The sequence below is a fragment of the Pongo pygmaeus genome, chromosome 19 (genome assembly GCF_028885625.2).
Source record: "Pongo pygmaeus isolate AG05252 chromosome 19, NHGRI_mPonPyg2-v2.0_pri, whole genome shotgun sequence".
Taxonomy (NCBI): Eukaryota; Metazoa; Chordata; class Mammalia; order Primates; family Hominidae; genus Pongo; species Pongo pygmaeus.
The window spans coordinates 78,552,792-78,692,219 of NC_072392.2; the positions used below are offsets into that span (position 1 = coordinate 78,552,792).

Here is a 139,428-nt window from a genome sequence, read left to right on the forward strand (position 1 = left end):
GCTCAGATTTCTTTCCTGTCAATGGGATAGTAACACCCACTTCACTGGATTATTGGGAAGATTAAATGAGGTCCACTAAGCAGTGCTTACCACATGCCCAGTGCACACAATATATCAGCTATTTTTTTTAAGACGGAGTCTCACTCTGTCTCACAGGCCGAAGAGCAGCGGCACGATCTTGGCTCACTGCAACCTCCGCCTCCGGGTTCAAGTGGTTCTCCTGCCTCAGCTTCCTGAGTAGCTGGGATTACAGGCACCCGCCATCATGCCCAGTTAATTTTTGTATTTTTGTAGAGACGGGGTTTCACCATGTTGGCCAGGCTGGTCTTGAACTCCTGACCTCAGATGATCCAACCTCCTCGGCCTCCCAAAATGCTGGGATTACAGGTGTGAGCCACCATGCTGGGCTATATCAGCTATTATGACTACTTATATTATGTGATAATCTCTTGGGGGTTGGATTGGAATCTCCAAACCACCTGTCCTCCTTCAGGGAGAAGAGAAGGGGAAGTCTCAGCTACTCAGGAGGCTGAGGCAGGAGAATTGCTTGAACCCGGGAAGTAGAGGTTGCAGTGAGCCAAGATCACGCCATTGCACTCCAGCCTGGGCATTGGAGTGAGACTGCACCCAAAAAAAAAAAAAAAAAGGGAGGGGAGAAGGGGAAACAAGTGCCCTCAGGGCCTCAGGGGTGCTTTGCTGAGGCTGGAGAGGGCCTGAACCCACCGGCAGGGCAGCACCAGGTCACGTGCTGTGGCCCTCCACTGGGCCTCCCTCTCCCAGTTTCTCTTCTCTTCTCCGGGCCTACCATCTACTATCCTGGAGGGAGGTGAGGCCCTTGGGGGAAGCTGGGGCACCTAGATTGGCAGAGGGTGCCACCTTGTAATCTTGAAAGGGGCCTTTAAGGACAGGAAATCTCAGACCTGAATGTTGTCTGTTTCCATCCCATTTTACTGCAACCTGATTTCCCTAAGAATTAAGTCTGTTTCCTGCTCCTGTTCTTAAAATGGACAGTGGTGTGGGCCTCCCCTTGGAGGGGTCCCCTGGGCTTCTCCTGGAACTTCTGAGGAAGGTCAGCAGCCAAGTAAAAGTCATTTTGAGCCCTAAAACCATGAGCCCTGAATCGGGGGCTCCGCTTAAATAACCCATCTTTCCTGAGCCCCATCTCTCCTTTATTTCTCCTCTGAGAAATGTCCCCTGTATCCTGGGGTTTCACATGATCCAGTGTCAAGGGTCTGTGCTTTGACATTTAAGTCGCAGTAAAAGAAGCCACCGGCATGGGATCAGCTTGAGTTGTTACACAAGTGTGGATACACCTCCCCAGAGACCCTGAGATCCTACCCCAGGAAGAGCCTGACTGCTGGGCTTGGCAAGGTGGTTTTCCTACTCTCTTCTCCCCGCCCACTCCTGGCATGCAAGCCCTCTGCCTACAAGTGTTTGCCACGGACCTCCCAAGCCTTCCCCCGTGCCAGGGACTAACATGAGCGTAGGGGACCCTGACAGATGGTAACGGATGGCTGGTGGTCTCCCCCCAGGCAGTGGCAGTGTTAGAATTCAGAAGCCAGACCAGTGATGAGAAAGATCAGGTCTTTACTGCAAAATCATTCAAAACTCACACGGCAGCAATTCCTTCAATACATTGCAAAGACTCCTCAGGGCCAGAGCCCCGCTCACTAGGAACAGTGTATTGCATAAAATAACATTTTAAAAATAGTGTGGGCACTACCTTTCTGAGGGAGGAGAGGCGGGAAGAGTCAATGCATCAGAAAGCACTGGCAGCTTCTGGGGAACGGGCCCCCCAGGGCCTCAACCCTGCTGCCTCTGAGGGCACCTTCAGGGAGAATCCTCACAGGCCCAAGCCCTCCCCAGGCCAGGCTCCTGCCCACTCAGGGATGGGGCAATGAGGGCTCTGACTAGGCCAGGCTTGTGGTGGAGCGTTAATGTGGGCCATGGGGTGCATAACCCAGCTCCCGGCTTAGGAGGCATTGGCATCTGGGCACAGGTGTGCGCCATGACCGGGAGAAGCTGTGCACAGCCTCCACCTGCCTGCCACCGTCGCCGTCGCCTCTGTTCTGCTGCACAGGCATCCAGCTCCAAGGCTGGGTGGGTGACTCAGCAGCTAATCGCCCCCAGGGAAGGGTGGGGGTGGGCTCATCTCTGACAGTGACAGGCGCATCTCCACCTGAGGCCTCAGACTCCAAGCTGAGCGCAGGTAAGACAGCTAGGACTGAGGGCCTGCTAGGTCCAGAAGAGGTGGGAGAAGGCTACAGAGAGACCAGCAAACCCACATTTCCCCGAAACCTGGAGGGTCTGACCATCACTTTGAAAACAATTCCAGGCTCCCACCCCAGCCCCAAGGCCCCTTCAAAGGCAGTCCTGCTCCGGGGAAGTTCTTCAGTCTCCCGTGTCCTGGCTGGGCAAGTTCACTGATGCTGTGGGAATTCATGGCTTTGTGAGGCGGCGGCTGCATCCACAGGGCAGCTCCCCCGCACGCCCTGCACAGCTTAGAGCGAAGGACTGGGTCACTTCTCCACAGTGCAGGGCGCGGCTGCCTGCCCTCTCTGGCGTCCTGCCTATCTGTGCACTGGCAGGGGTCAGTCAGGCAGAGAGTGTGACCCCGGGCACCCACCAAGGTGGGCCTGGAACATCTGCAGCAGTGCCCTGTCTGTAGAGGGGTGAGGAGCACACGGGGATCGGGGGTGGGCAAGACGGCGACCCTCCCTAAACTGAGGAGGGCTCAAAGTGCTGACAGTGCTGGTTTCCAGTCATTTCTCCTTCTCTTAATGGGGCCGAGGCCCCAGGCTAGAGAAGAGCTAGGGGCTCTGACGCTGAGAAAGGGGTGGGCTCAGCAGGTGAGACGCACTGGGGTGGGGAGTAAAGAGGAGACAGGAAGTGGGGTCACCAGGACTGGCCCTGCCCTGCCGGGGGGCGGTTTGGCACTGGCAGTGAGGGCCAAGGAAAGGCACCGGGTGGGCCCGCAGGCCCTGTCCCAGCAGTGGCCTGCCCGCCAGCCACCCACTGCCTCTAGGCCAGGCCTGAGTGGCTCCTGTGCATCCGCTGGGGGTGAGAATGTCTGGATTTCATGGGTGACTCACGTAGGGTCAAGAATAAAAAAATACTTTCTGTTGAAATATGAATGGGAAAAACCCACCTTAAAAAACTAGACCTTTTAATCAGGAATGTGGAATTGAAAATGCTCCCCAAGTCCCCTTTCCACAGTGTTTGGGCAGCCCTAACGGAGGTGCCAGGACGCTGGTGAGCCAGGGCCTGGTAAGTAAAAGGCCCTGTCTGACCCCAGACAGAGAGCATCTGGTGGTGGCCATGCCTCCTGCAGCAGAGGGGTAGGGGGAGGGCCGGGGACATCACGGGGACTTCCTGGGCTTTCTCTGGGAGGCCGGTGCTCTGGTCACATCTGAGGGTCTTCCTGACAAGGGGACAGAGCTGTGACACGGTGAGTATCCTGGGCTGATGGCAAACCCAGCTGGGATGGCTGAGCCACACTCACCCCCGGCCTTCAGAGCGGGGTCAGCAGGTGGGCATCAGGCAAAAATGTTCTGTTCCTGGTACTTGCGCCGGCGGGCACAGCGGGGGCAGCCCTTCTTCACCACAGCCTGGCAGCTCTGGTGGAAGACGGTCTTGCACTCGGCACACCTGGGGAGAGAGCAGCACGCCTGCTGGTGCCGGCTGGGCTGGAGGTTGCCCTGTGGCCACGCTGGCCAGCCCTTTTGACCAGAACCCACGATACGGCTGTGACGTACTGTGTAACCCATGCACACACGCCATGCCTCTCCATCCCGGAACAGGAGATTCTCTAAACAGTGCTTACCCATACGTCACATAATGCACACTGATATTCTCTGTCCTACTGCATTTTTTATAAATGCTGCTTGAGATTCATTAAAGATCTCTTGCCTATATTTAAAAAATATTTACGGCCAGGCGCGGTGGCTCATGCCTTTAATCCCAGCACTTTGGGAGGCCGAGGCGGGTGGGTCACAAAGTCAGGAGATTGAGACCATCCTGGCTAACACGGTGAAACCCCGTCTCTACTAAAAATACAAAAATTATCCAGGCGTGGCGGCGTGCGTCTGTAGCCCCAGCTGCTGGGGAGGCTGAGGCAGGAGAATGGCGTGAACCCGGGAGGCAGAGCTTGCAGTGAACCGAGACTGCGCCACTGCACTCCAGCCTGGGCGACAGAGCGAGACTCCATCTCAAAAAGAAAAAAAGAAAATTTTACTTATTTTATTTATTTATTTTTCAGAGTCTTGCTCTGTTGCCCAGGCTGGAGTGCAGTGGCACGATCTCGGCTCACTGCAACCTCTGCCTCCCGAATTCAAGTGATTCCCCTGCCTCAGCCTCCCAAGTAGCTGGGATTACAGGTGCCCACCACCACACCTGCCTTACTTTTGTGTTTTTAGTGGAGACGGGGTTTCACCATGTTGGCCAGGCTGGTCTTGAACTCCTGACCTCAAGTGATCCACCTGCCTTGGCCTCCCAAAGTGCTGAGATTACAGGCGTGAGCCACCACGCCTGGCCAAGATGGTATAATTTTAAAAACTCAGCCCCAGGCCCATTCAGGGCTGAATTCCGACCAGTGGACACCGACAGAAAAAGAACTAATGTTCCCAGTTCAGTTTTCTGCTCCCACATGGGTTGCAGGAAGGTCTGGACAAATTTTTCCATTGAGAGGTTGCGGATAATGAGCAATAACTGGGAACAAGAGTGATCATTTCAGCGACACAGTGGCAGTGGCAGGTACCACCCACCAGGTGCCCACTTTGTGCCCAATAGTGCAGGGTGGTAACTCATACAACCCTCCTCAACCCATGCATACACTGAGGCGCCAGGAGGCTCCACTCAGAGAGCCGGTAGCCACCTCTTCTTTAGGAAGACAGATGGTTCCTTAGAGGCAGAGGAGTCCTGGGAAAGCTTGTCTTGTCCCCTGAGCTGGACTGGAGCTGGCCATGACTGCCCAGAGTATGGGCTGCCCCAACAACTGTACCACCCCTTGGCACAGCACAAAGTGGATGTTCAATACGTTCCTGCCCACAGAGCGAAGCCTGCTGCCCTGCGTGCTTGGGCCAGGCTGTGGGTGTGGGGAAGGGTGGGGCTGGGAGGTGGTTGGCTGGGTGTCCCGCATACCTGACTGTGGTGTCAAACTCAAAAGGGAAGATGATGTCGTGGTGCTGGCAGATCTGGCAGATGAAGCCGCGCTGGGTGCACAGGTCGCAGTGGTAGACATGCTGGGAGGCAAATTCAATCAGGGCCTTGAGGAATCCTTCATACACCCCGTCTGCGATCTGCGGAGGGCAAGTAGGAATCCCTCATACACCCTGTCTGCGATATGCGGAGGGCTGGTAAACTGAGGCCCCAGGCCTTTCAAGCAGCTGCACTGAGGCGCCATGGCACCCTGCCTGGAGAACTTCTACCCCCAGTTTCCACACGGGCAAGAAAAGAAAACCTCCCTGAATCAGGCTGAGCAATGCCAGCATCCAGCCCGTGGGCACTGAGGTCACTGGGGGCTAATGGGATTTATAGATGAGACCCAAATTCACTGTACCCTCCCCTTGGGGAAAGGAGTATTCCAAACTCTCTTCCCTGTGATCCTGGGGTTGCTGGAGTGCTTGTTTATTCCAGGGGTGCTGGGGGAATCCGTCCCTGCCCAAGAAGCTGGGGCAGCAGGGCAACCCACCCTGAGCTGCAGAAAAGCTACAGACTGCTGTCTTCTTCAGTAAACTACAGACACCCCCTCTTCCATCTTCCTTGCTGACTTCTCTGGGAATGAAATCTCTCTAGAGGTCTGGGTGGGGGAAGCATGATCCTCTCACCTGCTGGAGGTCAGCAACACTGAACCTATGTGGAGACTCCAAGAGATAATTCCTGTGGTTGAGCCTTCAAACAAAACACAAGCGATTCTTTAGAAAGGTTTCCACGACCCGGCCAACCTGTGTTGTTTACACTCCCCTGGCGCTGCTCACCAGGCAGACACCCCCAGCCTGGGTGGGACAGGCGCTAGGAGTGTAATTCTGCCTGCCTGGGCTTGGGGCCTGGTCTTCAAGGTAACTAACTAGCTGGTGGGACCTTGGGCATGTTACTTAACCTCTCTGAACCTTGGGTTTCCCTCTCTGGGAAATGGAGTTGTCTGGATTAAGTAACTTATTTAAAGCATTTGGCTTGGTGCCAAGCTCACAGTAAACACGTAATTAATCATGAGGAGGAGGATGGGTGCAAACACCTGGGACCAGGAACTGGGCTAAGAGCTTCATACGCATTCATTCATTTGATCCTCACAATAATCCTGTGAGGCTGGTACTATCCCAATCCCAACTTTGAGAAGAGGAAACAGAGAGGTTAAATCACTTGCCTGAGGTCACACAGCTAGTGGGAGAGCTGGAGTTTGAACACAGGGGCCTGGCTCCAGAGCCTGCACCCCTGTCCACCTGGCAAATGCCTAGAGATGCAGGCTGTTGTCATTATTGCCACCATTACATACCAGGGACAGTGCTGGGGACAGCAATGCACAGGATATGGCCTCTGCCCTCCTGTGACCCCTGGTTTGGCCGAGGGACAGACATTCAAGTGTCTGGTTTCAGTGCTACACGAAAGCAACTGAGACGTGTCCTAAGCACAGCAGATCTCATTTCAGAGGTGGCCGGGGGAGCAGAGAACAAGGGCTCAGCCACCAACGCAGCTCTAGTTTCCACCACACCAATGGGAGGGATCCAACGGGCCCTATCCTGATAGGGAGGAAACACCTGCAGAAAGTCCCTTAGTGCAAAACCTGCCTGGCCTGGCTGTGTGTGTTTACATGGGTACTGGGGGTGGGAGGTTACTCCAAGTCAGAGGATGCTTGGGAACCTGCCCCAGGATGCCCCAGACATCTGGGGACAGGATGGTGCCAGCCCTGGGTCTGGGCCTCCAGGGTGCAAGCTGTGGAGCATCTGGAATGGGGACTTGGCCTTGTCCCAGCTGGTGGCCTCAGCTGTGGTCCAGGGAAGCCCAATCCGGGGTAGAGAGGGTGAGTCTCACCAAGCAGCCACACAGGCCAAGATGCCAACTGGCCCCTCAGTTTACCATGCTGGTGTCCCCAGTAAACTTCCTGCACTCTAGGAAGGGAAGCTGCCATTTGTCACCAAGAAAACATGGGACACAGCGGGCTGGGGGGACACAGGTTGGCCCTCAGCTGGCAGGAGGGTAGGCTGATCTGGATGGAGAATTAGCTATGCCATCTGTCTTCTGACCACAGTTGTGGAAGCCCTGGGAGCCCCTGTGCCCTGGGCCTGTCACCCTCTCAGCAAGGACTTGCAAGTGGCTTCTTCGCAGTGCTCAGTCAAGGCCAGAGGGGAGAGGGCACTGACCCGGGGTGAGAGGCCACTTCTCCTGGCCTCCAGGAGAGAAACTCTCATGCACTGGGGCACAGCCAGGCCTACTTGGGGCCTCAGTTTCTCCACCCACACAATGAGGAGAACCCTCTTTGTCCTCTGGCGTGAGGCTGGCTACCTGGGAAAGAGACCAGAGGAATCTGGAGGGCTCTCTGGGAGAGAGGAAGATGAGGGGAAAGGTCAAATCTTAGCTTCTGGAACCGATGAAGTGATGGGGAAGGAAAGGGCCAGGCAAGGGCTGGAAGATTGGGGGGACATGGGTGGGGGGCCTGGGTGTCACCTGTCTCCTGAGCCCTGGCTCCTCCTCTGCTCACCCCTCCCTGGCTGTCGGGAGGGACAATGAGGTCTGGTGGGTGGACTGGGTGTGGGGCATTTCCGTGATGGCTTCCTCCCAAGGGCTGGAGAGGACACTCTCAGGGGCTTCTCTGGCCCTTGGAGACATGTCCCAGGTCTGCCGGAGAGAACCTGGCCAGGCAGCTGCCACTAGTGCAGGACAGCTCCTCCCTGACTCCCTGACATCCAAGACCTGCCCATGCCTCAGCCCTCTCCTCTCAACCTTCCCTCTGGCTGACTCGGTCCAGGCCCAGCTCCCTGGGCTAATTACTAACACCAGCTGCCACCCAGGGCTCTCCCCTTCACAAACTGTACTCCACTGGGGCCAGAATGGTCTTTTTGTGTGTTTGTTCTGTGTTTTTGAGACAGAGTCTCGCTCTGTCTCCCAGCCTGGAGTGCAGTGGCGTGATCTTGGGTCACTGCAACCTCTGCCTCCTGGGTTCAAGTGATTCTCCTGCCTCAGCCTCCCTAGTAGCTGGGATTACAGGTGCCTGCCACCATGCCCGGCTAATTTTGTATTTTTAGTAGAGACGGGGTTTCGCTATGTTGGCCAGGCTGGTCTCGAACTCCTGACCGTAGGTGAGCCACCTGCCTTGGCCTCCCAAAGTGCTGGGATTACAGGCATGAGCCACCGCACCTGGTCTTTTCAGAGTGGTCTTTTCTGAGCCGCTGACCGGAAGTGACAACCCTGTGCTCAAAACCCTTCAATGGTTCCCCACAGGTGGCAGACCAAATCCAAAGGCCTCGAGGGCCCTTGAGTTCTGGGCCCTACACCTGAAGCCCAGCTGCCCAGAGCCCCTCAAGGGTGTCAGTGAGCTGTGCTCCTGCCAGCCTCTTGCTACCGGTCTCTTAGCCAGGAAAGCCAGGATCTCCCCTGCCCTTTCTACTCTTTTCTCATTTTTCTAAGCCCCAGTTCAACAGACACACAATGCCACTGGTGTGGCAACACGTGTGTGTGGATGGAGTGAGGTGCAGGAGCAGGTGGTGGTGGGCTCTGAGAAGGGCTGATTGAATGGTCTCCTTTATTCCCTTTCACAAGTTTTCCTCACTTGGAAGATTGACCTTTGTAAAGAAGAAAAACATTTTAGAAGAAAAAAGGAAAAGATCTCTGCACGCCGTCAGCTCAGATGTCATCTCCTCTGGGAGCTCCTCTGGCCCCTGCCAAGGCTGGATCAGGTGCCCTCAGGGCACACACGATGCGGACCCAGGGCCATCTGTGGCCCAGACTCTGGGTCCCTCATGCAGCCCTCACCACTGCTCAGGATGCCACAGGAACGGAGGAATCACTGGCCCATTTTATAGATGGGAAAGCTGGACCCAGAGAAGTGAAGCAACTTTCCTGACTCACAGTGGGTGAGGGCCTCCCACGCTCTTTCCCGCCCCATGCTGTTTCCATGGGACTTCCACAGGCACGGGAAGCAGGCTGAGCGCATAGCAGGAGTACAGCGCTGCTGCCCAGGGATGGAGCAGGAGGGCCAGGGAGAGAGAGACAGGGCTGCCCCTGGTGCCCACAGAGACAGGTCAGTAAAGCCTATGAGCAAACTCTCTCAGCAGGGCGGGGATGGGTGAATGGGGCTGGGGTCCACAACCCACCCCACAGACATCTGGTCTACACAGGTCTGCAGGCCTGTGCAGGTACCTGGCTCCTTGACCAAGGAGGGTGATGAGGCCCCACCTGACCCCAGAGATTTCACCACCTGGTTAGGTGGGCAGGAGGATAGTCTCTCTGGAGCCCTGGGTCATGGACTCTCAGAGGTAGGGAGTGAGTCAGTGCTTGCCAAGAGGTGGAGACCCAGTCACCCGCGATACTTGGAATGGGCAGAGCCTCCTGGGGTGAAGCCTTCTAGTATCTAGGGTCCCACATGGTGGTCCCTGGAGGGCTTTCTGTTCTTCCAGGCCCTGCAGAGGAGACCAAGGCTCAGCTGGCAGCTGTGGGGCCAAATTCTCTTTGCCTAGGGGAGAGCCCCCTGCAGCACCCCTTGAGAGCCCCTGGGGACCTGCTTGAGGCACACCCTGGCCCTGAGGAGGCCCGGCTCTGGGAGCACTGCAGCCAGGATGGAGGAGGCAGTCTTCAGAGAGGCGCTCTCTGGCCCAGCCCTGTGGGGAGGGAAGGCCAGACGGGGGAACCTGGAGGGGCTTGTGAACTGGTCCCTGCCCCCAGAAACCCAGCAGAGGTGGACTCGAAACCCATTCTGGGCAGTAGGCACCGGCAGGCTTCTCTGCCTGAGGTCTGCCCTCCTGAGGGTGCTGGGAGAGTACAGCCCTGGGAAGACTGCAGCCTGGGCGTGACCTGAGGACTAGGAAGCGTTTATAACAGGCATGGAGAGGCCTAAGTCCCTGTTGAAGTCCAGCACCACATCCCATTCCTGAGCACCAAAGACCCCAGGCCCTGGGTAAGAGAAGCTTCCTGAAGGGCGTCCTGAGGGCCCCGCCCCGATCACGTCTTCTTTGGAGAATTTCAGGAGGGATGCTGGCATGGGCCAGACTGGCTGGACAGGGAAGAGGCGGGAACATCTGGCCCTCGCCTGCCTCTCGCCACACTCCCCACTTCCCTCCTCACTGTAGCCAAAGTTCTCCCTGGGCTCTCCACCAACGGTGCCTTCCTTCATGGCCGGTGCATGCCATTCCTTCTGTCTAGAACGCTCTTTCCCCCTTTGCTTCTCCTTTCTGATTCTTCCTAATTTTTCAAGTCTTACCTTAGAACTCACTTCCTCCAGGAAGTCCTTCCTGCTTTGTCCTCCTCTGATCTGGGCTGGATGTCAAGCCTCTGTGGTTCCAGGACGTCCTGCCTCTCACCCTCACCCCCAGATGGAGTTGCTGGCTTTCCCACCTGTCTCCCTCTCACCCTCACCCCCGGATGGAGTTGTTGGCATTCCCACCTGTCTCCCTCTCACCCTCATCCCCGGATGGAGTTGCTGGCTTTCCCACCTGTCTCCCTCTCACCCTCATCCCCGGATGGAGTTGCTGGCATTCCCACCTGTCTCCCTCTCACCCTCACCCCCGGATGGAGTTGCTGGCTTTCCTACTTGTCTTCCCTGTCAGGCCAGAGGCTTCCAGCGGGTCGGCCCTGGCTCTGCCCTGCTCAGTGTTGGAGCCCACATGCCTCGCCAGGTGTGCAGTGCTTAGTATGTTCTCAGTCCCTGTTTTTGAGTGAACAAATGGATACATGAACAAAACCCCAAAATCACCCCCAAAAGATGTGATCATTTCCCAGGCCCAATGGGAAGATCTCTGCCCAGGTTTCCTCCAGGTGGATGCCTTGCCCTGGGCACTGCCCCCATGTGTGTGTGCGTGTGCAAGAGTGCCTACATGTGTGTACATTTGTGCGTATGTGCATGGGTGTGGATGTCTATGCATTTGTGTATAAATTTATGTGTGTGGGTGTGTGTGCACATGTGTATGTGTGTCTGTGTGTACATGTGCATATAAGTATGTGTGTTTGCATGCATGTGCGTGTGTACGTGTACTCACACGCATACACGTAGAGGTTGCTCACCTCTTGCTGAGCTCCTTCAGGGCGCCGCTCCGGCACAGGCCCAGGTAATCCCCCAGGAGCTTCAGCTGCTCCCGGCTCCTCCCAATGAGGTGCATCCGCTCCACATGCTCGTACAGAGACGCGTTCACCAACTGCAGGTTGATGAGGGGCTGGGCCCGGATCTGTGTCAGAAACTTCAGGGCCTGCCGGCAGATCTGGGGGTACCACCAGGCATTGGGGATGGGAAGGAACGGCTGTTCAGTGAGCACTGCCTGGCCAGGTGCCACATGACCTGCTCACTTACCTGAGGGGCTATCTTCATTTTACAGATGGGGAAACTGAGGCTCAAGGAGATGAAGAGATTTGGCTAGGGTCACCCAGCTTGTAAATGGTATAGTCAAGCTCTGAACCCAGTTTATCTAACTCCCAAACCCACTCTCCCTCTAATGGCAAGGGTCACTGCCCCCTCCCCAATCATGCTGAGATGAGGGAGGGACTGCTCTGGTAACGCCCCCTCCCTCTGGGCCTCACAGATCCTTCCCACTCTTTCCTGTCCTCCCAGCCCCTATTTCCCCCGACTAAAGGAAACAGGCACTCCCTTCTGTGCCCTGACTCAGGAACCAGGTGACGGGTTGAGTCAGGCTCCAGCCACAGGAAGCTACAGATCAGACACAGCTCACCAACAGGCTTCCCTGAGCTCCCTCGGCTCACACCAGTAGCAACACCGGGGCTCCGTGTGCAGCTGAGTGATCCATCTCAGTCTCTCCTGGCTGACAGGGTGTTTGTTGAAGGTTCTACCCTTGGCCCTGATCCTAACACCAACGCCAATAATCGAGCGCCTACTATTGGCAAAACACCGGGTCAGGAACTTGACCACATCCTCCCGTCATTCTCAGAACAGCCTGTTAGGGAGGGTGTCCCTGTCCCCGTTTTCTAAATGAGGAAACGGAGGCTTAAAGGGGCTAACGTAGCTTATACAACCTGCCTGCAGAACCTGCCAGGTCTGAGCTGAGGTGTCATCTCTGAACACCAGGCTGCTGCACTAACCAGAAGCCCCCTCCCCTGCAGCGGCCTCCCTGCATCATAAGGACGGAGGAGCCGTTGTCTCCACAGCTGACAAGTGCATAGTGATTAGAAGTCTGGCTTTGGCCTGGCTCAGATCTTTAACATCTTAACTAGTCCTCTCGTTACATATTTTATTTCTGGTGGCTTTGTTTTTGATACTATTATAAATGATTATCTTTTAAAATAGTAATTTGTTTGCTGATACATAGAAATGAAATTGATTTATTTGACTGTCGTATCCAGCAACCTTTTCAAATTCTAATAAATTGTGTAGGGAAAAAAAAGTCTGGCTTCGGAGTCAGAATGGAATTGAATCCTGCCTCCACCACTTTATATCTATATGAATTGGTGAAACTTATCCTTCTCTGTGACTCAGTTTCTTCATCTGTAAAATGGGGAAAATGAGAGCAATTAAGGCTCACGGGTTTGGGGCCTTTTCGTTCGCTGCTGCTGCTTTAATGCTGAGGCCCGGCACTCGGCAGGATGTTAGCCCAGGACTGGGGCTTCTTTTTCATGGGATTATTTTGAATTCAGATTAAAAGAGGTATTCCAGGAGAGCTCCTGGCACAGGGCCTGGCAGGTGGCACATCCCCAGTAAATGTGAGCTGCTCTCAGCTGCTGTGTGAGTGCCTGGTGTGGCCCTGTTGTCCCCTTGAGGGTTGGGGGACTAAACTGGCCCTCAGGAGACCTGCCCCTGTATTTGGGGGCTGAGGGGGCCTCTGACCTTTTGTCTCCCAGCTCCACCAGCATCTCTCACCTCCCCCAGCAATGGACAACCTCTTCTTTTCCCGTAGCCTGGGGCCATGAGGTACCAGCCCCCCAGCCTAGGGACAGCCCAATGGCAAACTCCTGGTGACTTGGGTCAAGCTGCTGTTCTCTAACCCTAACTCAGCTATTCCCATGACTTGGCCCCAGGCCTTGGGGTGAGGCTCCAATGAAATAACACACAGGAATGTGTGCTGAACACTGCCAAGCACTGCAGATAGGCAGGGGCTTTGTGCTGCCCAGCAACTGTTCCTATCCTGCGGGAATGGAGGAGACAGACAGAAAGAAGCCCCACTCCTGGGCTGACACCCTGTCAGTGCCAGCCAGGCCTCAGCATAAGTGGGTCAGCCAGAATAGCAACGGTGAATAATAAGGCTCCAAACCCGTGGGCCAGCCACTTTCTATCTTGAATTTCCCTGTGTTTCCTAGGCCAGCAATCTTTGAGAGGGAGAGCGAGCTGAGGATTTCCTGATCTCAGATATGCCTAGAGAAGGATTGTACTTTTCTTTTTTTTTTCTTTGAGATGGAGTTTCACTCTTGTTGCCCAGGCTGGAGTGCAATGGCGCAATCTCGGCTCACTGCAACATCCGCCTCCCAGGTTCAAGTGATCCTCCTACCTCAGCCTCCAGATTAGCTGGATTATAAACATGTGCCACCACGCCCAGCTAATTTTTGTATTTTTTAGTAGAGACAGGGTTTCTCCATGTTGGTCAGGCTGGTCTCGAACTCCCGACCTCAGGTGTTCTGCCCACCTTAGCCTCCCAAAGTGCTCGGATTACAGGCGTGAGCCACCGTGCCCAGCTAGGACTGTACTTTTCTAGTTAGAAAAGGAAGTGGCACAAGGATGAGGGCAGTGAATAAGGAGATGGCTCAACGGAAGTATCAGGGTCCTGTAAATAGTTAACGTGTTTTATGATCAAAGGGTTCTTTGCATTTTTGGTGATTTTGAGGCTTAATTTCCTCTACGTAGTTAGTTAAATATTTAACACTGAGAGCGAGGGTGGGGACAAGGCAAACAACAAAAAAATCAAAATGAAGCCAACTTCTGTGGGGTTTCCCTGCCCCAGGGAGGTGGAGGCTGAGGTAGAACTGACTGAGAGAATCACCCTGCACTATGACGAAGACACATCCACACATCAGGACTACATAGCTGGCAGGCCCTGGCTCTCCAGAGGAGCAAACAGCTTCTTCATTGTGTTTCTGTGTCTATCTTAGTAGAAATCTGTGCCCTTGGAAGAAAACCAAATTTGCACCCCTTGAGGCAGACACTGACCAAGTGAATTAGGTAGATGGGTGGATGGGTGGGTGAATATAGGCAGGAGGTGTGACAGGCCGCTGGGAGGGAAAGGATATTGTTCTGACAGGCACACACTGCCACACCTGCCCTCCCAACAACCCCAACACAGACACTGTTGTTAACCCTCCTTTTACAGATGAGGAGACTGAAGCTAATTTGCTCATGGTAACACAGGTAGGAAAGTGGCTAAGTTCAGCTGGCGAAAAGGAAAATTCTGAAAGACTTTAGGATATATCTTATTCAAAAGCATTTGGTGAACATAAAAAAGTACCCAAGGCATAATATTAAGAACCAGGCTTCTTATAAAGCAGTATGAGTCCTGTGTGATCCCAACTTTATAAAAAGTAGATGCATATGTCAATAAATGCACAGAAAAGGGTATACCCCGAAATGTTAATAATGGTGATCTCTCGGTTATGACACAGAATTTTGATTGGTCTTTGGGCTTTTCTGTAACTTTAAAATGTTAAACAATAACCGTGTATTATCTTAATAATGGGGGGAGCCACAGAAAAAGTGCTTTTCAAAAACATGAAATAAATAAGCCCATGTAGGGCCTACAGGGGAGTGCAGTCACCTGGGCCTCACAGGGTTGGCAAAGGCAAGGATGACTGCTCCAAGGTATAGCCAGCTTGCTGGCCAGCCCATCTACCCATCCACCTACATATTCACCCATCCACCCAACCATCTACCCACCGTCCACCCATCTACCCATCTACCTACCCATCTACCCATTCACCTAACCATCTACCCATCTAGCCATCTGCCCATTCACCCACCCATCTACCCATCTACCTACCCATCCACCTACCCACCAACCCATCCACTCATCCACCTAACCATTTAACCATCTGCCTATCTAGGCATCCATCTACCTACCTATCCACCCATTCACCAATCTACCCAACCACCTACCCATCCACCCATCCACCAACCCATCCACCTAGCCACCACCTGCTCATTCACCTACCTACCTACCCAGCCACCTAACCATCCACCTAGCCACCTGCTCATCCACCTACCTACCTGCCCATCCACCTACCCATCCACCAACCCATCCACCTAGCTACCACCTGCTCATTCACCTACCTACCTATTCATCCACCTAACCATCCACCTACCCATCCACCAACCCATCCACCTAGCTACCACCTGCTCATCCACCTACCTACCTGCCCATCCACCTACCCATCTACCAACCCATCCACCTAGCTACCACCTGCTCATTCACCTACCTACCTATTCATCCACCTAACCATCCACCTAGCCACCTGCTCATCCACCTAACCATCCACCTAGCCACCACCTGCTCATCCACCTACCTACCTGCCCATCCACCATCCATCCATCTATCTATCTAATCTATCAAATCTATTTTATCTATCTCTCTATTTTATCTATCTATTTTATCTATTTCTCTATTTATCATTTATCTGCTGGTGCCTTAAGCAGTTATGTTTGTAGCTGCAGGAAACCATCCTCAAACTCTTTCCTCCTGGGGACCAAGACAGCCACCGATAGAGCTCTGCCCAGGGCTGTGGACAGGCACCAAGCTTTTCTCTTGGTTAGCTCCCCAACATCACAGTGCCTGAACCAGTGACCCTGGCTTCCCTTGTTTAGAGGAGCCAAACTCCTCTAAACAGATGAACAGCAGCAGCAAAGAGGAGTGAACACCCCTCTGTCCCTCAGCAGCCCTGAGTGGCTGTGACAGGCTGGGCTCAAGACTTACCGGGCGCTTGGTGAGGTCCCAGTTGTGGATGATCCTGGCCGGAATCACTGAGGCATCGTCTTGGTGGCAGATGTCACAGTAATAGAGGCCAGAGAAGGCACAGAGCTTGGGTCGTACAAAGGAGAAGCCGATCTGCCGGGAGCAGCCTGGGGAGATGGGTGGAGAGTGAGTGGTGTGGCCAGAGTCAGCTCCTAGTAACTTGGGAGCTGCTGTGGTGGAAAGGATCTGCTAGTTGATTTTTTTTTAAGGTAGGCACAAACACAAGAATAACCACCACTCGTATTTCCACCACTCAGAACTCCGCTACTAATTAATCCTTACAACAACACACTGTAAGAACTATCATTATTTTACAACTGAAGAAATGGATGCTCAGAGAGCAATGGATGCTCAGAGAGCTCAGAGACCAGACCAGGAAATCTGTCTGGTCACATAGCGATGAAGTGGCATGGCTGGCATTCATATCTGGGTTTGGCTGGTTCCAGAGCCTGAGTTCTGCTTCACTACCCCTTGCTGTCTGTGTCCAGTGTCCCCACTGCTGGCTTGGCAATGCCAGCCTCCTCTAGGTCTACCCCTCCACTCGGGCCCCAGAATGGAAGCAGCAGAGTAGGGGCTGTGGCAAGCAGCAAAGTAGCTGGGGGACAGGGACTGGGGTCGGGGCAGGCAACAGGGAGCGGATGGGCAGCCAGCAGTGGGCAGGGGAGTCTGCACAGTGTCTGATGCCTCGGGACTGTGGGGCAGGGCTGGTTTCAGCCCACTTGGTTGGAGGTGTCTCCACAGCCGTGGCCAGTGGGAATAGGAGTGGGATGTGCCCTGGGCAAAAAGCAGAGGCCCTGACTCAAACCCTGAACATGTGCCCTAACTCCTCCAGGGGCAGGCAGAAGGGTCCCCGGGCCTTGGGACCAGAGGGCGGGCTCTGCTGCTCACCAGCTGCCTCAACCTGACCTTCACCTAATTTCTTCAAGGTTCCATTTCAGTGACTGTAAAATTCAGCTACTACCAGCTATTTTGTGGGGTTATTACAAAGCTTAAATGAGACAAGGTTCTGCAAGTATCCTGCAAATTATGAGATACAACCCAGATGCCAGTGGTTGGTGTCTGCCACTGAGCCAGGCCTGCTGGGTAGAAAGGAAACCCAAACTCCCTGGTGGCGCAGTCCCACCCGCTGGTGGGTGGCAGCCATGGTGAGAGTTGCCCCCGCAGCATTTACACCCACAGGCGAGGAACCCTTTCTTGCAAGCCCTGGAGTCCCAGCCCCCTCAGAGCCTGGCCTCCACGGCTGAAGAGCAAAGTGTGCTGGGGCAGGCGGGGGAGAGGCCAAGCGAGGCTTGCAGGTGTTTTCTGCAGGAAGCTCTGTTCTGCCTAGCTTCTCCCATCCTCCCGGGGCCAACCGCAGACCGCTTCCTTTCAGACGCTTGAAACAGGCTTCCCTCCAGTCTGTGCCAACAGGACAGCTCCCAAACCAAGGCTCAGCTTCTTGCTCTGGCCTTCTGCAGCAGGGCAACCCCTTCACAGGTCACCTAAGGGTCCCACGGTGATGGGATGCCATCTGCCCCGGATGGTGGGGGGAGTGGGAGGAGCTAACAATGGAACATGGGCAGGGAGATGTCACTCAACCTTGAATAAGACCCTAGAGGAATGTCCTCTAGGGTCCTGCCTAAGAGCACAGGCTCTGGGGCCTGACCGTCAGGGTCCCATTTCTGCCTCTGGCCAGGCATGGTTGCTGATACCTGTAATCCCAGCACTTTGGGAGGCTGAAGCAGGAGGATCACTTGAGCCTAGGAGTTCAAGACTAGCTTGAGCAACAGGGGGAGACCCCATCTCTACTAAAACAAACAAACAAACAAAGGAAAATTCTGCCTCTGCCACTTACTAGCTGTGTGAGCTCAGTAGCAGACACCAACCAGGTACTTACCAGCTCTGTGCTTCAGTTTCCTCCCCTATCAACAGAGATGATAATAGTAGCGCCTATCTCTACAGGGTTGTTATGAAACTTAAATGAGATAATCCAAATAAAGCAGCTGGCCCAGTACCCAGCACAGAAGTATTAGATTTGATGATGAGGAAGACATAGCAGATGTACTGACTTGGAATAACATCCACAGTGTAGGAAAAAACCAAGTTGTGGAACAATATATCCAGCATTCAACACAGCAGCCAAAAACCCCATGTGTCCCCTTTAAATGTAAATGAATTTAAATGGAAAATTCAGTTGCTTAACCACACTAGCCACACTTTAAGCACCTGGTAGCACTACGTGGCTTGCAGCTATGGCACTGGACACACAGATCTAGGACATTTTCATCATCACAGAAAGTTCTATTGGACAGCACTGAATAGCACGAGCCCATTTTTGTAATTAAAAAAAAAAGGGTGTACACTTACAAAAGCAGCAGAAATATTTGGAAGGAAACCATGCCCCTGCTCTGAAAGAACAGGACAGTAGAGCAAGAAGAAAATGAAGCAGGCTGGGACTCCCTGAGCAGCGCAGTGAGTAGCCAGCCTGCTGCCCATCAGTGGGAGGTGGCAGGAGAGGGACGGGTGAGCAGGGCCCACTGCCTATGAACAGGGCACTGGCCCCAGCCGGGGCTGGGGAGGAGCAGAAGCTGTAGGGCAAGCCTGATCTGTGGCCTCATCCCTAGGGGAAGGATGGGGGCATTTGCGGGGAGGCAGAAGGGTGGGGAGCCTAAATCAGGAACCCGCAGGAGGTGGAGTGAGGCTGGCAGGCTGGGGGTGGCAGCAGAGCAAGTCGGCACCTGCACAGAAGCAGCCTTGGGAGTCAAGGCCTTTCTCCATGGGGATGGCCACCAGGTACTGCAGCAGGAAGCCGTTCTCCCGGGTGGCAAATTTCAGCACCTCCTGACAGTTTTCATCCAGGCTCCCACCTAGGGTCACTGCCTCCTCGGCCGTCTCCAAGTAGGATGCCAGGACTTTGCGGACCAGATCCCTCCACAGGGCGGCCTCCTCGGCGTTCCCGGCCTGCAGCTTCAGGACAGCCTTGGCCGTGATGATTTTGAAGAAGGACGGGCCCCCAAGGCTTGTGTCTGGCAGGATGTCCCGGATGGTCTCCACGCCGTGGCTGTCACTCAGCATCTTCTCATTGTTCCTGATGCGGAAACATTTTAGAGCCTCCAAGGACAGAGAAAATATATAGGGCATCCAGGTCCTGTCCATGTACAAGTACAGCAGGGACTCCTTGATGGCATCTGGCTCTGGAACCTGGGCGGACGACCAGTCAAACTGTGTGACCTGGAGAGCCGCGGGCTCCAAGAGCAGGTCTGAGGGAGAGGGGCAGCCCTGGGGCGCCTCGGGGGGTTCCTCAGGCTGGTCTGGGTACTGCACGTTCACCCACTCATCCTCCTGCTGAGGCCGGACCTTCTGCAGGGCCTCCCGCACCCGGTCCAGCCAGTCCTCAGCTTCGTCCTGGGAGGAGGCGCGCAGGGCCAGCTTCTTGCCAGAGAAGACCAGCTCAAAGCGCCCGTCACTATGGGCTGGCCCCACAGACTCACAGCGAAGCAGGGAGCAGTTCTCCACACAGGTGCGCTCCTCGTTGCTCAGGTAGAGGCGGAACTCCAGCGGGGAGAGCTCGCAGAAGAGCTCCTTCCAGATGCCCATTGCCCCCCGCCGCTCCACGGTGCCCAGCTTCATGAGACCCCGGAATGGGTTGGACAGTCCTGGAGGCAGAGGCAAAAATGGGCACATTAGTTGACGGGTCTGTCTCTGTCCTGCCCAAGGCAGCCTCTGCTGCCTGGTGCCCTGCAGTGCGTGTGGCCAGTGACTGTCCCCAGAACACAGGCCAGCCATGGGGCACTATCACATGGGACCCTGAAAGCTGGATGGGAACATCCCCATTCTCACCGTCCACTGCTGCTCTTGCGTCCTGTATTTCACTGAGAAAATAAGAGCACCCAAAAGATCACCTCCACACGCCCTGTTCCCTACACCCACACCTTCCCTTCCGTTGCCAGAGACGAACCAAGTGTGCTTCTTTCTGTGTGAGGCCAAACTCTCCCTTTGTGCAGGAGGTCTCTCCCTTGGCCAGCTACTCAAGGACAAGGAGCAGTCCTTCTCTCCTCTGTCGCTGCTTTCTTCCTTCTCTATGGGGTGACTCCCATCGGCACACATGCACGCTGTCATTTCTCCCATCTTTAGAAACACCTCTCGTCTCCACGCACTTCCCTAATGACCACCATGTTTCTCAGGCCCCTTTACAGAAAACCTGTTTGAAGAGGCATCAGAACTGTTGGTTTTGGCCAGAAGCGCTGGCTCACGCCTGTAATCCTAGCACTTTGGGAGGCTGAGGTGGGTGGATCACTTGAGGTCAGGAGTTTGAGACCAGCTTGGTCAACATGGTGAAACCCCATCTCTACTAAAAATACAAAAATTAGCCAAGTGTGGTGGTGAGCACCTGTAATCCCAGCTACTAGGGAGGCTGAGGCAGGAGAATGGCTTGAACCCGGGAGGCACGGGGTTGCAGTGAGCTGAGGTCACTCTACTGCACTTCAGCCTGGGCGACAGAGGAGTGAGACTCCATCTCAAACAAAAGAAAAAACCTCTTGGTCTCTAGTTTCCCTGCTCCCATTCCTTCTCGAACCTGCTCCAAGTAGGCTTCTCTCCCCTCATTCCACTGACACTGCTTCTGAGATGGCCAATGCCCTCCTCATTGCCAACCCCCAGGCCACTCCTCAGCCCTCGCCCCAACCCTTCTCTCTGGCTTGGTCCTCCCTGTGGCCTCTCACATTAGAATGCCCAGATGTCAGTCCTGGGTCCTTGTCTCCTCTCTGTAGATGCCACTTTCTCACCACTCTACCTGCTCTCAGGCTTTAGCTCCCAATTTTTATCACCAGCCTGGACCTTGTTCTTGAAATCCACATTCATATATCCACCTGTGCCATACATGTCCACTAGGATCTCAGCTGACATGTCCAGGATGAATTCCTGCTGCCAGCCTGCTTCCTCCTGAATGATCCTCATCTCACCAAATAGCAAAATTCATGCTTCCAGATGCTTGGGCTAAAAATCTTGGTGTTACCCCAGGTTTTCTTTCTTTCCCAGCCTACATCAGCAAATCCCATTGGCTCTGCCTTCCACACATCCGGAATCCTCGCCTCTCCCCAGCCACACCCCACCCACTGTCATCTCTGGCCTGGCTTGTGATGACAACCTCCTAACTGGTCTTTCTCCCCTTCTCCCCCGTAGTCCCTCAACGTAGGCGCCATGATGACCCATTTAAAGGGAAGTCAGAGCATGTCCCTCTGCCCCAAAACTCCACAGTGGCTGCCATCTCCCTTAGCAGAAGCCAAAGTGCTTCCAGTGGCCCACAGGCCTCGTCAGGTTGACCTCATGGCTCGTGGCCACGCCCCCATCTCCTCTCTCCTGCCACTCTGGTCTCCACTGTCCCTGGATGTGTCAAGCGCAGCCCCAGCGCAGGGTCTTTGCATTTGTTCTCCTTGCTTGAAACACGTACATCGCCTCATGCCTCCTTCCCTCTCTCCCCTCGCATCTCCTCAAACATCCCCTTATTGGTGAGGGCTTTTCTGGCCATCCTATATGCAGTGGTCCACTCTCTACCTCTGTAGACAGGTAGAGATTTACTGTCCTCCATAGCACTTATTACCACCTGACCACACACTATGCTTACTTGTTAATTTTATTTCCCGTCTCCTCTACTAGAATCTAAATCCCATGAAGACAGAGACACTGCTTTGCTTCCTGCTATGTCCCCAGCACTTAGAACAGTGCCTGGCACATCACAGAGGCTCAATAATATTTGCTGAATGAATGAGCAGGTGAGTGCCTATGTATCACATGTTGCCCAAAGCTCCCTGCTCCCTGGGGTGTGACAACAACCAGGGTGTCCAAAGGACACACAATTCTCTCTCTGCCAGCCTGGAATAGCCTTGGAGATTTCACACTATTGTATAGGGGCTCCCTGCCCCTCAAGAAACCTGATGGCCTAGACCTGAAGCACAGCTTCGCTGGCAGGTTTAGAGACCACAGCCATCACACGGGCCGACAGACAAACCTAACAGAAGCCAGACCAGAGACTGGGCTCTACCCACACAACCCATGCCAGGGCTACCCACAGCAAGGCCCCCTGAGCTGGGCAGGATTCTCTGCCGGGTCACTGCAAACAGAAAATGAGGAGAGAAAGAGACCAATTCTAGAGCATACTTTTTTTGTTTGTTTTGAAGAGGAAATCCATCATGAGGGTTACCGAAAAATTTGGTTATGGTTATTTAAGGCTTTCTGTAATTTCACAGGGTGTGGAGATCAAGCTGACCTTGCTGTAAAAAGCACTGGGGAAGTCGGGTGTGGTGGCTCACACCTGTAATCCGAGCACTTTGGGAGGTCAAGGTGGGTGGATCACATGAGGCCAAGAGTTCAGACCAGCGTGGCCAACATGGCAAAATCCTATCTCCACTGGAAATACAAGAATCACCTGGGTGTGGCAGTGCATGTCTGTAATCCCAGCTCCTGGGGAGACTGAGGCACTTGAGCTGGGAGGCAAAGGCTGCAGTGAGCTGAGATCATACCACTGTACTCCAGCCTGGGTGACAGAGCAAGACTCTGTCTCAGAAAAAAAAAAAAAAAAAAAAGAAGCAGCACTGGAGGACCTTAAACAAATAGCAGATCCTCCAGCCTGGCCAACACAGCAAAACACCATCTTTATTAAAAATGCAAAAATTGGCCGGGCACGGTGGCTCATGCCTGTAATCCCAGCACTTTAGGAGGCCGAGGCGGGTGGATCACCGGAGGTCGGGAGTTGGAGACCAGCCTAACCAATTTGGAGAAACCCCGTCTCTACTAAAAATACAAAATGAGCCAGGCATGGTGGCTCATGCCTGTAATCCCAACTACTCGGGTGGCTAAAGCAGAAGAATTGCTTGAACCCGGGAGGCGGAGGTTGTGGTGAGCTGAGATCACATGATTGCACTCCAGCCTGGGCAACAAGAGGGAAACTCCACCTCAAAAAAAAAAAAAAAAAAAGCAAAAATTAGCCAGGTGTGATGGCAGGTGCCTGTAATCCCAGCTATTTGGGAGGCTGAGACAGGAGATTTGCTTGAACCCAGGAGGCTGAGGTTGCAGTGAGCAGAGATCATGCCACGGCACTCCAGCCTGGGCGATAAAGGGAGACTCCATCTCAAAACAAACAAACAAACAAACAAAACAAATAGCAGATTTGATCAAGCTCCCCAGAGCTGTTACATAAACCAACTACTGAGGGTAAACACGTTTGGAAGGACCATTTAAAACACCTGGGGCTTCATGGGGCCAGATGTGCTCTGAGCTACAGGTGGAATCAAGAGTTTTCTATAATCATAAATTGCATAGTTTTCAGGGAAAATATTTTCCTATTTGACTGGTGAAACAGTATTTTTGTCCTCTGTAGGCAGTTCTGAGACAATATACTACTTTTCCTGAAATGCTTCCCTGAATGAACATATGATGGCATTCTGGAATGAGGTTTTATAACACTTGTGGGAACACACTACCCCTTTAGCAATGGAAAACAGAACTTCAGAGCTGCCTTCTGAAAGGCCTGGTCCCTGCAGATGGGACCCACCTGGGACCCTCCTGGTCACCTACCCATCTGCCTCCGGTGTACCACCCGGAAGCTCTTATGCCCCTGGGATGGGGCTGCCTGGGCTTGCCTTCTTCCTGGGGAAGGTACACATGCTTGGTCTAACGCCCCTAGGGAGCAGTTTTTTCTTGGTCCTTGAGAAAAACGCCTGTGGAGACCAGGCCTTGACTCTGGAGTCCCCCTGGAAGAAGCTATTGGGTGGTCTGAAGCACTCTCCAGGGGTTGCTCGTGGGAAGGCCGGTAGAAGTCATCTTCTGAGATCCAGCTCTTGTTTTTCTGTTGGGAAAGAAGACAACAGTTGTTTGTTTTAAAGTTTTTTTTGTTTTTTTGTTTTGAGGTGGAGTCTCGCTCTGTTGCCCAGGCTGGAGTGCAATCGCACAACCTCAGCCCACTGCAACCTCTGACTCCTGGGTTCAAGCGATTCTCCTGCCTCAGTCTCCTGAGTAGCTGGGATTACAGGCGCCCACCACCATGCCCAGCTAATTTTTGTATTTTTAGTAGAGACGGGGTTTCACCATCTTGGCCAGGCTGGTCTAGAACTCCTGACTTCAGGTGAGCCACCTGCCTCGGCCTCCCAAAGTGTTGGGATTACAGGTGTGAGCCACTGTGCCCAGCTTGAAGTTTTTGTTTTTTTTTTAAGTCTTTATCTAGATATGGCTCATATATCATAAAATTAACCCACTTAAAGTATGTAATTCGGCCAGCCATGGTGGCTCACACCTCTAATCCCAGCACTTTGAGAGGATCACCTGAGCCCAGGAGTTTGAGACCAACCTGGGCAACACAGTGAGAACCCATCTCTACAAAAAATAACTAGCTGGGTGTGATGGCACACACCTGTAGTCTCAGCTACTGAGGAGGCCGAAGCGGGAGAATCACTTGAGCCGGGGAGGTCAAGACTGCACTGAGCTGTGATCGCGCCACTGCCCTCCAGCCTGGTTGCAGCCTAGGCAACAGAATGAGACCCCATCCCTAAAAAAATAAATAAATAAAGTGTCCAATTCAATCATTTTGGCTTAGTCACAGAGTTGGGCAATTGTCGCCACCATCTAAGTTTAGCAAATTTTCCTCACCCAAAAAGGAAAACCCACACCCATTAGCCGTCATCCCCATTTCCCCTGGCCACTCTCAACTCTAGGCACCTACTTATCTACTTTCAGTCCCTACACACCTGCCTGTTCTGGACATCTCATATAGATGGAACCATACAATACGTGACCTTTTGTGCCTGGCTTCTTTCTCTTAGTGGAAGGTTTTCAAGGTGCATCCATGTTATATAAACATGTTTAAGTGTTCATTCCTTTTTATTGCCAAATAATATTCCATTGTCTCGATCCACCACATTTGGCTTATCCACTCCTCAGCTGATGGACATTTGGGTTGTTTCTACTTTTTGTCTATTATGAATAGTGCTGCTATGATCACTTATACACAAGTTTTTGTGTAGACATGTTTCATTGTCTTGGGTATATACTTAGGAGTAGACTTGCTGGGTCATGTGTAACTCTATGTTTCCCTTCTTGAGGAACCACCAAGCTGTTTTCCAAAGTGGCTGCACCATTTTATATTCCCACCAGCAATGTACGAGGGTTCCAATTTCTCTCCTTGGGAAATCTATCCAAATCCATTGGAATCTACTCAAATCCATTGTCTGTCTTAAAATGGGGCTTTTTGTTGCTGAGTTGTGTTGTGGGTTGAATTGTGACCCCCCCCCACCAAAAGGACATGTTGAAACCCTACCCCGCAGTACCTCAGAATGTGACCTTTTTTGGAAATAGAGTCTTTGCAGAAGTAATTAGTGAAGATGAGGTCATGCTGGAGTAGAATGGGCTGTTCATCCAGTATGACTGATGTCCTTATAAGAGGAGGAGAAAAGATACACAAAGAGAGGAGAACACCAAGTAAAGACAGAGATACAGAGGAAGAACATGTGTGACAGCAGAGGGGAGACTGGAGTGACATGTCTACAAGCCAAGGAATGCAAACGAGCACCTGTAACGCCAAAACCCAGGAGAAAGGCGGGAACAGATTCTTCCTTAGATTCTCCAGAAGGAGCCTCCAGAACTATCAGAGAATAAATATCAGTTTTGTTTTGTTTTTGAGACAGAACCTCACTCTGTCACCCAGGCTGGAGTGCAATGGTTGCAATCTAAGCTCACTGCAACCCCCGCCTCCCAGGTTCAAGCAATTCTGCTGCCTCGGCCTCCCGAGTAGCTGGGATTACAGATGCTTGCCACCACGCCTGGCTAATTTTTGTATTTCTAGTAGAGACAAAACCTTGTCGGCCAGGCTGGTCTTGAACTCCTGACCTCAGGTGACCCACTTGCCTCAGCCTTCCAAAGTGCTGGGATTACAGGCGTGAGCCACTGTGCCTGGCCTATTTTGTTTTGTTTTGAGGCAAGGTCTCGCTCTTTGCCCAGGCTGGAGTACAGTGGCACAATCAGGGCTCATTGCAGCCTCGACTGCCCAGGCTCAAGCAATCCTCCTGCTTTAGCCCCACTGAATAGCTGAGACTACAGGCATGCACCAGCACGCCCAGCAAATTTTTTATATTTTTAGTAGAGATGGGGTTTCACCATGTTGGCCAGGCTGGTCTTGAACTCCTGGACTCAAGTGATCCGCCCACCTTTGCCTCCCAAAGTGCTGAGGTCACAGGCATGAGCCACCTGCCCAGCAATGTCTGTTTTTGTTTTTTGTTTTGTTGTTGTTGTTATTGTTGTTGAGACACAGTCTTGCTCTGTCGCCCAGGCTGGAGTGCAGTGGCACAATCCTGGCTCACTGCAAGCTCCGCCTCCTGGGTTCACGCCATTCTCCTGCCTCAGCCTCCTGAGTAGCTGGGACTATAGGTGCCTGCCACTATGCACTGCTAATTTTGTTTTGTATTTTTAGTAGAGACGATGTTTCACCATGTTAGCCAGGATGGTCTCGATCTCCTGACCTCATGATCCACCCGCCTCGGCCTCCCAAAGTGCTGGGATTACAGGCATGAGCGATAGCGCCCAGCCAATGTCTGTTGTTTTAAACCATCCTGTGTATGGTACTTTGTTATGGCGGCCCTAGGAACTAATTCAAGTTGTAAGGTGCTTTATATATTCTGAATATGAGACCCTTATCAGATTTATGATTTGCAAATAATTTCTCCCATTCTGTGAGGTGTCTTTTCATTTTCCAGATGGTGTGCCCTCTGGAGCACATAAGTTGTTAGTTTTGATAAAGTCTAGTTTATCTATTTTTGTTGTTGTTTTTGTGCTTCTGGTGTTGTATCTTAAAAAACCATTGCCTAAGTCAGTATCACAAAGATTTACTTCTGTGTTTTCTGCCAAGAGCTGTATAGTTTTAGCTCTTACATTTAGGTTTCTGATCCATTTTGAGTTAGTTTTTGTGTAAGGTGTAAGGAAGGGGTGTTATTATTTTGCATGTGGGTATTCAGCTGTCCCAGCATGTAGGGTTTCTCAGTCCTGCTTTTGGGTTTGAGATGAGGGAGTCCTGACGAGCAGGCCTCAGGGTCCTCATTGGCCGCCTCTCTCTCTGCCGCCCGCTTCTGTGCAGGCCCCTGCGACCCCAGGCAGCCAGGCCCTGCCCCTTCCCTTCATTGTTCTCTTTTGAATCTGAAGCTGCTCACTGGCTGGGGAAGATGGGATTGCGGGGAGCATCTGGGGTGAGTGGGCTTGTGGGAATGGATTCTGGTTCCTTTTCTCCAGTATTTCAAGTCCTCCCTGGCATTCTGTGCCTCAACGTGGAAGGGCAGAGGCAAGGAAGCTGGCTGGGCCACTCTAAGTGGCTGTGTACACAGAGGAAATGAGTCACACAAGCAGTGGGACCAGCCCCGCTGTTTTGTTAAGTGCCACTAACCTCACCCTGACATCGCTATTTCCAGTCCCTGAATCAAGACTGCACTCCCTGCTTTGTAAACAGGGAAGGGTTGGTTTGGACAGTTGGATCCATTCAGATGCTACACGACTCCTCAAGCCAAGGGTGGCAAGTTCTGACTCAGGTGACTTGGGGGGTGGCTCACAGAACTAGGTCCCCAGAGACTCCTCCATGGGGCCTTCAGAATTGGCAGGTGCTTCCCCCTGCCAGTGACAGATGATGTGTCAGTCAGGGCAGCCACTGGGGACCATCCACAACACTAGATTCTGAGCAAAGCCTGCCTAGGTCATCAAGACCTGGGGGACCTCCCTGAGGAAAATGGGTGGAAGAAACAGCTCCCCGGCAACCATGTGGCTGTCCTGGCAGCCTCACATATACCTGGGAAGTTATGTGATCTCCAGCGCCTGGTGGGAGAGGGCACTGTCCCTGAAGACTCAGCTCAGAAGACATCCATCACCTCTGCCTGGAAGCTTCTCTCACCCTTCAGCCTCCACCCCTTCCCACCCCCTAGCTGGGTTAGGGCCCCTACTGGGATCCCACAATATTCTGTGCTTACCCTCATTCTAGCATCTATAAGGCTGTTTGGAATGGTTTTCTTGATATCTCCAGCAAGTGCCTGCCCCAGAGTCATACAAGATGAGGGAATAAATCATGAACATCCCAATGTCTTTAACATAAAATCACAAAGGTGGGTCAAGTGGACTGGAAGGAAGGAGACAAATGTAAATTTTAAGATTATGGACATTCAGAATGGGCGTGATGGATCATGCCTGTAATCCCAGCACTTTGGGAGGCCGAGGCAGGAAAATTGCTTGAGGCCAGAAGTTTGAGACCAGCTTGGCCAACATGGAGAAACCCCGTCTCTACTAAAAATACAAAAATTAGCTGGACGTGGTGGTGCATGCCTGTAATCTCAGCTACTCAGGAGGCTGAGGCACAAGAATTGCTTGAGCCTTGGAGGCAGAGGTTGCAGTGAGCCGAGATGGATGGAGCTATTGCACTCCAACCTGGGCAACAGCACAAGAATCTGTCTCAAAAAAAAAAAAAAAGTTTATGGACATTCACTGGGGAGGAATTCTCTCTCCTTTGAGGGAAGAGACTACTAGGAAATGTTCAGACACAGTCCATTGAGCACAGCTGCCAGAAAATGAAACTAGGGAACATCTTTTACTCTCTTAAGCAACTGGGAAAAAACAGTGGAAATGCAGGTTCCTCAGAGCTTCTGCACATGGGCCTGGACAGAGCTCTGAGGCTGTGTGCCCCTGGCCCCAGGCAGGTGGGGAGCAGGGAGAGGGTGTGAGAGAGAGTGCACGCATGAACAGCACTGTTTCTCTCTTCTCTCCTTTTTTTCTTTTAGAGATGGAGTCTTACTCTGTCGCCCAGGCTGGGTCGCAGTAGAGTGATCTCAGCTCACTGCAACCTTTGCCTCCCAGGTTCAAGTGATTCTCCTGCCTCAGCCTCCTGAGTAGCCGGGATAACAGGCTCACGCCATCATGCCTGGCTAATTTTTGTATTTTTAGTACAGACGGGGTTTCACCATATTGGTCAGGCTGGTCTCAAACTCCCGACTTCAGGTGATCTGCCTGCCTCGGCCTCCCAAAGTGCTGGGATTACAGGCGTGAGCCACTGCACCCGGCCCCCTTCTCTCCTTTTTTCCCACCACCTTCCGACAACCTGCTCACTCAGGGTCCATGTCTGGCCAGCACCCTGCCCTTTAACAGTGGAGAGAAACCATCACCGACTAAGGATCTATACCAGAGCTGCAACTGCCACCAGGGACCCAAGACAGAGAAATGCCACCTTGCGTTACTAAAGGGCTCATGATGCCATATACAACAGCTGAATCCCCGAGAGAAGTGTGGCTGAGGAGTGAGACAAAGGTCTCTGGGACACTTTCAGAAGGATGAGACTTTGTCCAGCCTGTCCTCATTATGCCAGGCAAAGGAACTGCCTGTACTCATAACTGTGGAAGAGGAACCACATACCATGGGAAGATGGTCCATGGGGACGGTGATTAAGAGCAAGTCCTAGAACTCACACTGCCTTTTGGGAGTTAAACTGAAACGAAACCACAACCCCCAGATCCCAGACATGCGTCACCCTTGAGAGACCCCTATTTCCTGCACCTCTCCTTCCCAGTGCTTAGCACAAGTGTAATTATGATGTGGATAATCATTTGTCTAATTTAATGTCTGTCCCCAAAGGGCCTTTGTCTGTCCTGTTGTATCACTCTACCCCTAGCACCTAACATGGTGCTTGGCTTATGGTAGGTGCTTTGGGTTCAATGAATTAAAAATAAATGTTTTTAAAAGAAAGACTGAATGGGTCTCTACACTATAAAACTTGACAGTGACCCCAACATCTCTCCTAAAATAACATCAAATAAAAAGCACGTGGCTAACTGATAGAAGTATAGATAGATGAGGACCACAGGGGCAGACATGCAGGGCACAGCCTGGCACTGTCCACAGGCCAGGAGCCCAGCAGGCCCACATGAGCTGGCAGGCTATTCAGTGGCACCTGGTAACTATCTACTGAATAAGCAGTGAATGAATCCACAACTTCCCTGTGAGACAGACACAGGACGGGGGCAGGATCCGAGATTCTCACATCAGACTCAGCACCAAGCACTTAGATGTCACATTCCCTAAGCAACCTTCCAGCAATCAGAGTCCCCTGTAGCTGGCACAGAGGCAGAGCCTGCCATGATCACACCAACCTGACCACCGTGTCCACTTGATGGTACACTTCAATGACACGCTTTGGCCTCCCAAATTGCTAGGATTAGAGGCGTGAACTATCACGCCCAGCCTGAATGTCCACAATCTTAAATTTCACATTTGTCTCCTTCCTTCCAGTCCCCTTGACTTATCTTTGTTATTTTATATTAAAGACATTGGGATGGTCATGATTTATTCACACATCTTGTATGATTCTGGGCCAGGTACTTGCTGGAGATACCAAGAAAAACAACCATTCCAAACAGCCTTATAGCTAGGATGGGGGAACAAAATAAACTTAGGAACTGGCATCTCAAGAGTCTCTTGGGAGTTCAAGAACTATTCATCAATGCCTACTTTCTCCCAGGTACAGTGCTTGGTGCTGACAATACAGAAGTGAACAGGCCTGGTGCTCTGTATCATAGAGCTAATATTCTAGTAAGGAAGACAGAAAATAAACAAGGAGACAAAGAGATAATATACTGTAATTGCACATAGTGATGAGTGTTATAAGTGAAGTCAAGCAGATGAATGGGACAGAGTCACTGGGGATGGTGCTTTTGAGCTATGGGGGTCCAGTCAGGGAAGGCTGAGACAACAAAGAAGTGAGTCGAGAAGGAACAGCAAATGTAAAACCCTGAGGCTGGGCTGGGCACGGTGGCTCATGCCCGTAATCCCAGCACTTTGGGAGGCCAAAGTGGGCAGATCACTTGAGGCCAGGAGTTTGAGACCAGCCTGGCCAACATGGTGAAACCCCGTCTCTACTAAAAATACAAAAATTAGCTGGGCGTGGTGGTAGGCATCTGTAATCCCAGCTACTCGGGAGGCTGAGGCATGAGAATCAGTTGAACCTAGGAGGCGGAGGTTTCAGTGAGCTGAGATTGCACCACTATACTTCAGCCTGGGTGACAGAGTGAGACTCTGCCTCAGAAAAATTTTTTTTTAAAAGAAGCCTGATGTTGGAAGGAGTTCGCTTGGACTACAGAGCTGCAAGGATGCCGGTGGGTCAGAGCTTAGTGAGCAAAGATGCTATTCTGTCCCATCAGCTTTGAGGCCCTGGCAAGATAAGATGCCTGAGCCTGTAAAGCAGAAGCTAGACCTTGGGCAGGAGTGAACTCAACATGGTTAGTGCCACTCTGGAGTCCTGTGGGGCACACAGCCTGCATCCCCAGCAGACGTCACTCTGCCTCCAGCTCGAGGAAGGGGCTGCAGAGCTTTCCTCTTCAGCCTTCAGCTTGAGTTGGGAGGTGCACAGTCACAACCTTCAGGGTCCTAGAGCATTCATTTTCAGGAAGTAAATCTTCAGGATGTACTGAAGCATCTTCAGAACAGCAAATTCGAAGACTGACCCACACTGACAGTTTTGTGATTTACATGGTCATATTCAAGAAACAGACCAAGGCCAATCAGATATCCATATGGAAAAATATGAGGTTTGACTTCTAACACCACACACAAAAATTAATCCCAGAAAGATCATAAACCTAACTGTGAAAGATAAATCACTAAAGCTTCTAGAAGATAATATAGGCAAATACCTTCAGATCCTTGGGGGAGATGAATATCTCTTAAATGGGACAAAAACCAAGCAAACCATAAACAAAAAGACTGATAAACTGCACATCATTAAAAGAATCTCTGTTCAATAAAAATACCATTAGGAGGTTTAAAAGTCAAGCTCTATAGACTAGAAAAAGATACTTGATATATATACTGTTTTTGTCCAATAAAAGACTTATATATATAATATATAAAGAGCTCCTACAAATCAACACATACACATACAACTCAATTTAAGACCGGAATGACAACTTGGACAGACATTCTATAAAAGAGGATTGACTGGCCAATAAGCAAATGAAAAGGTATCATCTTTAGTCATCAAGGATATGAAAATTAAAACCACTACACATCTAGCAGAGTGGCTAAAATTAAAAAGATTGGTAACACCATTGGCCAGGATAACGAGCAACTAGAATGCTCATTTGTTGCCAATATGAGTATAAATTAGCACAAACACTTTAGACAACTGTTTGGTGGTGGTATCTATTAAAGCTAAACATAAGCCACCCAAGGACCTAGCAATTCCATTCCCAGGTATATATACCCACAGAAATAAGCACCGAGGTTCTCCAAAAGCATGTACGAGAATGTTCGCTACAGCTTTCTTCATAATAGTCAAAACCTGGAAACAACCCAAATGTCCATTAACAGGAGAATGGATAATAGGTTGTGATATATTTTTACAATGGAATACTGCAGAACAATGGAAAAGAATGAACTACAGCCTCATGCTATATGTACAGCCACACACCACCATGCCCAGCTAATTTCTGTATTTTTTGTACAGATGGGGTCTCACTTTGTTGCCCAGGTTGGTCTCCAACTCCTGGGCTCAAGCAATCCTCCCTCTTGGCCTCCCAAAGTGCTGGGGTTACAGGTGTGAGCCACCATGCCCAGCCCCCAAATATTTTCATTTTAACTTGTAATCCATAAAAATGAGATTTTCTATTCTTTCATCATACTAAGTTGTTGAAATCCAGCGCTTATTTCACATGGCACATCTCCATTTGGACTTGCCACATTTTAAGTGTTCAACAGCCACACGTGGCTTGTAGCTGCCATATTAGACAGCACAGCTCTAAAACCTGGGTCATGTTGCAAAGTGAGTATGTTCAAGGCCTAGTATTTTCTAAAAATATTAATTTAATAGGCTGAGTGCACTGGCTCATGCCTGTAATCCCAGCACTTCAGGAGGCCGAGGCAAGAAGATCGAGACCAGCCTGGCCAACATGGTGAAACCCCATCTCTACTAAAAATACAAAAATTAGCCGGGCATGGAGGTGGGCACCTGTAATCCCAGCTACTCGGGAGGCTGAGGCAGGAGAATTGCTTGAACCCGGAAGGCGAAGGTGGCAGTGAGCAGAGATTGTGCCACTGCACTCCAGCCTGGGCAACACAGCAAGACTCCATCTGAAAAAAATACCAAAAACCAAAAATCAAAAAATATTAATTTAATAATAACAAGTACTAAGGAGGAAATGAAGGTTCAGAGAGCTGAAGTGACTTGCCCAAGGCCTTATGCTGGTGAGTGGTAGTGGTTAAAGAGCTGAGACTGCGGTCAGATGAGAACGACCTTCACAAAGTGACATGAAAATGACAGGAGATACACACGGGAAGTGATCAGCACAGTGCCAGGCTTATATCTACAGCTCACATGCCAAGAAACATGAGCCCCATCATCATGATGCTATTAACACTATCACTATGCAGGGAGAGGAAGGCTAACAGGGAGAAGGCAGAGACCACTCAGGGTAACCCTGTGTCAGCTGGGGAAACCCTGTGTCAGCTGACATTTCCCAAGACTGCCCCCTGAACGGCTTGCACCACTCACCGGACTGGTGGGTGAGGAAACTACCAGCTTCAGACCAGCTCCGTCAAGAGCCCGGGCCTTCTGCAGGCCATTCCCTTGGCCCATTTCTCTGGCTGTCGCGCTGACAGTACTAGAAGGCTGCTGGCCTGAGGTGCTCTCTACAGGCTGCTGTAAGTCCAGGGCGCTGGGCGCCCAGGGATGCGGCTCCTGCACGTGGACACCATCTTGAGTTCCAGAGGCTGCCTGGGCAGGAAGGGGCTCTGCAGGTGCCTCACAGTGCAGGTGTGTGCTGGTGTTGAGGCCATGGAGGGACAGCGAGGCCTGTGGTGTGGGGATCTCCATTTCTTGGCTCAGTCCGTTGGTTGGCACAGAGTTTACCTGGGCTTTGCTGAATTCCAACAATACCCTAGAAGTTTTAAACAAAGAAACCTGTGTGACAGGTTGTCTGCGATAATGCGCAAGGCAACTGGGGCAGAGGGAAGAATGCAAAACTGCTGTTTTATGATTTAAAACAACCCACACCCTCTAAATGATCCACTGCACTCCCCCTCACACAGTCCTCCTCTGACACTCCCACCACGTTTTTCCTGGCCAGTATTTAGGCAGACTGGGTGGACAGGTGATTTGTGGAGCCTGGGATCTCAGGCAAAAAAGCTCCCCAGCAGAGAAAGAGGACTTGGTGTGAATGAGGACTTACTGGCATTCTGAGCAGGCTAGCTGTGGGCCTGGAGAGCTTGCTCAGCCAAACACATGGTTGTGTGGGCAATCGTTTCCCCAAACATGGTATGCAGCAGAGCCTCCTCCTCCACAGCACAGGAAGTAGAGATGCCAGGCCTCTGTGCCCTGGGGCAGGGACTAGGAGAAGCGAGGGCTAGGCAGGTTTCCTAAGCGAGGTCATACTTTGTTCCTGTGCAGGCACTGGGACAGCAAGGGGAGGTACAAGGGCTGGTCCCCTCAGAGCTGGACTGGATGTGGAGACAGTGAAGCCTCACATCCCCAGAAACTGCTGCTGGAGCTCAGTGTATACCAGGTGTGTGAGGGTGGATATGCGTACACACGAGATGTGCCCCTGCTCACTCTCCATGGTGGGACTGCCACTCCCTGTCTCCTCCGTGCTGCTTCCTGGGGCCACAGGGAGCAAATGTTACTGCCTTGGTACACGTGCGTGCACACACACACTCACACATACACATTGCACAGAAACATGCCCTGGGCCCTCTGGAATGTGCACTGACTAGCAACTGCTCCTCCCTCTCCTGAGGCTTCTTCTGAGGATCCAAGCTCCATTTTGAAAATAAACCCGTTTGCTATCTCTTCTGCTTATAAAACCAGTGGAGCATGTCATGGGCAAAGCCAGGTTCAGGTGGCCACAGGCTGTCTAAGGCCCCAAAGCCTCCATGCATCTGCCCTGATGGCTTGGACTGGGTCCAGAAGATACATGAAGCTCTGCTTAATTTGGGCTTATGGAAATGAGGACTTTAGAATTCAAGTTGCTTACCTGATTGTCTTCCCAGTGAGCTCTGCACCATCTTAACCCCAAACAACATTTCAAGACTTTATAGTCAAGAATAGGTGGCCAATTCATACATGTATAAGCAACTGATTTTGGCCGAGTGTGGTGGCTCACATCTGCAATCCCAGCACTTTGGGAGGCTGAGGCGGGTAGAATCACAAGATCAGGAGTTCAAGACTAGCATGGCCAAGATGGTAAAACCCCGTCTCTACTAAAAATACAAAAATTAGCCAGGCTTGGTGGCAGGCGCCTGTAATCCCAGCTACTCGGGAGGCTGAGGCAGAGAATTGCTTGAACCCGGGAGGTGGAGGTTGCAGTGAGCTGAGATTGTGCCACTGCAATCCAGCCTGGGTGAAAGAGCGAGACTCCATCTCAAAAAAAAAAAAAGTAACTGATTTTCAACATAGACACCAACACATTTTAATGGGGAGGGAATAGTCTTTTCAACAATTGTGCTGAGATAAGTGGATAATCACATGCAAAAGAAAAAAGCTGGACTGCTATCTCACATTGTACACAAAAATTAACTCAAAGTGGATTAAAGACCTAAAGGTAAGAGTTAAAACTGTAAAACTCTTGGAAGGAAAGAGAGGTATAAACTTCATGTCTTTGGATTAGGCAATGGTTTCTTAGATGTGAGATCTACAGCATAAGAAAGCAATAAAAAATAAATTGTAATCCCAGCACTTTGGAGGCCAAGGCGGGTGGATCATCTGAGGCCAGGAGTTCGAGATCAGCCTGGCCAACATAGCGAAACCCTGTTTCTAATAAAAATACAAAAATTAGTTGGGCATGGTGGTGTGTACCTGTAATCCCAGCTACTTGGGGGGCTGAGGCAGGAGAATCACTTGAACCCGGGAGGGGGAGGCTGCAGTGAGCCAAGATCACACCACCGCACTCCAGCCTGGGCAACAAAGTGAAACTCTGTTTCAAAAAACAAAAATAAAAAACGTTTGTGTGGTTTTTTTTTTTTTCAGACTGAGTCTCACTCCGTCGCCCAGGCTGGAGTGCAGTGGTGCCATCTCGGCTCACTGCAAGCTCCGCCTCCCGGGTTCATGCCATTCTCCTGCCTCAGACTCCCGATTAGCTAGGACTACAGACGCCCGCCACAATGCCCAGCTAATTTTTTGAATTTTTTTTTTTAGTAGAGATGGGGTTTCACCATATTAACCAGGATGGCCTCGATCTCCTGACCTCGTGATCCGCCCACTTTGACCTCACAAAGTGATGGGATTATAGGAGTGAGCCACCGTGCCTGGCCAAAACGTTTGTGTTTTAAAGGATACTATCAAGAAAGTAAAAAGACAACTCAAAGAATGGGGGGAAATATTTTTAAATTATACAGAAGGGCCTATTATCCAGAATATATACAGAACACTTATAAATCAACAATAAAAAGACAAATAACTAAATGTTTAAATGGGCAAATGATCTGAACAGACATTTCTCCAAAGAAGATATCCAAATGTTTGATAAGCACATGAAAAGACACTCAACATCATTAGTCATCAGAGAAATGCAAATCAAAACTACAATGAAATACCACTTTATACCCACTGGGTTGATCATAATAAAAAAGATAGAAAATAATAAGGGTGGGCAAAGATGTAGAGAAATTAAAGCTCGTATATATTAGTGGTGGGGATGTAAAATGACGCAACTACTGCAGAAAACAATTTGGTAGTTCCTCAAGAAGTTAAACATAGAGTTACATATGACCCAGCAATTCCACCCCTAGGTATGTAACTAAGAGAATTAAAAACATGTCTACCCAGGCTGGGCATGGTGGCTCATGCCTGTAATCCCAGCACTTTGAGAGGCTGAGGTAGGCGGATCACCTGAGGTCAGGAGTTCACCTGGCCAACATAGTGAAACCCTTTCTCTACAACAAATACAAAAATTAGCTGGTGTGGTGGCAGGCCCCTATAATCCCAGCTACTCGGGAGGCTGAGGCAGGAGAATCGCTTGAACCCAGGAGGCGGAGGTTGCAGTGAGCCGAGATCACGCTACTGCACTCCAGCCTGGGGGACAGAGCGAGACTCCGTTTCAAAAAATAAATAAAATATAGAATAAAATAAAATACAACAATACCATCAATTGAGCACTATTGATGCCTCTGTGCCAGGGGCCATTCTAAGTACTTAAATCTAAGTACTTAAACCCTCCAGACTATATCTATGCCACTCAGTGATGATTATAATACGGATCCAATCTACACGGAAGAAGCTATTCAGGACAGTCAATTCACTAGACCAACTGCAATTTGGTTTCTGCCAAACAGAACCGCTTTATATTAATAAATTTCATTTTGAGTGTTGTGTCTTTTATGCTTTTCTTTATGTTTAATTTGTGGATGTTTTGATTTTATATGTGTAATGATAAGCACAAGGAATTTATGTCTAATTTAAAGTTACAAATATTTAAATAATGTAATAACTTTGATGAACTCTAAGTGTCGGTGAGAACATTTTACCCTTGAAATATACACTTCAAGAAATGCTGGTCTCTGTGGATGCTCAAGGACTAACTTCAAGGCCCAGCTCTACGAATGCTGGTGCTGCCTGTGTGTTGGTGCATCTGTATGTCTTACATTTGCCAGTTACTCACACCACTGTCCGGCATTTGTCTATACATCCTGACCCTTGCCCCTCCAGTTTCCCCATAATAGCCAGGACAACACTTCCTGCACAGAGAGGATGGTTACTGATTCAGTGACCTTAAGCTGGAATTTTCCAATCACAAGACACATGAGATAAAGGAGAGACATATGACAAGGGGATGGCTGGCTGGTCTGCAGAGGAGGCAGACACACAGGAAGGGCTAAGACAGGTGAGTGAACTTAGGTCATGCCCTGTGCCCGGGTCACACTGCAGGCCTGTCATGCCATGGTCCCAGTGGTCACGGGAGGCAGAGACTGCTCCTCCCCAATGTATTCTATCTAAATTCCTCCATTTAACATTTGAAAACTCCACCTAATGTGCTCAGAAGCCATTTCTGGGCCTACGAGACAATCTCCTATATGTGTTTGACTAACAGGCAATGTGCCTGACCTTCCTGGGCTTGTAAGTGGTGGAACAGGACTTGAAACTAGGTCTGCTCCAACCCCAGTCCATAACACCACCCAATGCGGGTGCTCTTTCCATGCTGGGTGAGAACCCTGGAGGGACCTGAACCAAGGCGAGGGCACAGGATGAGTGGAAAGAAGGTCCCAAACACGTGGGACCTTCTTTTCCGCTGATGCAACATGGATCCAGCTGAAGGAGGCTTTTAATAAGAAGTTCCCATTTTCCACCTATCAGATGAGCAAATATCCAAAAGTTCACTAATACCATCAGCTGGCAAGGCTAAGAAACAAGGACATTCCTGGTGGAGTGTAAATGGGCAATAATCTGTGAATATTCCATATTAGTCTATCCTTTTGCTCGGCAATTTTGCTTCCGGGAGTTTACTCAACAGAGATAGCTATGCAGAACTAAAAGACCACATACACAAGGTTATTTATGAAAACACAGGCCCCAGCACCCATTAAATACTGGGCTGATTAAGTAAACTAAGGTACATTCATACACTAGAACAATATGCAATGGAAAAAAAAGAATGAGGCTGGGCACGGTGGCTCACGCCTGTAATCCCCAGCACTTTGGGAGCCTGAGGCAGGAAGATCTCTTGAGCCCAGGAGTTCAAGACCAGCCTGGGCAACACAGTGAGAACCCTGTCTCTATAAAAAATAAAAATAAAAATAAAAATAAAAGAATGAAGAAGCTCTGATATGAAAAGATCTTCTCCAAAACAAGATATAGAACAGTGTGTATATACTGCCTTTGTAGGCGAGAAAGTAATAAATAAGGAAGAAATTTTAAAAATCTTTTATTTTTTTTTTTTGAGGACAGAGTCTCGCTCTGTCGCCCAGGCTGGAGCGCAGTGGCACAATCTCGGCTCACTGCAAGCTCCGCCTCCCGGGTCCACACCATTCTCCTGCCTCAGCCTCCTGAGTAGCTGGGACTTCAGGTGCCTGCCACCACGCCCGGTTAATTTTTTGTATTTTTAGTAGAGATGGGGTTTCACCGTGTTAGCCAGAAAGGTCTCCATCTCTTGACTTTGTGATCTGCCCGTCTTGGCCTCCCAAAGTGCTGGGATTACAGGCGTGAGCCACTGCGCTCAGCTGAAAATCTTTATACTGGTATTTGTTGTAGATGCATTTAGAAATTTGGAAGAATATACAGGAAATTGATTATTATGGTTTTAGAGGTGGGAGGAAAGAACAGAGTAGAGGGAGAACAGGAATGGGAAAGGCTTTCACTGTATATGTTTTAGATTTTTTTTTTAACCATAAAAAGATTATCTATGCAAATTTTTTTTTTTTTTTTTTTTTTTGAGACAGAGTCTCGCTCTGTCACCCAGGCTGGAGTGCAGAGGCACGGTCTCAGCTCACTGCAAGCTCCACCTCCCGGGTTCACGCCATTCTCCTGCCTCAGCCTCCCGAGTAGCTGGGACTACAGGCGCCCGCCACCACGCCCGGCTAATTTTTTGTATTTTTAGTAGAGACAGGGTTTCACCATGTTAGTCAGGATGGTCTCAATCTCCTGACCTCAAGATCTACCTGCCTTGGCCTCCCAAAGTGCTGGGATTATAGGCGTGAGCCACCGTGCCCGGCTGCAAAAAAATGTTTAAAAGGCTGTGTGAAGAAGGCTCTGCCCAGTTCTCTCTTCAGCCTAGTTCATCTGCCCCTCATACTCTTCCACACATCTGTCTGTCCCCACCTGTCCACCACCTCCTGCATGCAGCACTCAGGTCCTGTGTCCCCCAGGAGGTATCCTGTGAAGTCACACTCTTACGCGTTATGTTTCATCTATTTGTTGGAAGTTTTAAATGTACCTTGACCTATTAGTTTCCTTCCTTCTAGAAGAAGACAACAATATTTTACACTGTGCCTTGTAGAGACTAAGTATCTTGTTTTTTTGTTGTTATTGTTTGTTTTCAGTTTTTGTTTTATTTTATTTTATCTTATTTTTTTAATTTAGAGGCGGGATCTTGCTACATTGCCCAGGCTGGCCTCGAACTCCTGGGCTCAAGCAATCCTCCTGCCTCAGCTTCCCAAGTGCTGGGATTTCAGGCATGCGCCACCGCACCCGGCCAAGTAACCTGCTAAAAGTCACCGGGGCAGAGCTGGAGCCCAAACCAGCTCTAAGCTGTTCTAAGTCCACTTTCTCCACTATGCCTGTATTGCCTGCTACAGTTCCCAGCGACTCCAGTCCCTGGAGAAGTCGATGATGACTCCCTTGGCTTTCTTTAATTACTAATAGAGTTCAGTAACAGACAATCACATGCTGTGGGAAGAAAGGGAGGAGGAGAGGAAAGAAAGGAGGGAGAAGAGAAGATGGGAAGGAGTGGGGGCAGGGTACTCACTCTTGCAGAGACCGGTCTGAGTCCTCAGCATTTGCTGTGCCCAGGTCTGAGTCGTAGGACATGGGTTCCTCGCAATGGTCTGGACTCTTGGAGCCATTCTCTTGGAGTAAGCAGCTATCAGAGTTTAGGCTGCAGGACAGCTGGGATGAACTGGCCGTGTCCAGGCTGAGGGAGGAGGCAGTTAGCTTCTGGTTCCTCCGTATCTTATGGCCCGAGTGATGGACTTCGATGTCCTCAGAGCCTGAAGAATGGGAAATGGAATCCAGAGATTCCTTCCGCTGTAGTTCTGCACCAGAGGTAGAGAGAGGGTCCAGCTCAGAAAGCGGGCAAAGCCCAGACAGGGCCAGTGGGGTGAGCGTCCACTCATTTAAGATGGCAGACTTGTAGGAGAGTTCGAAGGACAAGGACGTGAGGCCCTGCAGGAAGCTAAGGAGGAACTCGCCCTCCTCAGCATCCCGGAGCAGGGCGGTGGGCTGGTAGTACTCATGCAGGCGGGCCTGCTCCTGCAGCAGCAGCTTCAGGTAGCACTCCATCAGGCCGTCGTTCAGGGCCAGCCGCAGCCATGCCCGGCAGCGGCCCACATCCGTGTTGACAAACGTCAGGTGCTCCAACTCTGAGATGATGTGTCTGGGAAGGGAGAACAGACGTGTTTCAAGAAACTACCCCAAATCACAGAGATGTGCTTTTATCTACTTGTTAGCAGGAACCAGGAATAACCACTGCAAATAGATACAGCCATGAAAAAATATTGGGTAATAGTGTTTTAGGCCAGATGTGGTGGCTCACGCCTGTAATCCCAGCACTTTGGGAGGCCAAGGCAGGCGGATCACTTGAGCTCAGGAGTTCGTGACCAGCCTGGGCAACAGGACGAAACTCTGTCTCTACAACAACAACATAGCCAGATGTGGTGGCTTGCACATGTAGTCCCAGCTACCCAGCTACTGGGGAGGTTGCGGTGGAAGGATAGCTTGAGCCTGGGAAGCAAAGGTCACAGTGAGTGGAGATTGCACCACTGCACTCCAGCCTAGGCAATATATATATATATTTATATATTATATAGATATATATTTTTTGAGATTGGAATTGTGAAAGATAATTTCCATGTTCATTCCAACTACCACTGGGCCCCTGACATATCTGCTCATCCAAGGCATGCTGTCAGAGCTCCTTAAGTGCAAAGTCCTTGGAGCAATGAAGACGCAGGGTAAAGACATGGTCCCTGCCCTCAGGCACAAGGGACTGATGAAAAAAGCCATAAAGGGTAGGAAATCAACAACCCTGTAAGAGGATTGGGGAGCGCTCCAATTACAGCATATGGCGGAAGAGTGGGTGGTTTGGTTGCAAGGCCAGGAAAGAGAGGGTCTTAAATATCAAATCAATAAGGCAACAGGGAGTAATGGCCCCACACCCAGCCATGCACCAGAATCCCCTGGGGAACTTGAGCAGGATACAAGTTCTGGGACCCCAACCTAGTGAATCAGTCTCCAGGCTAGCATCTGGGAGCCTGTGGGCTACAGATTTTTGTTTAGAAAAGTGACTTGACCATAGTCATGCAGACTGCAGGGTAGATGTTCTGCATAAGGCGATCAGACCCCAGGTGTACCAAACTCAGTCCCGGAATGCCTCGGTCTGATGTACATGCCCCTCTGAGGTACCACAGTCCCTGGCGCGGGTTTATCTCCTCCATGGGAACGTAGACCGCACTCTACTAGGCTCAGTGAGTAAGCTCCAGGGAGCTTCAGCTCAGTAAATGTTGACCAGATGATGGACTCAAGGAAAGACAGAGTGAGATAAGCGGGACAAATAGAAAGCCAGTGTCACTCAGGAAAGAAGAAAGAACGTGAGACAAGGCAGTGGCAGTCAGCATGGAAAGGAAGATTAGAGACTGACAAGGCTTCTTTTGGGCTGAAGGTGGCATTTAGTAGTCCTTAGAGGCACAGTGCCAGCTACTTGCTCAAAAGCCCAGACAGTTAGGGGCCAAAGAGATAAGTGTCTCAGGGTGAATATTCATATGCTTTTCCTGATTCCACTTGTTAATAAAAATAACCCCATACCTCCTTAAGAGATAACATTAATGGCTGGGCGCGGTGGCTCATGCCTATAATCCCAGCACTTTGGGAGGCGGAGGTGGGCGGATCACAAGGTCAGGAGTTTGAGAGCAGCCTGACCAACATAGCAAAACCCCATCTCTACTAAAAATACAAAAATTAGCTGGGTGTGATGGTGCGTGCCTATTGTCCCAGTTACTCAGGAGGCTGAGGCAGGAGAATTGCTTGAACCTGGGAGGCGGAGGTGCCAGTGAACCGAGATCATGCCATTGCACTCCAGCCTGGGTGACAGAGCGAAACTCCGTCCCAAAAAAAAAAAAAAAGATTTACAATTCGGATGTTCGAATAATCTAAGGCAGGGTCAGCAAACGTCTTCTGTAAAGGGCCAGATAGTAAATTCTTTAGGCTTTCCAGGCCACACAACCTCTGTTGTAACTATGTAACTCTGCCCCAGTGTGGCAAAAAAGGTGGTTCCTGCTAAAGGTGACCAGTCTCACCTGCTTTTTGTGACCAGTCTCAAAGCAGCCACAGGCTCTTGCCTGAGTGCTGAGGGTCTCAAGATCTGCTGGCACACTGGCTGGGAAGCTTGGTCTAGAGATAAGCCTTTCTAGAAGACACTTTCAACCCCTACCTCACCCTATCTCTATGCTAGAACACAGGGCACCTCTGTTGGCTTCCTGAACAGCTGGGGAGGAAAAGCCAAGTGTCCCATACTCTGCTGCTCCTCCGCAAAGCAAAACCTCTCCAGCTAAATCTCACTTGTGAGTGACAGCTTTCAGGAGGGACCAGAAGACAGGCTGGGGCAGAGGCTTCTGGTGGGCACTTTTCTTCCTTTTTCCTCCGGCCTCAGCTCGGATGTGCTTGGCGTGCAGGCCATGGATAAATACGGCCTCCAGGGCACTGCACATGGTGTTGGCATCTCCGTCTTCACTAGTGACCACTGTGTCCAGGGACACGTACTGCTTCTGCAAGGCTTTCACGGATCCCACCAGCTTCTTCTTGATGACCTAGGCAGCACCACACAGAACACAGGCCTTTAGCGGAAAATCCTATGGAGAGTCCCTAGAGTGTAATCCTTTAGCTGGTGCCAAATACATATGCAACCACATGCACACACATCTATGGGTGTGTCTGTAGATTCCTTCTGCAAAATTAGCACATTGTTAACTATAGCAAAGAAAGATAAAGCATAGAGAAGAAAAGGAAAATCACACACACTACCCAGAGATAATTACTGTTACTGTTGTTTCATATGTCCTTTAGTGTAGATACTTTTTGTTTTTTAGACCAAACTTAAGTGAACTTAGAGCCATATAATCTTGTGTTTAAATATTGGCCCCATCATAGCTGCAGTGATGGGAGCTTGGGTAAATCCATCTAGGACAAGGTGGGGGGCTTCCCACCTTTTTTACACCGACAAGCTTCTGTAGAGAATCAATAAGCTACGAGGCAAAAACCAACAAACAAAAAACACCCACACTGCTTTAGAACAATAAAAACATGAGGAGAACAGGAACATGGTTTACTTTAAGAAAGATCCTAGGCTGGGCGTGGTGGCTCAAATCTGTAATCCCAGAACTTTGGGAGGTCAGAGGCAGGAGGACTGCTTGAGTCCAGGAGTTCAAGGCTGCAGTGAGCTGTGATCACACCACTGTATTCCAGCCTGGGCAACATAGCAAGACCTTGTCTCAAAAGAAGAAAGATCCTAGGCCTGGAAGCCAGAGGACTAGGCTCAGTCCTAGCTGTCAGTAACCAAACGGGCCTCCTCAGACATTCCACTTAACCTCTTTGAGCCTCAATTTCCTTATCTGTTAAAGTGGAAATAATACTTTCTGATCTATAGTACTATGAGGATTCTCCTGAGGACAGGACTACCTTTTTTTTTTTTTTTTTTTTTTAGGGAAGTGGTTTCTGGTGAAAACCAGAAAACGTACTAGATAAATTCTAAAAAGAGGCTGGGTGTGGTGGCTCATGCCTGTAATCCCAACACTTTGGGAGGCCAATGCAGGCGGATCATTTGAGGTCAGGAGTTTGAGATCAGCCTGGCAAACATGATGAAACCCTGTCTCTACTAAAAATGCAAAAATTAGCCAGGTGTGGGCCGGGCGCGGTGGCTCACACCTGTAACCCCAGCACTTTGGGAGGCCAAGGCGGGCGGATCACGAGGTCAGAAGATCGAGACCATCCTGGATAACACAGTGAAACCCCGTCTCTACTAAAAATGCAAAAAAATAGCCGGGCGTGGTGGCAGGCACCTGTAGTCCCAGCTAGTCGGGAGGCTGAGGCAGGAGAATAGCGTGAACCCGTGAGGCGGAGTTTGCAGTGAGCCGAGATCGCGCCACTGCACTCCAGCCTGGGCGACAGAGCGAGACTCCGCCTCAAAAAAAAAAAAAAAAAAAAAATTAGCCAGGTGTGGTGGTGAGTGCCTGTAATCCCAGCTACTTAGGAGGTTGAGGCAGGAGAATCACTTAAACCCAGGAGGTGGGGGTTGTACTGAGCCAAAATCATGCCACTGCATTCCAACCTGGGTGGCAGAGTGAGACTCCATCTCAAAAAAACAAAACAAAACAAAACAAAACAAAACACATATATATAAAAGAGCTGAGTGTGGCACTAAGACTAGTGTTTTATTCATCCTTGTGTCAACACTTGACACTGTGCCTGGCACATAGAAATACTCAATAAATGTTTGTTAAATGAATACACCACAAAATGTACATAGAGTCTTTTGGAAATATAGAGTAAAAATTGAGTATAATTAGGCCGGGCGCCGTGGCTCACGCCTGTAATCCCAGCACTTTGGGAGGCCGAAGCGGGCGGATCACGAGGTCGGGAGATCGAGACCATCCTGGCTAACACGGTGAAACCCTGTCTCTACTAAAAATACAAAAAAATTAGCCAGGCGTGGTGGCAGCGCCTGTAGTCCCAGCTACTCGGGAGGCTGAGGCAGGAGAATGGCGTGAACCTGGGAGGCGGAGCTTGCAGTGAGGCCGAGATCGCGCCACTGCACTCCAGCCTGGGCGACAGAGCAAGACTCCGTCTCAAAAAAAAAAAAAAATTGAGCATAATTATAAGTATGTGAAAATCACATAAGTGGAAAAGGACTGGAAGGGATTAAAGAAAAACTGGTTTGAATTGTTGGGTGATAGGATTATGGATACATATTTTAATCTTTTATTTTGATTTCAGCCAAAACAATAAATGTTAACATTCTTTGAAAAGTTAAATTTGAAAAAAGGTAACAGTTTTAATGAGATATAATTCATACACCATAAAATACACCCATTTAAAGTATACAGTTCAATTGTTTCTAGTATATTCACACAATTGTGCAACCATCACCACTATCTAATTTTAGAAGATTTTCTGGCTGGGCACGGTGGCTCACGCCTATAATCCCAGCACTTCGGGAGGCCAAGATGAGTGGATCACCTGAGGTCAGGAGTTCAAGACCAGCCCAGCCAACATGGTGAAACCCCCAGCTCCACCAAAAATACAAAAATTAGGCGGGCATGGTGGTGCACACCCGTAATCCCAGCTACTTGGGAGGCAGAGGCATGAGAATCGCTTGAACCTGGGAGGTGGAGTTTGTGGTGAGTCAAGATAGTGCCACTGCACTCCAGCCTGGGCAGCAGAGTGAGACTCTGTCTCAAAAACAAACAAACAAACAAAACAAAACAAAACAAAACAAAAACGACTTTCATCACCCCAAAAGGAAATACTGTATATTAGTGATTGCCAGGGGCTGGGAGAAAAGGGAATACGAAGTGAATGCAGTCACTAATCTATTTTCTGTTTCTGTGGCTTTGCATATTTTGTACATCTCACATGAATAGATATCAATACAATATAGGACCCTTTGACTTATTTCACTTAGCATATTTTCCATCATGTTGTAGCATGTATCAGGACTTCATCCCTTTTTATTGCCAGAAAATATTCCGCTGCATAGATATACCACATTTTATTCATCCATTCATCAGTTAATAGACATTTGGGTTGTTTCTACTCTTTCGCTATTATCAATAATGCTGCTATGAACATCCATGTACAAGTTTTTGAGTGGACTTATATTTCTAGTTCTCTTGGGTATATATCTAGGAGTGGAATTGTATACATAACCCTACGTTTAACTTATCGAGGAACTGCCAAACTGTGTGCCAAAGTGGCTGCACTATTTTACATTCCCACCAGCAATATATGAGTTCCAATCTCTCCACACTTTTGCCAGCACTAGTTATTGCCTTTTTTATTACAGACATACTAGGGGACGTGAAGTAGTATCTCACTGTGGTTTCGATGCACATTTCCCTGATGTCTAATGATAACAACCATCTTTATTGGCCATGTGTGTATCTTCTTTGGAGAAGTGTCTATTCAAATCCTTTACCCATTTTATAACTGGATTATCTGTCTTTTTATTGTTGAGTTATAAGTGTTCTTTATATGTTCTGGATACCAGACCCTTATCAGATATTTGATTTGCAAGTATTTTCTCCCATTCTGTGGGTTGTCTTTTCATTTTCTTGATAGTATCCTTTGAGGCTCAAAAGTTTTTAATCTTGAAATAGTCTAATTTTAAATGTTCTTTTAAACGCAAGATGTTATTAGTATATTATATTTTAAAAGTACATACATACTTTGTTCAATTGAACACCTAACTAGGTGTTGGGTTAGGGTATACAGGGAGAAATAAGGCATACCCTCAAGAAAGGCATACCCTCATGGAGTCAGTTTGTGCAGCTGTTGTTAGAAGGCTGAGTTGGCCAGGGTTCTGCCCTAGCTCTGGAGGGTCCTGGGGTGGGATTCGGCAGGCACTGGGGGTGGGAGAGTGGGAGTGCAGAGGGGAGGGAAGAGCCTCTGCATGAAAGCCAGCTGGGAAACAGGTAGAGCTGGACTCTCCTGTGGCCAGGACGGGGAAAGGCATGTCTCTGAGGGCTACAGTTTCTTTCAAGCAGAGAGTTCTCTGAGCTGGGAAGCAGCAGTGGGGAGGAAAGGGAAATCCTGGCTTCTCCCCGAAAGCCATCTCAGGATGCTGCTAAGGGACCAGCCCCAAAGCTACCTGACTTCCTGCCTCTCCAAGAGAACAGAGAGCTCCATCCAGAGTACCCAAGATAGCCCAGGAGGGTGCAAAGGGCTGTCTAAGAAAAGGTCCTAGGGGGCTCCAGTGAACTGCTCACAAATAATTACATTTAGAATATCCTAGAAAATGGTAAGTGTTCAGATACATGTAAGTTACCAATTTACCCCCATTACTGAAACAACAAACCAGTGCCTGGGAATATCTGTTTCCCACCCATTCAGTGCTTTGATCAGACTGTGACCAAATCATGGCCTAAGGGCAGAGGGCTGAAGGGCTGAATGGAAATCCTTGGTCTTCAGGTTACTGATCTTAAATTCCCACTGCTTTTCATAAATCTCCATCTTATCACCAATAAGGTGATCTAGAAAGGACAGGGTCTAGCGGGCTGTGATGGCCGAGTGGTTAAGGCGTTGGACTCGAAAGGACAGCTTGAAGTGAGGCAAGCTGATGATACGACTGTCCCCTGCAGCCCTTCCCCGCCCTTGATCCTCCCTCGCCCACCTACCGGGATGGCAGCCTGGGGGTCCAGTCCATCCTCCACCACTGAAAGCATCTCCACTCACGCAGCTGCTCCCTCAGAGAATCACATGACACCTGAAGAGACAGATGGCAGCCAGATGAATGGGCAGGCAACTTTCCCCCAGCCAGAGTCCATTCCCAGCAAGCAGTAGGAGGTCAGCCTCTCTTACTCAAACTGCAACCAAAAAGGCCTTTGAAGAACACAAAAGTAAAAACTGATAATAGATTTGAAGGAAAGAAACAAGGAAGGAAAGCCCAGGGGGCTCAGTACTTGGGAGGCAAGGAGTCCTGGGTGCCAGGGGTGGGTCCACCCCAAGGAGTGGGTGGTAAGGGCGCTTCACATCAAATGCTGCCCAGAAAGCCAAGGCCCTGTAGGATCGAAATCTGTAGGCAGGGAACAACACGCTGATTCAGATACGGAGCTGCAGGTTCGAGAGGGAGGCTGCAGCTGAAGGTGGCAGGAACCCACTGGGACCAGGAAGCAGAGGCTCACAGGCTTACACATCACATTCAGGTACTGGGTCCTGCAACACCCTGCCCCCACCCCTCACTACTGTCCCAGTCCAACGTCTGGCAGCTCAGCAGTAAAAAGTACAACTGGAATGGCTTCAAAAGGAAAGGGCTCCCTTGCTACACTTCTGCTCCTCATTTGGGCTTTGAGGGTCTGGCTTGAGCAGCACAGACAGGGGGACTTCTCTAACCGGGACGACCACGAGGTCTCATCGCAGTTTGCCACTAACCAGGTAGGCATGCTCAGACCTCTTAGATGGAGAATTTGTAAATGCCTGTCACAGGGCCTGATATGTACCTGTACCTGATATGTTGTACTTGGTATCTGTCATCCCAGTGGATGTGGCCAGCTAAACTTACAGACCAAGAATGTCATCGCCTAAATGAGTATGCAGGAAGAGTTGAAGTCAGTGAGTGGTTAAATCCCTCAGGGCTGCTGGCTTCCTCCTGGGAGTGGGTGGGGTGGGGTGGGGTGGGGTGGGGTGGGGTGGGGTGGGGACTTCAGCCTGAGCCTGAGGGGACTGCTGACTGGCTTGGCCCCACCACAGCAACTTGGACAGACCTGGACCAGGCAGGCACATTCACACATAAACAAATCTCTAGCCAACTCCTGGCTGAGCATCAGGGGAACACCGGGAAAGGTGATGGCTGTCTCGGCTCTCAAACAATCGCCACACAAAGTTAACAAAACCAAGAAAAGTTAAATGGGCTCGATTCTCTTTACATATATTGCCTAATTTATAGCGCTAGGAGTTCTGTTTTATTGTCTCCACTTGACAGATAAGGAAATGGCAGCTGACCCAGGTCAAGGAAGTTCCTGAGGTCCTAGGGCTGATAAGCAGCCTGACTCCACCACCAGCCCCCAGGAGGAAGCAAACCCCAGCCCTAGGAAAACCGGACTCCTGAGTGAGTGCTGTAAACCAAAAATAAAATTCTAAGCCCCCCAACTGCCTGAATGAACCCCCTCTTGGCCAAAGGGATTTCGAAAAAACTGAAAACTGAGTTCAGGCCATGACAGGAAGTGGGGCGTGGGCCATGCCTCATCCTGGCCTTTCCCTTTTGGAGCTTAGACACAACCGACCAGCTTAGACATAACCGATTCTGTTAACATTAAAACAGAATCCTAAGACTGACAGAACAGACTCTCAGCAGTTAAGACACCAACTCCAACCTGACGCTGGTCTAACATCACATGGGAGATGACAGGCCCTAAGGAAATCAAAGTATCTTACCCCCAAGTATATTTTTGACATAGTTTGGAATGGCCCTGCAAAGCCATCTCTTGTGGGGAAAATTTATATCCTGCAGAGATTCCCTTCCCTTTCTAGGTCTTTTCCTGAGTTAGGGGAGATTTAACTAAGAGTCTGACACCTTAGAGACATTTACCATCTATTCTTTTGAAGGCTTCATCTACTTAACATGAACCTTGGCTTTCACAACCCACCTTATCTTAACCCCAAGCTTTTCTTCTGCTGACTTTAACTCTTTAGGCAAAGTTTAACCTTTTCAGCCAATTGCCAACCAGGAAATGTTTTCATCCACCTTACCCTGTCCCCACCAATGTATACCTTACATGTATTAATTTATGTCTTTGCCTGTAACTTCTGCCTGTAACTTGGATAAAAATCAAGCTGTACCCCAATCACCTTGGGCACATGTTCTCAGGACCTCCCAGGACTATGTCATGGGTCATGGCCCTCACATTTGGCTCAGAATAAACCTCTTCGAATATTTAACAGAGTTTGGCTTTTTCATCAACAGTGCCATCACCTCAGAGCTAGGATTCCAGGGGTGGTCTGGGAAGACCCTTTCACTGGGGGCCGGGAACAGGGGGTGCAGGAGAACATTAAGGCCAGTGTGGCAGGAAAGGTTTCCTGGACAGCCCTGGAGCAGCATGAGGTTTGGAAAGCAGACAGGCAGGCTGGCCCTAAATGGTGGAAGGTGCTCTGATTGGATCTCTGGCTTCTGGGGATAGCAGAGGGCAAACAGGACACAGGGAGTTAGGACCCAGAGCCAACCTCCCTAAGTCAGGCCCCTCAGGAGGAAGCAGGCGTGTATGGAGGATGGTTCCTGCAGACCCAGTAACAGGCCGGGTGCTGCAGATGGCCAGAAGAGCCCTCAGTCCTGACTACAGCCCCATCTGACTGCCTCACCCTTCACCATAGTCTGCTCCCAGCTACCCAGGGATTCTCAGGGCCCTCCTCCGGAGACCAGTTCCACATTCTGGCCACGGGGTGACAGGAAAAGGGGGTTGTATGCTGCAGTGACTCTGCATCTAGGGTCACTTCCAGAAACAGGCCTGGTCTTGAGGTCAGGCTCCATCAAGGCTACCCTTTTGCAGCTCAGCAGGCCACGTCCAGCTTCTCTGGCTCCGAAACCCTGGGCTCCAATCCCAATCCACAATTTCCAGTGGCCTGAGGCCCTCAGGCCCACCCTTCTAGACAGAACCCAAAGCCCCAAAGTTGCCCTTCCCTTAACCAGCTACAGGGCGGGGACCCTAAGGACTTAGACCCAGTAATTTGAATTATAGCCCAGGCCCATTAAGACCTCATTAACTAATTAGCTGAGAGTAATAGAGTATTCACAGAGTATTCACTGGGAGGAGCAGGCCATTGGTAAGTGAGTGCTCTGGCCAAGTAACAGTATGCTAAGAAAACAAAATAGGCCAAGTGCCGTGGCCCACACCTGTAATCCCAGCACTTTGGGAGGCTGAGGCAGGAGGATCACTTGAGGTCAGGAGTTTGAGACCAGCCTGGCCAACATGGTGAAACCCTGTCTCTAATTTAAAAAAAAAACAAAAATTAGCCGGGCATGGTGGCCCATGCCTGTAATACCAGCTACCATACCGGCTGAGGCAGGAGAACCACTTGAACCCAGGAGGCGGAGTTTGCAGTGAGTCGAGATCGTGCCACTGCACTCCAGCTGGGGCAGCAAAGCAAGAATAAATAAATAAATAAATTATTTATGTCTCAAAATAAATAAATAAATAAATAATAAACTGAAGCTGGCTGGGCGCGGTGGCTCACGCCTGTAATCCCAGCACTTTGGGAGGCCGAGGCGGGTGGATCACGAGGTCAGGAGATCGAGACCATCCTGGCTAACATGGTGAAACCCCATCTCTACTAAAAATACAAAAAAATTAGCCGGGCGTGGTAGTCCCAGCTACTCGGGAGGCTGAGGCAGGAGAATGGCGTGGACCCAGGAGGCAGAGCTTGCATTGAGCCGAGATCGTGCCACTGCACCCCAGCTTGGGCGACAGAGCGAGACTCCATCTCAAAAAAAAAAAAAAAATTAATAATAATAAACTGAAGCTAAGAGAGACAGGGCCAGACAAGAAAAGGGTCACTTGGCCTAAAACAGAGTCAGAAATGCCACAAAATGACTGACAAGAGCTCAGAGAAATCCAGCAGAAGAGCCACTTGAAAATTCACAAGATAGGACTGGGTCTCTGGGGTTCCGGCCACAATGCAGGACACCTCTGTTTGTAGGCAGCCATAGCACCCCACCTATCCGCATCTGTTCCATCATGCTCAGGGAGGCAGGGCTCAGATGGTCAGTGACATAAGAACCCATGGCGGGAATCGGAAGGAGGCTTTGTGTCTCTTGACTGTGGGGACAGCACTGCGTCACCCACCCTGGTGGCCCAGATTCTGAATCTACCATCCTATGGAACTGGTTCCACTTTCTGTCCTCAAAACGCTCTTCATTGACACAAAGAACCAAAGTGAAGAGAGGTGTGGCTTCAAGGAGACCTACCTGAAGGGAGTAAGGCAAAGCTGGGCAACAGTACCAAAGGGCTCTTGAACATGACTGGTGAAAGCTTAGCAGGGGAAAGGTGACTGGTGCCATTTAGGAAGCCCCAAACCACACCAAGTCTACTGCCACCCTGTGTATTCATTCACCCTCACATAGCTCTCCAGAGTGCAGAAAGCAAGCTTCTCCGATGTCCCTCTCTAACCTCATTTAATTCTTACAGCAATCCCGTGACAGAGTGATTATCCCTGTTTTACAGAGGACAAAACTGAGGCTCAGTAGCAATTGGCCTTGGGTAAGGGACAGAACTCTCTGGTTTCTTCGTCCCAACTCCTGCATCTTTCCCTGGAACAAAAGGCCTCAGGTCTTTGGCTCAAATTCAGGCAAACTATTACTTCTTCTTTAGAGGTACTCGGAAGCTCCATTTCGTTACAGAAGGTCTAAAACCAACAAGAAATAGTTCTGCCAGTCAGGTTTATAGCCCCAACCAGCTGAGCCCAGGTCCTACCAATGCTCCTAAAGTCTCAGAGCTATACTTTCTTAAATGTTCCAACATAGTTAGGAAGGAACAGTTCCAGTTGGTTTCCTGCATTATGCTGCCTGGCCTTCTCTATATGTCCAATTTCACTTCCTCCAGAGATCAAGGAAGCAAAAAAAGAGAATGACTTGGATGAGACTTACGTTAAAAGAAGAAAGGGATAACCTGGTTTCACCACTCTCAAAACACTCCACCATCAGTGAACAGCAACCTCTTCTCTTGAGGGACTCCTCAGCCACTCCCCACGGCCTTCTCTCCACTGGCTGAATTGTGTAACTGGCTGTTCAGAGCCACAGCCTGGCTTTAAGCCATCCAACTGCTGTACCAATTGATGAGTCATGTTTTTTCAATTGGAAAAGAATGACAAAGTTATCCTCTGATTCAGAAAGGCAGCTGATCTTTCAGGCATGTGAGTGCTGACTGAGGAAACTGCACCTCTGTCCACCTGAGGAAAGTTGGATTTCTGTGATGGGTGGGATGGTGGGGGTTGGAGCTTTGAAGCAATTAAATACCAGATGAAGGGTGAGAAACTTCTAGCCTGTGATTCCCAGACTCAGGGCTAGTGGATGAGGGCAGAATTGTGGAGTCAGTGAACACTGGCTATCTTTCTTTTCTCCCTCCTTCCTTCCATCCAATATCACCCAGCTTCCCTGTATTCTTGTCCCATATCCCAGAGGATTCTAACAAGGACCAAACTCTGAATGAATGAAAACAGGACCATTGCCTGACCCATTCACCATTGTATTTCTAGTACCTAGAACAGTGCTTGGCACACACTGGCGCTCAAAAAATAAGCTGTTGAATGAATTGATTAATAAAATAAAAACAAGGCACAGGGCAAGTACCTCCACTTCATACACTGTGGAAAGTGGGGGTATATAACTCTTAAGTGCTGGGGCAACTGTGGAGCTCCTGTCATTAAGCCAAGCTGCCAATAAGGCTGAAAACAACTTAAATATACGGCATATTAATGGGAGGACATTGAAGGTAAACAGCATTCACTTTTCAAAGGAATACGACTATAAATGGCAAGCAGAGACAATGTTCTTTGGGGCCCTTTAAAACTGCAATCAGCCAGGCGCGGCAGCTCACGCCTGTAATCCCAGCACTTTGGGAGGCCGAGGTGGGTGGATCACCTGAGGTCAGGAGTTGGAGACCAGCCTGATCAACACAGAGAAACCCCCATCTCTACTAAAAATACAAAACTAGCTGGGCATGGTGGTGTATGCCTGTAATCCCAGCTACTCGGGAGACTGAGGCAGGAGAATCGCTTGAACCTGGGAGGCAGAGGTTGCGGTGAGCCGAGATCGTGCCACTGCACTCCAGCCTGGGCAACAAGAGTAACCTCCGTCGAAAAAAAAAAAAAGAAAGAAAAAAAAACCTGTAATCAAATGGCCCACCCATCTGATGCCGGGTCCTCAGGATTCAGAGAAAATGTGTACCAAAAGCCCCCAGGAAACTAAACGCTGAGCATGGGACTTGGGTGCCTCTGGAATGTCCTTCTGCCTCAGCTACTCTGAGATATCATGGTTCCCTGTGTTCATGGAACCCAAATGGCCAAAAGTCAACGATCCAGCATTTACAAGAAAAGAAAGCGATTCAAGAGCCTCTGTACCCACCTAGGCCTCAGCCTCCCCAGGACCTACTCACCTATACTCTTCACAACAGGTAACATTGCCTCTGGCACCCATCATATCCCCTGAATTCAGCATCAGGATTGATCTGCCATCAGCTCTGGCAGGGACAGGCCCTTACAAATGACAGGAAAAGGAAGATGAACAATATTCTGTGACCACAGCCAACACCACACAGAACTTCTCAGAGGCTCTCCAGGGCCAGAACACCAGCCAGAAGGAAGTGACAGCTTCCATCAGTGAGCTGAGTGAGTGGCCATCTCTCACCTTCCAGATATTTGAATGATACCTACCATTCCAGCAGCCAGCACAACTCATTTAATATGAATGCCAGAAACACAATCCCTGAGGACAGGTACAGGAGACCAGATGCCAGGAAAAACCCCGGCCGACCCAAGAGTTGGGGAGAGCCCACTGCTCCTCCACCCTTATTTACCACCTGAGGCCCTGCACCCGCCAATCATGCTGCTCAGTCTCTAACTGCGGGTCTGAGTGAGCACCTACATTTGGCTGTTGAGGGGCAGCTGGTGGAGTTGGCAGGCGACTCTGCACTAAGTTTTCAGGTTGAATGGGAGTTGAGTCGAGGGAAGGAATGGACGCAGAGTTGGGGTGAAGAGTTGCGGTGGGCCAGCGGGGGTGAAAGGACATGGAGATGTCATTTTTAACAAGATTGGGTGAGGGTGGTCGGAAAGGAGGCAGCAAGAGTTCGGGACAGTTTAGCAAAGACTTAGGGATGGGTTGTCCTCAGTACGGCAGGAGACGCAAAGGAAGGTATACAGTGGCTAGGAGACTAAGGACGAGAAGACACAGTTAAGACTTGGAATAAGGCTGAGATCGGAGTTATCCAGAAGAAAGCGGTGAGCTCAACAGGGCACCTACTTTGGGGGTGGGTCTTAGATGAGAGGGCAGAGGTAGAATGTTTGGGATGAGCAGATCTTGGGGAGCTGGACAGGGGATGGGGGTGACTGGGATAAGAAAGCTGAGACAGAAAAGGGGAAACCTGAATGGTGGATCTCTGGGAGGTGAGCGCGGAGCATCGGGATTACCAGAGGGGTGCGCAGAGAGGATGAGGTGTGTCAGGGCGGGGCGAACGGACGTGGCCGAGATCGGGGTTGGAACTGGGGTAAAGTGGGGTCACGAGAGAAGCTGCATTTAAGCAAGACCGCTGGTGAGGGGATGCGTGCGCGGGCTGGGGGCTGGACAGACGGAGGGGACCGGGCCACAGCGGCGGTGCAGGGGGAAGGCTGGGTCGGAGTGGGGCGGGCGCGGGCTAGGCAGGGCTGATGGCTCTGAAGCCGGGCAGTCTCAGGGTAACCAGGGGCTGGGAATCGCGGAGGGAGCGGGAGGCCCACCGCCCGTTCGCGCCTCAGCCCTGCCACCCCTCCGCGGCCCTCCTCGCATCTTGACCCCCTAACTCACCAAGCGGGGCGAGAAGCGAGGCGAGGGGCGCTCCCGGCCGCTGCAGCCCCTCAGCCTCCGAGCCGACGATGCGGTCTCTCGGCCACTGACAACAGGAAGCGGGGCCCCGGCCCCTGACGCCATCACGTTGGCTCGGCGCTCCGGCCCTGCCCCCGGCCCGCGGCACCAATCGCGCTGCCCGAAGGAGCCTTGGGGGCGGGGCCAGCTGCTCCCGGAAGTCCCTGGGAGCTGAGCCCCGGGGCAAGAAGCGAGGTCTTGGAGGCTGGGGAACTGTGGGCGCCTGCCGGGCGCAGAGAGGCGAAGGCACCGGTGTCAGGGAGAACGCATTCGTTACTGCCCGCCTCCCGCAGGTCTGCGTCAAACTAGATCCTGGCTTCTGGGTTCCTGACCTCGTTTGGCCTCAGAACCATCTGTGCAACATTGGGGCTGTCACTTCGCCTCCCTCAGTTGAAGAGTTCCCACTTGTGAGTGGGACTAATAACGCCTGGCCTATCTTTGCCTCCCCGAGGGCAGCAGTGCAGCCCGTGGGGCGGAGCCCGGGCCCAAGTTGGAGCCTCCGCCTTGCGCTTTCAGGATAAACATAGTTGTTTTGACCAGACTTTATCCCAAGGGAACGCCTTGAAGTCCCCTTGGGCAATCTCCCGTGTGTAACTCGCCCATTAGCACCGCCTGGCTTGAAGCTTAGGGGCCTGGTTATTCTCTTCTAGCCCGTGTAGAGGATTTCTTTCTTCCTGTTTCTGTTTTTGAGACAAGATCTCACTCTGTCGCCCAGACTGGGGTGCTGTGGCACGATCACGGCTCACCACAGCTTTGACCTCACAGACTAAGTGGTTCTCCCACTTCAGCCTTCAAGTAGCTGGGACTACAGGCATGTACCACCACGCCCAGCTAATTTTTTCATTTTTTAAAAATTTATTTATTTTGTAGAGACAGGGGTCTCTCTGTGTTGCCTAGCCTGGTCTCCAACTCCTGGCCTCAGGCGATCCTCCTGACTCGGCCTCCCAAAGTGCTGGGATTACAGGCATGAACCACCACACCTGGCCTGTATGTCGTCTTTCTAATGCAAAAGTGACATTTCTCTTTCAGATGAACTCGGAACAAAATGTCATAAGTGGTGACCACAGCTAGTGAAGAGCAGGGCAGGGAGTGTTCGCAGGGACCCATGCTCTGGACACTTTATACTTGCAGGCTTTGGTCAATTGGGAGCCTAGGGCCTGAGTGTAGATGAGGGGAGGTACTGCTACATGCCAGTCCTAAGTGGGCACAGGGGTTGGCTGGGAAATGGGCCAGTTCTTGGAAGCAAGCTTCACTGCCCTCGGCCTGGGCGTCCTGTGCTCTTTTGGCTTCTTTGGGTAGGAAGGTGTCCCTCCTATCTCTGCAAAGGTCAGAGTCCCACTGTCTGCTTTCAAGTATAAAACCAGCACTTGGGGGTATGACCCTGAGCTGTATGAGGGCCGCCCTTTCAGTAATTCTCTCTCCAGGAGTGAGAACCTCCCCTTCTCAATTTTAGACTAGATGGGTCTGAGTGTGTTTAGTGCAGTTCATGGTTGAGCAGGAAGATTAGAAATAAGGACATAGAGACAAACTATTCTCTTGGTGTTAAACTCATTTTAAACAAAGTGGAAAGTAAGGGATTTAGTAGGGAAATCCTTTCACCTTGGCAAAAGGATAGTATACAACTGGCACAGCATGATCCTTGGTGGCTTGACACAAGCATTCCCTGTCCCCCATCAAGCACATGTCCCTCAGTAATTCCACTGCATTTTTGTGCAGCTGCTGTGTGCTGGAGCTGTGGGGAACCCCTCGGTAATCTCTTGTCTGCTTTTTAGGAGCCCCTATCTCCAGGACTTCTCTTACTTCCCAAGCCACCCCGCTTCTTTGAAAGGTCTGCAGGCTTGTCTACCTCTTCTCAGCTTGCTCTGCATGCCTTGGGGAAGCTCTTAAAGCATGGATCATGAAGGAGGGGGGTGGAGGAGAGGGAAATGCATGTTTCCACAAATGGACCATAAGCCCAGCAGGCAGGCTCCGGATGGGATTAAAAAACCCTTACATTATCATGTGACTTGCACAAGAAAAAAGGTACCTGCAAAGGGCCAAGGGACCAGAGAGGAGAACTCGAGAGGTATCCTGGAGGAGGTGAATTTTGATATGAGCTTTCTAGGTGAGTAAAGGGCATCACAGGTGAAGGGACTGGCTGGTAAGTGGCCAGCAGATAGGAATACAGGCTGAGCTCAGGGGAGGGTGCACCCAGAGGTGGGGAGGAAGTTGGAAGTGAAAAAGGAGGCTGGGTGCGGTGGGTCATGCCTGTAATCCCAGCACTTTGGGTGGCCGAGGCGGGTGGATCACTTGAGGTCAGGAGTTCGAGACCAGCCTGGCCAACATGGTGAAACCCCATCTCTACTAAAAATACAAAAATTAGCCAGGTGTCGTTGTGTGCGTCTGTATTCCCAGCTACTAGGGAGGCTGAGTATGAGAACTGCTTGAACCCGGGAGGCAGAGATTGCCGTGAGCCAAGATAATGCCATTGCACTCCAGCCTGGGCGACAGAGTGAGATCCTGTCTCAAAAAAAAATTTTTTTTAATAATAATAAAATATAAAAATAAAAGGAAGTGAAAAAGGAAAGGGTAAGGGGAGAGGGCCAGAATGGAAGGGGAGCTGAAGATTGAGCAAGGCAAAGTTGGAGGCCAGTGCAGGAAGGGCTCAAACCATTTGCAAGGATGGTTCACATCCCACTGGTCTGTCAGCTTAGATTTAAAGCACTACCCAGAGTTATTCAAAGCCAGACAGGAGAACTGCAGGCATCAGAATGCCCTGGGGACAGGTCCAAAATGCAGATTCCTAAGCCCCACACTAACCCTAAAGAGTCACTCTAGGATGAGGTCCAAGAATTTGGGCTTGACCCCACCTCTCCTGTCCCCTGCCCTCATCACTGAGGACCTAAAGGATAATGAAAGGGGGGAATCTGTGCCCTAAATAATCCCTTTTGGCAGTTACTTTCTGTTTTCAAAGTTCAAGTCTGTCCTCCGGGACTAACCTAGGAGATGAGGGGTAAGGGAATTAACATTTATGGAAAATGGAGGAACCCACATAGGCACCTGTGTTCACCTTATATTCCTTACCAGCCACCTGAAAGGCGGGTGCTGCCATTATCTCCATTGCATGGATGAGAAAATAGGCTTAAAAGAGGTTAAGTGGCCAGGCGTGGTGGCTCACGCCTGTAATCCCAGCACTTTGGGAGGCTGAGGTGGGTGGATCATGAGATCAAGAGATCCAGACCATCCTGGCCAACATGGTGAAACCCTGTCTCTACTAAAAATACAAAGAATTAGCTGGGCGTGGTAGCACGCATCTGTAGTCCCAGCTACTCGAGAGGCTGAAGCAGGAGAATCGCTTGAACCCAGGAGGCAGAGGTTGCAGTGAGCCGATATCAAGCCACTGCACTCCAGCCTGGTGACAGAGCGAGACTTCATCTCTAAAAAAAGAAAAAAAAAAAAAAAGAGGTTAAGTAACTTGGGGGGGCCACAGCCACAGAAGTAGTAAGTGCTAAAGTAGGGTTCTTACCTAGTTCTTTCTGATTCTAGTTTCAGCTTTGTTCAGTGGGTTTTAGAGCCAGGGCTGCTTAGGTTTGAATCTCACCTCTATCCCATATTGTTTGCTGGGACTTCCTTAAAACAGTGTGGGGCCCAGGGCAACCCAATGAGTATGGGGCTAAGATAGCTGACAGCTGCCACCGAGTCAGCATTTTTCACAGGCCCCTTGAGATAGCACTGAAGACAGAAATTTCTAAATTGAATTTTATTGATATTCAGGAAAGAGAAGTAAGTCACAACACCCCTTGGCCCTCAGCCCCAAGCAGAGAGCCCAGAGTGTGTGACCTCAGGCAAGTGCCAAAACCTCTCTGAGCCTCAGTTCCTCATCTGTAAATAGGGGCTAATGTCAGTTGATGTGAGGATTAAATATGATATCCTGGCTGGGCACAGTGGCTCACGCCTGTAATCCCATAATTTTGGAGGCTGAGGTGGGTGGATTACTTGAGGCCAGGAGTTTGAAACCAGTCTGGCTAACATGGTGAAACCCCATCTCTACCAAAGATACAAAAATTAGCCAGGCGTGGTGGTTCATGCCTGTAGTCCCAGGTACTTGTGAGGCTGGAGCACAAGAATCGCTTGAACCTGGGAGGCTGAGGTTGCAGTGAGCTGAGATTGCGCCACTGCACTGCAGCCTACATGACAGAGTGAGACTTTGTTCCAAAACAACAACAAAAAAAAAAAAAAAAGAAAGAAAGAAAGAAAAGAAAAAGATGATATCCTTAATACAAGTTCTGGCCTGTAGTAAGTGCTCAAAGATGAACAGCTGTTACTATTCTAGTTCTGGCTAATTTTTTCACCCTGCCAATTGGGCAGGTCCTTGCCTTCCATTGCTCTTGTAAGCACTTGAATGAGAGCCTTTCTTGTCTGAACCCCAGATATATTCTTGCTTGGCATCTGATTGAAATCATAAAACTAGCGTTAATGCACCCTCCTCTCTGGACACTGGAATCACTGGTGTGCTCTTCAGTTCTGTTGTAGGAAGCTGTTTCTTTCCACTCTCTCTTTTTAAAAAAATTGATTAAAAAGTGTTGTTATACACACAGTTTACAATTCAATAAAATGAAACGGAATGGGGATGAAACATAACGAACAACAGCAGTTCATTGTCCCCACTGTTCCCACCCTTCTGGGGAGCAGGCTTTCAGCGGAATCTTCTGGTGCTTCTCCCCACATCTCCTGCACGTCTCATTGTTTGTATTTTATTATTTTTTTGAGACACAGTCTCGCTCTGTCACCCAGGCTGGAGTGCAGTGGCGCCATCTTGGCTCACTGCAACCTCCGCCTCCTGGGTTCAAGCAATGCTCCTGCCTCAGCCTCCCTACTAGCTGGGATTACAGGCATGTGCCACCACGCCCAGCTGATTTTGTATTTTTAGTAGACACGGGGTTTCACCATGTTGTCAAGGCTGATCTCAAACTCCTGACCTCATGTGATCCACCCGCCTTGGCCTCCCAAAGTGCTGGGATTACAGGCGTGAGCCACCGCGCCCAGCTGTCTCATAGTTTTAGACACTGTCTGTTGCCTTCCTAGTAAACCAGGCAAGGACTTAGCTCTTTCACACCCCAGCCCTGTCCATTCTTGAGGTTTGGTTATGCCACAATTTGTAGAAAATTAACCGTGTTTACAGAATTGTGACTATATAAATAGTATTCACCACAGAGCTTAATAATGTGCTGTGAGGTCAGGCACGGTGGCTCATGCCTGTAATCCCAGCACTTTGGGAAGCCAAGGTGGGCAGATCACCTGAGGTCGGGAGTTCAAGACCAACCTGGCCAACATGGAGAAACCCCATCTCTACTAAAAATACAAAAATTAGCTGGGTGTGGTGGTGCCCCCCTGTAGTCCCAGCTACTTGGGAGGGTGAGGCAGAGAATCACTTGAACCTGGGAGGCGGAGGTTGCAGTGAGCCGAGATCATGCCACTGCACTCCAGCCTGGGCAACAGAGACTCCATCTCAAAATATAATAAAATAAAAATAAAATACACTCTGATGATGCCTGCTTCCCCCAAGGGTGCCTCATGCTCTCTCCTTTTCTTTCAGTGCCATCTGCCATTATCGTGCCCTCGTTCTCTTCTAGTGCTCTGGCGGAGCAGGTGGGGCCCATGCCCACAGTGCCCTCTCCAAGTTCTGTCCTCCATGTGCTCAAGTCATCCCCTAAACTTGTCACATGTGGTCATCCTGGAACTTTGCTTAAGTGCTTCCTGGGTTGGGGCCTTTATTTCTTGGCTCCCTTCTCTTCTTGCTTAATTTCCCCTCCCTTTGCTGCAGCACATACTCAGTTAAGAATCCCTTTCTAACATTAAAAAAAGAAAAAGAGAATAGTTCTTGGACCTCCTCATGATAGAAGTTATATCTTTAGGCTGGGCGTGGTGGCTTACGTGTGTAATCCCAGCAGTTTGGGAGGCCAAGGCAGGTGGATCACTTGAGCTCAGGAGTTCAAGACCAGCCTGAACAACATGGTAAAACCCTATCTCTACAAAAAGTACAAAAATTAGCCAGGTGTGGTTGCACATACCTGCAATCCCAGCTACTCAGGAAGCTGAGGGAGGAGAATCTCTTGAACCCAGGAGGTGGAGGTTGCAATGATCTCTGATCATGCCACTGCACTCCAGCCTGGGTGACAGAGTGAGACCCTGTCTCAAAAAAAAGAAAAAAACGTTGTATCTTTAATATCCATTAACTGAAAAATAAAAATAAGGACCAAAAATTACCATGCGGACACACGTGCTTTTAAATGAATTTGTGTGTTATTAACCACAGCAACATTTATGAACTTGTGAAAAACTGTTACTGGTTTAGGCTTAAGGGTTTGCCCAGTCTAGCTTCAATGTTCAATGGGTGGGTGCGGCGGCTCACACTTTGGGAGGCCAAGGCAGGCAGATCGCTTAGTCCAGGAGTTGGAGACCAACCTGAGCCACATAGCGAAACCCGATCTCTACAAAAAATTTAAAAATTAGCTGTGCGCTGTCACGCGCACCTGTAGTCCCAGATATTGGAGGGCAGTGGGGGGTGGCGCTGAGGCGGGAGGATCACTTGAGGCCAGAAGGTCAAGGCTGCAGTGAGCCGAGGCTGAGTCACTGCACTCCAGCCTGGGTGGCACAGCAAAACTCTGTCAAAAAAACAAAACAAAACCAACCAAACAAACAAGAACTAAAGTTGGATGCAGTGGCTCACATCTGTAATCCCAACAACTCGGAAGGCTCAGGCAGGAGGATTGCTTGAGGCCAGGAGTTCAAGACCAGCCTGGGCAACATAGTGAGACCCTCGCCTCTGAGAAAATTAAATATTAATAAAAACAAACCCTAGTAGCTTCAGTCTTTGATTCTCCATCCCTCATTTCATCCCTTTGTCTTCTGGTAATAGAATTTCCTTCTTGTTTTTCTTTTGAGATGAGCCACCTTCGCTCCCTGGGATTCTGCTGGGATTGAGTTACCGCCTTCCAAGCTCAAGTGATCCTCCCACCTCAGCCTCCCAAGTCTCTAAGACCACAGGCGCATGCCACCATGCCTGGCTAATGTTTTGTATTTTCTGTAGAGCCGGGGTTTTGCCATGTTGCCCAGGAATTTTTCCTTTAATGTTTTCCTGCTACTTACTAATTCACTTTGTCACCCTGTGAGCTCATAAGAGCAGAGAGATAGCAACAGGAGCTAAAAAACTCTAAGCTGTGAAAAAATATTAAATATGAAATCATAATAGCTATTAGCTTAATTTGTTTTAGGCAAATTGCAAAGTAATTTTTTGGGAATCAGTGTCCCACTGCAGTTATTCCATATGGGGATTCCTAATTCCCAGTTTGTTTTTAAAATAATTTGTAAACACCTAGTACAAACACATGATATGAAATTCAAGAGGTACAAAAGGGCATACAGCCCTGCACCCTCTGTTTCCCTCCCTGAAGGCAACCACCATTACCAGTTTCTCATGTGTGCTTCCAGAGGTATTCTTGTCCAACAGAACTTCAATGATGAAAACAGTTGCCTGTGCTGCCCAGTTTGGTAGCCATTAGCCACACGGGGCAGTTGAGCACTTGACATGTGGCTAGTGTGTCTTAGGAGCTGACTTTAAAAAAAAATTTTTTTTTTTTTAAAGACTCAGCGTCTTGCTCTGTTTACCAGACTGGACTGCAGCGGTGTCTGAACATGGCCTCAAACTCTTATTTATTTATTTTTTGAGACAGGGCCTCACTGTTGTCCAGGCTGGAGTGCGGTGGTGCAGTCATAGCTCACTGCAACCTTGACCTCCTGGGCTCAAGAAATCCTCCCACCTCAGCCTCCTAAGTTGCTGGGACTACAGATGCATGCCACCATGTTTGGCTGATTTTTACAATTTTAAATTTTTTGCCTGGGCGCAGTGGTTCATGCCTGTAATCTCAGCACTTTGGGAGGCTGAGGCGGGCAGATCACCTGAGGTCAGGAGTTCAAGACCAGGCTGGCCAACATGGCAAAAAACCTTGTCTCTACCAAAAATACAAAAATTTGCTGGGTATGGTGGTACGTGCCTGTAGTCCCAGCTACTTGGAGGCTGAGGCACGAGAATCACTTGAACCCAGGAGGCAGATGTTGTAATAAGCTGAGACTGTGCCACTGCACTCCAGCCTGGGTGACAGAGTGAGACCCGTCTCAAAAAAAATAAAAATAAATAAATTTTTTGTAGAAAAGGGGTTTCACTATGTTGCCCAGGGTGGTCTTGAACTATTGGCCTCAAGCTATCCTCCCACTTGGCCTCCCAAAGTGCTGGGATTACAGGCATGAGCCACCAGGCCCAACCTAAATTTATATGTAAATAGCCATATGTGGCTAGTGGCTACTGTATCAGACCTCACAGTTCTGTACAGATAATGCACAGAGCACAGTAGCATACTATACACGCCCTACTAAATCTTGCTTTGTTCCCTTAACAGCACCTATGTATCATGGAGATAGATTTTCCCAGTCTACCTCATTTTTAAAAACTGCTGCATAATATCCTCTTGTAATCCACAAAGGCAATCCCAGACCCAGCCTGGGGGGCCATGGGTCATCACTTTTTACAAGCTCTAAAATCTTCCACATATACCATAACCAAGGCACTTCAAAACAACCCTAGGTTCCTCATGCCTCTACTTTTATCAGCCTGGGCCTGACATAGTTGGACATTGAATAGTCACTTTTGGGGGCTGGCGGAAATAATTTACCATGAGTGACTGCCCTAAAATATACTCTCCACCCACGTGGCCCATGCCTGGCATTCACTAGTGCTGGTGGCATTCTTTAAGGTTGCTCATATCTCTAAGTGGTTCTCCTTTAAAGAGCAAAGTCTCCTGGGAAAGGTGGTCATTAAGCAGAACATTTGGGGCTCATCTTGCTTTTGCCCTGTTGAGAGGGGCCAAGGGACTTGGTAGAGCAGCAGGGGCTCTGACGGTGAACCTCATTGTTTTTAAAATTATTCTTAAGAGGCCAGGTGTGTTGGCTCACACCTGTAGTCCCAGGACTTTGAGGAGCAGAGGCAGGAGGATCGTTTGAGTCCAGGAGTTCAAGATTAGACTGAGCAAAATGGGGAGACCTCATCTCTACAAAAAATTTAAAAGAAAATTAATTGGGCATGGTGGCACGAGCCTGTGGTCCCTGCTACTCGAGAGGCTGAGGTGGGAGGATCACCTGAGCCCAGGAGGTTAATACTTGCAGTGAGCTGAGTTCACACCACTGCACTCGAGCCTTGACGACAGAATGAGACTGTCTCAAAAAAAAAAAAAAAAAAAAAAAAAAAATTGTCCTTAAGTCCATGTGGACCCCTGACTAGGTTTGTGTCCTAGACAGCCTTCCTCTGAGGACAATTCAGGTGGTGAGACTCCAGCTTTAAATGGCCTCTAGAGAAATTTCACTAACCTGCCTTGGTGTTTGACCCTGTATAACCCCTTTCTTCTGGAGGTCCCTTTGGGTGGCAGTAGATGCGGGATTTGGTGTCTGACAGATCTGGGGACAGATCCCAGCTCCAAATGGCAGAGTCTACAGATTACAAGCCAAATACTTAGCACTATGTGCTGATCTTCAGGAAGTCAGTCTATATTTCATAACAAGTCACATGAGGGTAATGAAGGAATGGACTAAAATGCTCTCAGTAATATTGCTGAGTCATTCCTCAGGGCTGGGCTTGGTGTTAGGTATGGCGGGGAAGGGAGCAGAGCTGTGTGCAGAGGAAGATGCAGTTCTTGCCTTGTCAGGGTCCCTGACCTGATGGCGACCCATGGTGGAGTCTTCATAGTGACAGGCACTACTGTAAAAGCACACCCAGGTTGTGCAACCCCCAAAGCAGTTCTCCTCACTCACCGGGATAGACTATTGGCCCTACCTGCACCCACCGCTTGCCATGGTTTCGTTGTGGGTGGAGGGTACTTTCCTGCCCCCTGGCTTTGGGTTTGCCCACGTGGCTTGCTCTGGCCATGGAATGAAGCAGAAACGAAAGGCTGCCAGTTCCGAGTCCACGTCTGAAGTCGCTTTAGGTGGTTCCGCGGGCCCCGTGCGCTCCCACCTTCACCCAGAGGGCCTTCTCTGGTGCAGCCGCTTCTTCAGTCTCCGCCCAAAAGGAACGGAGCCCCCTGGCCAATCCGCAGACCTACAGGGAGCCACAGAGCGCAGCGGCTGGTCCAGCGTTCAAGCCCAAGCACAGGCCTGCCAGAACCTTGTTCCAGCCGCCGTTTAGGATGGTTGATTAGGACGCATTGCTGTGGCGGTAGCTCACCAATCCAATGCGTGCACCCGCTCCTTTATTAGGCTATAGAGCCAGTGGCTCCCACAGGAACCTGATACAACAGTGCGTTAAATAAGGAGCTTATTGAGCTCTCATGTCCTAAGCCAGTGGAGAAGTCCAGGGCTAGGGTGGGGGCTCCGGCGGGGGCTGTAGCCCCCATCCGCATGGAGCCCATGGTTCACAGGTCTCAGTCTTCAGAGCCTTCAGCCCTGCGAGCCCGAACAGTCCACAGGGCGGCGCCAGACCCTCTTCCGAACGCCATCCTCCAAAGCCTCGGCTCCAACCGGTTCCACTTCTTCAGGTTCAGGATTTTCACTCTTCTCGAATGGGGGTGGCCCTCCCCCAATCTTCTGAGTCGCAACAGCATCTCCCTCCCTCTAGGACCTCAGAGCCAGAGCTGGGCGAGAGGCCCTGACCTCCGGGGTAGGGTGGCAGCGTCCCTGTGAAGGTGCGGTCCTGCCTCCCATCCCCCGGCGCCCGGCCTCTCCCACCCTCAGCGCCCTGCCCACCTCCAGCTGAAGATGCCAAGGCACCTCTGCTTCCTCCCTCCCCTCTCTGCAGTACCGCCGAGTGAGCATAAAAGGGCTTAATATAGGCTTTGCCGTGCGCGAGGACTCCCACCTGTAATCCCAGTACCTTGAGAGACCAAGGCGGGAGGATCACTTGAGGCCAGGAGTTCAAAACCAGCCTGGGCAAAAAAGTGAGGCCCATCTCTGGGGGAAAAAAAAAAAAAAAAAAAGAATAAAAGAGGTCCCTTTTTCTGGGAGATTGATGTAGGGGAGTGTGAGTTAGAAGGAAGGCATCGAGGATCAGTCATTTAAAGCAGCATCCAAGGATGTTCAAGGCTAGAGATCCACAGGTGTATTTTCAGAAATTGAATTTCCTGGCGGGGCACAGTGACTCATGCCTGTAATCCCAGCACTTTGGGAGGCCAAGGTGAGCAGATCACTTGAGGTCAGGAGTTCAGGACTAGCCTGGCCAACATGGTGAAACTGATTTTAGAAAAAAATAAAAATTGGCCGGGCGTGGTGATAGGCGCCTGTAATCACAGCTATTCGGGAGGCTGAGGCAGAATCACTTGAACCCGGAAGGCAAGGTTGCGGTCAACCGAGATCACGCTACTGCACTCCAGCCTAGGTGACAGAGTGAGACTGTATCCAAAAAACAAAAAACCCCAAAAGCCAAAACAAGCCAGGCATGGTAGCTCGCACCTGTAATCCCAGCCCTTTGGGAGGCCAGGGCGGGTGGACTACCTGAGGTCAGGAGTTCGAGACCAGCCTGACCAACATGGTGAAACCCTGTCTCTACTAAAAATACAAAAATTAGCCAGGCATGGTGGTGCATGCCTGTAACCCCAGCTACTAGGGAGGCTGAGGCAAACTTGCTCGAACCCAGGAGGCAGAGGATGCAGTGAGCTGAGATCGTGCCATTGCATTCCAGATTGAGCAACAAGAGCAAAACTCCATCTCAAAAGAAAAAACAAACAAAACTCCTGAATTTCCCTGTGGATACCTTTTCTCTGGCAGCCTTTTTCAATGAGGGCTATGTTTTCTCCAATACTATATGGCCTGCAGACCACTCAGCTTTCATTCCAGTGAAAACATTCCAGAAAAAACTCTGAATCAATTCCAAGTGTTTCTCCAATCAACTCAGGGCATGATTGTGTGTCACCTGCTGCCCAGCTAGAGTGACACCTCTCCAGGCCTCTGACTTAGCTAGGTCTCCACCATGTGACTCCACCGTAGACTCCACGCCTTCTTCTTTTGCAAAGCCTCGGACACCCAAACACCTACCAAAAGTGAGTAAGGTGCCAGGACACCTCCAAGTATAAGTGGGGCTCTCCAGCACGCCTGGACGTGGAGGTGTGATGCAGAGTGGTGGCTGCTCATGACACTCATTTCACCCCTTTCTGTGAGGTGCCAGAAGCCCAGGAAGCACACATCAAGGCTCGCTTGCCAGTGGGGTGCTGCCAATAAAATGTAGTCACATGGAATTTGGAATGTGGAAAGGAGGTAGAAGTCATCCTTTCCTCCTCCGTAGCAGCAGGTGTGCAGGCTCTGGTGGTCAGCTGGACTCCATACTCCCCCACCAGTCACCAGCCTGGGGACCGTGGGGCTGCAAGGACCTCAGCAGCAGTTTCCCAAGTTTCCTGACTTCTTCCATCCTCCGGAAATCAGCTGTGGTAAAGTAGCCTGAAAGCCAGTGGTGCAACCCCATCCCCACAACCTTCACCACCTCTAGCCCCTCCAGTGATAAGCACTAATTGCCTACATACAACCCTTTTTTGTTTGAAATATCTAGAGTAATTTCTGTTTTCCTATCTGGGGTACTGTAACATAAGAAATATATATTTGGTCTCTGCCCACAGTTCCTAACACAAAGCTCCTAAAACCGTTGGAAATTCCTGAATGATGGTGCTAAGAGCACTGTCTTCTTTTTTTGTTGTTATCATTTTTCTTTTCTCCTAGGTGTTTTTTCCTTTTTAAACTTTTCTTTTAGATTAGGGGGTACATATGCACGTTTGTTATATAGCTAAACTTGTGTCATGGGGGCTTGCTGTACAGATTATTTCATCACCCAGGTACTAAGCCTAGTACCCAATAGTATTTTCTGCTCCTCTCGCTCCTCCCACCCTCCACCCTCAGGTAGGGCCCAGTGTCTATTGTTTATGAGTTCTCATCATTTTGCTCCCACTTATAAGAACATGCAGTATTTGGTTTTCTGTTCCTGTCTTAGTTTGCTGAAGATAATGGCCTCTAGCTCCATCCGTGTTCCTGTGAAAGACATGATCTCGCTGTTTTTTTATGGTTGCACATCTTTTGTTCTAACATTTGGTCCTTAAACCTGGTTCCTGATACAGAGCTCCTAAATCCCTTGGAATTTTCTGGGTGATAGAAGCATCCTTTGTTCTCATGAGGTGACTCTTGGTGGGCTCCTTATTTGGAGACTGGTCACCAAAAAGACCTAACTATGGTTGGAAGCATTGTACTATCAGCCCAATTCCCCATCCTCTGGGGTGGGGAGTGGAGCTGAAGCTTGATCATGCCTACGTGACAAAGCCTCCAGAATAATCCTAAAAAGACAGGACTTGGAGAGCTTCCAGGTTGGCGAACACATCCATGTTCCGGGAGAGTGGTGCACCCCAACTCCACAAGGACCCTTCCAGACCTCACCCTGTGTATCTCTTCATCTGGCTGTTCATTTGTGTCCTTTAAAATATCGTTTGTAATAAATCAGCAATAGTAAGAAAACTGTTTTCCCGGGTTCCATGAGCTATTCTAGCAAATGTTCAAACCTGAGGAGGGAGTTGTGGGGACCTCCAATTTATAGCCAGTTGGTCAGATGCATAGGTGATGCTTGGCCTTCCATCTGGGGTCTGACGTGGGGGTGGTCCTGTGTGACTGAGCCCTTAACTTGTGGAGTCTGGTGCTCACTCTGCTTAGGGCTTCTCTGCCTTTGTAATGTCCTGTCTAGAAGGCCTTTCCTTCCTCTTGTCAGCTCAGAAAACTTTTCTTCCACTTCCCTTCTTCTAAACCATCCCTTACACCTACTCCTTTCCAGTCGACCAAGAGCAGAACCACGGCTGGCTCCACTGCCACCATGCCATTCCACACTGTCTCCTCAGGATGTATTCAGATGTCCAGCCCTCCCCCCAGTCTAGGAGCCCTTTGAGGACCTCCCAGGCTCAAGCAATCCTCCCACTCCAGCCTCTGAAGTCTCTCGTGTGGTGTCTAAGAAATGGTGACAAATCTCACAAAGGGACTAGGCTCAGCAGGGCTGGAATATTCAGGGAAGGTGTCAAGAAGAAAGATGAACTTGAGTTGGCTTTTGAGAGATTCATAGGACTCCCACAGGCAGAGTGAAATAAGGGCATTTTAGATGGACAAACACACAGACAAAAGCAGAAATGCGGGTGGTGTGACTGGGATATGGTGAGGGGCTGCTCTGGCTGGAATGGAGGGCTGCCACAATAATGGAAATGGTAAATGAGGCAAGTAAGGTTGGACTGGTAGCATAGCGTCAAGGTTGCCAGCTTATTAAATCACTCTTCCAATATGCTAGCACTGGCCTGTTGGGAAAAGTAATACATCATGTAATCGAACAAAAGACAAACAGAGGCAAGCTCCAGGAATGGGCACTGTAAACAGGACTTGCCCCAGAGTAGCCTACAGATGTAGGCTGTAGATAAGTTGATGCAGGTTGAGCATCTCTAATCTGAGGGGGAATGTCTCACATGGTGTCCAAGAAATGGTGACACATCTCACAGAGGGTCTAGGCTCAGGAGGGCTGTAGTATGAGACGTTCCCCTCTCCTGTGAACTTCAAAATGTGGCCAACAATTTTTTTAAAAGATGGCTACTCTGTAGTGCTTTAACTGGACCTGTTTAGACAACGCCTTACACACTGGAGGACGATACTGTGTAAATCTAATAAGTCTACAAGACAATACTTCTCTCTTTTGGCTCTCTCCTTCCTCTCCAGGGTGATGACAACTCCGTGAGGGTGGAGATTACACCTCTCTCATCATTTCAGCAACAAGGAAATAAATTAGTGGCAGAGTAAGGGTGACTTGGTGAGTACATCCAATTGTTGACATAGTTTTGGACGGGAGAAATTTTGCTATTATATCGACTTCTTAAAATAGTCTAGTGGGATTAACTTGGTTTCAATTCACAGAGATCTGGAAGCGAGGATCCTTTAAAAATCCTGAAATATACACTGCAGTAAAAGAACAAAGCATACACCTCAGCCTTAAATGACTGAAGAAGTACGTCAAGTAGTAGCAGGTGGGAAAGTGGCTTTGGTTTTCAGTTTGTGAGCTCTGAATCCACACAAAGACAGGACTGCATTCTGAAAACCTGAATTAATTATTGTCTTTACCCAAATGAAGTGGAAAATCGCAAACAATTTCATTCATGTAATGATCACACATAATGCCAGGATGAGTTTGTTGTCAAAGTTATATCCTGGAACTTCTTTTGTGAGCTAAAAGAAAAAAAAAGAAAAAAAGAAAACAAAAAAAAGAATGAGAGCTAACTATTCAAAACCCAGTATTCCAGGTGAGTAGCTTACAGGTTCATTTTTATTTTTTTGAAACAGGGTCTCACTCTGTCACCCAGGCTGGGGTACAGTGGTGCAATCACGGTTCACTAGGCTCGACCTCCCTGGGCTCAGGTGATCCTCCCACCTCAGCCTCCCGAATAGCTGGGACTACAGGCACGTGTCATCACCCCAGCTAATTTTTTTATTTTTTGTGGAGACAGGGTTTGATTATGTTGGCCAAGCTGGTCTCAAACTCCTGACTTCAAGTAATCCACCCACCTTGGCCTCCCAAAGTGCTGAGATTACAGGCGTGAGCTACCACCCCCGGCCTACAGTTCATCTTGTGCCCTAATCTATTTCACTCTCTACATGAGCAAAGTGGGAGATCACTGTCACAGCCAAAGTTACATGGCCAAGAAAAGCTATGGCCTGGGAGTCCCAGGTTCTCCTGTGTGGGCACTTTCCTGGGATATGCTAAATGATGGGAAATCTGGGTCTCATGTTTCTGTGTGGTCCTCACCTCAAGCGACTGCTGCTCTTTCTGTTCACTCTGGGCTTCCATGTTCTCATTAATATAGTTATCAGTCTTCCATTGGTCCGTATCCCATTCTACTTTGGACGCCTTTACTTCCTGCTGCTCACTGAGAAGCTTCATCAGGAGGCCTGTCCTGGAGATGAGCTTGGCACAGGTCACTTGCACATGGGCCCCAGAGCAGTCCATCTTCAAGGTCCGGATAACATGAGAAATGAGCCTTCTCACATTGTTGTTGCAGCTAAGAGACTGTAACTGCTGGGTTAGCTGAATTTCAAACTGATCACCTGGGGATGAGAGCAATGGGTAATTGAAGCTTTTGGGCTCGGGGGACAGGTCAGTGCCCACATTGTTGTATTCCCATTTTGTCTCAGTTTGTTTAACAGTTGGCCCTAAGTTGAATGCAGTCCCAGCGGAATCTGCCTCAGGAGGATGATTGTAGTTTGTGTTTTCAGAGATGGTACCTTCTGGCATGTTAGTATTTTCCATAAAAACGTTTTCTTCAAAAGCATTTCTTGCAGTTGTGTCTTTTATATTAGTGTTTTCTATAAAACGTTCTGAAGGAGCAGATACTTCCAGAAAAGGGTTTTCTTGAGGCCTCAGGTCTCCTAAGGATGAAAAAGCCCCTTGTGAAGGGGAATTTATGAGGCTCTTCGCTGCAGAGAATGGAGGCCTGTTTGCGAGCATCAATCTATTAAGATAACTTTTCTTTCTGAACTTTGGACTCTTTTTGACCTTGGGTGTTCTGTGGGTCATGCGGGAGCGAGTTTTGGGAAAGCGGTATTTTTTTCTGCAATGTACGACTGGTTTAGAAGCCTTCATATTTGTAACTCTAGCCTTTGCACTTGCTAAAATGGAAATAGCGTGGGTTAAGACTTTCGATCTGTCTCTCACCTGAGGTAGGGCTTTTGCAAAGCTGGAGGTAGAAGGCGCGCCCTTGGAGAAGGGTTTCAGCACAGAGCCTGCTGCCTTTTATGCTCTTGGGTGAACGAAGGCTTGGTGTAGACGGTGTTTCCCGCTAACTTCTCAGGCCCCTGCTGTATGTGAAGCTGTTCCAGCTCCCTTGGGGCTGGACTCCCGAGCCTTTTTTCTTCGGCAGCATTCTCCACAGATGCCTGGGCACCCTGTTCCCTCCTGATGCTCTGCCTTCCCACCTCTTTGAAGGGCCTTTTCTGGATGCTCCTTGGGCCCATGAGGACTCTGTTCACTCTCTGCCAGTTTTTGCCTCCAACACTTTCAATCTTTGCCAGGCTGTTTCCTGTGGTTGGCAGTTTAATGAACGGTAATAACATTGATTTCACATCTGGGTTTACCACTGAGAAATAAGGCAAGATGTAACTTAGTGCACTGATAACATCACTCTCGTCATTGGTGTCTAGCTGCTCACTCCCAAAGCCTGACAAGTTGGTGCCGCTGCTGTCTGAGGGCACCTCCGGCTCAACAGTCAGCTCAGTGCTTGTGTGATTCTTCCGGGCTTGTAACACCTTCATGAACGCTCCTTCTGGATTCCCTACAGATGCTTCTTCAGCTGTGAAAAAAGAAGAGACTGCTTTGATCATGAAAGATGATGGGACGGGATGCATCAGTCCATAGCTGTACACCCCAGTCATACAGAGTAGGAGTCAGCAAACATTCGAGTGCCATTCAGAGAGGAGAAACACACACCCAATCCTAAACCTATGAAATGGCAACAACAAAAGGAGAAAATACATCTTTTGAAAACACGGCCACCTACTTGGAACATTCCATAGTGTGACATAGAGTAACTCTGCTTAGGATTATTTCGTTGATCCCCAGGGGCCAATTGCCCAGTGCTCAGTCAAAGCCCAAGGTGGAAGACAAGTGCTTCCCTGATGAGCTGATGAACTGGCCTCTCCGCAGACTGCTCCGTACCCTGTGCTGTCCTGCCTCAGATGCAGAGAGAGCACAAGGCTCCCGCTCTCCTCGTCCTCGGTGCGCCTGTGTTCTTGCTACCATCACAACTGAATGCAATGAAAGGCGGTCCTCTGAGAGGAGCAGGGTGGAGATGCTAAAGTGGAGGCCCCCTCCCATTGCTGATAGATCCTCATCTGGCATGCGCTCCACCAGCCCACCCCATTCTCTGCTCCCACACATCGTAGCCCCATCACAGAAGATGCGACATGGAAAAAAAGCACTGTGTCCACCCTAGTTCTTAAATTTGGGCAGGGATTTGGGGTGTAGGTTAAGAGTTTTTTTAATTTGCCAGATAGTATCCCTATGTTGTTAAATACACAATGAATCTCTGGTATGATAGCAGTTTCTGGATAAACATTACTTGAGGTCCTAAAATGCAGAAGGGAAAAAGCAATTTTTGTCAGATGCCTACTTTGCTTTCATTTCATCTCTAATATTTTGGATGGGGAATCATCCAAAGCTTCTGACTGCGTGAAGGTCAAGTGTGCCAGTGTGCAGCTGGGTTTCTTTTCCAGAATTTAAAGTATTTTGGGTGGTGGTGAGGGTCAGAGGAAGAAGTAAAGATTGTGAGAAAGGGGAAGAAACATGGGCTTGCGGAGAATCCAGAATTGGGGCCAGAAGACCTGGCACTAGGCTACAGCACTTAGCACCTCTGATCTTGTTTTTCCTCATCTGCAAAAGGAGGTTAACAAAGCTTTTCTGTCCGCTTCTTGGGGAGAAGGGAATAATATAATTGGTAAAAAAAAAAAAAAAAAGTTTTTAAAAATAAGCAACACTGACTTTATGTAACCAAGCATTATTAATTATCCACCCCATATCACTGGTAGATACCTGTATTCAAGCTATCTGGACATGAAAGCAGTCACATTTTAGAAGTCATGAAGTTGGTGCTAATAAACCTAATCTACAGAAACACTCTTCAAAGCCCTTGAGCGTTTGTTCTGTGAACAGAAAGGTTTAAGATTCAGAGCATGTTCAGAATTGGATGGTCTAAGAATGGAAAAGCCCTCCATTCCATTAGAAGAGCCAGGTAGCAATTTCTGGTTATGGAACCAGAAGCTCTCAGGCTTCAAATAAAACAGCATCACTTGTACTCTTATAAAACTGTAAAAACAGAAAAAACCAAAACCGGATCTACATCTGTCCTATAAGGCAGAGAGTACTTGAGACCTCATGGATTTAAAACCAGCTTACAAACTACATTGCACTATATGAAGAAATTATCACTGTGGGCAAAGCATCAAGCAGAGAGCACAGTACACAGTGTGTGGATGTTAATGTTATTCCCTAGCCTTCCCACTCCTTTGTCTTGGTCCTTTGTGTGTATGGAACAGTTCTATTATTAAATTTTGTAATAATAACTGAGAACCTGACTCTCAGCAAGGGAGTAGTTCAGAAATTGAGGGAGTTTAACTCTGAATGAGTAAATAAAAATAAAGCAATTGTATCATTAGCTTAAAATTTTATCATCATTAAAAATAAAAAGTTTAAAAACAAATACTTAAAATAATGTAATAATTTATCACCAGGCAATTTGGACTCACGACAAGGTATGGTGTTTGTCAGACATGCACTGTTGCAATGCAGCTTGACTGTCTTGCAGACAGCCTCAATGCTGTTTTTAAATTGGCAGAGGCAGCAGGCCATATGGCTACGTAAGATCCTATAGATGAAAACAGAGAGCAATAAATTAGTGGTAAAGTGGTTACTTGAGTAGGTAAAGGAGGCAGCCAACGCTACCACAGGGGTGGGGAAAAGGTGTCATTGAAGCCTATGGACTGGACAGTTGGCTAGGAACCAGAAGGCCAATAGGAAGGAGGGCAAAGGTACCCAACTGAAGGGTAAGCATGGCAGTGAATATGGTATGCCTAGAATAAAGGTGGTTGGGATTAGAATTGGGTGACAGTGATTAGTAGTTTAATTCAGAAGTATCTCTTCCCAACTCAAAAGTCTCACTTTGGGCTGAAAGTACAGTGGAAGAAGGTAGACTTTTAAGAAGTCTGAATAAGCCCCCAACTTCTGGAGTCCCTTTCTCAATTCCTGTTGGGAGTGGGAAATATTATAAATTACTCTGGGCATTAAAAATAGCTTAGTTTAACCTGGATTGTGGGGTTAAAAAATAACAAAGATTGCATTGGCCAAATCTGGACCATTTGAGCATTCAAAAGAATAACAACAATAAGTTACAACATATTTAATATAAAGAAGAATCCACGAAGAGTGATATTGAAAAAGAAAGAGGGGGAGTTCTTCTTCAATGAAATAATGCCAGCTACTAAATGTAGAAGGAATGGCAGAATTTTAAAAAGTGTCACTTTGCAACCATCAGTGTAATACAAATTCATTCAGACAAGGATTATCACTGATGCACATTTGGGTGAAAAGACATTTGAGAACAGGATCTTCACTGAACTCAAAGTAACAACCCACAGATTATTTATTCATTACCAAAGGGAAAATTATTATTTTTTATTTTTATTTTTATTTTTGTCACCCAGGCTGAAATACAGTGGCAAAATTATACCTCATTGCAGCCTCAACCCCCCTGGGCTCAAGGGATCCTCCAAATTCAGCCCCCTGAGTAGCTGGGAGTATAGGCTTGCACCACCATGCCCAGCTAATTTTTTTTTTTTTTTTTTTTTGTACTTTTGTATTTTCAGTAGTGACAGGGTTTCCCCATGTTGCTCAGGCTGGTGTAGAACTCCTGGGCTCAAGCAATCCTCCCACCTCAGCCTTCCAAAGTGCTGGGATTACAAGCGGGAGCCACTGCACCCAGCAAAATAATTACAATGGAGAGATCTGGAAAATCACCTTAGTCAAGTGATCAAACTTAGTATTACAGGCCACCTGCGGTTACGAGGCAGGAAGGATACATCACCTATGCAGTATTTTTCCCAAAAATGCTTAACTTGAATTTCATCATGAGGAAACAGACAAATCCAGATTGTGGGACAATTTACAAGACAACTATCTTTGACTCTTAAAAAATGCCAATGTCATGAAAGATCAAAGAAAGTAGAGGCATGTTTTAGATTAAAGGAAATGAAGACATGACATGCAGTGCCTGATCTTTGATTGGATTCTGTACTATTCTTTCATCTTTCTGGCTTGTTTGAATTTTTTTCAATACGTAAATTTGGGCAAAAGAGATAACCAAGACAATTGATTAATTTATTGTTATGGCTTATTGGGGGCACTTTCAGAGAGATAAAAACAATCCCTGTAACTGAAGTAAAAGGTTAATCTTACGCAGTATAGCATGGTCATTAAGAATACAGATTCCACAGCCAGACTATGCTTAAATCTCAGCTCCGCTAATAATGTGAATTTGGGCAAATTGCTTAATCTCTGTTCCTTGGCCTTGTCATTATAATAGTACCTACCTCTAATAAATTTTGAGGATGAAATGAATCAATACCTGAAAAATGCCTGGTGCACAGTGAGTGCTCAATAAGAGTTAACTACTATAATTATTATGTTGCAGAGCTTGTGGGGGGCCTTTTCTGAGTCCTCCAAAAGGATGGCTTTATTAGGGCCACATTAAGACTGTGAAAACAGAAGAGGGTTTCATGGATACAAGAAGTCTATGAGTTGGGGGTACAATGTATAGAGTTTTAGATTAAAACTGCATCCAATAAGTTGGCCTGACACATCTTTCAAATCTATAGAGGAATACTCACAAGTGACTAGTATTATTCCTTTGGGTCCAGTGGAAGCCTCTGATCTTCATATGGAATGGACCCGGAACCGTAACCCAGCATTTTATTATATAGCAACCTTAACTCTGAAACAAAGGTGTTTCTTTGTTTTGAGGCCGGGTCTCGCTCTGTTACACAGGCTGAGTGCAGTGGTGCAATCTTGGCTCACTGCAGCCTCTGCCTCCTGTGCTCAAGTGATCCTCCCACCTCAGCCTCCTGAGTAGCTAGAACTACAGATGCGCGCCACCATGCCTGGCTAATTTTTGTATATTTTGTAGAAATGGGGTTTCATTATGTTGTCCAGGCTGGTCTCGAACTCCTGAGCTCAAGCAACCCTCTCTCTTTGGCCTCCCAAAGTGCTGGGATTACATGCATGAGCCCAAAATTTTTGTTATTCTTTTTCTGCCCCCAACTTTTTATTTTAAACATTTTCTTTTTTTCCTTTAAGCCTTAGGATGGCTGGGAAACATTTTCAAATGGTATAATGAGCACCTGTATAACTTTCATCTGGAATCAATAGTTGCTAATACTTTGCCACATTTGCTTTCCGTGTGTGTATGTCTATACATTTTCTGGACAAAACCATTTGAGAATCAGGTGCAGACATAATGACCCTTAACCATTGAAGACTTCAGTGTGCAGTCCCTAAGAACCAAGGCATTCTCCGACATAACCAGAGGACTATCATCACCCAATGGAACTTCATATTATCATTGTCTACTATGCAGTCCATATACACATTTTCACAATTGTCCCAATCATAACATGGCTTAAAAAATTCAGCATCCAATCAAACATCAGACGTTATACTTAGTACATGATTCTTTAGTCTCCTTCAATCTAGAACTCTTCCCAGGATTGTTTTAAAGTATACTGACAAACCTTTGAGACTGTAAATGACCTGAGGTATACTTGAGAATAATTTTTCAATACGCATTAAAGATCATTACACATGAGCCAAGACTCAAATGAGCTGGCCTACTTACTTTGTACATAAATATGTAAACTCCTGAAGACTTCCAATAATGAACATATATGGGTATATATATATGTACACACACACATATATACATATATACATACATACACATGTGTATATATACATATATGTATATATACACATACATATATGTATATAAAATATATACATACATATATACACATATATACATACATATATAATATATATTATATATGTATGTATATATTTTTTATATATATATATACGTGTATATATGTGTGTGTGTGTATATATATATATTTTTTTTTTTTTTAGACAGGGTCTTGCTCTGTCACCCAAGCTGGAGTGCAGTGGTGCCATCTTGGCTCACTGCAACCTCCACCTCCTGGGTTCAAGTGATCCTCCTGACTCAGGTTCCCTAGTAGCTGGGACTACAGGTGTGTGCCACCACACCTGGCTGATATATATATATATAAACTGCAAAGAAGTTTATATATATATATAAACTTCAGCACTCTGGGAGGGTGAGGCAGGAGGATCACTTGAGACCAGGAGTCCGAGACCACCCTGGGCAACATACTGAGACCTCATTTCTACAAAAAAATAAAAAATAAAAATAAAGATGAAAAAAAAAGATACACCATATATGCAAATTAACTCAAAATGGATCATAGACCTAAATGTATATAATTTCTGGGAGAAGACATACGAGAAAATCTTTTAGATGTTGGATTAGACAACAGGTTCTTAAAGATTTCTCAGGTAAGAAACAAAAAAATCACAAGTCATTTAAGAAAAAAATGCTAACTTAAAGCTGATCAAAATTAAAAACTTCTGGTCTTCAGAAAACATTTTTATTTTTTACTTTTTTTTTAGACAGAGTCCCACTCTGTCGCCCAGGTTGGAGTACAGTGGTGCAATCTCGACTCACTGCAACCTCCACCTCTCAAGTTCAAGCACTTCTTGTGCCTCAGCCTCCTGAGTAGCTGGGATTACAGGCGTGTGCCACCACACCTGCCTAATTTGTGCATTTTTAGTAGAGACGGCATTTCCACACAACCAGAATACTACTCAGCAATAAAAAGGAGTGAAGAGTTGTCCCTCGGTGTCTGCAGGGGATTGACTCCAGGACCCCCTGCAGATACCGAAGTCCACAGATGCTGAAGTCTTTTTTATGAAATGACATAATGTTTGTATATAGCCTCAGGTATACTTTAAATACCTAATACAGTGTAAATGGTATGTACACAATTATACTGTATTTTAAATTTTCTACTGTTTTTACTGTTGTATTGTTGTTTTATATATTTTATTTTTTCCAAATATTCTCCATCCATGGTTCGTTGAATCTATGGATGAGGAACCTGCAGATATGGAGGGCCAGCTGTAGTGATAGGTGCAACAACATGGATGGTAGCATAATCTCAAAAAAATTTCTGCTGAGTGAGGCCAAGCAAGGTGGATCATATCTGTAATCCTAGCACTTTGGGAGGCTGAGGCGGGCGGATCACTTGAGGTCAGGGGTTCGAAACCACCTTGGCCAACATGGTGAAACCTTGTCTCTACTAAAAATACAAAAACTAGCCAGGCATGGTAGCATGCGCCTGTAATCCCAGCTACTCGGAAGGCTGAGGCAGGAGAACCACTTGAACCTGGGAGGTGGAGGTTGCAGTGAGCCTAGGTCATGCCGCTGCACTGCAGCCTGGGCAACAGAGTGAGATACCGTCTCAAAAAAAAAAAAAAAAAAATAGGTTTTGTGCAAGGAGGCAAACACAAGAGGCTACATGCTATATGATTTCATTTATCAGACATTCTGGAAAAGGCAAAAGTATAGGAACAGAAATCAGATTAGTAGCTAACGGGCTGATGGTGGGAGGATGGGATTGCCTACAAAGGGACAGGAGGGTCCTTTTTGAGGCATCAGAAATGCCTTATATTGGGAATGTGGTGGTGGTTATGTAACTATACATTTGTCAGACTCATCAAACTGTACACTTAAAAAGCATGAATGTTATTATATGAAAATTATACCTCAATAAACCTGACTTAAAAAAAAATAATAAAAACAAACCTAAAGAACCAACTAAGTAAAAATAAATCTCAGAAAAAATAACTTACAGTTTTTCCAGTTCAACAGTCATCATGAGAATGTTCTTAAGTGTTGTAAGTGGGACTAGCATTGTTCCCATGTCTCTGAAGAAGCTGAAACATTCATGACATGAACCCCAATAAAAAATTCTGTACTTAACAATTCAATTTTGGCTTCTCTATTAAACAAGCCAGCTCAAGAGTTTATTTGCTGTAGAATTCCAGGGAGCTCTTATTAAAGAAATTAAAGTTGATTTGCATCATCAAATTAATGATACTCAAGAGCAGAACTTACACCTTTTTTTTTTTTTTTTTACCATTATCTTCTCATTTTCATATTGCACTCACCATCTTATTTACTCTTTTCTTCATTTTTAGAATAACGAACACCTTTTCTCCTTTGCTTTCTTGGTTAAATAATATTCCTCCATGTGTCTACATGTTCCAAATCTATATGGGTTCTTCAGTGCTGTTCTCTTCCCCTGCTGGCTGTCTTGACCATTATACATCCTTTTAATTTTTTTCTTTGCCAATAACTTTTTTTCAATAACTCAGTTAAAACTTAAATTATGACATTTTAGCCTAAATGCAAAATACTTAAGCTTTGATGAAAAATTTAAAAAGCATAAATCATCTCATGACTCATGAGAGTACTATAGTACTTACAGATATTTTAATGCTGGCAATTTGAAGAGATATGGATCTTCAACAGTTGTCAGAGGATTGCAATTGAGAATTCTGAAAAATGGAATGGAATTAAAATAACCTGCATTTTCAACGTGTAAAACTGCATGAAAAGTTTATATTCATTTTTTGGTATGGAACTTGTAGGTAAAAAAGAAAAAAATGTTTCCTGTTTTTACCTAAGAAATCACCATTAGACTCCATAAAGCACTATTCCTCTGGGAACTACCGAGGTCTCTAGAAGATAAAGGATAGAACACGGGGAAGAACTACAAGGAAAAAAAGTGGATAGCAAAGAAAAAATATGCCACAGAAATTTTCAGGTCAAAAACCCTAAAAGTGACTATGTTGGTAGGAAGCCCTGACTGTGGAGGAAACACTATTTCTAGCGTCCTCCATAATTCAAGTTGCTCATCATAATTCAAGTTATTCATCTATTTTTTTTTTTTTTTTTTTTTGAGATGGAGTCTCGCTCTTGTTGCCCAGGCTGGAGTGTAATGGCTCCATCTTGGCTCACTGCAACCTCCGCCTCCCAGGTTCAAGCGATTCTCCTGTTCTGCCTCAGCCTTCCGAGTAGCTGGAATTACAGGCACCCACCACCACGCCCAGCTAATTTTTGTATTTTTAGTAGAGACGGGGTTTTACCATGTTGGCCAGGCTGGTTTTGAACTCCTGACCTCAGGTGATCTACCTGCCTCAGCCTCCCAAACTGATAGGATTACCGAGGTGAGCCACTGTGGCTGGCTGCTTGTGTTTTATCTTTATAAAGTTTTTAAAATTTATGGTTTAATTTGCACAGTTAAAAAAAAAATAGGACCAATTATTTTGCTTTATAGCCAAAGAAGGAATAAATCTAAGGGAGGAACTGGTCAAAACCATACTCCCACTTGTCTTCTTGTGTGACATCACAGCCTTTCTTACATTGCATGTAATCACCTGTCCACTTGTCAGGCTCCTGGACTATGAGCGCCTTGAGGGCAGAGACCACAAGTTTTTTTTTTTTTTTTTCTGAGACGGAGTCTCACTCTGTCGCCCAGGCTGGAGTGCAGTGGCGCAATCTTGGCTCACTGCAATCTCCGCCTCCCAGGTTCAAGCAATTCTCCTGCCTTAGCCTCCCGAGTAGCTGGGATTACAGGTGCCCGCCACCATGCCCTGTCATCCCTGTGCCTGGCAATGATGTCTGAAATGTATTAGGCATTTAACAAATGTTTATTGAATAAACAAATGACATTTTGTTTATATGTCAATAAAATGAATAAATTGATTTTGATGCAAATTTTTATTCCAAAATGCTGGAATCGATTTTCTTTTTAATTCTTTAAGGTGAACAAGAAAAAGAAACAGGAAGAAATAAAAGAAAATCTGCCTTTAGGTTAACCCAAGCATCATCTTTCTACTTCTGCAGAAATTATAAAAATAATAATTATTACAGTGAGTATCTACTGGGTTGCCAGGTATTTGTGATCAGCAAATACCTTACGTGGTAGATATTATTATTGCCCTATTTTTAAATGAGGAAACTGAGGCACAGAGAGGTTATATAACTTGTCTTAGGTCACCAAGCTATTAAGCAGCAAAGCTGTAATTTGAACTCATGTGTTTAATCTGTATGAAGAAAAAGGGTTTACTTTAACCTTAGGTTTTTTTTAAATTTTTATTTTCGTTCTTCATTCATTCTTTTTCTTTCTCTTTTTCCTTCCTTCCTTCCCTCCCCCTTCCATTTTCTTTCCTTTCCTTTCTTTCCTTTCTCCTCTCCCCTCCACTCCCCTCCCCTCCCCACCCAAACAGGGTCTCGCTCCATTAACCAGGCTGGAGTGCAGTGGCGTGATCTTGGCTCACTGCAACCTCCACTTCCCAAGCTCAGGTAATCCTCCTTCCTCAGTCTCCCAAATAGCTGGGACTATAGGCACGCACCACCACGCCTGGCTATTTTTTGTGTTTTTAGTAGAGATGGGAGTTTCACCATGTTTGCCAGGCTGGTCTTGAACTCCTGATCTCAACTGATCTGCCTGCCTTGGCCTCCCAAAGTGCTGGTGTGAGCCACTGGGCCCAGACTTAATTTTGAGAAAACTAAATACAGAAGTGCCTTTCAACCTTCTTCTACTCCTCTGGGAGGACCTCTGTGAGAATTACAATTTCTCATTAGCAGGGCATGGCAGCGCTTGCCTGTAATTCCAGCTGTTTTGGAGGCTGAGGCAGGAGAATTGCTTGAACCCAGGAGGCGGAGGTTGCAGTGAGCCAAGATCAAGCCACTGCACTCCAGCCTGGGCGATAGAGCAAAAAAAAGTGGATTACAGTTTCTCTTTTTATGTCTTTCCCCTAATCATTTCCCATGATTAAATAGTTAATTAGTCTATGGTCAATGAGACTTTTTTTTTTAAGAGACACATTCTCACTCACTGTGTTGCTCAGGCTGGAGAGCAGTGGCTATTCACAGCTGCGATCCCACTAGTGATCAGCATGGGAGTTTTGACCTGCTCCATTCCTGAAATGGGCTGGTATACCCCTTTTTAGGCCACCTGGTGGTCTCCTGTTCTGGGGAGGTCACCATACTGATGCTGAACTTAGTGCGGACACCCAATCAGCATAGCATGTTACAGCCCAGAATTCCTGGACTCAAAGGATCCTTCTTCCTTTGCCTCCCGAGTATCTGGGACTACAGGCATGTGCCCGGTGAGCTTTCAGAGATTTAAAACCACGTTGTAAGTGACATCAGTGAAAATGGTGGAATAAAGACATCCAGGCTGGGCGCAGTGGCTCACACTTGTAATCCCAGCACTTTGGGAGGCCGAGGTGGGCGGATCACGAGGTCAGGGGATCGAGACCATCTTGGCTAACAAGGTGAAACCCCATCTCTACTAAATATACAAAAATTAGCCGGGCGTGGTGGCAGGCGCCTGTAGTCCCAGCTACTCAGGAGGCTGAGGCAGGAGAATTGTGTGAACCCAGGAGGTGGAGCTTGCAGTGAGACGAGATTGCGCCACTGCACTCCAGCCTGGGCAACAGAGCGAGACTCTGTCTCAAAAAAAAAAAAAAAAAAAAAAAAGACATCCAAAAATTCATCCCTTCATAAAAGCAACAAACACCAAAAAAAGGCAAAAAAAAAAAAAAAATTGACCAGAATAAACTTTTTCAGAACTCTAGAAATGTAACCAAAGTCTTACAGCAACCCAAGGAGCATTTATTCAAGAAAAATTTCTGTAAGAACAGTGAGATTTGTGTTAACTTGCCTTAGACCATTCCTCACTCTCTAGCTCAGTAGTCGCCTTGAAAAACAGCCCACATCCCCAACCAGAGGGAGCAGAATGGAGCTGGAGCTCCTTCAAAGCCTTATTCTCAGTTAACTGTCATGACGTCATCTGTCTGGTGGTTCCCTGGAAGACCTCATTTGAAAGGTTTGTCTTTATTTGACCAGAATGAAAGCTGTCTAGTGCTAAAGCCTCTCCACAGAGGGTGTTTTGGAAAACAATTACAGACAAGTGTTTTAACACGGCAACTGTATTGGGCAATGAATAACAGTTTGGGGAAAAAAAGCCTAATCAAAAAGCTTAATAGGAAAAGCTGAGGAATGAGATGTCCACAGGAATTTTGAAACACTCTGATATATGCTTGGGAAACTAGAAGTCCATAAGACATATTCCTGGCAATTTGGAATGTCATGCACATGCATAGGGCAGGCTGTCAGCATGGTCAGGAAAGACCTACTAAGTTCATAAACTCTCACCCCTGGCTGATCTTGAGGTTCTGCACAAACAAGAAGTGAAAGCTAAGGCATGGCTGTAAATTGTCTAGCTGAGTGCTGAAGGTATGCCCCAACATGTACACAGAGCCCCTTGGCAAAAACTAGGAGACTTATCAGTTCCAAGAATTTAAGTAAATCTTCATGTAATCATTAGCTGATCGGTAAGCTAACCGAGGAGAGACTTTTGTGGGAACACATGACATATAATGCAAGACTTTACAGAAGAAGTTCAGAAAAGTCACTAAATAAATAGCAACTACTAACACAAGCAGCAGTAACACCAAACCCTGGCAGCATGGATATGATTTTCAGAATTGCTACATTATATTATTTAAAATATTCAATTTTTAAAAAAATTTATGAAAGATGCAAGGAAACAAAGTATGGCCCAAACACGTGGTGGGGGGAGAAATAAGCAGAAATTGTCCCTGAGAAAGACCAGATGTTAGACTTACTAGACAAAGATTTTTTAATTTTTTATAGGTGGGGTCTTGCTAAGTTGCCCAGGGTGGTCTTGAACTCCTGGCCTCAGCCTCAACCTCAGTCTCAGCCTCCCAAAGTGCTGGGATTATAGGCACGAGCCACCATGCCTGGCCTAGAGAAAGATTTAATTCAGCTATTTAAAATATGTTCAAAGAGATAAGAGAAACGATTCAGTTCTGTAGACTAGAGAACTAAAGGAAAGTATGAAAGCAATGTCTCATCAAATAGAGAATATCAATAAAGAGATAGAAACCATAAAAAAGAGCAAAATAGAAATTCTAGAGTTGAAAAGTAAGGTAACTGAAATGGAAAAATTATTAGAGGTTCTCAATGGCACATTACAGCAGGCAGAAGAAAGAATTGGGAACTTGAAGGTTAATTGAGATTGTTGACTCTGAGGAACAGAAATAAAAATGAATGAAAGTGAATGGAATCTCAGAGACCTGTTTGTGGAACACATCATCAAGCTTACTAACATACACATAATGAGAGTCCCAGGAGAAGAAAAACAGAAAAAAGGAGAAAGAATATTTGAAGAAATAATGGCCCCAAACTTCCCAAATATGATGAAAAACAATCTGCATATTCAAGAAGCTCAAGGAACTACAAGTAGGAAAAACTGAGGGATCCACATCTAAACATACTGTAATCAAACTGACAGAAGCCAAAGACAGAATATTTTGAAAGCAGCAAGAGAAAAGCAACTCATCACATACAAGGGATCCTCAATAAGATTAATAGCTGATTTCTCTTCAAAAACAATGGAGGTGCTGGGCATGGCTGCTCACACCTGTACTCCCAGTACCTTGGGAGGCTTGAGGCTCAAGAATTGCTTGAAGCCAGGGGTTGGATACCAGCACTGGCAATATAGTAAAACCCTGTCTCTACAAAAAATTTAAAAATAACTGGGCGTGGTGGTGCATGCCTGTAGTCCCAGCTACCCAGGAGGCTGAGGTGACAGCATTGCTTAAGCCTGGGAGGTGGAGGCTGCAACGAGGTGAGTGGTTGCACCACTGCACACCAGCCTGGGAAACAGAGCAAGACCCTGTCTAAAAACAAAGCAACCACACACAACAGTGGAGGACAAAAGGCAATGAAATGGCATATTCAAAGTGCTGAAGAAACTGTCAACCAATAATTCTATACCTGGCAAAACTACCTTTGAAATTGAAGAGAAATTAAGATATTCTAGATAAATAAAAACTGAGAGACTTTGTTGCTAGAAGACCTGCCCTATAAGAAGTACTAACGTGAATCTGCACAAAGAAATAAAAAGCACTGGCCGGGCACAGTGGCTCAGGCCTGTAATCCCAGCACTTTGGGAGGCTGAAGCTGGAGGATCACTTGAGGTCAAGAGGTTGAGACCAGCCTGGCAAACACGGTGAAACCCTGTCTCTACTAAAAATACAAAAATTAGCCAGGTGTGGTGTTACGTGCCTGCAGTCCCAGCTACTCAGGAGGCTGAGGCACTAGAATTGCTTGAACCTGAGAGGCAGAGGTTGCAGCGAGTCAAGATTGTGCCACTTCACTCCAGCCCAGGCAACAGAGCGAGACTCTGTCCCAAAATAAAGAAAAAAAAAAAAAGAAAAAGATACTTACATAACGCAATAATTATAAATCTAGTTGATGAACATGAAGTATATAAAGATGTAATGTGTGACAATAACAGTATAAAGGAGGGAGTGAGAGTGGAGCTTTAGAGAAGCAAAGTTTTTGTATACTATTGAAACAAAGTTTCAATAGTTTTTAGTTTTATGACTAAAAACTCATAAATATAATTAACTAACTTACAAATACTGGAGGGATAGCAGGCCTTCAAATGAATCCTTATGTAATTCAGTCAAGTTATTTTCACTGAGAATTCTGGAAAATGAAGAAGTTATTTCTAGATTAAAATGCAAACTACAACTATTTGCTACACAGGACTGTCTCCTGCATGTGGAGGAAAGCTGGGTCATGGTCACTTCAAGATGGTGGGATCTGCTCTGCTTTCATTCAAACCTTTTCTTGCATTTTCCTTTTTGTGTCCATCTCTCTTCACCACCACCACAAACACACACACACACACACACACAGACACAAGCACACCCCTACCCACTCTTCCCACCAAATTGTATTATTTCATGCCTCTTCTCTAGATCACAAAATCCCTTTTAGAATCCAACTCTGGGTGGCACCAAGATCAGCAGAACCTCCATTTCCTCCTCTCTTTTCCCAAACCTTATTATGAAAGCCCCACATGGAACCATGTCAGGGCTGCAAGTGAAGCCATTCAACCTTTTTCACCCATCAAAAAAATTTGAAAACTACAATGTGCATAAAGTGCACATAACATAAATGTTGTTTATATTTAATTTAATTTAATTTTTGAGACAGGGTCTCACTCTGTTCCCAGACTGGTCTCAAACTCCTGGCTCAAGTGATCCTCCTGTCTCTGCCCCCCAAAGTGCTGTGACTGCAGACATGAGCCACCTCACCTGGCCAAATATTCAGTTTAATAATTATGAAGCAGATACCCATGTAAACATCGTTACAAAAGATCATTGCTAGCATGCCAGAAGCCCCAGTGTGCCCCTTTCCAATCACATCCCTCTCTCTAACCCTAACAGGTAACCACTATCCTGACCTTTGTAATAATTTTCTTGTTTTTAAAATGTAGTTCTGGCCTGGAGTGGTGGCTCATGCCTGTAATCCCAGCACTCTGGAAAGCCAAGGTGGGTGAATCACCTAAGGTCATGAGTTTGAGACCAGCCTGGCCAACATGGTGAAACCCTGTCTCTACTAAAAATATAAAAATTAGCTGGGTGTGATGGAGGGCACCTGTAATTCCAGCTACCCGGGAGGCTGAGGCAGGAGAATCTCTTGAACCCGGGAGGTGGAGGTTGCAGTGAGCCAAGATCGTGCCATTGCACTCCATCCTGGGCAACAAGAACAAAATTCCATCTGAAAAAATAAATAAAGCAATTCTCCTGCCTCAGCTTCCCAAGTAGGTGGGATTACAGGCACCCACCACCATGCCTGGCTACTTTTTGTATTTTTAGTAGAGACGGGGTTTCGCCCTATCGGCCAGGCTGGTCTCAAACTCCTGACCTCAGGTGATCTGCCTACCTCCCAAGGTGCTGGGATTAAAGGCATGAGCCACCACGCCTAGCATGTGTTTTATTTTTAATTTAGAATTCATCATGACTTGTCTATATACATTGAACTAATGATGTGACACACAAACTGTCGTGAAAAATGTCAGTTACTTCTAATGTAAGCATTTTTTCCAAAATCACTTATGTGTCTAAACCAATTCCTTCTATAAATCAGTAAGAAAATGATAAAACAATTCAACAGGAAAATGAACAAAGGCCAGAAAATTCAGAGAGGAAACACAAATGTTCAATAAACGTATAAAGATATTTAATTAAATTCATGAGTAATCAGAAAAATTCAAATTTAGATGGAATCCCTTTTATTCATTCATAAACTCAGCAAAAAGTTGGAGAATACCCAGTGGAGAAAAGGTGTTGGGAAATGAATGCTGTCATATTCTGCTGATAATAGAGTAAGTCGGCACAACATTTTTGAAGGCAATTAAAATTTTATATCTACATAGTCTTCACCCCAGCAATTCCATTTCTAGATATCTATGCTACAGGAATACTTGCCCATGTTCAGAAAGAAGCATGTACAGGGATTTCATTGCAGCAATGCATGTAACAAGAAAACTAAGCATAATCTAAATATTCATCAATGGGGAAATTATTCAATAAACTATGATGCATCAATACTATGGATTATGCAGGAGTTTAAATGAATGGGGTGACCCTCTAAGTACTGGGAAGGAAAGAAATCTAAGGCAATCATGAAGTGAAAGAATCAAGTTGCAAGATGTTACCATTTATGTAAAGAAAAAATTTTAAAAACCTTTTGCTTTATGTAAATATGTATGTAGGTAAATGGGGAAAAGTCTGGAAGCATGTATACTAAATGCAGAGTAGCATTACCTCAGGGATGAGGGAGTAGGGCACAAGGAGGGTTTTTGTTCTATCTGTTATTGCATTTTTATACATTGAAAACAGAATCATGGGCTGCGGGTGGTGGCTCATGCCTGTAATATGAGCACTTTAACAGGCCAAGGTGGGAGGATCACTTGAGCCCAGGAGTTCAAGACCAGCCTAAGCAGCATAGGAAGACCCTGTCTCTACAAAAATACGAAATTAGGTGGGCGTGGTGGCATGCACCTGTGGTCCCAGCTACTTGGGAGGCTGAGGTGAGAGGATCACTTGTGCCTGGGAGGAGAAGGCTGCAGTGAGCTGTGATTGTGCCACTGCACTGCAGCCCGGAGTTTGACAAAGTAAGACCCTGTCTCTGAAAAAAAAGAGAACAAAAAGGAATACAACAATGTATTATTTGTATGATAAAAAATAAATTTAAATTGCCTCTTATTTTAAAGAGAGCCTACCAAATTTAATTTTAAAATAACCATACGATTGCAATCAACAGTGGTTGATTTGGGGTATGGAGGAGAAATATCTTTCCTCAGAGGTACTGACCTCAAAATTCTGGACCAAAAAGGATCTTACAATGCAGTTAGTTTTTTGTCATATTTGGAGAGAATATACTCACAGTTTCTCGGTCCAACTGTATGCTTTCCATACATTTCCATCAATGTAAGAAATATAGTTTCCTTGGAAATTTCTGTGAAGAAACACAGTTTATATCCTTGAATAGGTAGGAAAACAATGAACACGATAAGTAAAAGAATCATTGCAACCTTGTCGGGGATATTCAGAAACAGAAAGTAACACCTGCTTTCTCATTTCCAGAGCTATCAGCTTCCCAGTTTGCACAATTCATCAAGAAATTATGCGGGGCCACTGGCACAAATGGTGAGGCATCTCCCGGAAGCTTAACTTCCTATCCATCCCATCTCTTCGACAGATGATGCCAGTTAATTACTTTGAATGTAAGTATTTTATCTAAAAGCACTTATGTGTCTAAACAGACTCCTACAAATCAATACCAAAATGGTAAATAATTCCACAGAAATATGGGCAAAAGCTTATCATTATCAACAAATGAGAAGAAAGAAACCCTATGCCAGGTAACACCAAATCTTTGGCCCAGTGCCCTCTGTTGAAACATCCTAGGCTTTTTCTTTCCACTCCTATTACAACTGATCTGATCTGGCCCCTTCACACTTCACTCCTAGATTTTGCTAGACCTTTCTATTTTGTCTCTCTGAATTAAGCTTTTCCTTTTGGGCACTTTATATATGGATTCTAAAATAATCCTCTGCATGTCTACACTTGCACATAACGCAAAAAACAAAATAAAATAAATAATCTTCCTGTTTTAATCATTTAATCTCTCTTGCTTGGAAACTTTCAATGGCTTTCCATACCTCATTGTGTAACTTTCAAACTCCTATTGCTGATAATCAAGGTTTTACAGAATTGTATCTTCGTTGCTCCCTCACCTAATTCTTTGTAGCCACATTGGTCTACTGAATTCCAACCACACCTGTAGCCATGCCTTTGCCTAGACTGTACTCCCATTTTTTTTCTATTTAACAAATTATAGCTACTCTTTAAGACCCAAGTAAAGTTTTAGCTTACCCATGTAGCTTTCCCTGATCTCCACACCTCAAGGATCACAGATTCTGGCAAATTCTAGCACCAATGGTCTGCATTATCTTTTAGAACTTAATTATATATACCCCCCTTTTTATGCCTATTCTCTTTCTTCCCTCCTATCATTTTTTTTTTTTTTTTTTGGAGACGGAGTCTTGTTCTGTCACCCAGGCTGGAGTGCAGTAGCGCGATCTCGGCTTACTGCAAGATCTGCCTCCTGGGTTCACACCATTCTCCTGCCTCAGCCTCCCGAGTAGCTGGGACTCCAGGCACCCGCCACCACGCCCGGCTACTTTTTTTTTGTATTTTTAGTAGAGACGGGGTTTCACCATGTTAGCCAGAATGGTCTCCATCTCCTGACCTCGTGATCTGCCCACCTCGGCCTCCCAAAGTGCTGGGATTACAGGCGTGAGCCACCGCGCCCAGCCTCTTCCCTCCTATTATTTTCGTGTTCTGGAGACAGTAGCATACTTGGCCCTGGGTTTGACACAAAACGAGTTCTACATATAGAAAGCTAGGGACAAAGATGAGTTCTGGGCAAAACTAAAGGACTGAGTAATCATGTGAACAGCCAACACTCCTACATACGCTAGGCACTGATAAAGTGTTTGATATATTCACTCACCTAAATTTCACAAAAATCCTATGAAATGGTAACTAGCATAATCCCCAGTTTAAAGGCGAGGAAATTGAGTCACAGAGCAGAATAACTTGCTCTGGGTCACCAAGCTAATAAATAGACCTGGGTTCAAACCCAGGCAGCCTGGCTCCGGAATCAACTCTTAACCACTTAGAGCATCATCACTGAGATCAGGAGAGGGACAGGATGCTGTAAAGAGGGTGAAGCGAAAATGGGAGGAGAGCAGTGGTTAAGCAATGATGTGATGGGGCTAAATAAAAATGGATATGAAAACGAGTAAAAGACTAGAGTAAAAGTAAAAGACTGGAGAAGGGGCCTAACATTAAAGGAGAATGAGGAGAAGGGAGAGTTGACAAGCAAAGGTGAAAGCAGAAAGTCAGTTGTCCGTATGGCTTGGGGAGATAAAGAAGGCCCAGGAAGGCCTCCAAGAAAAGGCTGCCATGTCAGGCAGGACACAGAGGACAATTGAGGAAAGGTGATTCTTACAAGATGGTGAAGGTGCTATTGTAGGTGTTGGGCTCTGGTACAGGCACTTGGCGGAGCCTCTGCTCTGGGTTGAGATCAATACATGACAGCATGTTCTCTTCACAGGTACAGAGCTCACATATGTTGATGCTTGTGGAGGCCTTCTGTTCCTCTGGTGCAGTTAAAGCCTTATTTTGGGCGTGACTTTCAGACTGCACCAATGAATCCTGAGTAGGTTCTAGCTCAGTAGGGGGACCTGTGACTTCAGTCAGTTTTTGATGCAGAGTCTGAACCTGATCTGGATGAGGAGCTGTAGTCTTCTCCAGGGCTGTAGAATGTCCCCGCTCCAGAGGCTGAGCCTCCTTGACTAGTAGCCATAATAGTTGCCACGTAAGGAGGGGCCATGGGCCCCAGAAATGCAGCCGGGACATGACACACGCTAGTGCCGCGCACTGAGTGGGAGCCATTCTGGCAGCCCCGAGACGCCTGTGCCCCTTATAAGCGTGTGCCCCGCCCTGTCTTTATGTCACCTTTATTTATGCCACAGATCTGCTCCATGTCACCAGGGCACTCTTATATCACAACGCCGCGCAAGCACTCTGTTCCACCCTGCCCCACGGGAACACCCCTCCCCTCCCCTTAGGAAGGATTTGGGCTGCAGACCTGGGTGGTCCCAGGACTCCAGTGGCCTGCTGCGGTGGGGTAGGGTGGGGTAGGGTGGGGTAGGTTGGGGTGGGGGTGCGGCAGAGCTTCCCAAGGAAGTCACGGGACCTCGCCTCGGGATATTCAGAAGTGCTAGTCCAGTTCTGGCAACCTTCCTCCTTCAAGGTGAAATCTGAGAATACTCTTCCTTCCAGGGAGAGCAACTGACCTGCAAAATGGGCGCCAGTTAGGGTGGCAGGCAGGAAGCACATTACAGTCATTTATTCCAAAGTGTTGCCATTTTTGCTAAACTGTTGCATGTTTGATAATTAATTCACCACCCTATTAGGTAGGGGCTGCCAGGGAATAAGCGAGGACTCCAAATTTTCTGTAGGAGGGGTGTTGGGAATTGGCAATTCGGTCTGGGAGAGAAGGTTTTAATCCGAGTGAAGAGCCCTTTGCACTAGGCTGGGAGGAGGCTGAACTGTCATCCTGCCTTGACTCAACACAGCCATTACCCTAGAAGTTACAGCGTCACCCTTCAGAGATCTACCCTGTGTGCACACATGGGGAAGAGGCTTAGGTTGTTAAAGTCAGCATGTTAAATAATTTCCTGAAATGCGACTGTAACTAGAACCCAGCTGACTTCTCCCACAGCCATTCTTACTTATTTTATTACTGTCTGGCATAATTACCAGCATGTAAACTCCAAGAAGGTGCTTCATCTTATTCCAGTGCCTAGCATAGGCATAGGGTACACAGTGAGGGTTTTAAAATTGAAGGGGAGCTGGGTGTGGTGGCTCACACCCATAATCCCAGAACTTTGGGAGGCCGAGGTGGGGGGATCACTGAGGTCAGAAGTTCGAGACCAGCCTGACCAACATGGTGAAACTCCATCTCTACTAAAAATACAAAATTAGCCAGGTGTGGTGGTGCATACCTGCAATCCCAGCTACTCAGGAGGCTGAAGCAGGAGAATCGCTTGAACCTGGGAGGCAAAGGTTGCTGTGAGCCGAGATCGCAACATTGCACTCCAGCCTGGGCAACAAGAGAGAAACTCCGTCTCAAAAAATAAAATAAAATAGAAGAGATTCCAAGATTCATCTCATTTAGGGATGGATCTATTGTTATAATCAGATTTCTGAAATCAGTGCTGACTTCCTCTCACATTTCACAGGAAGCTAGACTTCTTAAAGCTTGAAGTTTCCTTGGTGGATTTAATTTAAACTGAATTAAAATAATTATTTTACAGGGAAAAACTTCAAAACACCTTGCAACTTTGGGGTGAAAGTTAAATAAAACACTGTAGCCCCAAGTTAAGTTCCCACTGAAATGATACTTTTGCTCCTTTAAAAAAAAAAAAATTCCATAAATAGTAAATAATGACTGTTTTGAGATTACTTTAGAAACAGTCCCTATTTAAGAGCTTTCATATGCAGTCATGCATTTCTTGCCATGCGAGGAGCTTGAGAAATGTGTCATTAGGTGACTTCACCACTGTGCTAACATCATAGCATATACTTACACAAACCTAGGTGGTGTAGCCTACAGCACACCTAGGGTACACAGTATGGCCTAGGACTCCTAGGCTACAAACCTGTACTGTATGTTACTGTACTGAATACTAAAGGCAGCTGTCACACAATGGCAGGTATTTGTGTATGTAAACATGGAAAAGGTATAGTTAAAATACTGTATAAAAGATAAAAATGGGGCCCGGACGCAGTGGCTCATGCCTGTAATCCCAGCACTTTGGGAGGCTGAGGTGGGTAGATCACCTGAGGTCAGGAGTTTGAGACCAGCCTGGCCAACATGGCAAAGACCAGTCTCTACTAAAAATACAAAAATTAGCTGAGTGTGGTGGCACGTGCCTATAATCCCAGCTACTCAGGAGGCTGAGGAAGGATAATCACTTGAACCCGGAAGGTGGAGGTGGCAGTGAGCTGAGATTGCACCACTGCACTCCAGCCTGGGCAACAGAGTGAGACTCCATTTCAAAAAAAAAAAAAAGATAAAAATGGTATACCTATATAGGGATAGCTCCATTATACTCTTATGGAACCACCAACATATATGTGGTCTATTGTTGACCCAAACTTCATTTTGCAGCACATGATTGTAAATGATTGACAGAAAGATCTTCAGCAAAATATTCCACCCAAGATACATGACAGATATTGAGATCCAAGTAATAAGCCATATTTGAAAGGCATTATAGTTTTCGAAAGCTGTAGAGCAATCATTCTTAAGGCCAGTTACCTTCTCCCCACATCTCCGGGATCCTGTTTGAAGGGGGTTATAAAAAGGCCTGTGTTCGAGCAGCCCAGCATCCCTTACTCCTGGAGCAGGAGGAGACTAACCCCTCTCCTGTGTCCACAACTGTAGTAATACAATCCTCAGTTCTGCTCTCCAAACTTCAAATAAGGGGTCAGAGCCAAGGGTCAAGACTTTAGGAAAAGCCCCAGAAATACCCTGCACTCAAAAAGCAGTTTCAGAGTTTCACATTTTTCTAAGAATGAAACAAATTATCCTCCAAATTCTGCTGCTTGTTTTGAATTATGGTTATACTGGCTATGTTATCCGACCCTTGAGTTGTTTTTCTTTTCTTTTTTTTTCCTCGAGAGAGTGTCTTGCTCTGTCACCCATGCTGGAATGCAGTGGCATGATCTCGGCTCACTGCAACCTCCGCCTCCTGGGTTCAAGTGGTTTTCATGCCTCAGCTTCCCAAGTAGCTAGGCTTACAGGTGCGCACCACCACACCCAGCCTATTTTGTATTTTTAGTAGAGACAGGGTTTCATCATATTGGCCAGGCTGGTCTTGAACTCCTGACCTCATGATCCGCTCACCTCGACCTCCCAAAGTGCTGGCATTACAGGTGTGAGCCACAGCACCTGGCCTGTTAGTTTGTTTTTTGAGATGGAGTTTCACTCTTGTTGCCCAGGCTGGAGTGCAATGGTGTGATCTTGGCTCACCAGAACCTCCGCCTCCCGGGTTCAAGCGATTCTCCTGCCTCAGCCTCCCGAGTAGCTGGGATTACAGGCATGCACCACCATTTCTCCATGTTGGTCAGTCTGATCTTGAACTCCTGACCTCAGGTGATCCACCTGCCTCGGCCTCCCAAAGCACTGGCATTACAGGTGTGAGCCACTGTGCCCGGCCCTGTTACCTTTGAGTTTTTATCTCCACATACTTATATTAAACCATGTAGTTCTTCTTCCCATCTGACATCTATAATCTCTTCAGTGGGTCTGTACTCCACAGCTATTTTACCACTTTCTGAAATAAAGTTAGCAAGGATGAATTCAGAATCTTTTTCATTCTAAGACTGCCTGCATATAATGGTAGCAACCCACAATGAGACAGACATTCTTTTGGTTTCTAAAAGCAGAAAATAAGCATTTTCCTGGAAGTTTCCTCATCTCCTCATCATACACTTCGATTTTTGTTTTTCTTTTTTCTTTTTTTTGAGACAGGGTCTCACTCTGTCACCCAGGCTGGAGTACAGTAGCACTATCATAGCTCACTGTAGCCTGGAATTCCTGGGCTCAAGTCATCCTCCTGCTTCAGCCTCCAGAGTAGCAGGCACTACACCACCGTGCCCAGCCAATTCTCTTTTTTAGAGACATGGTCCCGCTTTGTTTTCCAGGCTGGTCTCGAACTCCTGGCTTGAAGTGATCCTTCTGTCTTGGCCTCCCAAAATGCTGAGATTTCAAGCGTGAGTCATCATGTCTGGTCTCACAGCTCAGTTTTTAACATATGTATGAAATATCAACTGTGTTTGGTTCAAAGGACTTTATGATCTTACAGATAGGAACTAAGGAATAATAACATAAGAAATAAAAAATGTGGAAATAAAAATGTTCAATCATAATATGATTAAATGGTAAGGCACCAGGTGGGGGGTCGAAGTAAGTTAAAACCCAAAATAGAGACCACTGGGCTAGTAGACACTTCACATTAGAAGCACGGCTAGGTGTCCACTCCCTGAGAACCAAAATTCCACCAGATACAATGAACAAAGCTTTAGAGAGAGAAAACATTTGAACATTTTATGGGCAGAAAATGGCCCACATACTCTATAGACAATACAATTTCCTTCAAGGCAAACTAGAACTATAAGGCTTTTGGTCTAAGTAGTTTTGAGTGTGTGCAAGGGATACCTTTGCATACTAGGGAGGGGTAGACAACCCACACATTTAGCTTATTAAATGTCATTACTCAGACTTGACAGTTGATGACCAAGGAAGTAAGACTTTCACTAGAAGGGCTGCCCAGGTTGGAAAGCTGAGAGCAATCAGGGCCACCTCTTACAAGCAAATAAAGGTCTGTAGTAACTTAATTAGAATCTCAGTCTCTAAGCCTTCAGGGTTGTGAAGCAGAAGGGCAACTCTGTTCAGGGACTCTTTGCTAAACACCAGGTTTCCTTTGGGCACAGGCTATGACATTTGTGCCACTGTAGAACTGAATAGGGAATACAAGCAATGCCATTCAACAGCATGACCACTTCCAAGGCTCACAGCAAAGCAGCTGATTATTGTATAAAAATCATATTTGGCCAAAATGTCAGTGCCAGAAATGAGAGCTGGAACTGAATTCTCGATTCAAGAAACATAATCTAATAAATTCTTCAGCAGAGAGTTTATTTAGAGAGAAAACAATGACAGCAATAGCATATTTTGTCTGCTTGCCTTGTAAGTATAGTTCTGAGTTTTTACACTTGTCATCTCATTTTTTCTTACAATATCCGTGATAAGGTTGATTGGATTACTAACCCCAATTTGCAGATAAAGATTGCAGCTTAGAGATATTAAATATCTTCAAATCTCTCTGGCTATAAGACCTAAAACTGCATACAAAAATCTAAGAGACACAGTTAGGACTCAAATCCATGTGTCCAGGGTTTATAATCACTATTCTGTATGATAGGCATGCAATTAAAGAAGACCTGCCTCAAACATTTTCTGTGTGACCTGAGGCAAGTCCTTTTATATCTATAAGCTAGGGACAATATTTGCTGTCATTTTTTCTACAAGTGTCACAACAAATTTGAGCCTGTTGCTGTGAAAGAATTTAGCAAATGAAAGCATACTAGGGAGTGTTTTAGATATCGATATTTTTATCCAATTAACTTTTCAAAATGAGTTTATTTGCTCATTGAAACTGAAGTACTTCAACGACGATTAAGAAAGTTTTACCTAGAACCACAATCAACAATTTCTGGAATGCATCTGACAAAGCCTTCTGAATAGCAATCTGGGCTATCTTCCCTTTCATAGGAATGACAACGGTCTTAAATCCAACCAAAACTAATGGATTTAAGATGCCTATCTGAGTGATAATTGCTACATGTTGGTTAAAAAATAAAAATGCATCCACGAATCTTAGCTCATAATCTTCGTGATTAAAGGCAGACAGCACAAGGGTATGGTTGAATGTCTCTGTTATAGGTACATCCTGGCAAGGCCCATTTTTACTGCCTCCATCTAGTTGGGAAGTTCCTGAAGTACTAGAGGGAGACACAATCCAAGAACCTGGCACATATCTCACATCACCCAGAGATTTCAAATTCATCAGTTAAGGCTACACTCCTATGGACCCCACCCTCCTATGCATCAAGGGCTGGAATCACTCACTGAAAAAAAGTTTTGTTGGCTAGACACGGTGGCCCATGCCTGTAATCCCAGCACTTTAGGAGGCCAAGGCAGGTTGAGGCCAGGAGTTCAAGAACAGCCTAGCCAACATGGTGAAACCCCATCTCTCCTAAAAATACAAAAATTAGCCGAGTGTGGTGGCACACACCTGTAATCCCAGCTACCTGGGAGTCTGAGGCACAAGAATAGCTTGAACCGGGAGGCGGAGGTTGCAGTGAGCCGAGATCATTCCACTGCACTCCAGCCTGGGTGACAGAGTGAGACTATTTTCAAAAAGAGGCTGGGCACAGTGGCTCACATCTGTAATCCCAGTACTTTGAGAGGCCAAGATGGGCAGATCACTCGAGGTCAGGAATTTGAGACCAGCCTGAGCAACATGGTGAAACCCTGTATCTACTGAAAAATTTTTTTAAAATTAAAAATTGGCTGAGTGTGGTGGTGGGCAGGAGGCAGGTGAACTGCTTGAACCTGGGAGGTGGAGGCTGCAGTGAGCCGAGATCACACCGGTGCACTCCAGCCTGGGCGACAGAGCGAGACTCCGTCTCAAAAAAACAAAAAAGGTTTGGTACAGATAATCTGGCTCCTCCCTGGGCATCATCCATGAAAGCCTACTCCCCTCCATTAGCCTACAGCCCTGCCTCTGACTTCAAACCCTAAGCCTGAGGGCCATGAATACTAGAAAAAAATCTCAACGTCAATATCAATTGAGTATCCTTTCTAGGTATCTATAGTAGACTCTTTTTCCACTGAAGCCCTTCTATGAGTAAAAAAAAAGGCTGAATGGGCCGGGCACGGTTGCTCATGCCTGTAATCCTAGCACTTTCGGAGGCTGAGGCAGGTGGATCACGAGGTCAGGAGTTTGAGACCAGCCTGACCAACACAGTGAAACCCCATCTCTACTAAAAATACAAAGATTAGCCAGGCATGGTGGTGCATGCCTGTAATCACAGCTACCCAGCAGTGTCAGGCAGGAGAATCACTTGAACCTGGGAGGTGGAGGTTGCAGTGAGCCGAGATCGCACCACTGTACTCCAGCCTGCGCGACAGGGCAAGACTCTGCTTCAAAAAAAAAAAAAAGACAATGTTTACACAAAACTTTCTACAAATCTTTACATGATGACTTGGCATGGTGGGTGGCTCATGCTTATAACTCCAGCACCTTGGGATCCTGAGGCAAGAGGATCACTTGAGGCCAGGAGTTTGAGACCAGGCAGGATAACACAGCAAGACCCCATCTCCAGAAAAAATAATTAGCTACATGCGGTGGTGCATGCCTGTAGTCCTGGCTACTCAGGAGGCTGAGGTGGGAGGATCCCTTGAGCCCAGCAGTTTGAGGTTGCAATGAGCTATGATCATGCTACTGCACTCTAGCCTGGGCAACAGAGCGAGACCCTGTCTCTAAAAAATAATAATAAATAGATAAATAAATCTTTAGATAATTTTGTTGGGATAACTGAAGGCTATAAGAGATACATATTTGAAGGACTATTTTAATACAAAGCAAGTTCTTAACCAAAAACTGGAAAAACATTACTTCCTTCTTCCTCCTCCGCTTCTTGGCAGGAAGTACACTGTACAATTTTAAATTTAAAGGTTCTGGCTGGGTGGGGTGGCTCACACCTGTAATCCCAGCACTTTGGGAGGCCAAGACAGGCAGATCACGAGGTCAGGAGATCGAGACCATCCTGGCCAACATGGTGAAACCCCATCTCTACTAAAAATACAAAAATTAGCTGGGCGTGGTGGTGGGCGCCTGTAATTCCAGCTGTTTTGGAGGCTGAAGCAGGAGAATGGCTTGAACCCGGGAGGCGGAGGTTGCAGTGAGCCAAGATCATGCCACTGCACTCCAGCCTGGTGACAGAACAAGACTCTGTCTCAAAATAAATTAATTAATCAATTTATTAAATAAATTTATTAAATAAATTTATTTATTTATTTATTTATTTATTTAAAGGCTCTGTCAGGTATTGCCTAAGGTAAAAGTCTATATTGTAAGACAGAAAACCTCTGCCCAGGACTTCAGTAGTTCAGAGAGGGAAGGGCTTGATATGTGTCTGAAAAGACGAGTTTTAGACAGCAAAAAAAAAGAGAGAGATCCTTCCCATTTCAACTCCTTACCCTCCTCCACCCCCAATGAAAACAGACCTTCCTCCGCCTTATCCACTGGCTCCTCCACCAAGCCAAGGCCAGACTCCCGCAATCATAGGATGGCAACACCACCTCTAAAGCACAGAACTTCAGGCTTTGCTTCGGAAGTGGCACCACGGTCTCTTCATTTTCCCTTTCTTCAAGGTCAGAAAACTGAAGCTGTTAGGAGTTTTAGTGTTAAGTTCCTTCCGAGGATGTTAATTAGGCTTCAAACTGTTTTGTTCTCAGAAATAAAAACTAAACTCCAGTCATTCAAGTTAACAGTTGAGGTGTTCTATGGCTTCAAAATCAAGTAAGATTTGCAAATGAATTGCTAGATACAACCATTTTTTATTACATGCCACACAAACAGTGGAGAAAATTATGGACACCACCATCCAAGTGATTGAGATTATTAATTTTAGGTAGCAGGCCAATTCAGACATGTCCACTTATCCTCAATGGCAGGAGGCCTCTCACATCCCCTCCATGTAACCCAGTTCAATACTTCTGTCTAAAGTCTAGAATTTCAATGTTGAAAGGAGAGCGTGGTTAGTGAGAGAAAATCTACAAAGTTTATCCTGATGATCCTTTCTGACCATCCATTGAAACCAAAGTAGTAATTCACCAGTTCTTGGCATCAGGAGCTGTTTCAGGCAAGGGCCTCTTATGTCTGGTGCCAAGAGGAACCTAAAGTCACAAGAGATAGACCCATAAATATCACAGCCTGCCAGAGATTTTATTTTGGATACACCTGAGATTTATCAATACCAACTGTGCAAAGAAAAGAAATTGTCAGTCTTCCCATTCAGTAGCTCCTTCTTGAGAACATGACCTGAAGAATAGATAAGATGAACCCACCCATCCCCCACCCCAAGTTACTAACCCCTGTTTAAAGAGGAAATACACATACCTCTATACATTTTACAAGCAACTAAAACAACTAGAGGTTCATCTGCATTTATAAGCTTCTTTGACAATGTAAATATCTACTGAGTGTTAATTCTTGAAATATTTTACACATTTCTGTGAATTTCTTACATCATCAGTTCTTTCTTATATGTCTATTTCATTTTGTAAGTGCAGTATATGATTATATTCATGAAACTCAAATGATACAAATAAAGTCAAATTTATTGTATTAAAAATTAATAAGAATTAATAGTAAAGTTAATTCTTTGTTGACTTGTTTATGCACCTTCCTCTGTCACTGGTTTATAAGCTCCATAAGTGCCAGAGGAAAACATATCTTATTCTTTTTTCATTCCCAGAACCAAGCACAGTTCTTGGCATATAATACAGTATAGATGATCTGTTGATTGAGTGAATGAATAAAACAATGAGCAAGTAAAAAATGAAATTACTTTTTCCCACTGAAGAGAAAGAGAAACACTTGTTGGGAAGGAGAAATGAAGACTATTTTTTTTTTTTGAGACGGAGTCTCCCTCTGTCGCCCAGGCTGGAGTGCAGTGGCACGACCTCGGCTCACTGCAAGCTCCGCCTCCCGGCTTCACGCCATTCTCCTGCCTCAGCCTCCTGAGTAGCTGGGACTACAGGTGCCCCCTACCACTGCCGGCTAATTTTTTGTATTTTTAGTAGAGACGGGGTTTCACCGTGTCAGCCAGGATGATCTCCATCTCCTGACATCGGGATTTACCCACCTCAGCCTCCCAAAGTGCTGGATTACAGGCGTGAGCCACCACGCCTGGCAATGAAGACTAATTTTTAAATGTTGAGTGCTACCGCGGAGACCAGCCTGTATCATGAGTCACAGTGGAGACTTTCGGGACATCTAGGAAACTTCAGAAGGGCTCTGAGCCCCTGGGTGGTACAGACAGTTGTCACCTTGGATAACGTTGCCACAGTTCTTGCTGGCAACCATTTCCCTTCATTTCACTGAAACAAAAACAAAAACAAAAAACCCTCACAGGTGCCTTAGGCCTTTCCTTGATTTTAAAACCTTATTCTCTTTTCTGTATTTATAAAAAGCAAAAAAGACAGGAACTAGGTGTATGCGCTAAAGTAGAAAAGAACACTTAAGGCCAGGAGCAGTGGCTCATGCCTGTAATCCCAGCACTTTGGGAGGCTGAGGTGGGCAGACTGCCTGAGGTCAGGAGTTCGAGACCAGCCTGACCAATATGGTGAAACCCTGTCTCTACTAAAAATACAAAAACTAGCCGGGCGTGGTGGTGGGTGCCTGTAATCCCAGCTACTTGGGAGGCTGAGACAGGAGAATCTGGGAGGTGGGGATTGCAGTGAGCGGAGACCGGGCCATTGCACTCTAGCCTGGGGAACAAGAGTGAAACTCCGTCTCAAAAAACAAAAAAGAAAACGAACCTTAAACTACATAACAGTGGGGGTCAAGTAGTAACCCAAGGCTCTGAGTTCAGTAAGTAAATAAATCTATTATGAATGCCCTCTCCTCTCACTCATCTATTAACTCGTAGAACATTTCCTTCATTACTGCATCAGCGATGAGCTTTATGCTGTGAAATTCTCAAAATCTAAAGCTTATGAAGTGGTCTCAAGGTCCAAAGCGCACTAAAAACTCATTACTTACAAAATGATACCAAGTAACTGTTTCATCATCTTTACCGTACCTTTACCATATTTGAGTGGCTATGTGAAATGGTCACAGGTTAGAAACACATCATAGTCCAAAAGTTGAATAATATCTCACAGGTAATCATTTCAGTCACAGGAAGTGGAACCAGGATTGAAGAGGGTGTTGAATAAGCTACAAAAGTGGGTATATTATACCTGGAGTCATTACTAAGCAGAGTTCTCAGATTTGATCAAGGTTAATTCAATGAGGAATGGAATATAGACAACAGGCAGCAAGATTAGCAGGAAGCAGTCAGATCAAGTAGCCAATCAGGAATTGAAATCGGTCCTTGAAAATGGAAAGGTGATTGAATTGAGGCATACAATGAGATATCATTCTGTGGCTCTGGGAAAGTAAAATTGGTTGGCATGTTAACATGGAATAGGATTTCTACAAGGCCGCTTAAAGAATGTTTCCATCCTCTGAGAACTGAAGGGAGTTCCAAATAGGCAGTTTGTGACTGATGATGAGCATGTTGATGATAAAAGTCTCCTTTATATAACAGCTGGCAGAAGACTTCGTCACACCCACACATTTTAAATTCACATAAAGGTAAATATATGGTCAGGCGTGGTGGCCCACACCTGTAGTCTCAGCACTTTGGGAGGTGAAGGCAGGTGGATCATTTGAGGTCAGGAGTTCGAGACCAGTCTGGCCAACATGGTGAAACTCCATCTCTACTAAAATACAAAAATTAGCCAGGCATGGTGGTGCATGCCTGTAGTCCCAGCTACTCAGGAGGCTGAGGCAGGAGAATCGCGTGAACCCGGGAGGCGGAGGTTGCAGTGAGCCAAGATCGCACCACTGCCCTCCAGCCTAGGCAACAGAGACTCCGTCTCAAAAACAAGTAAATATAGCTGGCCATGGTGGCTTGTATCTAGCTACTTAAGAGGCTGAGGCAGGAGGATTGCTTGAGGTCAGGATTTAGAGACCAGCCTGGGCAACACAGGGATATTCTGTCTCTAAAAAAATTTAAAAAGTACCACCACCACGCCCAGCTAATTTGTTTTGTATTTTTAGTAGAGATGGGGTCTCACCATGTTAGCCAGGCTGGTCTCAAACGCCTCACCTCAGGTGATCCACCCGCTTCAGCCTCCCAAAGTGCTGGGATTACAGGCATGAGCCACAGTACCCAGCCGAGAACTTGCATTTCTAACAATTCCCAGGTTGTGCTGTTTGGGGAACCATACTTTGAGAAACACCTCCCTATAACCTGATAGGTTATTTCCCCTAAGATCCAGATAAGTAAAAATTAATACACATTAGATGAAATTCTAGAAGTTATCTTCAAACTTTGCTACTCATTGAATGTCATGAAGACATTGGAAAAAAAAGAAAAAAACAAAAAACAACCTTGCTACTCAACAAGTGATTTGCTATTATCACGTTTCAGAGAAATTCAGAATCTCAGGCTTAAACCCAGGCCTACTAAATTAGGATCTGCAGTTTCTCACAGTCTTCAGGTGATTTCTATGGTCATTAAAGTTTGAAAAGCTGCCTTGAAACAGTCCTTCCTAAAACTGAAGTGGAGGTGCCACAAAAATCATCTGGTAAATTGTTTAAAGTAATCCCAAAAGCAACCCAAATCTACAGAATCCCAGGTGAAGCTCAGTAATCTGTATTTTTATCCTTCTCCCCAAATAATTCTGATGTGCAGGCCAGTTTGGAAACCACTGCTTTAAAGAAAATGGATACTCCCCTTACCAAGCAGAAAGTAGGATTTTGGAAACTGATGCAAGGGAAGCAAAAAGATGCCTCAGGAGGCACGATTACAACAGGATTGATGCAAACAGAAGCTGAAGCTTAACCAAAGACATTAATATACGCCCACAAAAGAAAATGCTAAGGAAGTCAAGTGGTCTGCATGAATTCTGAAGAAAAATGGAGAACCAAAGAACAAAATTTGTCAATGAATTTCCAGCACAGTCTAGGTTAAGGGAGTGAATTTCTTGACTGAATGACACAGACTCTGTACCACCTGATTGGTTGTTACCTTAATGGAGGAATTATATTACAATGTATAGGTACTTTAATTAGAATGACCTGGCAGTTATTGAGGCAAAATTTTCCGCTCCTTTGTATTCTGTAATACAAGAAAGATCTACATGGAAGTTCTGTTCTCTGAACTGTCTGGATGAACTGGTCAACGGCACTCATCATACCTTGGTTTTTAAATCTGCATTGTGGTCATAATCTGTTATTTAATTAATTTCTCGTATTTTTAATAAAAACTTTGCCTATATATTTTAGACAGAAATTGCCTTAGCTGAAATTCTGAGAAATCCTAGACAGTTTTCAAGGCTGGGCTCAAATGTCACCTCTACTACCCTTTGCTGTGCCTCCTGGCACTGTGCTTCTGACACTTTGTACGGTCTTCCATGACAGCGTGAGCACAATTATATTACAGGCAATTACTCATGCCCCCCTGGCTCATTTGTTGACTCCTTTAGAGCACAGATCATGTTTTATTTATTGTAGCAACTAAAACAATTATTTGTTCAACCAATGACACCCATAAACAAAACTACCTGCCAAGGGCAGAGATGCAGGGGTAAAGTCATGCCAAGATTAAATCCCAGAAACCACTGTAGATTTTTCAGAGTTGACTCCTACGTTTTCAGACTTCTAGACTTCAAAAAACAACTCTCTATAAAATGTATGTTTCTAGAAGGAAGAAGTGTAACATTGTCCCCCCACCCCCTTTTTTTTTTTCTTTTGAGCTGGAGTCTTGCTCTGTCGACCAGGCTGGAGTGCAGTGGTGCAATCTTGGCTCCCTGCAACCTCCACCTCCCAGGTTCAAGCCACTCGCCTGCCTCACTTCAAGTAGCTGGGATTACAGGAGCCCACCACCACACCCAGCTAATTTTTATATTTTTAGTAGAGACGGGGTCTCACCATGTTGGCCAGGCTGGTCTCAAATTCCTGACCTCAAGTGATCCACCTGCCTAGGCCTCCCAAAGTGCTGGGATTACAGGCGTGAGCCACCATGCCTGGCCTATAGAGTGCTTTCTATTTGCCAGACATTGTGCTGAGCACTTTAAAATGCATTATTTCATTTTATCCTCAGATCAGCTCCATAAAATAGCTACCATTATTACCTCTACATGTATATAGATATATGTATCTATATATACATATATCTACATACATTGAAAGTCTCACCAGTGTTTTAACTTTTGCTTTCAACCACTATACATATTTTAAAGAGTTTAAGATGAGAAACAACCATTTGCGTTTTTAAATTTTCCCAGATACCATTTCTGCCGCTCTTTATCTCTGAAGTTCTAGTATTACCACTGGTATAATTTTCCTTTGGCCTAAAGACCTTCTTTTACTTTTATTTTAGAGCAGAACTTCTGCCAATACATTCTCTTAGATTTTCTTCACCCAAAATGTCTTTCTTCTTTTTCTTTTTGCCTTAATTGTTGAAGGGTATTTTTGCTGGATATAGAATTCTGGATTGACATTTCTCTCAGTACTTTAACAATGTTCTGTAGTTACTCGAATCGCGGAAAGGCTTAAAGTTGGGGACCGGCTCTATCACATACACGTTTTATAGAAAGGTTCATTACTTTCATATCTTCATTGTGGATCATAGCCTTTATCATCACAAAATTTTGTCTCATTTATGAGTTTTTAAATTTTGCTTTGAACCTAAACTTTTATAACTCCTTTCTATTTCCTACATTGTGGAGTTTATGGCAGACAGCACAGGCAGTTGGAAATACATATCTGGAGTTTAGAAGAGAGGTCTAGGTAGGAAAATGGATCTAGAAGTCATTGATATTTTGGCCAGGCGCGGTGGCTCATGCCTGTAATCCCAGCACTTTGGGAGGCTGAGGCAGGCGGATCACAAGGTCAAGAGATTGAAACCATCCTGGCCAACATGGTGAAACCCCGTTTCTACTAAAAATACAAAAATTAGCTGGGTGTGTTGGCACACACCTGTAGTCCCAGCTACTCAGGAGGCTGAGGGAGGAGAATCACTTGGATTCAGAAGGCAGAGGTTGCAGTGAGCCAAGATCGTGCCACTGCACTCCAGCCTGGTGACAGAGTGAGACTCTGTCTCAAAAAAGTCATTGATATTTTGGTGGTAATTGAGTCAACTGATGATTAGGGGAAAGTTGGGGAAACTAAATGTTGAGGACTATCACATGTAAGAGGGATGTCTGAAGGAGGAATAACTGGTCAAGGAAATCGGGTCATAAGTGGCAACAGGAAATTTAAGAAGGATGTAGTAGCCAAAGGTATCATACATGCATTGTGTATGTATGTAGATATATATCTTTCAATGTATATAAATATATGTCTACATACATACACAATGTATGCATGTAGATATAATATACATTGAAAGCATAGATACATATCTATATATCTACATATATTGAAAGTGTATATAGATATATACACACATACACACACACACACACATATGTGGGGGGCTAGAATAAAGAAACCTATATGTTTGCAATACTTTTACATTTTATTTAGAAGTAAAATGCTAACTCTAAGTAGGTAGGTTAGGTATATATTTTGTAATTCCTACAGCAAAAACATAGCACAGATATAACCAAAAGCCAATTAACAAAACATAACACTAAAAAATATTCAATTAATCCAAAAGTAGGCAGAAAAAAGAAACAGAAGAAACCCCCCCCAAAAAAAATCAGAAAACAAATAATAAAAAGGAAACCTAAATCCAATCATTATCAATCATATTAAATGTAAATGGTCCAAAACACTTTAATTAAAAGACGCTGTCAGATTACATTTAAAAGAAAAACGAAAAAACAAGAAACCATTTGAAAATATAATGATATGGCCAAGTATGGTGGCTCATGCCTATAATCCCAGCATTTTGGGAGGCTGAGGTGGGCAGGTGGCTTGAGCCCAGGAATTCAAGACCAGCCTGGGCAACATGGCGAAACCCCATCTCCATTTTTACAAATTAAAAAATAAATGAATATCATGATATCTAGGTTAAAAGCAAAAGGGCAGAGAAAGATATGTCATTTTAACACTAGTCAAAAACAGTATTATACTACTAATATAAAACACTAATTTTTTATTAATATTAAATAATTTTTTTTTTTTTTTCCCGAGATGGAGTCTTGCTCTGTTACCCAGGCTAGAGTGCAATGGCATGATCTCGGCTTACTGCAACCTCTGCCTCCCGGCTTCAAGCAATTCTCTTGCCTCAGCCTCCCAAGCACTTGGGATTACAGGCACCTGCCACCGCGCCTGGCTAATTTTTGTATTTTTACTAGAGACGGGGTTTCACCATCTTAGCCAGGCTGGTCTCGAACTCCCGACCTCAGGTGATTCACCTGCCTCGGCCTTCCAAAATGCTGGGTTTACAGGCATGAGCCACTGCACCGGGCCTGTTTTTGTTTATTTATTTATTTATTTTTTCTTTTGAGGTGGAGTCTTGCTCTGCTTCCCAGGCTGGGGTGCAGTGGCGTGATCTCGGCTCACTGCAATATCCAACTCCTGGATTCAAGTGATTCTCTTGCCTCAACCTTCTGAGTAGCTGGGACTACAGACGTGTGCCACCACACTAGGCTATTTTTCTCTTTTTAGTAGAGATGGGGTTTCGCCATGTTGTCCGGTCTGAACTCGAACTCCTGACCTCAGGTGATCCACCCGCCTCGGCCTCCCAAAGCGCTGGGATTACAGGCATGAGCCACCATGCCTGGCCAAATAATGGTTTTTAATATAATGATTATTACCAGAAATAAAGGTTATTTCAGAGTGATAAAGGGGTCAAATAATCAAGAGGACAAAACTGTAAATGTTTCTGCATCTAATAACAGTGCCTCAAAATACAGAAAGCATAAACAGAATTTCAAGGAGAAAGAGAACAAACCCATAACAATCGTTGCAGACTTCAACACTCCTTTCTCAGTAATCACTAGAACAAGCAGACAGGAAATCAGCAAGGATAGGGAAGACTTTAACACAATCAACCAACTTGACCTAATTATTATTTATGAAACACTTTACCTAACGGCAGCAGAACACATCTTTCCTATTACAAACTGAACATTCACCTAAACAAACAATGTTTCAGGCCATATACAAACCTCTACATTTTTTTTAATTCATCATAACGAGTATGTTCCCTAACCATAATGGAATTAAATTAGAAACCAACAACAAAGATGTCTGGGAAATCCCTAAATGTTTGAAAATTAAACAATACGTTTTAAAACAAATCATGGGTCAAAGAGTAAGTCATAGTAGAAATTTTACAATATTGTGAACCAAATGAAAATGAAAATAAAACATATATCACAAATTGAAGGTATGTTTTTAAAAGTGCAAAAAGGGGCTTGGCGCAGTGGCTCATGCCTGTAGTCCCATCACTTTGGGAGGCCAAGGCAGGTGAATCACCTGAGATCAGGAGTTCAAGACCAGCCTGGCCAACATAGTGAAACCTCATCTCTACTAAAAATACAAAAATTAGCTGGGCGTGGTGGTGGGCGCCTGTAATCCCAGCTACTTGGGAGGCTGAGGCACGAGAATAATTTCAACCTGGGAGGTGGAGGCTGCAGTGAGCCAAGATCGCACCACTGCACTCCAGCCTGGGCAACAGAGCAAGATTTTGTCTTTAAAAACAAAAACAAAAACACGCATAAAGGAGCACAGTGGTTTAGCCTGGAATCCCAGCACTTTGGGAGGCCAAGGCAGGAGGATTGCTTGAGCAAAAAAATTCAAGACCAGACTGGGCAGTATAGTGAGAACTCATCTCTATTTAAAAAGAAAGAAAGAAAAATCAAAGAAAATGAGGTATATATGCGCAAGAGGATATTATTCAGCCATTTAAAAAGTGAAATCATCTATAAAGCTTGAGGTTTGGAAAATAAAACCTGTTTGCAGCAACATGGATAGAACTGGAGGACATTATGTTAAGTGAAATAGGCCAAGGGCAGAAAGACAAGTATCACATATTCTCATTCATATATGAGAGATTAAGAAGTTGATTTCATGGAGACAGGCAGTAGAATGATGGTTACCGGAGGCTGAGAAGCAGGTAGGGATGAAGACAAGTTGATTCATGGGCATAAAAACTCAGTCAGATAGAAAGAATACGTTTTAGTTTTTGATTGCACAGTAGGGTGACTACAGTCAACAATAACTCAGTGTATATTTTAAAATAGCTAGAACATTTGTTATCTTCCCAATACAAAAAAAAGGATAAACATCTCAAATGATAGATACCCTAATTAACCTGATTTGATCATTACACATTGTATGAACCTATCAAAGTATTACATGTACCCTTATAAATATGTACACTCTACCTTAAGGAAACAGTGAAAAAAGAAGGTATGGAACAACAATGACCACAACAAAATCAAAGAGGAAAATCTTTGTGAACTTGGGTTAGTCAGGCCAGGAATCAGCAAACCATGGCCAATCCACTACCTGTTTTTGTAATAATCAAAACAATATAATTGATAATTTGTAAATTATGTGAAATTCAAACTGCAGTGCTCATAAAGTTTTATTGGAACAGCTATTCTCATTCATTTACATATTGTCTATGACTGCTTTCATTGCTACAATGGCAGAGCTGCAACAGGGACAGCAAGGCTGAAATATTTACTATCTGACATTTTACAGAAAAAGTCTGGCAAGGTCTGGGTTAGGCAGAGTTGTTAGATGAACACCAAATGTGTAAAAGAAAAAATGTGGTAAATCAGACTTCACCAAAATTTAAAACTTATGCTCTGGGAAAAAGACACTGCTAAGACAATGAAACACAAGGCACAGATGGTGAGAAAATATATGAACATCACACAGCGTAACAAAGCACTTATATCCAAAATACATAAAGAACTCTTATTACCCAATAGTAAGAAATTGGCCAGGCATGGTGGCTCATGCCTGTAATCCCAGCACTTTGGGAGGCCAAGGTAGGCAGATTGCTTGAGCTCAGGAGTTCAAGACCAGCGTGGGCAACATAGCGAAACCCCATCTCTATTAAAAATACAAAAATTAGCCACACATGGTGGCATGCATCTGTGGTCCCAACTACTTCGGAGGCTGAGGTGGTGGGAGGATCACCTTGAACCCAGAGTCGAGGGGAATGACAGGCTGCAGTGAGCCAAGATCATGCCACTGCACTCCAGCATGGGTGAAAGAACGAGACTCTGTCTAAAAAAATAAAAGAGGCCTGGCGTGGTGGCTCACGCCTGTAATCCCAGCACTTTGGGAGGCCAAGGCAGGTGGATCACGAGGTCAGGAGATCGAGACCATCCTGGCTAACATGGTGAAACCCTGTCTCTACTAAAAACACAAAAAATTAGCCGGGCGGGGTGGCGGGTACCTGTAGTCCCAGCTACTTGGGAGTCTGAGGCAGGAGAATGGTGTGAACCCGGGAGGGGGAGCTTGCAGTGAGCCAAGATCGCGCCACTGCACTCCAGCCTGGGCGACACAGTGAGACTCCGTCTCAATAAATAAATAAATAAATAAATAAAAGAAGAATAATACTAAAGAAAGCAACCCAATTAAACATCTTAAATAAAGATTCTGGTATCTTGGCCAGGCATGGCGGCTCATGCCTGTAATCTCTGCACTTTGGGAGGCCGAGGCAGGCAGATTGCTTGAGCCCAGGATTCGAAATCAGTTTGGGCAACATATCAAAACCCCATCTCTATCAAAAAAAAAAACTAGCCAGGTGTGGTGGTGCGCACTTGCAATCCCAGCTACTTGGGAGGCCAAGAGGTGGGATGATGGCTTGAATCCAGAAGGTGGAGGCTGCAGTGAGTGGTGACTGTGCCACTGCTCTCCAGCCTGGGCAACAGAGCAAGACTCTATGTCAAAAAAAAAAAAAAAAAAAGATTTTAGTATTTTTCCATAAACAATGATATACAGATGGCAAATAAAAAGATGCACATAAAAAGAGGCTCAGAACCATTAGTCATTAGGGACAAACAAATTAAAACCAGAAGAAGCTACCACCATATACTTATTAAGGTGGCAAAAAAAAAAACTTGAGGCCGGTCGCGGTGGCTCACACTTGTAATCCCGGCACTTTGGAAGGCCGAGGCAGGCAGATCACGAGGTCAGGAGATTGAGACCATCCTCGCTAACATGGTGAAAACTCATCTCTACTAAAAATACAAAAAAATTAGCCGGGCATGGCGGCGGGTGCCTGTAGTCCCAGCTACACGGGAGGCTGAGGCAGGAGAATGGCGTGAGCCCTGGAGGCGGAGCTTGCAGTGAGCCGAGATCGAGCCACTGCACTCCAGCCTGGGTGACAGAGCCAGACTCCATCTCAAAAAAAAAAACAAAAAACTGACAATATCAAGTGCTAGGGAGGATACAGGGCAACCGGAACTCTTCATACATTTGCAGGTAAGAATGTAAAACGGTACAGCTACTTTGGAAAACAGTTTTAGCAGCTTCTTATAAACATACAACCCAGAAATCATACTCCTAGGTATTTACTCAAGAGAAACAAGTATTGTGTTCATACAAAAAACATTATGGAAATGTTTAGGGCAGCTTTATTCATAGCTGCCAAAAACTAGAAATAATTGAAATATTCAACTATTGAACACATAAATGCACTGTGATACACTCATATAAGGGACTGCTACTCAGCAATAAAGAAACTACTGATACAACATAGATGAATCTCAAATACATTATGCACTGTACATGTATAAACTAAAAAATTAAAATACCTTTTTAAAAGTCAAACAGGCCGGGCGCGATGGCTCACACCTGTAATCCCAGCACTTTGGGAGGCCGAGGCCGGCGGATTACCTGAGGTCAGGAGTTCAAGACCAGCCTGGCCAACATGGTGAAACCCTGTCTCTACTAAAAATACCAAAAATTAGCCAGGTGTAGTGGCGGGCACCTGTAATCCCAGCCACTCAGGAGGCTGAGACAGGAGAATCACTTGAACCCGGGAAGCGGAGGTTGTGGTGAGCTGAGATCGCGCCATTGCACTCCACCCTGGGCAACAAGAGCGAAACTCCATCTCAAAACTAAATAAATAAAGTCAAACAGTACATGAAAAAATAATATGATCAAGACAGGTTCACTGCAAGAATGTAAGGGTGAATCAATATAAGATCTACTAATATAATTCTATGAATATACACTACTGTAATTAATATGTAGCATGCAGGAGGAAAACTATATGATCATCTTAAAAGATGCTAAGATGTCATTTGACAAAATATAATAGCCATATCTGATTAAAAAAAAAAAAACTTAAACAAAAAAAATTGAAATAGGTGAATACACTCAACACATTAAAGGTCTCAAACCAACAGTTAACCATTAAATATCTGCATCAGTTCCATTAAATTGGGATAGCATACTAAGATGCCTATCATTATAACTAACATTTGACATTGTTTTGGAGGAGGTGGTAGGGAATGCAATTTTTTTCTTTTTCTTTATTACCCAGGTTCCCATCAATGGTAAAGGCAATGTAATTTGAAGAGAAAAAGGAGATATAAATATAAGAAAATCAGATGTGTACATGATTCATGTTTGCAGATGACACAACTTTATTCCTAGAATAAAGTTATTCCAATCAAAGCAAAAGCTACAAGAAACAATTAGAAAAAAGAATAGGTGGCTGAATTCAAAATTAATTTTTTAAATTAATGAGTTTTCAACTAGAAGCCCCCTAGGAGAGTAGGTATTTTTATAGACAAATTAAAGATTAAATAAGGTATCATGGCATAAGTGAAAATATTTAGCAAATAAATTATACTTCACCCAATTTTGTAAAAAGTATGAACATACACATGTGCCGGGTGCAGTAGCTCACACCTATAATCCCAACACTTTGGGAGGCTGAGGCGGGCGGGTCGCTTGAGCTCAGGAGTTCGACACCAGCCTGGGCAACACAGTGAAACCCCATCTCTACTAAAAAATACAAAAAATTAGCTGGGTGTGGCAGCGAGCACCTGTAGTCCCAGCTACTCGGGAGGCTGAGGCAGGAGAATCGCTTGAACCCGGGAGGTGGAGGTTGCAGTGAGCCGAGATCGCGTCACTGCACTCCAGCCTGGGTGACAGAAGAGAAAAAAAGAAAAAGTATGTATTTTTTTGCTCAAAAGAAAAAAAAAAGTATGTATATACACATGTCCACCCAAAGATGGTTACCTAATGAGAGGAACCAAACTATTAATGTTCTGGGTTTTCTAAATTTTGTACATTACTTTCCTGATAAAGGGAAAAAGCAAAAATAAAATGTAGTTTTTTGTTTTTTTTTTCTGAGACGAAGTCTCACTCTGTCACCCAGGCTGGAGTGCAGTGGCACGATACCGGCTCACCACAACCTCCACCTCCCGAGTTTAAGCGATTCTCCTGCCTCAGCCTTCCAAGTAGCTGGGACTACAGGCGCCTACCACCACGTCCGGCTAATTTTTTGTATTTTTAGTAGAGACGGGGTTTTGCCATGTTGGCCAGGCTGGTCTCCAACTCTCGAGCTCAGGCAATCCACCCGCCTCGGCCTCCCAAAGTGCTGGGATTACAGGTGTGAGCTACCACGCCTGGCCAAAATTTAAAGGTTTTACTAGATTTCCAGAAGCATTATTTATGAAAGTCAAAGCTTTTTTCCTAAACTAATTACTGAAATCACAGACTAATGAATGTCAAGAGCTCAAAAATGGGGTGAACAAACTATGGCTGGCCACAGCCTGTTTTTATAAATAAAGTTTTATTGGAACACAGCCACACTCATTTGTTTACTTATTGTCTATGGCTGCTTTCATCCTACAAGGGCAGAGCTGAGCAGCTGTGACATAGCCAGGTGGCCTGCAAAACCTAAAATATTTACTAATTGGTGACCTAAGAACAAGTTTGCCAATCCCCTGACCATTAGATCATCTAGTCCATCCTATACTGTACAGGTGAGTAAACTGAGGTCCACACAAGAATGACTTCTCTATGGTCCAAACTCAAGCTAAGTAAGAAGCAAGGAAGACTCCATTTCCATGGTACTTTCCACCACTTGGCCAGGAAACTCTCAAAACAGACATCCTGTTGTTTGGGAGGTAAAACTCAGGGTCTCATATCACATCGCAAGTGAGTGTATTTGCCAATACATTGATGAGAAGAGGACTTTGGGCCTAGTCAGTAACCAAGAACACCTGCTAAGGGTCTGAGTAAACCTTAGTAGACTAGAAAAAGTTAATTTAAAACCACATAGGCTGGGCGCAGTGGCTCACGCCTGTAATCCCAGCACTTTGGGAGGCCCAGGCAGGCGGATTGCCTGAGGTCAGGAGTTTGAGACCAGTCTGGCCAACATGGTGAAACCCTGTCTCTACTAAAAATACAAAAAAATAAGCCGGGTATGGTGGCATGCGCCTGTAATCCCAGCTACTTGAGAGGCTGAGGCAGGAGAACTGCTTGAACCAGGGAGGTGGAGGTTGCAGTGAGCTGAGATCACACCACTATATTCCAGCCTGGGTGACAGAGGGAGACTCCATCTCAAAAAACAAACAAACAAACAAAAAACAAACAAACAAAACACATAAGCACAGACTAGGAAAGGTTTAAAAACAAACAGATGCTGAGAGTATAATCTGGTTCAGTCTTTTAAATAGCACACACTGTAACCCAACAATCCAATCCCACACCTAGGAACCTACCCTACAGAAACACCAGCTTAAGTGACTAAATAAACATCTCTAGCACATTTAGGACAGCACTGTCTGTAAAAGCAAAAAGGGCCTGAATTCTAGGCAAATAACTATTATCGGCAAATGCAGTTATATGTTAATAAAGAAGGGGGCACTTCATGCCTTTACCTTACAGAGGGTCCTAACCTTCTGCGCATGTAAATTTGTGACCCTTGCCATAAACAATCTCCACTGTTAGGTTTCTTCCGAGACAGAGAAGATTCACAACTTACGCCATTAAGGCAGTTAAGGACAACCAATATACCTGGAAGACAGTAATCTTCCAAGTTACAGAGGATCAGAAATCCAATGCATTTCACCTGGATAATTCAGACTCAAAAGTTCAAATATTTATCTGAAATTACAGTAAAGCCACTTTAAAACTTTTTATGCTTTGCACAGAACTTTGAAAGCACAGTACAGTCATAAGGTGGAGAAATGAGTAACTTACTGAATAAGACTTTCAGAAGTGTGTGAAATAGTTTTGATATCTACAAAAACAGGGAAAACTGCACTTTCTTTCTGTCTACTTGTTCTCTTGACTACTGTGAGAAGAGTGTTGAAGTCTACAATATTGTAAAGGATGTGTCTGTTTCTCCTTGGAGTTCTACGAGTCCTCATGTATTTTGAGGCTATGTTATTAAGTTCATAAACCTTTAGGAAGGATTATTTTAGGATGGGCTAAGATATTATTCACTATTTTAAATGTTGGACCATCTCTTGAGACAAACATCCAAGCAAGAATTAAAGGAAAAACGATAAGAGAAATTCCACATAGATTAATAATATATGCATTTCTGAAATACTTTTTAACTTCCATAAATAGAATATACACACAGACCTCAAAAGAGGCACTATGAACATAGTGAAATCGAGCAAGAAACCGTATTTCTAGTAAAATATATAAACTGCACCCACTGAATGTTGCCATTTGGTATGAATCACATGGCCATGCCGTTTCCCAAGTGTGGGAATTACAGAACATATCCATGAGTAGAGAGGAGTCTAAGCATAACGTTCTTAGCAAATCTCAGGGGGGTTCCATAGACAAATAATTTGGCCAGTGACTCCTGAGAAAGAGGTTTTATATAGGAGAACCCAGACATACTAGGACATACTAACATCTCACAATTCAGTTTGCATATCAACATTTACACTTTTATAACACTGAAATTCTATGAGTTATCAAATTTAATTTCTCAACCAAAAGTTTCTGAATCCTAATCCTTCCTTCCCTTCTGCCCTACATATATGACTCTTAGCTTACTTTTACCAGGACTGTGGCAGATTTTCTAATTACGTGTTAACTGACTGCCTCTTCACCCTACCACCAAGAACAACAAATAATGGAAAGTCATCTCACACATGACCCCAAATCTTATTGCAGAAATGCAATACCATCACATACACAAATAATGCTGGGCCCAGAGTCTCCACAAAGGAGGACCTCACTCAGCCAGACCGCTGGGGCTACCCAAGCTGTGCAGGATTTAGGGCAAATAAAAGGCTAGAAAAGGAGATGTTAGGTAAATTCTCACTGGTCTAACAGAGGCAGACTGACTACAATGAGTCCAGGAGAACTTTCTGCAATGATATGAAATGCCCCAAATGCTCTACATTTGTGTGGTGCAATACACGTGGCTATAGAGCACTTGAAATGAATGTATAACAGTTAGTGCCACTGGAGAAACTGAATTTTTCATTTTACTTAATTTTTTTTTTTTTAAGAGATGGGTTCTCATTCTGTCACCCAGTCTGAAGTGTGGTGGCACAGTCCATAGCTGACTAGAGCCTCAAACTCCTGGGCTCAAGCAATCCTCCCACCTCAGCCTCCCAAATAGGTAGGACTACAGGCATGCCATCCTATGCCCAACTATTTTAATTCTTTTGTGAAGACAGGGTTTTTACAAAACCCTGTTGCTCAGGCTGGTCTTTAACTGATGCCTCAAGTGATTTCCCACCTCAGCCTCCCAAAGTATTGAGACTACACGTGTGAGCCACCACGCCTGGCCTACTTAGTTTTAATTAATTTAACCCTCCACATGTGGCTAGTAGCTACCATACTGGACAGTACAGAGGGTGAAAACAACCCACAGGCTTTCTTTGACTCAATGTTCAGTTCCGCAATTACCTCTGCTGCCTACTGCGTTCAAGAGATTTAACCAGGCACTCCAGAGACTGAATGGAACTTTCCCTGCCCAAAGTAGGTTGTAATGAAGGAAGGGCCAGATCATTAACAGGCCATTTCAGTTCCACCTCTTAACAGATAAAGATATAGATAAAGGGGTTAAATAATTAAGAGGATAAAACAATCCTTCCTAAAGGTTTATGGACTTTAGGAAGGAGCCTCAAAATACATGAATACAGAGCCTCAAAATACATGAAGATTGCTAGAACTTCAAGGAGAAACAGACAAATCCTTCACAATAGCTGTAGACTTCAACACTTCTCTCAGTAATCAACAGAACAAGTAGAAAGTCAGACAGATCTTAATAACACTATCAACAAACTTGACCTAATTGATATTTACGCAATACTCCACCCAACAAGAGCAGAATACAAAATTCTTTTCAAGTACATATTCACTTAGACTGACAAAATTTTGGGGTGCAAAACAAACCTCTAAAAATGTTTTACAAAATTAAAGTCATACAAAGTATGCTGTCTGAACAAAATGAAATTAAATTAGAAACCAGTAACTGAAAGATACCTAAAAAAAAAATCCCCAAATATTTGGCTAAAACAATTAATGTACAAGGTCCCGGAGGTTAAAGGGGTGGGAAACAAAGGAACTTAGCCTCACCTGGGGGTAAAGGGAATGGTGATCAGAGAAGGCAGGCTGGAGAAGGTGATGGATGGGTGACTAGGAGTTGGGTCTGTAAGAACTACAAAGAAATAAGTATTACTAGATCAATTTGAGATGAAAAGAAGAAATAAGGAGTGAACAAGGAAAAGAGAAATAAGGGAGATGTAAAAAGTAGAGGCTCCTCTTCAAGACTTTCCTAATTAAGAATAAATAGTAACTTCTCTTAGAAGCAAAATTTATTCAAAGACCTGTGCTAACATTCTTAAATATCTGCTAGCCGTAATAAAGAAATCAATGTACTTTATGTTCTTAGCTCCCACAATTTAGCCTAAATATTTGCCCTGGCATCCTTAGACTGGTCCAAGCAAGCATTAGGTCATAGCCTGTTCCTCTTCCTTATTTAAAAGTGTTTTTACCTTTCTCAACATTCCACAAGTTATTTCCTCCTTCCTTTGTTCCCCTCTACCTTTGCCTCTTTTAAAAAGTTCTAAGTTACTAGCCAATCGGGACAAATACAGAATGTGAGGTCCCGTTCCAGCCAAAGGAAACCGGAAACAGCAGTAGGGTAGACGCGTCAGGTTATAAATGACCCTGCCTCCTTTGTTGGGTGTACTCTCACGGCAAAACTGCTGGTGAGTGTACCCTTTCTGCAGGAAGTAAAAATGGCCTTACTAAGTAAATTAAATTTATGTTTAAGTGCTGTTTCTTCACGGCACCGGGGAACAAGCATTTCAAACAGGAGATTTAGAAGTCAGGTCATCCTTGACTCCTTTTCTCCCACTCACCACATCCCAGCCTAACCAATCTATCTCATTAAGGATTCATTCTAACGCCTGAATTATTTTCTGCCAGGTGCTGTGGCTCACACCTGTAATCCCAGCACTTTGGGAGGCCAAGGCAGGTGGATCACTTGAGGTCAGAAGTTCGAGACCAGCCTGGCCACTTGAACCGAGGCAGAGGTTGCAGTGAGCCAAGGTCATGCCACTGTACTCCAGCCTGGGCGACAGAGTAAGACTCTGTGTCCAAAAAAAAAAAAAAGAAAAAAAGAAAAGAAATTAAAATTGAATTTGCAATAATCCAGCAAATAATCCTATTTATATACCTAAGAGAAATGAAAATATATGTATAGATAAAAACATGCACATGAATGTGCTCAGCAGCATTACTCATAATAGCCAAAAAGTGGAAACAGTTCAAATGTCCATGAACTTACGAAATGGATAAGCAAAACGTGGTCTCTGGGCACAGAGGTGTGTGCCTGTAACTCTAGCTACTCTGGAGGCTGGAAGGCTAATGCAGGAAGCCTGAGCCCAGGAGTTTCAGGTCGGCCTGGGCAACATTGCAAGACCCTGTCTCCATTTAAAAAAAAACAGTGGTATAGCCATACAATGAAGTGTTATTCAAATATAGTACTGATACATGCTAAGATATGCATAAACCTTGAAAACATTAGGCTAAATGGCAGAAGCCATACATTATATGATTCCACTTAATAAGAAATGTCCGTAAGAGGCAAATCAACAGCGAATGGAAGTAGATTACTGGCTGCCAGGGGATGAGCAGGAGGGAGGTGAAGAACAGGGAGTGATGCCATAGGCATGGGCTTCTTTTGCAGGGGCATAAAAACGAGCTGGAATTAGGTAGTGTTAATGGTTGCACAACTCTGTCAATATACTAAAAAAAACCACTAAATTACATACTTTACAAGGGTATATTTTATAGTATGTAAATTATATCTCCATAAAGCTGTTACCTTTTAAAAACTGAATTTTCATAAATATTGCTTGAAAATCATTCTGCAATTTAAAAGATGTTCAATAAATGTTAACTATTACTGTCACTATTTTTAAAATGTGACAATCTCAAAATAATATTTGAAGATATCTAGAAAAACATAAAAATTGTAGATACATACCAGCAGACAAAACAAGTGAAACAATATATTTAATTACGCGTACTTTAATTCTTTCTATATGGTCACTTTTGATCTTGTAAAGTGCATTTTAATGTATAATTTTTTTTTAAGTTAAGAAACATGCTGCCTCCTGATACTTATGTTAAAGAACCAAAAGCATGAAAAAAAATTAGAGGCCGGGCGTGGTGGCTCAGGCCTGTAATCCCAGCACTTTGGGAAGCCGAGGCAGGTGGATCATGAGGTCAGGAGTTCAAGTCTCTATTAAAAAGTACAAACATTAGCCGGGTGTGGTGGTGGGCACCTGTAGTCCCAGCCACTCAGAAGGCTGAGGCAGGAGAATCGCTTGAACCCAGGAGGTGGAGGTTGCAGTGAGCTGAAATTGTGTCACTGCACCCTAGCCTGGGCGACAGAGTGAGACTCCGTCTCTGAAAAAAAAAATAGAATAGAAAAAAAAAAAGAAAAAAAAAAATAGAATAATTAGTGTCAGTGTTAAGCTAGTGCTGAGATCATAACCACTGTCAACAGGCACTCAAAGAGAAGGAAGAACAAGGTGCGCAACAGGACTCAGGGAAGATCTCCCAGGAAGAGGGATTCGAGCCTGGCTAAGGAGCAGGAAGGGAAAAGGGCATCAGCTAGGATTTGTTCCTGTGTCACCCAGGTTACCACTTGCTCACCATGACTACCACTCTCTCACCCCCATGTCTCCACCATTAAGGGTCTTTAGTCAAAGGGAAGACACAGGGTCTTGAGGACTGAGGAAAGGAGGACCTAACAGAAGAGACCAGAGCTCCTGGTCTTAACATCCCCAGTCCTGTTATATGCATGTTTCAACATAAACTTCCAAACACGCCCATGGGTGAGCAGAATAGAAAAGCACGAACTGTATGCAAGACTATTACTACTACTGCGTAACTAGGACATGCCTCTCCACTACTCACAAATCATGTTGCCCAACTTTTTCAAAACCCTTCTGGCTCTCACTTTAATTCTCATGTTTAATCTCTTGAGGTACTGATACCTAAAAACAGATGTCATTAATTTCCCTTATAATCTTGACCTCCCTGTTGTTACTGAAAGTACTACCATTCTTAGGGAGGCAAAGGTGATGCATTCCTCTCTCTACATTCTATGTGTCAAGGCCAGAAGAACTCTAAAGCACCTCCTGGACTGATCTTCCATTCAGGACTACAAAACCCACCAGCTATCTTGTCCTTGTCAATCCATCCTGCAGAACAGAAGCTATGCTTCAAGATCTTCTGATCATCCCAATACCCAAAATTAAACAGATTTGAAATAGATTTGAGAGAGAGGGCTACACCTGTGGTTCTGTTTCATGTTTGTGCATGGTGCTGCTGGGAATACAGCATATCTTCTCGGGGTGTCAGGAGTGAAAAAGGCCTGAGGATCACGATCCAGCCCAATCCTTATTCTACAGAAGAGGGGGAAAGTACAGTTGCTATAGCCTGATCCTCTAAGTACTGCCCAACACAACATACAAGGGAGCTTTGGTTTATTTCCTATTCACACACTCAGGCTCTTGTTAAACCGAGTTACTTGAGACTGACCACACTTTACTATCAGTGCCTGTCGCTCCCTCCCGCTGTCTCCCCTTCCCTCCCTCCATCTGCCTGTCCTTACTCTCCACATGCCCATCCAGGAAGCCTACGCCCACACCAATCCCCTTAAACAGGGTATATAATCTCGCCCTCCTTTAAATGCCCACTGCACTTTGTACCTCGCTTGTAACGATCAGAAATTATACTGAAAAGATATTAAGTTGACCCTGGTGGGAATAATATTGTCAAACCAGTGACAAATTCTGTTTGAGGTAAATCTGTGGTTCATTGATGGCATCTCTGCCACTGATCTCCACTGTCACAATCCTTAGAGGACATAAATCACTAACTGTCCCAGGATAACACCAGGGCTTTTGTTTTATGAAGTCATCAGAGGTTCCAAGTTTTAAAATTCCAGGTAAGTATTCTCAGAAGTCTCACACAAGACTGAGACTGCAACACAAGAACCATTCTGTTTTACATACAATTTCTTAAAATTAGCAAATGCTTAATTTCAAAGTGCTGTCAGAACTTTACCAAATGCCTATTGAAAACACTTCCTATACAATCCTTCTCATTATATCAGCAATGTCATAAAATCTATAGGCTGAAGTAATTCTAAATTTAAAAAGTAAAAATAAATTAAAGCATTATTCAGCCATATGCCTTCAGCTAAAGCAAAACTAGGTGGTTTCAATTTTATACTAAAAAGTTGTCATCCTTACATTTTTTCCATAAAAGGAAAACAATCTTCAATAAATAAACCTTTCATGATTTTAGTAATATCAACTAATGTCTTTGCTAAGTTATATTACCTACAAAATACTGAGTTATTTCTTATATTAGGAGTTATTTCTTATGTTAGGAATGTCACGTCAGTAATTAAGCCAACGCTGTAAACTATAAAAATTAATCAAATTACTCTAAATTACCAATAAAGTAAATTCCTCTTTCAGCCTTCGCAGTACAACAGGATTCAAGTTCATCAATCATACTTCTTTATGTGTTATTCAGATATCTTAAACCAGTTCTAAAATTTTTTTCTTCCATCTATACATTTACCTGACAGCCTTCCACCCAGGAAGTACAGAGTATAAAACCAATGAAACTAGTACTTAGCCTAAACAACTCACTGTCATGCGTTGCTACCCATTCGAGGCAAGTGGGCATGTTCTAAAAGTTTGGAACTCAAAATGTCACTCACCTCTGGGGGGTGGGGGGCGAGGGGAGGGAACTTAGAGGGCGGGTCAGTAGGTGCAGCAATCCACCATGGCACACGTATACCTATGCAACAAACCTGCACGTTCTGCACATGTACCCCATTTTGTTTTTAGAAGAAATAAGGAAAAAAAAAGTCACATCCATTTTACCATAATCTTAAGAAATAATGTGTTGCAAAAGGTAAAACATCCAAATTAACATCACAGCCAATCAAGGAAAATGCCTGGCAAGCAATATGAAATAGCAACTCAAAAACAAAGTAACTCTTGCAATGAAAAACATTCACTGGGCCAGGCCAGGTGGCTCATGCCTGTAATCCTAGCACTTTGGGAGGCTGAGGTGGGCGGATTGCCTGAGTTCAGTAGTTCAAAGAACAGCCTGGGCAACACGGTGAAACCCCATCTCTACTAAAATACAAAAAATTAGCTGAGCATGGCAGCGTGCACCTGTAGTCCCAGCTACTCAGGAGGCTGAGGCAGGAGAATTGCTTGAATCCGGGAGGCGGAGGTTACAGTGAGCCGAGATTGTGAGTGCCATTGCACTCCACCCTGGACAACAGAGCAAGACATTCACTGATCAAATTGTCCATCAAAATCCAATTAGAAAAGAACAACAACAACAAAAAACCAATTAGGACAATTTTTAGTTTCCTAAATCCAAAATATTTAGGGGTTATGACACCCACTGCAGAATTATCAAAACTTCATGTATTACAAGTTCTCATCTACTAACAATAATTTATCCAACCAATCTTTGATGAGCACCTGCTATGTGCAAAACAGTGTTACAGGAGCTGCAGGGGGAATAAGCTCAATACCTAATCTCTACAGAGTTAATAATTTCATATAAGGATAGGACAAGTAGACACACAGTAGGCTACAGGTGTCATTAAGAAAATCAAAATGTCAGGCCAGGCATGGTGGCTCACGCTTGTAAGCCCAGCACTTTGGGAGGCTGAGGCAGACGGATCGCCTGAGGTTGGGAGTTTGAGACCAGCCTGACCAACGTGGAGAAACCCCGTCTCTACTAAAAATACAAAATTAGCCAGGCGTGGTGGTGCATGCCTGTAATCTCAGCTACTTGGGAGGCTGAGGCAGGAGAATTGCTTGAACTTGGGAGGCAGAGGTTGCAGTGAGCCAAGATCGAGATCATACCATTGCACTCCAGCCTGGGCACCAAGAGCAAAGCTCCTTCTCAAAAAAAGAAAAACAAAATGTCACAAAAGTATCAAAAGTAAACACATTTTTTTAAAGAACACCTAGCTACAAATTGTAATTTAAGTCAGCATATGCACAGCCATCAATCCTAAATATTATTCGCTAGGCCTTCAAATACGACTTAAAGTGAGCTGAACTGCCCTGCCAAAATGTCTCAGCTCTGTCTAACCAGAAAAAACTTCCTCCAGGGGTGTATGCAATCCAGTCTCCATGTTTCAATTACCAGCTCTGGGTACAAAGACCAACAAGTGATTTCTTAAGGTAAAAATTATTACTATAAAAGATGTACTAGGCCGGGCACGGTGGCTCATGCCTTTAGTCCCAGCACTTTGGGAAGCTGAGGTGGGCGGATCACGAGGTCAGGGGTTCGAGACCAGCCTGGCCAACATGGTGAAACCCTATCTCTACTAAAAATACAAACATTAGCCAGGCGCGCTGGTGGGCGCCTGTAATCCCAGCTGCTCAGGAGGCTGAGGCAGGAGAATCGCTTGAGTCCAGGAGGTGGAGGTTGCAGTGAGCCAAGATTGCGCCATTGCACTCCAGCCTAGGCGACAGAGCAAGACTCCTTTAAAAAAAAAAAAAAAAAAAAAAGCACCAAAATTAAGTAGGCAAGAATTTACATGTACTCCTTTTTACATATAAGACATAAATATCTGACACTTGATTCATTCCCTTCATTCTCCAGCCAGCCTCCCAGGGCAAGTCTGGCAAGGATTCTGACCATCGGGCAAAAGAAATTACCTTTTTTCAGTTTATGTTAGGACAACCTACGTGGGTTTACATTTGGCTTAATATAATACTACCCTACTTCTCCAATAAGTATTTAAGCATTTATTAAAAAAACAGAAACTTTTCAATTTAACCACTCCTACTACCCTAGTCTCTCTGAGAAAGACATGACACACCTCACTTCAAGCAAAAAAGGGTCCTTTTTCCTCACAAATACTTCCTCATAAACTTTATTTTTAAAATGCTTTTAAAACCAGATTCTAATTTAATTAATCTAGAGTTGCAAAATTATAAAGGAAAAGTATTGCCGGTTGTTGCTTCGGTTATGTTAATTTCACAATTTAGTACACTGCAACTACGTATTTAATACAAAGCAGCCTTTGAGCGGGGCGGGGCGGTGCCGGGGGGTGTTTAACAAAATACATCTCAGCACCAGCCTAGAGAAACTTTTCTGTGTGTAAACAGAAGAGGGGTTACCATGAAGAAATTCATTACGGATTTCGGGAGGGCTTCTTCCTCAGAAATAGAGTGAAAAGAAAAAGTCGTTGTGTAATAAATCTGATACTGACGCTGTGTGACTTAGAAGTTGGTCCAAAAGTTCATCTTAGGCAATTATGCCTAGATGATCAACTACACATCTTCTGCAACAGGTGACACGAAACTGCATTTCCCAAGCAAGGCAAAGCGATCAAATGAGTTAAGACCCGCGTTCCTGCGGTCTTGTACTTTTATTTTTGATTTAACCAAAACAATTTTGAATCAGATGAATTACCAAATTTGGTTAAGTCTTGTTTGGCTTTCTGCTTTGCTTTTTAATCAGCCATTTACCAGAAACTGTTGCTCAGGCCCATTAGCACTCGAAGATTAAAAACAAACACACAGGACCAGATAAGGTTCCCCTACTAACCCATATGATCCGTTTCCTTAACATAATCTTAAAACCACAGCTAGGGGTGTGAAAACAGGACAGATTGTGTGCCACAATCTGTCCAAATCCTTAATTCCCTTTTAAAGAACAGATAGATAATAAAAATCCGAAAAGAACCACATTAGAAATGAAAAGAGGTTTGCAAAACAAGAGGCTTCTTTCATGCCAGAAAACCATACCAAAACAAGGGGAGAAAAATGAAAGCAATGGATATGTTTTTGCCCAAGTTTCAATCTTGCCCGGTGGAGACACTACACTGGCACAAATTCTGGGGAGGAAAAAGAGGTTGGCGGAGGGCGGGAAGAGAGAGAGTGTGTGGCCTGCAAACTGCAACTATGCAATCTCCATTTTGAACAATGCGCCTCTTTCCTCTTATAAATCTGGTTTTTGCCACTTGATGTGCCCTCGCATTTCCCCTCTGGGGGTCGGCGGGGTTGGGGGGAGATCGGAGCAGGATGCACAGCACATGAGTGAGCAAGGGGGGAGGGCAGAGAAGGTGGGGAAGGAGTCTGCAGCAATTGGACTGGGTGGGTACCTGGAGTGCTGCTGTAGGTACTATGGCTCCTGAAGCTGCTTTCCGTGGAGTAACTGACATCCTCGTACACCACTTTGTTGACGGCCCTCCGGGCCAAGTGGCTGCCCCCGCCTCCCCCGGGCCGGGGCACTGGTGCTGGGGTGGGGCCGGCGGCGGCAGCTTTCTCCGGCTACTGCTGCCCACCCTGGGCGAGCTCAGCGGCGGCCCACCTGCCCCAGCTGCTACCGCGTTGCCGCGAGCGGAACCCCGGATGGGTCCGGACGTGGCCTGCGGCAGCGGCGACGGCGGCGGCGGGGCCGGGGCGCAGCGCTCCGCAGAGGGAGCCGCAAGCTGCTTGGTCTGCCTGCCCGGTCTGCCTGCCCCGCCGGCCCCTCATGTTGGAGCCGAGGCGGAGGGAGAAGGGAAAGCGGTCGGGGAGGGGCGGGCGCAATGGGCGCAGTGGGGGCGGCCGGGGCCGGGTGGGGAGGCCCGAGGGGCCGGGCAGGAGGGGCCCGGCCTGCGGAAGCGGTTGGAGGGAGAAGGCTCAATCCAAATGGCTGGGGTCCCACTCCGGATCGCCTTCACCCGCCATCTTGTTTCTGTCGTCTACCGGAGCACGGTCACGTGAGCTGCGCCGCCGACGAGCCTGGGACTGGGCGAGGTGGCGCGGCGGCCGTTAGGGGGAGCGCGGGAGCATTGAGTCGGGGGCGGAGAGCCTGGGGCGCCTGGGCCGGGCGCGGCGCGGCGCGGCTGGACTCCGGGCGCGGTGGCGCGGCTGAGAGAGACGCGCAGCTCGCGAAATGTCCCGCGTCTAAGGCCTTCGGAGACCACAGTCTCCGCGGACCCCTGGCTGGAGCCCAAAGCCGGCCGGACCTCCTCCCTGCGTCTCCCCTTCCGCGGCTCGGAGAGGAAGGCAGGAGAGCCCCCAGATATTCCCCTCCCGCCCCCTAGGGAAACTGAGGCTGAAAGAGCCAGCGAAAGAAAAAAAAAGTCTCGGAGTGGGGCGGCCCGAGCGATCTAAGGGACGGGGCAGCGCCAGCGACCGAGGGAAATTAGTTGGGGTGGAGGAACAGGGAGACAAGCCCCCAGAATTTAGGAAACTCCTAAATTCTACTAAAAATACAAAAATTACTTGGGCATGGTGACGGATGCCTGTAATCCCAACTACTCAGGAGGCTGAGGCAGAAGAATCGCCTGAACCGCTGAGGTGGAGGTTGCAGTAAGCCAAGATTGCGCCATTGTACTCCAGCCTGGGCGGCAAGAGTGAGATTCCTTCTCAAAAAATAAAATAAAATAAATCAAGAAAAGTCTGGAAACCATGCCACCTGGTGAAATGAATAAAGAAATAAATGTCTGGACTGAGTGGCTCGCACCTCTAATCCCAGTACTTTGGAGACCGAGGCGGGCAGATCACTTGAGGCCAGGCGTTCAAACCAGTCTGGGCAACATGGTGAAACCCTGTCTTTTCTACAATTACAAAAAAATTAGCCGGACGTGGTGGTGCATGCCTGTAATCCCAGCTACTCGGGAAGCTGAGGCACGAGAATCGCTTGAACCTGGGTGGCAGAGGTTGCGATGAACTAAGATCACGCCACTGCACTCCAGCCTGGGTGACAGAATGAGACTAGGTCTCAAAAAAAAGTTATAATTCAGTAACATAGTCAGTTACAAGATAAACATTGAAACTGCCTCCCAGGTTCGAGCGATTCTCATGACTCAGCCTCCCGAGTTGCTGAGATTACAGGCGTGTGCCCCCATGCCTGGCTAATTTTTTGTATTTTTAGTACAGACGGTGTTTCACCATGTTGGTCAGACTGGCCTCCAACTCCTGACCTCAAGTAATCCACCCACCTCAGTCTTCCAAAGTGCTGGGATTACAAGCGTGAGCCACTGTGCCCAGCCTCAATTTGGGTTTTTATGGAAGCTTCATTACAGAGTCATGAATGATTACACCGTTGGCCGTTGGTGGTCAGCTTAACCTTCAGCCCCTCTCTCTTTCTCAGAGGTTGAGAGTGGCACTGAAAGCCCTGACCACCAGCCCCAACCCTGAGGCTCTCTGGGAGAGCCTAATCAGTCAATCATTAGCATAAAAAAAAGACTTATTTTGCAGATTCTGATGGTTTTAGGAATTGTATGCCAGGAAACAGGGAGGAAGATCAAATACGTGTTTCATAGTCTCACAGGACCACAAAGAGGAGATTGGTCATCAGTGTTTCTCAACAGAAGCATTTTGGCCTTTTGGACAAGCCAGTTTACACACTGTAGGAAGAAGTTTAGCATCTCTGGGCCTGGATACCAAAGGCTAGTACCAGCCTCATCATTTTTACAACCAAAAAGATAACCTTCCCCGCTCCCCATACATTCCCAAACACTCTCTAGGAGGTGTCAGAACCACTTCCGGCTGAGAACCACTGGAATACATTTTGGAATATCCAAAAAATGTACTTCCATTTTAAGAAAATAACGTGGGATTGGTGTTTTTCGTTTTTTAATTATTTGGAGGAAATTGCCAATGACAAGTGCTTGAACAAAAAATCCAAATTACAGACTACTGTATATATAGTATGATGTATCCATTCAATTTGCTCAGCAAATGTTTATTTAACACTTAAGGTGTGCCATGCACTGTTTCCATTCCACATTCTGTACAGACTGGGAAAATATTTGTAGTTTATATCCTTTATATGTAAATAAATAGGTCAGTTGCACTTCAAAGCCAACAAATAAAAGTGATCTCTAAATCTAAACCCCAAAGACAATCATTTTTAAACAACTTTAGAATATATCTTGTATATATTGTTTTAATGCATGTGTTCATATATAAACACATTTTATACAAAAACAATCTAATGAGGAAGAAAAATTATACTTTGGGAAAGAAGGAGCCGGGTGCAATGGTTCACGTCTGTAATCCCAGCACTTTGGGAGGCCAAGGGAGGTGAATCACATGGCACCAGGAGTTCGAGACCAGCCTGGCTGACATAGTGAAACCCCATCTCTACAAAAATACAAAAATTAGCTGGGCGTGGTGGCGCACACCTGTAGTCCCAGCTACTCTGGAGACTCAAGCAAGAGAATCGCTTGAACCCAAAAGGCAGAGGTTGCAGTGAGGCGAGATCGCGCCACTACATTCCAGCCTGGGTGACAGAGCAAGCCTCTGTCTCAAAAAAAAAAAAAAAAAAAAAACACATTATTGCTAAGGTAATTTGCTTTTGAGTTCGAGACCAGCCTGACCAACATGAGGAAACTCTGTCTCTGCTAAAGTTTCAAATATGTATAAGTACTGGCATATTTTAAAAATACATTTTATTTTCTTTTTAATTTAGAAGATATGTGATTGCTTCTTTACATCTACCTACTTTTATTTCTGCCTCTTTTTTAAAATAGGGTTAATTTTTTTTTTAATGGAGTCTTGCTCTGTTGCCCAGGCTGGAGGGCGTAGGGCTGCCTCTGCTCACTACAGTCTCCACTTCCCGGGTTCAAGCAATTCTCCTGCCTCAGCCTCCTGAGTATCTGGGATTACAGGCACCTGCCACCATGCCCAGCCTTTTTTGCATTTTTAGTAGAGACGGGGTTTCACCATGTTAGCCAAGCTGGTCTTGAACTCCTGACCTCAAATGATCCTCCCTCCTCGGCCTCTCAAAGTGCTGGGATTACAAGTGTGAGCCACCGTGCCCGGCATGTCAAATTGCTCTATAATTTCATTTGGAGTGAATTCAGATTAGACCATTGATTTTATTGGTCTTTTTTTTTCCTTTTTTTTTTTTTTCCCCAGGCTGGAGTGCAGTGGTGCAATCACACCCCATCGCAGCCTCCACCTACCCAGATCAGTAAGTCCTTCCGCCTCAGCCTCCCAAGTAGCTGGGACTACAGGCATGTGCCATGCCACCATGTCTGGCTAATTTTGGGGTGTTTTTTGTCGTTATTGTTGTTGTCATTTTTTTTTGTAGAGACAAGGTTTTGCCATGTTGCCCAGGCTGGTCTCAAACTCCTGGGCTCAAGCAAGTGATCCTTCTTCCTCAACCTCCCAAAGTGTTGGGATTATAGGCATGGGCCACCGTATGGGCCCTGGTTGTCTTTTTTTCATATTACACATTTTCATTTTCAAACATTTGAATTTTGCAAGCTTATTTTGAGTGAGAGGAGTTTTGTTTTCTTCTCTCCTGAAGCCCAGTGTAGCCCAATCAACTCTTAACTTCCAACAGGGAGCCAGCGCTTATCACTGCCTCACACACAGCATGTTAGTCTCCCTTACCCCCGAGAAACTCTTACTGTTAGTGTTCAGCCACCACTTCCTCCTTCTGAATCTGGAGTCTAGAAGGCCTGCAGTTTTAGTCCTGCTCACAGTTTTGTGTCTGTTCCATTGAGATTGTTGTAACTTATTTAAGCACGACTATGTCTTTTCAATTTCTCTTTTTTATATTTTACTCTCACTTGTATCTTCTTGAAGGGAGAGGGAGGATCAAAGTGTGTGCCCACTATACCATCTTGGTTTTCCCAAAATCCGTCCCATGATGTTATAAAAATATATGAACTAGGAAATGAAACTCAAGGTTTTCTTTCTAACCAAGAAGGAAGAAGTTCAGTCTTTCTCTATAAATAGAGAAGGGCTGTTGAATAATTTGTCACATTGCTTCTCTTTTGACTTTATAAGACTGGATAGTCTATAGACAGAAAAACAGATTCATTAAACCAGGGCCATTCAGGCTTATTTGGTAAAATATTTGTGATATATTTAAAAGGTTCCTGAGGTACTCATGTAATGATTGTTACTAGTATAATTGGTGCATAGGGTTTGGTGACCCTGCAAAAAAAGTGGCAAACTTTATTTCAGGTACAGATGGACCTTACCTTTAGGCAAATCCTTGAAATTTTGGCTGGGGGAATCAGGTTTTCCTGTGGGTTTTTTGTTTGTTTTCGGCTTTTCATAGACGTCTATATGAAGTCTCTGCTTTAGAATCTATAAAACTATAGCTTCAGAGGCTGGGCACGATGGCTCATGCCTATAATCCCAGCACTTTGGGAGGCTGAGGTGAAAGGATCACTTGAGGTCAGGAGTTCGAGACCAGCCTGGCTAACAGGGCGAAATCCCGTCTATACTAAAAATGCAAAAATTAGCCAGGTGTGGTGGCAGGCACCTGTAATCCCAGCTGCTTGAGAGGCTGAGGGAGGAGAATCACTTGAACCCGGAAGGCGGAGGTTGCAGTGAGCCGAGATCATGCCACTGCACGACAGAGCGAGACACCAACTCGAAACAAAAAACTGTAGCTTCAGAGATTCACTTAAATTATCATTTATAGGCCAGGAGAGTTGTGGCTCACAGCCTGTAATCCCAGCATTCTAAAAGGCTGGGGTGGGTGGATCACTTGAGGCCAGGATTTTGAGACCAGCCTGGGCAACATGGCAAAACCCTGTTTCTACAAAAAGGAATTTGCTGGGTGTTGTGATGCACACCTGTAGTCTCAGCTACTTGGCGAGGCTGAGGCCAGGGGACTGCTTGAGCCCAGGAGGTCAACCCTGCAGTGAGCCATGATAGCACTACTGTACTCTAGCTGGGGTGATCAAGTGAGGCCCTATCTCCAAAAAAAAGTTTTGTTTTGTTTTGTTTTAAGACAGGATCTCACTTTGTCATCTACATTGGAGCACAGTGGTGCCATCACAGCTCACTGAAGTCTTCACCTCTCAGGCTTAAGGGAGCCTCCAACCTCAGCCTTCCAAGTAGTTGGCACTACAGGCATGCACCACCACACCTGGCTAATTTTTCTATTTTTAGTAGAGATGGGGTTTCACCATGTGGCCAGGCTGGTCTTGAGCTCCTGGACGCAAGTGATCTTCCGGCCTTGGCCTCCCAAAGTGCTGGGATTACAGGTGTGAGCCACTGTGCTGGATGAATTTTTTTAAAGAAGGAAAAATAAAATTAATTCGGCCCTTCATTAAAAAAATTAAAAACTCTTTAAAGGAAATGTGGGCTAAGTTATTTTTCTGAGAGACTATAAGATTTAAGAAGAAAAATAATCATGATGAAACGTTTTGGGAATATTTTTGGTATTTAAAATTATTGTAGAAATTTATAAATGTGTCAGATTTTGGCTGGGCACAGTGGCTCATACTTGTAATCCAAGCACTTTGGGAGGCCAAGGTGGGCAGACCACCTGAGGTCAGGAGTTCAAGACCAGCCTAGCCAACATGGTGAAACCCTATCTCTAAAAGAATTTTTTAAAAAAATTTTAAGTCAGATTTTAAGAAATATTCTTATGGCCGGGTACAAGTGGCTCATAACTGTCATCCCAGCACTTTGGGAGGCAAAGGCAGGCAGATCACTTGAGCTCAGGAGGTAAGTTACCTGGGCAACACAGCAAGACTCCATCTCTACAAAAAAAATTAGCTGGGCATGGTGGTGAGCACCTGTAGCTACTTGAAGGGGTTAAGGCAGGAGGATCACTTGAGCCTGGCAGGTCAAGGCTACAGCAAGCCGTGTTTATGTCACTGCAGTCCAGGCAGGGTGACAAAGTGAGACTCTTATCTCCAAATAAGAAAGAAATCCTCTTGGTCATAGATATGATTTCTTTACAGCAAGTTTGTTTGTGGATGCCAATCACAATGGGTTTGTCCCTAGGGTAATATAGTTTGCTTTGATCATTTCCAAGAGTAAGTTGTACTACAGGATAGCAGAAGAGATGTGCTTAAAAAGTATGGCAAAATGCATATTGAGAAAATAGTATGTTGGCCAGACACAGAGTCTCACGCTTGTAATCCCAGCACTTTGGGAGGCCGAGGTGGGTCACCTGAGGTCAGGAGTTCAAGGCCAGCCTGGCCAACATGGTGAAACCCTGTCTCTAACAAAAATACAAAAAATTAGCTGAGCTTGGTGGCACGTGCTTGTGGTCCTAGGTACTTGGGAGGCTGAGGTGGAGGATCACTTGAGCCTGGGAGATGCAGGGTACACTGAGCCGAGATTGTGCCACTGCACTCTAACCTGGGTGACAGAGTGAGACCCAGTCTCAAAAAAAAAAAAAAAAAGAGAGAGAGAAAAAACAAGATGCAGTAAAGAAGCTGACCAAAACCAAGATGGTGATGAAAGTGACCTCTGGTCGTCCTCACTGCTCATTTAAACTTTTTTTAAAAAAATATGAAAAGAGGCTGGGCCCTGTGGCTTACACCTGTAATCTCAGGACTTTGGGAGGCCAAGGCACGTGGATCGCCCGAAGTCAGGAGTTTGAGACCAGCCTGGCCAACATGGCAAAACCAAAAATGCAAAAATTAGCCAGATGTGGTGGCACACACCTGTAATCCTAGCTACTTGGGAAGCTGAGGCAAGAGAATTGCTTGAAGCCAGGAGACAGAGGTTGCAGTGAGCCGAGATCATGCCGCTGTACTCCAGCCTGGGAGACAGAGCAAGGCTCCGTCAAAAAAAAAAAAAAAAAAAAAAAAAAGCCGGGCCTGGTGGTGCAGCTGGTGTAGTCTCAGCTACTCAGGAGGCTGAGGTGGGAGGATCATGTGAGCCTGGGAGGTCCAGGCTGCAGGGGGCCGTGATCCTGCCCCTGCCCTGCAGCCTGGGTTATACAGCGAGACAAAAGAAAAAAGAAAAAAGTTAGTGGTAACAGGATAAACTACATAACCATATATTATTCCTTCACATTCATGAAGCAGGTCAATTTGAAGCTTGAGGACGACTTCCATTCCTCTAGGTGAATCTACCAAGAAATGCCTTGGTAGAACTAGGAGTGCCAATGGTATCAGCAAGGCCAGCCTGGTTCCCTGTGATTCATAGTAATTCTCACTATGACTTTGACATGGTGTTCCTACACAGTGCCTATCAACACTTGTAGACACACTGTATAAGCGTTTGTTACATTTACTTTTCCTTTTGTCATTAGGTCTTTTATTACAGAGGCCACTGTGCACTCCACAATCACACACTTATACAGCTCCGCCTTGCCAAGCAGTGTAGACCCTGCCAAGCAGTGTAGACAGATTCTGGATAACTATCCTTGCATCGTTCCCCACACCATGTCCCAGATGTTGAACTGAAGCAGCTCCTTCCAAGTTCCCTTCCCGTTAGTTAGCCAGGCCACTGCCCACATTGTCACAAACATATTAACTGAAAAACTGGCCCATGCCATATTCCATTATGAGAAATTATTTTTAATTCGATTAAATTCCAATGTTTATTCAGAAAACCTGGTAGAGATTGAATTGCTCTATGTACCTTTCTTAGTTTTCTTCTTCATAGCATATTTTGACCATTTATCTTCTACACCTGGCTGACCTGCATGTTCCTTGTAGTGTAACTTCTACTTGGTGTTTGCTCTTTGCTTTGTTTTCAAATTTAAATTGTGAGATACATTTTCAAACCTATCTAAGAAATAGCCCTGATATTGAAATGGCTTCTGTGGAATAGGTTTGACAGATGTAAGTCTTTGATTCTTTGGCTTTGGTTTTTGTGCCTGTTACAGTTTTACACACATTCATTCAGAGGAAGACATTACCATCAGTGTGTGGTTTATTTTTTCAAATTCCAGTATGTTTTTAAAGACCCATATTTCACTAAGCAGTGTACTTGTTGAAACCGACGCGAGTGACTTTGTTTCCACATGTGATAGAGCATCAGATACTGGTGTTTGCCAGGGGTAGCATGGTTGGATTCAGGAATGTTTAGCTGACTCATAGCAGGAAGTTATCCTGTAAAAAAATGAAACAAGGCAGGGAAGACAGATTTAAGTACCATGCAGCTCAAAATGACAATTACATTGTCATTTTCATTGTGAATACTGTTAGGTTCTATATTGGCTGTGATCTGTGCACTAACTGGTATCATGGAGAATGTGTTGGCATCACAGAAAAAGAGGCTAAGAAAATGGATGTGTACATCTGTAATGATTGTAAACAGGCACAAGAGGACAGCAGTGAGGAATTGTACTGTATCTGCAGAACACCTGCAGTCACAGTGAGTTCTAATAAGAGCATCATATTTAATAATTTAGGAAGCCAAATTGCTCTGACTGGTTACTTATTTATTTTAAAATAAAAAGCAGATTTTTTTCTACATTTGTTATACACTTACGTTACAAATTGCTTTTCATTTTTTTTTTTCTCTTTTTCCCTTTTTACCTACCCTTCGAAATTTATCTTGCTTCATAGTGAATGTTTGAGACACATTGGGGAAAATATGGTTTAATGGTAAATTTGATTCTTCAATATGTAACATAGAAATTAATGAGATTAAAATAGCCTGACTTGTTTGGACTTTATCAGTGTTTGAAATGGTGCTTTATTGTAGGTTAGAAAAACACTAATTTGGGTATAAGCTCTGAGACTCTGTTATTACCTTATAGGATTTTGAACTCCCATATGGTACAGTACTAGTTGAAAGATTTATTACTTTGTTTTCAGCTTTAAAATCAATTGAATGTTTCATATTTATCTTTAAATTGGTTCTCCAAAATTACAGTGTTCTTATAAATTTTTTTACTGCTTGTTCTTAACATCAAAAATACTAAATTAATGTACTGGAATGTTGATCTTGAAAGTATTAAAACCATAATACTAAAACTATTTTATATCCCAGGGTTTAGCAAATTTTCAGGTGCATGCTTTATTATAAGTAACATCATCCCATCTGTTTTGAACTCACATTTCCATTTCGGATCTTGCAGATTTTTTATTGGCTGTGATCAGTGTCAGAATTGGTACCATGGGTGCTGCATTGGCATCTTGCAGAGTGAGGCAGAGCTCATTGATGAGTATGTCTGTCCACAGTGCCAGTCAACAGAGGATGCCATGACAGTGCTCACACCACTAACAGAGAAGGATTATGAGGGGTTGAAGAGGGTGCTCCATTCCTTACAGATGAGAGCCCCTCTTTGTGCAGCATTTGAATATGAAATCAGCCAGCGTAATTTTGGAAGCATTTCTAGGATTTCAAGTTTCCAATGTTAGGATTTCAAGTTTCCAATCTTAGAGTGATTATTTACTGACTCTCAGCTAGTCTAGTGAAGTGCTTGACAAACTTCAGTCCTTCACATACCAGTGTCATGGGCTTTAACATATCCCCACACCACCTTAGCTTATCTAACACTCAGATAATCTAACATGACTCACTTCTTTATACATTTTATTTTTAAAGAAACTTCCTCTCACTCCCATGGATTGAGAAACAGTATGATTAGATTATAGTTATTATTTTCCTTATGAAAGACAGAAAGGGGGCTGGGTGTGGGGGCTCACACCTGTAATACCAGCACTTTGGGAGGCTGAGGTGGGCAAATCATGAAATCAGGAGTTTGAGACCAGACTGGCCAACATGGTGAAACCCCATCTCTACTAAAAATACAAAAAACTAGCCGGGTGTGGTGGTGGCGTGAGCCTGTAATTCCAGCTACTAGGGAGGCTGAGGCAGGAGAATCGCTTGAACACAGGAAGCAGAGGTTGCAGTGAGCCAAGATTGAGCCATGGCACTCCAGCTCAGGTGACAGTGCGAGACTCCGTCTCAAAAAAAAAAGAAAAAGAAAAGAAAAACAGGGTAGGTATGGTTTGCAGGATTAGCAAGTGATACAGATGTATTGAAGACATAGAAGGCCAGTGTGGTTGCTCACACCTATAATGCCAGCACTTCGGGAGGCCAAGGCAGGAGGATCACTTGAGTCAATTAGTTAGAGACCAATCTGGGCAACAGAGTGAGACCCCATCTCTACAAAAAATAAAAATAAAAAATTAGCTGGGCATGTCGGCATGCACTTGTTTATCCAGCTACTCAGGAGGCTGAGGTGAGAGGATCACTTGAGCACAGGAGGCTACAGTGAGCTATGATCATGCCACTCCACTCCAGCCTGGATGACAGAGCAAGACTCTGTCTCAAAACAATGGGGGGAAATAAAAGGATATAGTGCATTGGATTGAAACTTTCTCCTATTTTTATCATAATCACAAGAACTGAAGAAACTAAAAAGGGAATCATAGTCTCAATGTGTGGTTGAATGTTATTTAACATCACATCTCTGCCACCTCATCATTAACCAGCTGTGGTAATGATTCCACACTTTGAACCCATCCCACCTGTTTACAGAAGCAATTGCAATGCCAGCATCACTCAGTGACAGCTCATCATGTAGGGCCCAGAATACTGATTTTGTGACTTCTAAGCTTGTGTTCCACCTCCCACACTGTGAGGAAAAGAAAGAGAAATCAGATTGTTACTGTGTCTGTGTAGAAAGAAGTAGACATAGGAGACTCCATTTTGTTCTGTACTAAGAAAAATTCTTCTGCCTTGAGATGCTGTTAATCTGTGACCTTACCCCCAACCCCGTGCTCTCTGAAACATGTGCTGTGTCAACTCAGGGTTAAATGGATTAAGGGCTGTGCAAGATGTGTTTTTTAAACAGATGCTTGAAGGCAGCATGCTCGTTAAGAGTCATCACCACTCCCTAATCTCAAGTACCCAGGGACACAAACACTGCAGAAGGCCGCAGGGACCTCTGCCTAGGAAAGCCAGGTATTGTCCAAGGTTTCTCCCCATGTGATAGTCTGAAATATGGCCTCGTGGGAAGGGAAAGACCTGACCGTCCCCCAGCCCGACACCCGTAAAGGGCCTGTGCTGAGGAGGATTAGTATAAGAGGAAGGAATGCCTCTTTGCAGTTGAGACAAGAGGAAGGCATCTGTCTCCTGCCCGTCCCTGGGCAATGGAATGTCTCAGTATAAAACCCGATTGTATGTTCCACCTACTGAGATAGGGGAAAACCGCCTTAGGGCTGGAGGTGGGACATGCGGGCAACAATACTGCTCTGTAAGGCACTGAGATGTTTGTGTGTATGCATATCTAAAGCACAGCACTTAATTCTTTACCTTGTCTATGATGCAGAGACCTTTGTTCATGTGTTTATCTGCTGACCTTCTCTCCACTATTATCCTATGACCCTGACACATCCCCCTCTCCGAGAAACACCCAAGAATGATCAATAAATACGAAGGGAACTCAGAGGCTGGCAGGATCCTCCATATGCTGAACGCTGGTCCCCTGGGCCCCCTTATTTCTTTCTCTATACTTTGTCTCTGTGTCTTTTTCTTTTCCAAGTCTCTCGTTCCACTTAACGAGAAACACCCACAGGTGTGGAGGGGCAACCCACCCCTTCACCACACCAAGGTCTTCTGACCAGCCTTTGAGTACCATTATTGCAGAGGAAGCTCATCTTAGGTAACTTATTACTAAAGCAGAAATCACCTAATATAAAGTATTTCATGTATCGCATTTAAAACTGACTTTTGGGTTCATTGATGTAGTGACTCAACTGGGAATCTAAAATGGAATTAGTGTTTTCACTGACAATAAGAATGCCTACTTTTTCATTATAGGCCCATAAGATGGCCCGGCCTTTCCTTGAACCAGTAGACCCTAATGATGCACCAGATTATTATGGTGTTATTAAGGAACCTATGGGTACACATGAGTTGAATTTGAAGTTTTTTCAGAAGTCTCAGTGGATATTTTATTACCCATAAAATTAATATCTTAGAATACTTTTAGCAAGTCTGGAGGGGGTATAAATTGTTATGGTCACTTTGGAGGGTAAATTGGTAGTATCCATTACAGTTGAATTGTGCATACTCGGTTATTTTATTTTATTTTATTTTTTTGAGATG

General features: G+C 46.1%; 3 protein-coding genes and 1 pseudogene across 12 annotated transcripts; 1 reads left to right on the forward strand and 3 right to left on the reverse strand.

Annotated features, from left to right (window-relative positions):
- Positions 1-1,567: 1,567 nt before the first annotated feature.
- Positions 1,568-59,483, reverse strand: PLEKHM1 (pleckstrin homology and RUN domain containing M1). 10 transcript variants are annotated; one of them, XM_054457450.2, is made up of 13 exons: positions 56,015-56,152; positions 54,612-54,711; positions 48,147-48,235; positions 43,318-43,565; positions 40,511-41,137; positions 33,613-33,997; positions 23,634-23,904; positions 18,800-19,717; positions 16,044-16,189; positions 11,209-11,402; positions 5,826-5,889; positions 5,140-5,297; positions 1,568-3,648 (listed from the first exon to the last, which is right to left on the reverse strand). In XM_054457450.2, exons 3-13 carry the CDS (start codon positions 48,192-48,194, stop codon positions 3,537-3,539), a joined length of 3,171 nt encoding a protein of 1,056 aa, XP_054313425.2. In that variant the 5' UTR covers positions 48,195-48,235; positions 54,612-54,711; positions 56,015-56,152; the 3' UTR covers positions 1,568-3,536. The 10 variants fall into 10 exon arrangements, with proteins under 10 accessions (XP_054313425.2, XP_063512863.1, XP_063512861.1 ...); XM_063656793.1 differs by having other exon boundaries at positions 48,147-48,335; XM_063656791.1 differs by having other exon boundaries at positions 48,147-48,351.
- Positions 59,484-59,795: 312 nt separating this feature from the next.
- Positions 59,796-92,769, reverse strand: LOC129017897 (leucine-rich repeat-containing protein 37A3-like). Its single transcript, XM_054458811.2, is given in 9 exon segments — positions 59,796-71,317; positions 71,895-72,878; positions 72,881-73,434; positions 75,386-75,504; positions 80,619-80,702; positions 81,255-81,326; positions 87,289-87,360; positions 90,112-90,183; positions 92,245-92,769. Coding segments are annotated over 9 exon segments (2,475 nt in total). The 5' UTR covers positions 92,691-92,769; the 3' UTR covers positions 59,796-71,245.
- On the forward strand, positions 65,952-66,284 carry LOC129017898 (uncharacterized protein FAM215A-like). Its single transcript, XM_054458812.1, has one exon. The coding sequence runs from the start codon at positions 65,952-65,954 to the stop codon at positions 66,282-66,284; it is 333 nt and encodes a 110-aa protein (XP_054314787.1).
- Positions 92,770-92,801: 32 nt separating the features above from the next.
- LOC129017610 (RAD52 motif-containing protein 1-like) lies at positions 92,802-102,526 on the reverse strand (annotated as a pseudogene).
- Between the last annotated feature and the right edge of the window lie 36,902 nt (positions 102,527-139,428).

Bases quoted from the DNA above. Each gene is read 5' to 3' on its own strand.
- PLEKHM1 (XM_054457450.2), bottom strand. From the start codon at position 48,194: ATGCTTTCAGTGGTGGAGGATGGACTGGACCCCCAGGCTGCCATCCCG. The intron at 43,566-48,146 runs GTAGGTGGGCGA...GGTGCTGCCTAG, and splicing joins ACCCCCAGGCTGCCATCCCG to GTCATCAAGAAGAAGCTGGT. The intron at 5,890-11,208 runs GTGAGCAACCTC...TTTTGTTTGAAG, and splicing joins CTGAAGGAGCTCAGCAAGAG to GCTCAACCACAGGAATTATC.
- LOC129017898 (XM_054458812.1), top strand. From the start codon at position 65,952: ATGGTTTCGTTGTGGGTGGAGGGTACTTTCCTGCCCCCTGGCTTTGGG.